The 117,827-nt window shown below is 42.6% G+C and overlaps 9 protein-coding genes across 13 annotated transcripts; all 9 read right to left on the bottom strand.

Moving 5' to 3' along the window:
* Nucleotides 1–9,351: 9,351 nt before the first annotated feature.
* Nucleotides 9,352–26,708, bottom strand: LOC108703759 (E3 ubiquitin/ISG15 ligase TRIM25). Of its 3 annotated transcripts, XM_041576587.1 has the most exons (3): nt 26,556–26,708; nt 20,006–21,536; nt 9,352–9,582 (listed from the first exon to the last, which is right to left on the bottom strand). In XM_041576587.1, the coding sequence occupies exons 1-3, from the start codon at nt 26,594–26,596 to the stop codon at nt 9,550–9,552; spliced, it is 1,605 nt and encodes a 534-aa protein (XP_041432521.1). In that variant the 5' UTR covers nt 26,597–26,708; the 3' UTR covers nt 9,352–9,549. The 3 variants fall into 3 exon arrangements, with proteins under 3 accessions (XP_041432521.1, XP_041432520.1, XP_041432522.1); XM_041576586.1 differs by lacking the exons at nt 20,006–21,536; nt 26,556–26,708 and adding an exon at nt 12,540–12,696 and having other exon boundaries at nt 9,352–11,113; XM_041576588.1 differs by lacking the exon at nt 9,352–9,582 and having other exon boundaries at nt 19,847–21,536.
* An 8,243-nt stretch (nt 26,709–34,951) lies between these two features.
* LOC108703753 (protein FAM135A) lies at nt 34,952–41,499 on the bottom strand. 2 transcript variants are annotated; one of them, XR_005964094.1, is made up of 14 exons: nt 41,391–41,499; nt 40,924–41,149; nt 40,046–40,191; nt 39,860–39,945; nt 39,397–39,494; nt 38,773–38,852; nt 38,621–38,686; nt 38,421–38,512; nt 37,753–37,850; nt 37,516–37,667; nt 37,111–37,221; nt 36,690–36,803; nt 36,046–36,346; nt 34,952–35,579 (listed from the first exon to the last, which is right to left on the bottom strand). XR_005964094.1 is itself a non-coding variant. In XM_041576593.1 (13 exons), exons 1-13 carry the CDS (start codon nt 41,449–41,451, stop codon nt 36,141–36,143), a joined length of 1,536 nt encoding a protein of 511 aa, XP_041432527.1. In that variant the 5' UTR covers nt 41,452–41,499; the 3' UTR covers nt 35,776–36,140. The 2 variants fall into 2 exon arrangements, 1 of the variants encoding a protein (XP_041432527.1); XM_041576593.1 differs by lacking the exon at nt 34,952–35,579 and having other exon boundaries at nt 35,776–36,346.
* A 395-nt stretch (nt 41,500–41,894) lies between these two features.
* On the bottom strand, nt 41,895–44,695 carry LOC121398055 (protein FAM135A-like). Its single transcript, XM_041576607.1, has 6 exons — nt 44,440–44,695; nt 44,204–44,324; nt 43,792–43,945; nt 42,636–42,685; nt 42,134–42,268; nt 41,895–41,972 (listed from the first exon to the last, which is right to left on the bottom strand). Exons 1-6 carry the CDS (start codon nt 44,577–44,579, stop codon nt 41,895–41,897), a joined length of 678 nt encoding a protein of 225 aa, XP_041432541.1. The 5' UTR covers nt 44,580–44,695.
* Nucleotides 44,696–52,755: 8,060 nt separating this feature from the next.
* On the bottom strand, nt 52,756–55,732 carry LOC108703768 (gastrula zinc finger protein XlCGF53.1-like; the record flags this gene model as incomplete). Its single annotated transcript, XM_041576590.1, has 3 exons — nt 52,756–54,768; nt 55,406–55,526; nt 55,616–55,732. Coding segments are annotated over 3 exons (2,178 nt in total), but the record flags the coding sequence as incomplete, so codon positions are not given.
* A 1,800-nt stretch (nt 55,733–57,532) lies between these two features.
* On the bottom strand, nt 57,533–79,608 carry LOC108703846 (oocyte zinc finger protein XlCOF7.1). Its single transcript, XM_041576344.1, has 7 exons — nt 79,556–79,608; nt 78,591–78,717; nt 76,350–77,707; nt 69,123–69,201; nt 66,939–68,470; nt 62,293–62,416; nt 57,533–60,850 (listed from the first exon to the last, which is right to left on the bottom strand). The coding sequence occupies exons 1-7, from the start codon at nt 79,586–79,588 to the stop codon at nt 59,379–59,381; spliced, it is 4,725 nt and encodes a 1,574-aa protein (XP_041432278.1). The 5' UTR covers nt 79,589–79,608; the 3' UTR covers nt 57,533–59,378.
* Nucleotides 66,523–69,783, bottom strand: LOC108703800 (zinc finger protein OZF-like). 2 transcript variants are annotated; one of them, XM_041576583.1, is made up of 3 exons: nt 69,577–69,783; nt 69,123–69,201; nt 66,523–68,470 (listed from the first exon to the last, which is right to left on the bottom strand). In XM_041576583.1, exons 1-3 carry the CDS (start codon nt 69,661–69,663, stop codon nt 66,918–66,920), a joined length of 1,719 nt encoding a protein of 572 aa, XP_041432517.1. In that variant the 5' UTR covers nt 69,664–69,783; the 3' UTR covers nt 66,523–66,917. The 2 variants fall into 2 exon arrangements, with proteins under 2 accessions (XP_041432517.1, XP_041432518.1); XM_041576584.1 differs by lacking the exon at nt 69,577–69,783 and adding an exon at nt 69,336–69,383.
* Nucleotides 79,609–90,527: 10,919 nt separating the features above from the next.
* Nucleotides 90,528–92,799, bottom strand: LOC108703847 (gastrula zinc finger protein XlCGF28.1). The gene is made up of 2 exons (XM_041576602.1): nt 92,749–92,799; nt 90,528–91,971 (listed from the first exon to the last, which is right to left on the bottom strand). Exon 2 carries the CDS (start codon nt 91,700–91,702, stop codon nt 90,623–90,625), a length of 1,080 nt encoding a protein of 359 aa, XP_041432536.1. The 5' UTR covers nt 91,703–91,971; nt 92,749–92,799; the 3' UTR covers nt 90,528–90,622.
* A 2,442-nt stretch (nt 92,800–95,241) lies between these two features.
* Nucleotides 95,242–111,433, bottom strand: LOC121398010 (oocyte zinc finger protein XlCOF7.1-like). Its single transcript, XM_041576343.1, has 6 exons — nt 111,381–111,433; nt 111,168–111,291; nt 107,918–109,812; nt 105,012–105,065; nt 104,799–104,922; nt 95,242–97,404 (listed from the first exon to the last, which is right to left on the bottom strand). The coding sequence occupies exons 1-6, from the start codon at nt 111,411–111,413 to the stop codon at nt 95,336–95,338; spliced, it is 4,299 nt and encodes a 1,432-aa protein (XP_041432277.1). The 5' UTR covers nt 111,414–111,433; the 3' UTR covers nt 95,242–95,335.
* A 2,965-nt stretch (nt 111,434–114,398) lies between these two features.
* LOC121398049 (oocyte zinc finger protein XlCOF7.1-like) lies at nt 114,399–116,700 on the bottom strand. Its single transcript, XM_041576591.1, has 3 exons — nt 116,648–116,700; nt 116,435–116,558; nt 114,399–115,884 (listed from the first exon to the last, which is right to left on the bottom strand). The coding sequence occupies exons 1-3, from the start codon at nt 116,678–116,680 to the stop codon at nt 114,488–114,490; spliced, it is 1,554 nt and encodes a 517-aa protein (XP_041432525.1). The 5' UTR covers nt 116,681–116,700; the 3' UTR covers nt 114,399–114,487.
* Nucleotides 116,701–117,827: the final 1,127 nt, after the last annotated feature.

Here is a 117,827-nt window from a genome sequence, read left to right as displayed (position 1 = left end):
TGTGTGAGGGTGTTTAGTTCCTCTTTACCATTTTAGGCACTCAGAAACTGAAGTGTTCCAGAAACCTGGATAAGGGATCCAGTATATGTATGAGGGCTCATAAACAAGGACATAACTTTGTGCAATGGCTTTTTTATGTGCTACTCCGTGTGGGGATCTCATTCTGTCCCTTGTTGAAAGTACCCACTGCATGACACTGAGCCTCCAGATGAAGGTGAGATAGAAGAAACAATGTAGTGTCATTGTTTGGTGGTTCCATGTTGTGTAGTAGGTACTATCGCTATTGGATAGAAGGAGGTCTTGTAACTTATGTGATGGGACACATACAAAAGGCACTGAGCAGGATTGCATGAAGAAACACCCATGTGTATTATTATATCTATTATAGTAATGACCCCATGTTTGTTCTATTAATTTATACAGTAGTGCATACATTATATATAGTGAATAAAGTACCCCCTCCTTCTAAAATATAAACATACCTCCCAACTGTCCTGTTTTTCAAGGGACAGTCCCGATTTTGACCACTCAACCCATAGTCCTGGATTGTTACTGTAAATGTCCCGTCTTTCTCTTTGATCTGCACTGAACAGCCAGAAAAAGATACGTTTCTAACTTAATTGGCTTTTGGCAGAGAGCCCAGAATAGATACTTTTGTAACAATTTAAGATAAGCAAATAAGCATTTTTTAACTATTTAAGATAAGCAGGTCTCTTGGTAAAACTGATTTGCAGCTTAAAGGGCAATTCACCTTCATTAGCAAAACTATATTAACACAGAAAAATCACAGAAATGTGTTCAAACTTGTATAACCTGGCAATTTTGTAAAATTAACATGGTAATTAGGGGGCGTGGTCACAAAAATGTGTGTGGTCAAAAAATGTTCACTGCACGCCAAATCTTATTTTGTCCCTCTTTCTGTTTCCAAAATGTTGGGAGGTATGTAGAAGGGTATTATAAGTTACTTCTAATATCCTCAGATTTTGCAACAGGGGGTACTAGTTTTGTAGTGAGTCGTGTGACAGAAATGACATCACTAAGATCAGTTTATAAGTATATAAATTATAGGATATTCATGGCTCATGTATATATGTATATATATATATATATATATATATATATATATATATATATATATATATATATATATATATATATATATATATATAAATAAACCAAAAATGTAGAAGACTGCACTCTCACGACTTATAAATCAATTCACTATAATTTATTGTAGGCAGGCAAACTGATGTTTCGGCTGAAACAAACTCCAAACAATAATCTGACCAAGAACTGCTTGCGATTTCATGACCCTGCCCCCTCAAGGCACAAACATGCCCCCAAATGTCATGATATCACCCCCATATGTCACTGCTCTGCCACTGTCATCATCCTGCCCTTTCATCCCGTTTTCGCCATTGTACGTTGAGGCAACCCCAGCTGTTCCTATGAGTGACTGGGTGAGGGGCGAATCAGGGTGACTGCTGAACGATGTTACAATGTCTGTCCTGAAAGTGACTAGTCTGGAACTAGGGGTAAACAGCAAACTGAGGAGGCAGGGGGCAATAATACATGGAGTGATTGGGAGAAGAAAAGCAAGCAGGTGAAAAGGGGAGTTTGGCATTATAGTGTGAGGACCGAGCAAAGACACCAGGTCAAGAAGCTGTCAGGCTCTGCTGGGATTCATGCCAGGGACCTTTGGGTTTCTGTCTCAATGCTTTAAAGGAGACATTTTGTGTAAAAAATAAGACTATACCAGTGGTGTTTATACAAAGGGCCTGCCACACGAGTTATACTGTGTATACATAGTACTTTCTATACTACTTAAAAGTATTAAAGTTGAAGCTACTGTTGAAGTGTAATAACTGCATGAACCTGCTAATAAAGATCTGTTATACTCCCATCCTACTACTCATCCTCGGCTACCAAAACATAACAAATTGGCAAGGAGATGTCTCTTCTACCTCTGCAGCATCTTGCAGCTTTTCTTGAATCCGTTTGTTTGAAAATTACATTATTGCTGCTGACCAAGGGGAAATTTCTGCTGCTAGAAAGCTTTACTTATTCACTGCTTGGGAGCAGAGGGACAGTGTATTTCCTGTTCCTTTCACATGGCAGTGGGCAATGAACAGGTTAATCCCTCCTGCCATGCAAATGGGACAGAAAATAAAACAAATGTTGCGCTTCCGCCCCCCAGCTGCCATCTTTTTCCTTCTGTCCTCCCCCCTGAATGTGCCAGAAGATACCTCTCTGCTACTGAAGCTCTGGGACCGAGGTGTTACCTTGAGAGAGTTGCCAGAGAAAGCTAACAAAAAAGCTTAACGGCCAATGGTGCCTGCGACGCTGTCAGCCGCAATGCCAAAAATCGGCGCGTCAGACCCGGAAGTGACACGAAGCGGTGACAAACAAGCGCAACAGAAGCCAGACGTTTAAATCACGTTTAGGCGCCTGTTTAGGGGCATGTTTTCTTGAAATACTTTGCAAAAGATCCGGTTGTTGCTCCTGCCCTGAGAGTGGTTAGGTACTTAAAGGATCCAATCTGTCACGACCGGCACCCAATACCAGAACAAGTGCCAAGCACCCTGGTCTCGGCTCAGCTTCACCAGTAGTGTGACCACCGTTGGGCTTCGGGAGGAGCCCTCAGCTTACTTGGGTGCCACCTGGACTTAACGAGGCGTACAAGGCGAGATGTTCTGGCTGGCAAAGGGGCACGGTTGGAAGCAGAGTCTTTTGGGCCGAAGGTCACAGTACAAGAGGATTAGGCAAGCATATTGTCAGACAGGCTGGGTCGAGGCAGGCGGATATCAGAATCGTCAGGCAGGCAAGGGTCAAAACCGGGTAGTCAATCATGGGGTTAAGCAGGAGAGTTGTCGTAGGCAGGCAAGGGTCAGGATACAGATTGGAGAGTAGTCAGGAACAGGCTGGGTCAAACACGGATAATCAGATCAGAATTTTCAAGACAGACGAACAAGGCTCAGGAAAACCACTAGAACAAGTTCTGTACACAGAATGGCCCTTAAATAGTTTTCAAATTTAGCTCCAAACGTGCGCCAAAAATGTGCTGGCGCAAACACGCAGCGTGCCTGTGCTTTTAAGAGGCGCACCGCGCGTGCCTTAGAGACCAAGATGGCGTCGGCACCGGCTCTAAGGACCATGCGGCGGGCGACCCGCCGCACAGGTATACCCCTTACACAATCCCTGTGCTTGGTTGCTTGCCAGTGACTGTACAATTTGAATCAAATACTGCAAAATATGACTTTTACATTGTGAAAAAGTTGGATACTAGGAAGGGATCTCTTTGTTGCATTAAACCTACAATTAGTTGATGGTCTCATTACTACAGCACCAGTGCCTCCCACACAGCCAGTGTCTAAAACTTCACCACAAAGCAAAACTTCACTGGGCTGTGAAAAGAACTTTTTACACAAGTTAAGTTAAGACCAGATTTAAAACCAATACACCAGAAATTGAGGCGATTGCCCTACTCTATAAGGGAGACTGTTTTATAGGAACTACAGAAACTGGTAGAGCAAGATGTGATTGAAAAATCAGAATCCTCCGAATGGATTTCTGTAATTGTTCACTAATTAACTAATTGTTGAAAACTGGAGGTATTCGATTGTGTGTTGATCTCCCTGAATCTAATAAAGCAGTTATTATGGATAATAATCCCTTGCCACACATAGAGGAAATATTTTCAGAACTCAGAGGAGCAAAATTCTTTTCTACCCTGGAGTGCTTATCATCAAGTATTACTGCATGAGGAAAGCAGAGACCTCACCGCATTTATCACGCATGATGGTTTGTTTTAGTTCATGCATGTACCTTATGGACTGGCTTCAGCACTGCGTTGTTTTCAATGACTGATGTCTTCTATACTCCATGGTATACCTGGTGTACAATGCTACTTGGATGATATAATTGTCTACGCTCCAACTATGGATCTTCATGACAAGTACCTAAAAAATGTTCTGAAATGCATTGATTCTACAGGACTGAAACTGAGCCTTTCCAAATGCCACTTCAGAAAACTCAGCTGTCATTTCTGGGTCATATAATCTCACAAGGTGGATTACTGCCTGACCCTGACCATGTCACAAGCACCTACTCCACCTGATTTCCAGACCTTACTAGCTTACTTCATGGTATTCTAAGTTTATTCCCAACTATGCTTCAGTTGTGAAGCCACTTGGAGCACTACTACATGGAACTTTAAGTCTGGTGTGATCAGAGTCTGCTCAACGTAGCTTTGAAATGGTGAAACAGCTAATTGTGAACAGTCCAGGCTATGGCATTGGTGCAGTTCTCACACAGAACTGCACCAATGCCATCCATGATCATACAGAGAAAACTGTTGCATTTGCATCGAGAACACTTACAGAGACAGAGTTATTCAACTGTTGAAAAAGAAGCTCTAGCATGTGTTTGGGCAAGAGAAACATGGAGAACCTACCTATGGGGTAGAGAATTTATCTTATGCACTGATCATAGCCCTTTAACTACACTGCTTACAACAAAGGGACTAGGAAGAGCTGGAATGTGTATAGCTAGATGGTCAGCAAGGCTACTGAATTTAAACTACAAAATGCAATACAAACCAGGTTTGAAAAATGTTACTGCTGATTGTTTGTCACGTTTACCTTTACCTGCAGCTTCTGATACTATAGATAAGGCATCTAGCATTGACTGATTTATTATCATCTACAGTTATAGCTGCTGATTTTAAGCAAGCTTGCCTCACATGTCCAAATTAAGTAAAACTATGGGACATCGTACAAAGTAAATGGTCAAATGCTGAGAAGAAACTCAGTCCTAATCTTCAACCTTACTAGAGGATTAGACATGAACTATCCTTAGTAGATGGCTATGTTGTCCGGGGAGCTCACCGCTTACTGGTACCAGAGACCTTGCGAGGAAAGCTCATACAACTTGCACATGGGAGTCATCAAGGAATTGTACGTACAAAACAAAGACTACAAGAACTATACTGGTGGCCAGCAATGGATGCCAATGTGGTAACTGCCATTTATTATTGTAGTACTTGTCAGAATCATGACAAAACAGCTCTCACACATACACCACCACTTCAGCCAGTACCATTCCCTGATTCAGCATAGGATAAACTTGCTATTGATATTGTGGGTCCTTTTACAGATGCTCCTATAGATTGTAGATTTGCTATAACTGTAGATTATTATATGATCCCCTTATATATTTATACATAGTTATCATATCACCCCTTAAGTACCTCATCCCAATTTGGCCAGTCTTTCCTCATAGCTAAGATTTTCCCTTTACCAGCTTAGTTGCCCTTCTCTGTACCCTCTCTAATACAATAATGTCCTGTTTGAGTGATGGAGACCAAAACTGTACAGCATATTCTAGATGGGGCCTTACAAGTGCTCTATACCGTGGAAGAATGACCCCTCCTCCCGTGAATCTCTGCCCCATTTAATACAACTCTAGACCTTATTTGCCCTTGATGCTGCTGACTGGCATTGCTTGCTACAGACAAGTTTATTATCTACAAGGACTCCAAGGTCCTTTTCCATAATGGATTTGCCTAGTGCAGTCCCATTAAGGGTATAAGTGGATATTGTTACATCCCAGGTGCAGGACTTTACATTTATCAACATTGAATCTCATTTGCCACTTAGCTGCCCAGATTGCCAGTTAGTCAAGATCCTGTTGCAAGTGTCACATCCTGGATGGAAATAATTGGGCTGGATAATTTTGTGTCATCTGCAAACACTGATACATTACTTACAACACCCTCCCCTAAGTCATTAATGAACAAGTTAAATAAAAGTGGACCCAATACTGAGCCCTGGGGGACCCCACTAAGAACCTTACTCCAAGTAGAGAATGTCCCATTAACAACCACCCTCTGTACACGATCCTGTAGCCAGTTTCCTAACCACGTGCAAACGACTTCATTAAGCCCAACAGACCTTAGTTTAGAAAGCAGTCGTTTGTGGGGCACAGTATCAAACGCTTTGGCAAAATCCAAATAGATCATATCTACTGCCCCCCCACTGTCCAGCATCTTACTTACCTCATCATAAAATGCAATCAAATTCGTCTGACATGACCTATCCTTCATAAAGCCATGCTGATTGCTGCTCATAATGCCATTCACTAGGACAAAATATTGAATGTGATCCCTTAACAAGCCTTCAAATAATTTGCCCACACAGATGTCAAGCTTACTGGCCTATAATTGCCAGGCTGAGATCGTAATCCCTTTTTAAATATTGGAATAACATCAGCTTTTCTCCAATCCATAGGCACCATACCAGATGAAAGTGAATCTGAGAAAATCAGAAATAGGGGCTGGTCTAAAACTGAACTAAGCTCTCTTAGAACCCGGGGGTGTATGCCATCAGGCCCTGGAGCCTTGTTTACATTGATTTTTATTAAAGCTTTATGAATCATATCCTGAGTCAGCCACTGACTAGATTGAGCTGAGCCATTAGTGCAGTTATAAAGTGAGCCTGGGAACCCAGACTCCTCTATTGTATATACTGAAGAAAAGAACTGATTTAACACATTTGCCTTATCTGTATCTGCTACAACCATACTGGTACCATTATTTAATGGAGCAACACTCTCAACCTGCATCTTTTTACTATTAATATATTTAAAAAACTTTATAGTGTTAGTTTTCACCTCCATCACAATTAACTCTTCATTTCCTTTTTTTACCTTCCGGATTGCTGATTTACAACATTTATTACAGTGTTTATATTCATAAAATGCAGCTTCTGTCCCTACAGATTTGTAGTTTTTAAATGCCTTTCTCTTCTTTCCTATTAACTTGTTTACTTCTGTATTAAGCCACACAGGATGAGTCTTAGAGCTTCTACATTTACTTCTTAAGGGAATAAATTGAGAACATAAATGATTTAATATCATTTTAAATGACAACCATTTCTGTTCTGTGTTTTTAGCTGAAAACTTAATGCCCCAATCAATACTCTGTAGGGCAGCCCTCAAGGCACTAAAATTAGCTTTTCCAAAATTCATGGTTTTTGTTGCCACAGTATATATTTGTTTTTTGCACATTTGCTATAAGTTCTGGGTCATTTGAGATCACTAAATCCAGAAGCATTTTTTCTGGTTGGCTCCTCAACAACCTGTGCCATAAAATTGTCATGCAACAAGTTTATAAATTTGTTCCCATTAACTGATCTGGCAGTACTGTTGCTCCAGTCAATATCTGGGTAATTAAAATCCCCCATTATCATTACTTTACCCAAACTAGCAGCCTTTTCTATTTGCATCAGGAGCTTCGCCTCCTCCTCGTCACTTACATAAAGTTGGCCATAGATGCAAAGATCCGATCGTACGAATCATCGTACAAACGGACTTTCCCATCTCCCGACCCGCCACTAACCATTCAGATCAAAGTCTTACCATTCAGATTAGTTAAAGAACAGATCAGCAATGTTTTGCCCCTGACAGCAATCGTACGATATCTATGTCCAACCAAAGCTGCTGACAGTCTCCCACTGAAAATCGTACGATCGGCGATACACGCAGAGATATTATCAGCAGCCGACAGAAATTTTCTAACCCGTCCGATCGACCAAACAACCGATGTCCGCCGGACGAAAAATGTCGGGACTCTCCACACACGGTTCGAAAATCGTATGAATCCTTGATTTGTACGATCAGATCTTTGCGTCTATGGCCAGCTTTAGGGGGTCTATAGCAACGCCTACAATTAATTTGCTGAATTCTTTACAATTGGTGAAGAACTCCACCCATAAGACTTCTGCCCCCTCATTTTCTAACATAACCTCCTCCTTTATATAAGCTTTTAAATCCTGCCTAACATACAGACATACCCCTCCTCCTTTTCTATTGCCTCTGTCCCTCCAAAACAAAGTATAGCCACTGATATTTACTGCCCAGTCATGTGACTCATTCAGCCATGTTTTGGCCACACCAATCACATCATATTTTCCCTCTAGCACCAGCACCTCCAGCTCTCCCATTTTACCAGTCAGACTTCTTGCATTTGTAAACATACATTTAATACTGGTACCATATTGAACATATGACATGTGCTCCTCCCTATCCTTAACAGTACTCCCAGTCAAATCTCCTCCCCCATTTTCCCTTTCTTTGCCCACTGTCTCATCTAACCTGTCTTCCACTGAATCTTTTACTGAACCCTCCCCCCCATACCTAGTTTAAAATCTCCTCCAACCCTCTAGCCATCTTCTCTCCCAAAACAGCTGCCCCATCATCATTGAGGTGCCCCCATCCATAGCAAAGAGCCTGTAGCCGACTGAGAAATCAGCCCAGTTCTCCAAAAACCCCAAACCCTCCTCCCTACACCAATCTCTCAGCCAGGCATTAATCTCTCTAAGCTCCCGCTGTCTCCTTAGTGTTGCTCGTGGCTCAGGTAATATCTCTGAGAAAATTACCTTGGAAGTCATCGCCCTCAACTTTACTCCTAGTTTTTTAAAATCTTTCTTGAGGACTTCACCACCTCCTCTAACTTTGTCATTGGTACCTATGTGTACCAAGACCACTGGGTCTTCCCCAGCCCCTCCCAATAATCTGTCCACTCATTCCACCACATGCCGAACCCTAGCACCAGGCCAGCAGCAGACTGTTCAGCATGTAGGGACCTTGCAACAGATTCCCCTATCCACCTTTCTAATAATTGAATCCCCTATAACTAGAACCTGCCTTTTCTTCCTTGTGGTGTTTGTATAAACACCACAAGATGCTTCCCCATTTAGTATGTTTCTTATGGTGGGAGATGGATTTCTTGACATGTTGGGTGGGATGAGGAAACTCTCAGTACAGGGTCTTTGTTGTATAAACTACAAACTGCTCCTATTGTCTGTGGCGAGGAGTCTCCTACCCTGGGATCTTTTGTTTTGCACATTAGATACCAATGTGTATTGAGAGGCACCTCCCAGTACAGGACCTGTGTATTACACATTAGAGGAGCCGTGCAATTGTGCCCCAGTGTGACACTGTCTCCGCTGCTTTATCTTTCAAACCAAGAGCCTATTGATAAACAGCAGCCTTTTTAGTCTGGGCCTAAATTATGTGAAAATATCATGATATTGTACATTGAAATGTAAAAGTATAGAATACAATGAAATTATTCTAAATCCATCACCTATGTGGGGCATTTAGCTATAAGAGAGGGTGCAGCCATATTGCTTGCCTTCCCTCAGTGATCACGTATTAACACCAACTGGTGTTCTCAATGTTATACATGAAGAATAAGGCAGAGAAGACAAGCAATTGGACTTCTCATGTATCATGTATATACATAATAGGAGGCCAAACTCGCTGATATTCTTTCTCATATAAAATAGAATGTTTGTTGTCATGAAACAGTTTATTAGTGCAGAATGAACAGATACACACGCTTTAAATGTAAAGCACAAAATATTTTCTCTATAGAGAATCTGGGCATTTTAGTTTAACAGCAACGTCTCAATTAAAATATTAGTCAAAAGAGGAGCTAGAAATGTGTGCCAATATCCCAGGCAGTCAGGGCATGGGGACAAGATAGGGTCAGAAAAAATTTGTTTTAACTTCCAATTTCACCCAGCCCTTGTCACTTATATAGAATGCAGGGTACAGGGGTTCAGTGAAGGAGGCAGTGAAGGTGTGTAAGTGTCTCATTGGTTTACTCAGTTCATAGAAGGACAGAAGTCCGGCCTCATAGTCCAGTGAGATTCTGAATTTCTCACAGGAGGGGGATACAGGTGTTTTAACAGAGTTATGTAACATTGTAAATGCATCACCACATTTGGACAAACTCCAGGAATGAATATTATACCCTATACCTGAATCATCTCCATGTCTCTCTATACTGGGATAGGCCACCCCAATATCCCAATCCCCCGATTTACTGGTCTTCACTTCCCAGTAATGTCGCCCTGATCCAAAACTTCTGGTGCATAAAACTTGAGTATAATCCAAAAACCTATATACGGAGTCTGGGTAATTGCGATTAGTGTCAGACTCAGATGCAGTTTTCTTGTCCTGTGATACAGCGATACGTTTACCTGCTGTGCTGATATCCAGTAATAAATCTCTAGCCTCCCATCCATATATACTTTCTTTTCCCCACACCATAAACTTAGCTAAGCCTTTGAGTAATGTGTCTGAGATCAGTCCCTTATCCAGATCCATTACAATAGGGACCTTTATATCGTCTCTCCCCTCAGTCCCACAGAATGCAGCTCCATGTGATTCCCGTTCCTGTAGGACAGTGAGTGGATCTGCCATGTTGCTCAGCTCCTCAATGTGACGGATCTTCCTGGCCAGATCTTCCTTCTTTATTTCCAGCTGTTTGATTTGATCGGAGACATCATGGGAAAGTTTATCTTTCTGTCTAGAGATCTCATCCAATATTTGCTTCTCAAGGTCAGTCACCCATGTCCTCATGTCCCTGAACAAGGCAGTGAATTTCTCAGTCCCGCCGGCTGCTTTTTCTTTGCTGTCCTCCTGCAGTCTCTTGGCTTCTCTCTCAGTCTCCTCTCTCTCCAGGCTCAGTTTCCTTAGAACTTTCCCCAGTTTCTCTTTCTTCTTCTCAGAGGCCTCACTCAGCAGCTCCACCCTGTGGCCCCTGTGTTCTCCGGCCAGACAGCAGGACACACAGACACAGACATCATCCTCACAGCAGTAATACCTCAGGAATTCACTGTGGATGGAGCATTTTCTGTTGTTAAAGGAACAGGTGGGCTCAGTTAAGGTGTGTTGTACAGACTTGTTGTGCTTGTGTAAGTGAGTATCACACAGGGAGGTCTCACACTGCTCACAGGATTTAACAGCAGGTACAGGAGAGTCACAGTAAGTGCAGAGGATCTCAGTCTCCCCCGGCTCAGGCTGAGTAGGAAGGAATTTCTCTGCTATGTTACCCAGAGTCCTGTTCCTGTGCAGGGCAGGGCGCTCCTGATACTCCTCTCTGCATTCAGGGCAGGTGTAACCCCCAGATCCCTCCTGGGTATCCAGCACCTTCCCAATGCAGTCCTGGCAGAAGTTATGGCCACACGGCAGCATTACAGGGTCGGTATAAATACTCAGGCAGATGGAGCAGCTCAGCTCTTCTCTCACATCAACAGCCGCCATCCTGGGAAGCAGAGAGAAAATAATTAAACTTAAAATGTTCAATGATTCAGAACACACAAGACTGGGGCAGAGCTCACTCATTTTAGGTGAGTGTTCAGTGTCCAGATGATAACATCAGCAAGTGTCATGAGAAAGCATCAGAACTCGCAATTAACTAACAATGCTATCACAATCTCTTCCCAGAGACTTTTATCCACTGTTACTATAGACACCATCTCTCCCTACTATACCTGCTATCCCACAGTCACACTCCCTTCCCAGAGTCTATTATCCACTGTTACTATAGGGACCATCTCTCCCTACTATACCTGCTATCCCACAGTTACACTCCCTTCCCTGAGACTATTATCCACTGTTACTATAGACACCATCTCTCCCTACTATACCTGCTATCCCACAGTCACACTCCCTTCCCAGAGACTATTATCCACTGTTACTATAGGCACCATCTCTCCCTACTATACCTGCTATCCCACAGTCACACTCCCTTCCCAGAGACTATTATCCACTGTTACTATAGACACCATCTCTCCCTACTATACCTGCTATCCCACAGTCACACTCCCTTCCCAGAGACTATTATCCACTGTTACTATAGACACCATCTCTCCCTACTATACCTGCTATCCCACAGTCACACTCCCTTCCCAGAGACTATTATCCACTGTTACTATAGGGACTATCTCTCCCTACTATACCTGCTATCCCACAGTCACACTCCCTTCCCAGAGACTATTATCCACTGTTACTATAGGCACCATCTCTCCCTACTATACCTGCTATCCCACAGTCACACTCCCTTCCCAGAGACTATTATCCACTCTTACTATAGGCACCATCTCTCCCTACTATACCTGCTATCCCACAGTCACACACCCTTCCCAGAGACTATTATCCACTCTTACTATAGACACCATCTCTCCCTACTATACCTGCTATCCCACAGTCACACTCCCTTCCCAGAGACTATTATCCCACTGTTACTATAGACACCATCTCTCCCTACTATACCTGCTATCCCACAGTCACACTCCCTTCCCAGAGACTATTATCCACTCTTACTATAGACACCATCTCTCCCTACTATACCTGCTATCCCACAGTCACACTCCCTTCCCAGAGACTATTATCCCACTGTTACTATAGACACCATCTCTCCCTACTATAACTGCTATCCCACAGTCACACTCCCTTCCCAGAGACTATTATCCCACTGTTACTATAGGCACCATCTCTCCCTACTATACCTGCTATCCCACAGTCACACTCCCTTCCCAGAGACTATTATCCACTGTTACTATAGGCACCATCTCTCCCTACTATACCTGCTATCCCACAGTCACACTCCCTTCCCAGAGGAGCAGACCAGTACATGTGATACAGAGAAGAAAGTTGACACAGAATAATGTGGGGGAATCAGCACTTACCCATAAGAAGCTGCAGTCTGTATCGTCTCGTCCTGTTTCATATGAACAGCTGCACAGCAATAAGTAATCAGTGAAGCAAAAGAAGCAGAAATAAGAAGTGAAAGTCAAAGCTCAGTAAAGATTTATATAGCCAGTAGGACGGGGTTAAAGTTGGCAACTGTATGAAAATGATTGGCTCCAAGACCAGAGGGGCGGGTCTGAAAAATGAACAATGAGAGAGTGGAAGTGTTTTTGCTTGAGGGGCAGGGTAGAAATTCAAATTAGAGGGGGAGGGATTGAAAGTGGCAAGAAAGACTCACATTGGAAGTGGAGCATCTGCTAATGGAGAAAATCAGAATTAAGTTTTATTATTGGCGGCAGCCACCGTGTTGTCATAGGGCATTTCCAATAATTATGTTTGTCTTTTATAGTAAAATACTTCTCATTATAAACTGTTTCCCAGGGAGCAATCTGATATTTACAACACCCTTCTACTTTTCTGTACAGAGAGTCACATCCCCTTGTAACACAGCGTCACATTTATACGTCACTGACTGTCCCCATGAAACACTGAGAAAGGAAAAGCAAAACTAGAGAGGAAATGAATAGGATGGGTGATTAGTAACAAAATAATGGATGTTTTCATTGATCCCACACATAGAGCACAGACCATTTCCCATAACAGATCCTCTTTCTTTATACACAGAGCTCTGTGAGAAGCTGCTTTATGTTTGTTTGAGTAACTTCTCCCAGTTCAGCAATTCTTTAAAGGAAAACTATACCCCTCAAACAATGTAGGTCTCTATAAAAAGATATTGCATAAAACAGCTCATATGTAAAACCCTGCTTCATGTAAATAAACCATTTTTATAATAATATACTTTTCTAGTAGTATGTGCCATTGGGTAATCATAAATAGAAAATTGCCATTTTAAACAATAAGGGCCGCCCCCTGGGATCGTAGGATTCACGATGCACACAAACAAACTATACATGTAAGGTCACATGAGCCAATTAACAGACAGAGTTGTGTCCTTTGCTTCTACACTTCTTCCTGTTACATTTAAAGCTGCAGTATTTCTGGTCAGGTGATCTCTTCCTGTTACAGTTAGAGCTGCAGTATTTCTAGTCAGGTGATGTCTTCCTGTTACAGTTAGAGCTGCAGTATTTCTGGTCAGGTGATCTCTTCCTGTTACAGTTAGAGCTGCAGTATTTCTGGTCAGCTGATCTCTTCCGGTTACAGTAGAGCTGCAGTATTTCTGGTCAGGTGATCTCAACCTGTTATAGTTAGAGCTGCAGTATTTCTGGTCAGGTGATCTCTTCCTGTTACAGTTAGAGCTGCAGTATTTCTGGTCAGATGATCTCTTCCTGTTACAGTTAGAGCTGCAGTATTTCTGGTCAGATAATCTCTTCCTGTTACAGTTAGAGCTGCAGTATTTCTGGTCAGGTGATCTCTTCCTGTTACAGTTAGAGCTGCAGTATTTCTGGTCAGGTGATCTCTTCCTGTTACAGTTAGAGCTGCAGTATTTCTGGTCAGGCGATCTCTGAGGCAGCACACAGATCATCACTAAATGTTTGCTCAAGGCAAGAGATGTAAAATATGAGAAATTGCCTATGACTAAGTTTTTTTTTTTTATGACTTTTTTGATACTTTTTTAATATGGATTAATAAATACTATTTTATTGTAATTAGCATGCTTTTGGAATTTCTTTGAATTTTTGAGGCTATACCTCTATTTGGTCACTAGAAGACCCCAGTATGCTGTAAATTATTTACTAATATCTATCTTCCAGCAACCTTATAGTAAAGAAGAGATGTAAAAGGACAATATTTACTTAAATATATGTCAGTTTGGTAAGATTCTTTAATATGCTACTTCATTTTAATGAACTATCTGTTGCTCAAGTATTCATTTTGGGGGTATAGTTTTCTATTTAACTGAAGCGGCTGCTGACTGGTGGAATTAAGGACACTTTTAAGGCTGAGAAATACAGTCCATGTCTCTACACCTTCACACAAATAGCTTCTTGCTACATCATCAGATGCTTCCCCCATTTAGTATGATGTTTATGGAGGCAGAAGGATTAGTTGACATGATAAACAGATGTTGGGTGGGGTGAGGAAACTCTCAGTACAGGGTCTTTGTTGTATAAACTACAAACGTGTTACTATTGTCTGTGGTTTGGAGACTCCCCGGGATCTTTTGTTTTGCACATTAGATACCAATGTGTATTGAGAGGCACCTCCCAGTACAGGATCTGTGTATTACACATTAGAGGAGCCGTGCAATTGTGCCCCAGTGTCACACTGTCTCGGCTGCTTTATCTTTCAAACCAAGAGCCTATTGATAAACAGCAGCCTATTTACCAAAAACCATGTGAATTGTTCATGATATTGTACATTGAAATGTAAGAGACAGGAACATTCAACTTTAAACTTAGATTTTGGAAAAACAGTAAAAAATAAATAATGGAAAGTAATTTAAAAAAAAGTCTTTATTTCTGGGGAACAATCTAAAAACAACTGAATTAAAAAAAAGTGTTTGGAAGGGGAACAACCCCTTTAAGACAGAGGTGGGGAATTACTGATGGTCAGTAAAATATTCCTGCAAGTCCCACACACATATTTGCAGCACAATAAATATGAAATTAATCTATAACCACCTTTGAAAGGACAAGATGTCTCCCATTATCAGCGGAACCCCATTGGCTGCCTGTAACATGAGAGGACACTGCCTTAATATGGCTGCTGCTATGTCTCTCAGCGTGTGTCATGTATGTAACATCCTAAATCAAAATATAGAGGAGGAGCTGGAAACATTCAATACTATTCCAGTGGGATCAGTTGCAGATTCTCACCCAGCCCTTGTCATACACATAGAATGCAGGGTGCAGGGACTCAGTGAAGGAGGCAGTGAAGGTGTGTAAGTGTCTGATTGGTTTACTCAGTTCATAGAAGGAAAGAAGTCCGGCCTCATAGTCCAGTGAGATTCTGAATTTCTCACAGGTGGGAGATACAGGAGTTTTAACAGAGTTATGTAACATTGTAAATTCATCACCACATTTGGACAAACTCCAGGAATGAATATTATTCCCTATACCTGATTCATCTACATCTCTATACTGGGATAGGCCACCCCAATATCCCAATCCCCCGATTTACTGGTCTTCACGTCCCAGTAATGTCGCCCTGATTTGAACCTACGGATGCATAAAACTTGATTATAATCCATAAATCTATACGCTGAGTCGGGGCAATTGAGATCAGTATACAAAATTCAGGGGGGGGGGGTTAGTGGAAGCACTCTTAAGGCTAAATCAAAATATATTTAAGTATAATGGAAGTGCTACTTACAATGCACTTCCCTGGTCCCCTGTCTCATAAGTAAGTCAATATAAATGCACATGTATATGTTTACAAAACAGGGGTTTTTAGTTACAAAGTTATGATCATAAAGTTGAAAAGCCACCATACCACGTCAAGGTAAACCCCATATGGCGGTCCTTAACTTACTTAACTCAGGTCCTAATATAAAAAGATACTTCTCTGCATAAATAGCCTTACCTGTACACAGTTGCGGCCATTTATCAACACTGGCAAATTTGCCCATGGGCAGTAACCCATGGCGACCAATCAAATTGCTGCATTCTTGTTCTACTTGCAGCTGGCTCTAAGAATCTAATCACTGATTGGTTGCAGGGGTGTAACTACAGAGGAAGCAGACCCTGCGGCTGCAGGGGGGCCCAGGAGGTATAGGGGGCCCCATGAGGTTCTTATTGATGAGCAATTTCAACATATATTGGTAAAACAGGACAAACACTAGATATGTTGGGGGCCCTAAAATTAATTTGCTGTAGGGCCCAGCAACATCTAGTTACGCCACTGATTGGTTGCTATAGGTAACTGCCCTTGGGCAAATTTGCCCAGTGTTGATAAATGAGCCCCAGTGTGTGTTGAGCATTGGTTTCACTATATTTCACTATATTTCACTATTTCAAAGCTACATTGAGCAGACTCTGACCACACCAGACTTAAAGTTCCATGTAGTAGTGCTCTAAGTGGCTCCACAACTGAAGCATAGTTGAGAATAAACTTAGAATACCATGAAGTAAGACCTAAGAAAGCTCGTAAGGTCTGGAAATCAGATTGAGTAGGTGCTTGTGTAACAGCTTTGACATGGTCAGGGTCAGGCAATAATCCATTTTGTGAGATTATGTGACCCAGAAATGACAGCAGAGTTTTCTGAAGTGGCATTTGGAAAGGTTCAGTTTCAGTCCTGCAGAATCAATGCATTTCAGAACATTTTTTAGGTTCTTGTCATGAAGATCCATAGTTGGAGCGTAGACAATTATATCATCCAAATAGCATTGTACACCATGTTTACCATGGAGTATAGAAGACATTAGTCTTTTAAAACAACTCGGTGCTGAAGCCTGTCCATACCGAAACAAACCATCATGGGTGATAAATGCAGTGAGGTCTCTGCTTTCCTTATGCAGTAATACTTGATGATCTGAAGAACCAGGGTAGAAAAGAATTTTGCTCCTCTGAGTTCTGAAAATATTTCCTCTATGTGTGGCAAGGGATGATTATCCATAACAACTGCTTTATTAGATTCAGGGAGATCAACACACAATCAAATACCTCCAGTTTTCTTCATTGTTACAACAATTGGTGAAACCCATTCAGATGATTCTGAATCTGTGTAGAGGTATATAAACCAGAATAGGGATACTAAAAATAAGAAAAAGCAGTAAAACCCCACACTACCTTACTAAAAATTAATTGAGATCTAATTATATAAGTGCTTAGTGCTATTATAATCAAATTCTTAGTTCTCAATCAATTTAGCACCAACATACAATTAATGGTATTTCAATCAATTTCAATTGATTGTGTTACATACAAATAATTAAAATGATTAAAGTGCTTAAGTGCTATACATTTAGTGCTGTGTCTACGCACAATTGATGAATAATCTAAAAGTTTATGGTTCTTATATGAAATAAATAACCTTATTTAATTCTTATAAGAACCATGAACTTTTAGATTATCAATTGTGTTTAGATACATTTTATTGAAAGTCACAGCACCTAATTTATAGCACTTAAGCAATTTAATAATTTTAATTATTTGTATATAACACAATCGATTGAAATCCCATTAATTGTATGTTGGTGCTAAATTGATGGAGAACTAAGAATTTGCTTATAATAGCACTAAGCACTTACTGTATATAATTAGATCTCAATTAATTTTAGTAAGGTAGTGTGGGGTTTTACTGCTTTTTCTTGTTTTAGTAGTGCATATAAACTTGTCTGGAATAAATGTATCAGCTTTATCCACACTTAAAGGAGAAGAAAAGGCTAAAAGTAAGTAAGCTGTATTAGAAAGGTCTATATAAATACACCAGTAAACCCTCAAAGTAATGCTGTTCTGAGTCCTCTGTCAAAAGAAACATCACATTTCTTTCCTTCTATTGTGTACTCATGGGCTTCTGTATCAGACTTCCTGTTTTCAGCTTAAACCTCCAGGGCACGGCCTTGAGCATGCTCAGTTTGCTCCTCTCCCCCTCATTCCTCCCCTCCCTGCTGTAATCTGAGCCCTGAGCTATGAGCGAGCAGGGAGAGACTCAGGCAGGAAGTGATGTCACGCCAAGTCAATATGGCAGCTGCTATCCTAGAAAAACAGAGAACACTTCAAGAGATGTTTACTCAGGTATGGTAAAGCATTCTACAGAATAAATATAGTGTTATAGCTTGCACTATTGTGGCTAATCTATTGTCAATAAACTGCTTCAGTAGCTTTCCTTCTCCTTTAATACTGTAACATTTAAAGCAGTGACTTCATGAACAGCTTTAGCAGAACTACGGCAGATCTTAGCAAAATGTCCAACCTTTTTGCAGTTGCGGCACTGTACAGCTTTTGCAGGACATGTAACATGATTTGCACTGTGTTGTGTTGAACCACAGCGAAAGCAGTATTTTTTATTTGTATCTGCTGCACGGTGTTGTAGTGAATCCCTTTCTTTAGCACTGTATTTTGCCTATGACTGTGCATAATTAGGCTACATTGCTGAATTCACAATCTGTAATAGCCTTTGCCAGGGTTAAATCCTACTCTAGGAGCAGTCTCTCTCTCTAATGCATGGTGAATTATTTTTTTTCACTATTTGGTCTCTTAGCATTTCATCTGTTAGGTTACCAAACTCACAGGTAACAACCAGCTCTCTGAAAGCGTTTAAAAATTGTTCTGTGGATTTGTCATTACATTGTTCACATTTGTAGAATTTATATCTTTCAGCCATCACATTTATTCTTGGCATGAAAAAGTTCTTTATAGCAGTAAGAGCAGTTTCATAAGTCTCATCAGTTAATAGTAATGTATAGAATATACGCTGTCCCTCTGCTCCCAGGCAGTGAATAAGTAAAGCTTTCTAGCAGCACAAATCTCCCCTTGGTCAGCAGCAATAATTAATTTTCAAACATACAGATCCAAGCAGTAAAAGGTATGGTAGGCTCACCAGGGTTTGGGAGAAAGGGTGCAGGCTGCTGCAGAGGTAGAAGAGACATCGCGTTGCCATTTGTTATGTTTTGGTAGCCGAGGATGAGTAGAGTATAACAGTGCTTTAATAGCAGGTTCATGCAGCCATTACACAGTAGCTTAAACTCTAACACTCTCAAGCTGTACAGAAAGTACTGTGTATGTACAGTACAAGTCCTGTGCACAGTGGCACCCGCAGGCCATTTGTATAAACACCACAAGATGCTTCCCCCATTTAGTATGTTTCTTATGGTGGGAGATGGATTTCTTGACATGTTGGGTGGGATGAGCAAACTCTCAGTACAGGGTCTTTGTTGTATAAACTACAAACTGCTCCTATTGTCTGTGGCGAGGAGTCTTCTACCCTGGGACCTTTTGTTTTGCACATTAGATACCAATGTGTATTGAGAGGCACCTCCCAGTACAGGACCTGTGTATTACACATTAGAGGAGCCGTGCAATTGTGCCCCAGTGTGACACTGTCTCCGCTGCTTTATCTTTCAAACCAAGAGCCTATTGATAAACAGCAGCCTTTTTAGCCCGGGCCAAAATTATTTGAAAATATCATGATATTGTTCATTGAAATGTAAAAGTATAGAATACAATGAAATTATTCTAAAACCATCACCTATGTGGGGCATTTAGCTATAAGAGAGGGTGCAGCCATATTGCTTGCCTTCCCTCAGTGATCATGTATTAACACCAACTAGTGTTCTCAATGTTTTACATGAAGAATAAGGCAGATAAGACAAGCAATTGGACTTCTCATGGCCAAAATAGAATGTTTGTTGTCATGAAACAGTTTATTAGTGCAGAATGAACAGATACACACGCTTTAAATGTAAAGCACAAAATATTTTCTCTATAGAGATTCTGGGCATTTTAGTTTAACAGCAACGTCTCAATTCAAATATTATTAATTGTTTTAACTTCCAATTCTCACCCAGCCCTTGTCACTTATATAGAATGCAGGGTACAGGGGTTCAGTGAAGGAGGCAGTGAAGGTGTGTAAGTGTCTGATTGGCTTACTCAGTTCATAGAAGGACAGAAGTCCGGCCTCATAGTCCAGTGAGATTCTGAATTTCTCACAGGAGGGGGATACAGGAGTTTTAACAGAGTTATGTAACATTGTAAATTCATCACCACGTTTGGACAAACTCCAGGAATGAATATTATTCCCTATACCTGATTCATCTCCTTCTCTCTTTATACTGGGATAGGCCACCCCTATATCCCAATCCCCCGATTTACTGGTCTTCACGTCCCAGTAATGTCGCCCTGATCCAAAACTTCTGGTGCATAAAACTTGAGTATAATCCAAAAACCTATATACTGAGTCTGGGTAATTGAGATCAGTGTCAGAGTCAGATGCAGTTTTCTGGTCCTGTGATACAGTGACACATTGACCTGCTGTGCTGATATCCAGTAATAAATCTCTAGGCTCACTTCCAAATATACTTGCTATTCCCCACACAATAAACTTAAATATGCCTGTGAGTAATGTGTCTGAGATCAGTCCCTTATCCAGATCCATTACAATAGGGACCTTTATATCGTCTCTCCCCTCAGTCCCACAGAATGCAGCTCCATGTGATTCCCGTTCCTGTAGGACAGTGAGTGGATCTGCCATGTTGCTCAGCTCCTCAATGTGACGGATCTTCCTGGCCAGATCTTCCTTCTTTATTTCCAGCTGTTTGATTTGATCACAGACATCATGGGAAAGTTTATCTTTCTGTCTAGAGATCTCATCCAATATTTGCTTCTCAAGGTCAGTCACCCATGTCCTTATGTCCCTGATCAGGGCAGTGAATTTCTCAGTCTCGCCGGCTGCTTTTTCTTTGCTGTCCTCCTGCAGTCTCTTGGCTTCTCTCTCAGTCTCCTCTCTCTCCAGGCTCAGTTCCTCCAGAACGTTCCCCAGTTTCTCTTTCTTCTTCTCAGAGGCCTCACTCAGCAGCTCCACCCTGTGGCCCCTGTGTTCTCCGGCCAGACAGCAGGACACACAGACACAGACATCATCCTCACAGCAGTAATACCTCAGGAATTCACTGTGGATGGAGCATTTTCTGTTGTTAAAGGAACAGGTGGGCTCAGTTAAGGTGTGTTGTACAGACTTGTTGTGCTTGTGTAAGTGAGTATCACACAGGGAGGTCTCACACTGCTCACAGGATTTAACAGCAGGTACAGGAGAGTCACAGTAAGTGCAGAGGATCTCAGTCTCCCCCGGCTCAGGCTGAGTAGGAAGGAATTTCTCTGCTATGTTACCCAGAGTCCTGTTCCTGTGCAGGGCAGGGCGCTCCTGATACTCCTCTCTGCATTCAGGGCAGGTGTAACCCCCAGATCCCTCCTGGGTATCCAGCACCTTCCCAATGCAGTCCTGGCAGAAGTTATGGCCACACGGCAGCATTGCAGGGTCGGTATAAATACTCAGGCAGATGGAGCAGTTCAGTTCATCTCTCAGATCAACAGCCGCCATCCTGGGAAGCAGAGAGAAAATAATTAAACTTAAAATGTTCAATGATTCAGAACACACAAGACTGGGGCAGAGCTCACTCATTTTAGGTGAATGTTCAGTGTCCAGATGATAACATCAACAAGTGTCATGAAAAAGCATCAGAACTCGCAATTAACTAACAATGCTATCACAATCTCTTCCCAGAGACTTTTATCCACTGTTACTATAGGCACCATCTCTCCCTACTATACCTGCTATCCCACAGTCACACTCCCTTCCCAGAGACTATTATCCACTGTACTATAGACACCATCTCTCCCTACTATACCTGCTATCCACAGTCACACTCCCTTCCCAGAGACTATTATCCACTGTTACTATAGGCACCATCTCTCCCTACTATACCTGCTATCCCACAGTCACACTCCCTTCCCAGAGACTATTATCCACTGTTACTATAGGCACCATCTCTCCCTACTATACCTGCTATCCCACAGTCACACTCCCTTCCCAGAGACTATTATCCACTGTTACTATAGGCACCATCTCTCCCTACTATACCTGCTATCCCACAGTCACACTCCCTTCCCAGAGACTATTATCCACTGTTACTATAGACACCATCTCTCCCTACTATACCTGCTATCCCACAGTCACACTCCCTTCCCAGAGACTATTATCCACTGTTACTATAGACACCATCTCTCCCTACTATACCTGCTATCCCACAGTCACACTCCCTTCCCAGAGACTATTATCCACTGTTACTATAGACACCATCTCTCCCTACTATACCTGCTATCCCACAGTTACACTCCCTTCCCAGAGACTATTATCCACTGTTACTATAGGCACTATCTCTCCCTACTATACCTGCTATCCCACAGTCACACTCCCTTCCCAGAGACTATTATCCACTGTTACTATAGACACCATCTCTCCCTACTATACCTGCTATCCCACAGTCACACTCCCTTCCCAGAGACTATTATCCCACTGTTACTATAGACACCATCTCTCCCTACTATACCTGCTATCCCACAGTCACACTCCCTTCCCAGAGACTATTATCCACTGTTACTATAGACACCATCTCTCCCTACTATACCTGCTATCCCACAGTCACACTCCCTTCCCAGAGACTATTATCCACTGTTACTATAGGCACCATCTCTCCCTACTATACCTGCTATCCCACAGTCACACTCCCTTCCCAGAGACTATTATCCACTGTTACTATAGACACCATCTCTCCCTACTATACCTGCTATCCCACAGTCACACTCCCTTCCCAGAGACTATTATCCCACTGTTACTATAGACACCATCTCTCCCTACTATACCTGCTATCCCACAGTCACACTCCCTTCCCAGAGACTATTATCCCACTGTTACTATAGGCACCATCTCTCCCTACTATACCTGCTATCCCACAGTCACACTCCCTTCCCAGAGACTATTATCCACTGTTACTATAGGCACCATCTCTCCCTACTATACCTGCTATCCCACAGTCACACTCCCTTCCCAGAGACTATTATCCACTGTTACTATAGGCACCATCTCTCCCTACTATACCTGCTATCCCACAGTCACACTCCCTTCCCAGAGACTATTATCCCACTGTTACTATAGACACCATCTCTCCCTACTATACCTGCTATCCCACAGTCACACTCCCTTCCCAGAGACTATTATCCACTGTTACTATAGGCACCATCTCTCCCTACTATACCTGCTATCCCACAGTCACACTCCCTTCCCAGAGACTATTATCCACTGTTACTATAGGCACCATCTCTCCCTACTGTACCTGCTATCCCACAGTCACACTCCCTTCCCAGAGACTATTATCCACTGTTACTATAGGCACCATCTCTCCCTACTATACCTGCTATCCCACAGTCACACTCCCTTCCCAGAGACTATTATCCCACTGTTACTATAGACACCATCTCTCCCTACTATACCTGCTATCCCACAGTCACACTCCCTTCCCAGAGACTATTATCCACTGTTACTATAGGCACCATCTCTCCCTACTATACCTGCTATCCCACAGTCACACTCCCTTCCCAGAGACTATTATCCCACTGTTACTATAGACACCATCTCTCCCTACTATACCTGCTATCCCACAGTCACACTCCCTTCCCAGAGACTATTATCCACTGTTACTATAGGCACCATCTCTCCCTACTATACCTGCTATCCCACAGTCACACTCCCTTCCCAGAGACTATTATCCACTGTTACTATAGGCACCATCTCTCCCTACTGTACCTGCTATCCCACAGTCACACTCCCTTCCCAGAGACTATTATCCCACTGTTACTATAGACACCATCTCTCCCTACTATACCTGCTATCCCACAGTCACACTCCCTTCCCAGAGACTATTATCCCACTGTTACTATAGACACCATCTCTCCCTACTATACCTGCTATCCCACAGTCACACTCCCTTCCCAGAGACTATTATCCCACTGTTACTATAGACACATCTCTCCCTACTATACCTGCTATCCCACAGTCACACTCCCTTCCCAGAGACTATTATCCACTGTTACTATAGGCACCATCTCTCCCTACTATACCTGCTATCCCACAGTCACACTCCCTTCCCAGAGACTATTATCCACTGTTACTATAGGTACCATCTCTCCCTACTATACCTGCTATCCCACAGTCACACTCCCTTCCCAGAGACTATTATCCACTGTTACTATAGGCACCATCTCTCCCTACTATACCTGCTATCCCACAGTCACACTCCCTTCCCAGAGACTATTATCCCACTGTTACTATAGACACCATCTCTCCCTACTATACCTGCTATCCCACAGTCACACTCCCTTCCCAGAGACTATTATCCACTGTTACTATAGGCACCATCTCTCCCTACTATACCTGCTATCCCACAGTCACACTCCCTTCCCAGAGACTATTATCCACTGTTACTATAGGCACCATCTCTCCCTACTATACCTGCTATCCCACAGTCACACTCCCTTCCCAGAGACTATTATCCACTGTTACTATAGGCACCATCTCTCCCTACTATACCTGCTATCCCACAGTCACACTCCCTTCCCAGAGACTATTATCCCACTGTTACTATAGACACCATCTCTCCCTACTATACCTGCTATCCCACAGTCACACTCCCTTCCCAGAGACTATTATCCACTGTTACTATAGGCACCATCTCTCCCTACTATACCTGCTATCCCACAGTCACACTCCCTTCCCAGAGACTATTATCCACTGTTACTATAGGCACCATCTCTCCCTACTGTACCTGCTATCCCACAGTCACACTCCCTTCCCAGAGACTATTATCCACTGTTACTATAGGCACCATCTCTCCCTACTATACCTGCTATCCCACAGTCACACTCCCTTCCCAGAGACTATTATCCCACTGTTACTATAGACACCATCTCTCCCTACTATACCTGCTATCCCACAGTCACACTCCCTTCCCAGAGACTATTATCCACTGTTACTATAGGCACCATCTCTCCCTACTATACCTGCTATCCCACAGTCACACTCCCTTCCCAGAGACTATTATCCCACTGTTACTATAGACACCATCTCTCCCTACTATACCTGCTATCCCACAGTCACACTCCCTTCCCAGAGACTATTATCCACTGTTACTATAGGCACCATCTCTCCCTACTATACCTGCTATCCCACAGTCACACTCCCTTCCCAGAGACTATTATCCACTGTTACTATAGGCACCATCTCTCCCTACTGTACCTGCTATCCCACAGTCACACTCCCTTCCCAGAGACTATTATCCCACTGTTACTATAGACACCATCTCTCCCTACTATACCTGCTATCCCACAGTCACACTCCCTTCCCAGAGACTATTATCCCACTGTTACTATAGGCACCATCTCTACCTACTATACCTGCTATCCCACAGTCACACTCCCTTCCCAGAGACTATTATCCACTGTTACTATAGGCACCATCTCTCCCTACTATACCTGCTATCCCACAGTCACACTCCCTTCCCAGAGACTATTATCCACTGTTACTATAGGCACCATCTCTCCCTACTATACCTGCTATCCCACAGTCACACTCCCTTCCCAGAGACTATTATCCACTGTTACTATAGGCACCATCTCTCCCTACTATACCTGCTATCCCACAGTCACACTCCCTTCCCAGAGACTATTATCCCACTGTTACTATAGACACCATCTCTCCCTACTATACCTGCTATCCCACAGTCACACTCCCTTCCCAGAGACTATTATCCACTGTTACTATAGGCACCATCTCTCCCTACTATACCTGCTATCCCACAGTCACACTCCCTTCCCAGAGACTATTATCCACTGTTACTATAGGCACCAGCTCTCCCTACTATACCTGCTATCCCACAGTCACACTCCCTTCCCAGAGACTATTATCCCACTGTTACTATAGACACCATCTCTCCCTACTATACCTGCTATCCCACAGTCACACTCCCTTCCCAGAGACTATTATCCACTGTTACTATAGGCACCATCTCTCCCTACTATACCTGCTATCCCACAGTCACACTCCCTTCCCAGAGACTATTATCCACTGTTACTATAGGCACCATCTCTCCCTACTGTACCTGCTATCCCACAGTCACACTCCCTTCCCAGAGACTATTATCCACTGTTACTATAGACACCATCTCTCCCTACTATACCTGCTATCCCACAGTCACACTCCCTTCCCAGAGACTATTATCCACTGTTACTATAGACACCATCTCTCCCTACTATACCTGCTATCCCACAGTCACACTCCCTTCCCAGAGACTATTATACACTGTTACTATAGGCACCATCTCTCCCTACTATACCTGCTATCCCACAGTCACACTCCCTTCCCAGAGACTATTATACACTGTTACTATAGACACATCTCTCCCTACTATACCTGCTATCCCACAGTCACACTCCCTTCCCAGAGGAGCAGTACATGTGATACAGAGAAGAAAGTTGACACAGAATAATGTGGGGGAATCAGCACTTACCCATAAGAAGCTGCAGTCTGTATCGTCTCGTCCTGTTTCATATGAACAGCTGCACAGCAATAAGTAATCAGTGAAGCAAAAGAAGCAGAAATAAGAAGTGAAAGTCAAAGCTCAGTAAAGATTTATATAGCCAGTAGGACGGGGTTAAAGTTGGCAACTGTATGAAAATGATTGGCTCCAAGACCAGAGGGGCGGGTCTGAAAAATGAACAATGAGAATGTGGAAGTGTTTTTGCTTGAGGGGCAGGGTAGAAATTCAAATTAGAGGGGGAGGGATTGAAAGTGGCAAGAAAGACTCACTGTGGAAGTGGAGCATCTGCTAATGGAGAAAATCAGAATAAGGTTTTATTATTGGCGGCAGCCACCGTGTTGTTATAGGGCATTTCCAATAATTATGTTTGTCTTTTATAGTAAAATACTTCTCACTATAAACGGTTTCCCAGGGAGGAATCTGATATTTACAACACCCTTCTACTTTTCTGTACATAGAGTCACATCCCCTTGTAACACAGCGTCACATTTATACGTCACTGACTGTCCCCAGGAAACACTGAGAAAGGAAAAGCAAAACTAGAGAGGAAATGAATAGTAACAAAATAATGGTTCCACATAACGTTTTTTGCACAGTGTTAGCCCGTTGAGAACGTTATAGGGAAGAGCTTTTGATATGAAACATAACAAAAGTGGTGTAAAGGTGATAACTTCATTGGCTAACCAAGATGATAATCACAGCAAGCTTTCAGAACATTGCAGTTCCTTCTTGGTAATCAGCTTTGAAGAAGGAACTGCAATGTTGCTCAAGTATCATTTTGGGGGGTATTGTTTTCTATTTAACTGAAGCGGCTGCTGACTGGTGGAATTAAGGACACTTTTAAGGCTGAGAAATAAAGTCCATGTCTCTACACCTTCACACAAATAGCTTCTTGCTACATCATCAGATGCTTCCCCCATTTAGTATGATGTTTATGGAGGCAGAAGGATTAGTTGACATGATAAACATATGTTGGGTGGGGTGAGTAAACTCTCAGTACAGGGTCTTTGTTGTATAAACTACAAATGTGTTACTATTGTCTGTGGTTTGGAGACTCCCGGGGATCTTTTGTTTTGCACATTAGATACCAATGTGTATTGAGAGGCACCTCCCAGTACAGGATCTGTGTATTACACATTAGAGGAGCCGTGCAATTGTGCCCCAGTGTCACACTGTCTCGGCTGCTTTAATTTTCAAACCAAGAACCTATTCATAAACAGCAGCCTTTTTACCAAAAACCAATGAATTGATCATGATATTGTACATTGAAATGTAAAAGTATAGAACACAATGAATAGGTGTAACTATCACATATGTGGTGCAGGTATCTGGAAGAGTGGGTGCAGTCCTATTGCTTGCCTTCCCTCATGGATCCAGAAATCATATAATAACACCATCTAGTGTTCCCCATGTTATACATGAAGAATAAGACAAACAATTGGACAGCTCACATAACAGGAGGCCAAACTCATTGAGAACTCATGAATAATGTCTCATATTAAATAGAACATTTGTTGTCACAAAACAGTTTATTAGTAGGTGCAGAAAAGTGATATGAAACAGCAAAAAATTAGCGAAAAGAAGCCGGCATCTCGTTTTTGACCCCGGCGTCCAGTGTTGACGCCGGCGTCCGTTTTTAACGCCGACGTCCATTTTTTCGGAAATTTTTTTTGGACGCGGGCAAATTTTCACAGGCGTTTTGCAAATTTATTCGCTGGCGGCGAATCGCGCTAATTTGCGCCTATACTTACTTACCATCTAATAGATTTTAACAATTTTATTTACCCTCCCCCTTCTGAGGTTTAGCTGTTCCACTGCCATTGATAAATCAGTGATGATAATCTTTTCAGATAATCAGTAAAAATGTCATTACTTTACATGGTTTTGAGCAACTATTTCCAAACATCATTAAGCCTGATACTTTTTTGTGTATAGCAATGTCCAGTTTATAGTAGATTAAGTCGGTTTTGGTACACATAGATAACAATGATAAAAACCAGTTTGTGCTCTTTACCTGATTAGACTCAAGTTATTCACTTGCTCGCTGTGTTTTTACTCACAGGACAGAACCCTGGAATTAGTCAGGGAGTAAAGTAATTCCTTGGATTCTACGGATGGAGCTCACTTTGTAGTGACATAGATTAGCTCACACACCACTCCACTAAAATTCATAGCAAATTATTAGGGATGTCGTGGACTGTTCTGCGGCGAACTTGTTCGCGCGAACATCGGCTGTTCGCGTCCGCCGCAAGTTCGCGAACGTCGCGCGACGTTTGCCAATAGGCGTTCGCGTCAAAATCGTTCGACCATTCGACCATTCGATCGCTAAAATCGAACGATTTTCGTTCGATTCGAACGAAAATCGTTTGATCGAACGATTAAAATCCTTCGATCGTTCGAATCGAACGATTTTCGGATGTTCGAAGTTCACGAACTGTTCGCGAACTGTCCGAATTTTTTGCCGGTGTTCGCGAACGGCGTTCGCGAACACATTATCGGCGGTTCGCTACATCCCTACAAATTATTTCACCAAAGTTGCCTCTTAGGAAAAGATGAGCAAAGGGATCTTAGGAATATTGTGCACTCTGCTGTTTTCCAGATCTATCACACCTCCATCTGTGTTTATACTTTTATTGGTTTTATATTGGTTTTATAGGTGTATCTTTCTATCCAGGCTACAAGGTACATAAGGGAGGTTATTCTGTAAGAGGAGCAGGTTATATTTAGAAACATTGGGATAATAGTCGCTCTCCTATAGTTCCAGGGGTACCCAGGGCACAATCACTCACCTCAAATCTCCCCCTAATTGGGCTTCAGCGTGGGCCCCCTTAGGTCATAACAAGGTTACAGATATATAGAAACATTGGGGTGTCATCCTGCTATAGTTCCAGGGGTACCCAGGGTACAAATAAGCACTCACCCCAAATCTCCCCCTAACTGGCCTTCAGACTGGGCCCCCTTAGCTCATAACAAGGTTACAGATATATAGAAACATTGGGGTGTCACCCTGCTATAGTTCCAGGGGTACCCAGGGTACAAATAAACACTCACCCCAAATCTCCCCCTAACTGACCTTCAGACTGGGCCCCCTTAGCTCATAACAAGGTTACAGATAAATAGAAACATTGGGGTAACAGTCACCCTGCTATAGTTCCAGGGGTACCCAGGGTACAAATAAACACTCACCCCAAATCTCCCCCTAACTGACCTTCAGACTGGGCCCCCTTAGCTCATAACAAGGTTAAAGATATATAGAAACATTGGGGTGTCAACCTGCTATAGTTCCAGGGGTACCCAGGGCACAAATAAGCACTCACCCCAAATCTCCCCCTAACTGGCCTTCAGGCTGGGCCAAAAACACTGTATCCAAAGGGTGTGAGGGTCTCCAAAAATAAAGAGGCAAAGACATGAAGACCTAACGCGTTTCGTGCCTATAGGGGCACTTACTCATAGGCTAAATGACATACCCCTGTACATCTGTTATATAGGGGCTGTGACCAATCACAAAATTACAAACACATGTTACCACTCCACACAACAAGTGAAGTTCCACCTAGTGGTGAAAGCATAGAATGTTACATACATATCCTAAATAGCAAAAGATACACCTCAAAAATTAAACAAAAATAGACAAATGAAAACTTATATATATAAATGAAAAAATGAACGAATAATTGAAAAAAAATAATTACAGATGAAATTATCTATAAAGAAAGAAAAAATAATAAGAAAAAAATAAGAAAAAAATGCTAAAGCCAAAAAAGTTAAAATTTGCAATACATAATATGATAAGGTTTCCCAATATATTTTATACCTTTCGTAAATACATATATAGTATGTTACATGTGTTTAATGCATATATAATACACAAAAGCCATGAATATCCTGTAAATTATATTCTTATAAACGGTGAGTAGTGATGTCATCAGTTATAAACAGTGAGTAGTGATGTCATTTCTGTCACATGACTCACTAAAATTTGTGTATTATAATAAATAAAGTACCCCCAGTTGTGAAATATGAGGATATTAGAAGTTACCTCGGAGTTCCATGACCTGTATAAAAACACTCGGCCTTCGGCCTCGTACTTTTATATGGTCATGAAACTCCTCGGCAGGGCCGCCATCAGGGGGGGACAGGGGGGAGTGTTGTACCGGGCCCGGAGGGTTTTAAGACTGGAGGGGGGCCCGGCTGTGCTGCCTGGATAGCTGGCCGCGCTGTCACTAAGCTGGAGACTACGGAAGGGAGAGTGGGCGGGAGCCTGTATCTTCTAACTGCTCTGATTTGTTAATGAATTGTAAGTCCCGGTTTAGCCACATGGTGATTGGATGGGTGAAATTTGAACCTCCCCTCCATCTTATCCAATCACCATACAAAATTACCGGGACTTACATTTCACTGGCAAATCAGAGCACAGGAAAGCTAAAGACACAGACACCGGAGTTTCCCTGATCTCTGCAGCTGAAGTAAGGACTTATTTTTTTTTAATAACTTACAGGGGCCCTGGCCACCAATTTTTTTCACATTACTTGTTGGGGCCCTGGCCACCAATTTTTATATATAACAGATAGGGGCCCTGTCCACCATTTTTTTAATGTAACCTGTAGTGGCCGTGGCCACTTATTTTCTATTTAACTTGTAGGGGCCCTGACCACCATTTTTTTAATATAACTTATTGGGGCCCTTGCCACCAGTTTTTTTTAATATAACTTGTAGGTGCCTTGCCCAGGAATTTCATTTATATTGCTTTGTTATACTATGTTTTTATTTTTTTCAATAATTTGTAGGGGACCCAGGCACTAATGTTTTTTTTATAACTTGTAGGGGGGTCCTAGCCACTGTTTTAATAAGTTGTAGGGGGTGCTCCGTGGCCGCCAATTTTTTTTATTTAACTTGAAGGTGGGCCTTAAATGTTTAGCACTTGTGCCTGTGTAGCCTTTGTACTGATGTTTGGGGAAGGGGGGCCCTAAAAATTTTTGTTGTGCGGGGCCCCGCAATTTCTGATGGCAGCTCTGCTCCTCGGTAACTAATAATATCCTTATATTTTACAAGTGGGGGTACTTTTTTCACTATATAGCATACCGGTTGGCCTACAATGAAGGACAGACCTCTATTCAAAGAGAAGTTGAAACATATATCATTTAAAAATAGACTATTCAAAAGGGCTTCAAACAAAGTCAAAAAAAGCATGTGACGTCAAAGTCGCTATTAAGACCAAAAGGTTTTCTACTCCCCAAAAAAAATATCCATTTTGTTTCCAACCGGAGTAGTTTTGGCAGGGCATCTCCCCCTCGTTTCCCCCTTACTACTCTATCAATACCCAAGACAGACAATTTAGTAATATCTCCCCCATTACACTCCTGAAAATGCTTTGCTACTTGGGAATCCCTATGTCCCTTCTTTATATCCAGAATGTGCTCTCGAATGCGGTTTTTTTAAGGGGCGGGAAGTTTGACCCACATATTGGATATTACATACTTTGCATTCTAAAAGGTAGATTACGAATGAGGTATTACAATTAATATGCCATCTGATGGTGTATTGACGTCCCGTTACACTAGACCTGAATAATTTTGTCTTAGTGACCTGCGCACAGGTTAAACATCTAGACGCACCACACTTATACATGCCCTTGGTGTTTAACCAGCTCGTGTTGGTAGTAGGTGCTTGAACCAAGCTGGGGGCAAGTGTATTTCCTATTGTACGAGTGCGACGAGTGACTGTTTTATATCCTAAGTCAAGTACTTGATCCAAGACTGGATCTGTTCTTAAAATACTTAAATTTCTTTCAAACAATCTCTTTATGTGATTATACTGCAAACTAAATTCTGTTATGAAATGAACAGGATTATTTATTTGTTCTGACTGTGTTGTAATGTTAACCAGTGTGTTGTTATCTGTTCTTAGACACGGGCTCTCTTGTTGTTCATTGGGATGGTAATTAAGGGCTTTATTAAAGGCTTGATTTAAATGTTTTTCTGGGTAACCCCTAGCACGGAATCTTTGTCGTAGTGCTTCTGACTGAGATACGAATTCTTGTACGTTTGTACACAGTCTTCGTAATCTCATAAATTGCCCTATTGGTACTGCCTTAATAACATGTTTGGGGTGGCAAGAGGAAGCTTGTAACAGAGAATTTCCGGAGTTTGGTTTTCTATATATAGTGGACAAAATTCAGCCACTATCTTGATAGAGAGTTAGATCAAGAAAATTGATAGAATCTCTATTTACAAAATGTGTAAATTTGAGGCCTATTTGATTCGAATTTGCGTATTCCACAAATTGCGAAAAATACGCCTGTGTGCCCCGCCAGATCACAATCAGTTCATCGATATACCGACCGAAGAATACAATGTATTTACTGAAAGGATTATCCATATTGTAGACAAACTCTTCTTCCCACCAACCCATCGTGAGATTAGCGTATGAGGGGGCAAATTTTGCCCCCATCGCTGTGCCATGTTGTTGTAGGTAAAATTTGTTATTGTACAAAAAGTAATTGTGTGTTAGTAGATATCTTATTGCATTAAGTAAGAAGGTTTGAAGATGTGGAGAGTAAATGCTATATGTGGTGAGATGGTATTTAATTGCTTCAAGACCAACGTCATGAGAAATGCAAGTATATAAAGACACCACATCTAAAGAAGTCCACATAAAACCTTCTTTCCAAGCAATATTAGATAGTTGTGCCAGAATATGTTGACTATCCCTAATATAACTTCGCAGCCGTAGAACAAGTGGTTGTAAATATGTATCAACTAGTTGCGCTAAGGGTTCTCCTAGGGATCCTATACCCGATATTATGGGTCTCCCTACAGGGGGACGTGTATCTTTATGTACTTTGGGTAAATGATAAAAAATAGGGATAACTGGATGTTGTACTTTAAGAAAATCAACCTGATTCTCATTCAACAAGTTTGTACGTACCGATTCATCTATCAAAGCAAATAAAATCTGTTGAAATTGTATGGTTGGGTTGGAGGGAAGAAGAGCATATGAATCGACATCGGACAATTGTCGTAATGCCTCTTGGTCATAGTCGCTATAATTAAGTACGACCACCATACCCCCCTTATCGGCAGAGCGGATGACAATGGAGCTATCCTTCTCCAATGAACAAAGTGCTTCCCTCTCTCCCTGAGTCAAATTACAAAAAGGTTTTTTGCATTTTACTGTTTTTTCATGTAATAGGCTTAAATCTCGTTCCATCTTCTTTTGAAAGAGATCAACTGCTGGAGTCCTTTGATGGACAGGGTAGAAGTGGGACCTAGATTTAAATTGATTCAAGTGGGACGGAGGAGCTGGAATACCAGTCCTTCCAATTTCATTATTGGTCTCACGTTGGAGAGTTTCCAAAATATTGAGGCTACACACGTCAGGAAATTCAACCACATTGTCATCCACTCTTCCTACCTGTACAGTTAATAAATCACTATCAGATTTGCTATTCAGAAAATGCTTTCTAAGAACTACCTTACGCACAAAAGAATTAATGTCAATAATGGTCTGAAAGAGGTTAAAGTTCTTTGTTGGGCAAAAGGACAAACCCTTGGCCAATACCTTCAGTTCATTTTCTGTTAGTGTGCGTCTGGATAAGTTTAAAACTTCCGTCCCTTGTTTTTCTCCCGCAGGCCATATCCCTTGTGTTGATGTAGGGGGTCCCCTTCCTCCCCTGAGTTCGGATAGAAAGCTTGAAAAGATTTCTTCTTTTTGTTGTAAGATTTTGGACGATTGTCGTTGCCATTTGCAAAAGTCCCCATCTGGGGGACTTTTGCAAATGGCAAAGCACTCACCCCAAATCTCCCCCTAACTGACCTTCAGACTGGGCCCCCTTAGCTTATTACAAGGTTAAAGATATATAGAAACATTGGGGTGTCAACCTGCGATAGTTCCAGGGGTACCCAGGGTACAAATAAACACTCACCCCAAATCTCCCCCTAACTGACCTTCAGACTGGGCCCCCTTAGCTCATAACAAGGTTACAGATATATAGAAACATTGGGGTAACAGTCACCCTGCTATAGTTCCAGGGGTACCCAGGGCACAAATAAGCACTCACCCCAAATCTACCCCTAACTGACCTTCAGACTGGGCCCCCTTAGCTCATAACAAGGTTACAGATATATAGAAACATTGGGGTAACAGTCACCCTGCTATAGTTCCAGGGGTACCCAGGGTACAAATAAGCACTCACCCCAAATCTCCCCCTAACTGGCCTTCAGGCTGGGCCCCCTTAGCTCATAACAAGGTTACAGATATATAGAAACATTGGGGGTAACAGTCACCCTGCTATAGTTCCAGGGGTACCCAGGGTACAAATAAGCACTCACCCCAAATCTCCCCCTAACTGACCTTCAGACTGGGCCCCCTTAGCTCATAACAAGGTTACAGATATATAGAAACATTGGGGCAACAGTCTCTGCAATAAATCCAGGGCATATATAAGCATTCAATATAACTGGCCTTCATCTCCCTTCCTAATGGGGTATTTTACTTGTTCAATAACACTCAAATCCATCATTTCTCTCCCAGTATAGGAAATACATTGCCAGCCAATCGGGGCCTGAACACTACTGATTTCAATATAATTTGTATTTTCTCATTAAATCAGGCTGATTTATACAGTATTTGATTTATACATTGTACAAAGCTGGGAGATGTTTATTTTCTCTGTTGCACAAATCTCTGTATTCACAACTATACTCAGTGACCAACACATATCATGAGAATCGTTTTTTGCCAATTGGCTTATTGTTATTTGTTAATGGTGTTTGCATTGTCGGAAAGTTTTTATACATATTTTTTATGCAATTTGTCTCTATCAGGGTGTCCCTCCCCATGATCATGTCTGACCCTTTTGTATTAAAGGATAAAAAAATCATCAAATATGTTTAATTAAGTTTATTTTATTGGTAAATCAGTAACAAAGAACAAATACATTTCACAGGTCTATAACATTAGCATTTCACAGTAGATCGGTCTTTGCAGCAAAATCTGTAGGTAAGAATAAGATTATGTCAGTATATTAATCAGCTATAATACAGTTGAATAAAACCGACTCTAAGGGGGTTATTTACTAAACTCCCAATACAAAAATCCCAATTTTTTTAGTATAATATCAAACTTTTAAAAAAATCTATATTTTTTTAGTAAACCCTGAGGATGGAAAAAAACCGGGATCTTAGGCCTGTCGAGGTTGCATATAAGTCAAAGTGGGAAGTGTCAATGTTTTTTTGATGTGCGCTGGGTTTCGTGCAATTTTCATGTGAAAAGCATTAGAAATTGGAGTTTTCCTGCAAAGCAAATTTTCGGGAAAAAGTAATAATAAATACGCAGAAAAAAACCCGTGCGGACTAGATCAGGGTTTGCGGCTGGAAATGTTAAGATAAATTTGCACTTTGATAAATAAGGCCCTATCTATAAACCTACATGGAACAATCTAAACAGATATAAATCTCACCATTAGTCCATTGTGCAACAAGGTAGAAAAGGTTCTGCAACTCAATGTCTCTGGCACTTCCATAGTATTACACAACGTCGGGCATCACATTTCTTCTATTCAAAATAATTCAGGCCAGCGTTTTGAAAGAAGTTCTCCAAACATTGCCAAGATGAAATTAATGCGACGTGGCCCATAATCCCAGCGAAAGACAAGAATGATTTGACCAGATCGAAACTGACGTTGTATCTCACGAAGTTACAGTTCTCGTTGTGTAGAACAGGCTCAAGGAGGTTTCGGAGCATCTCATTGTAAACAGTTCCTGAAAAGGAAAAGGCACTACATTGTTATATAAATACACGGTAGCCTTTCCATTCCACCAACAAACAATGACCTTGGATTTATCCAGCAAAGACTTGTGCACCTTCTTAATGTGCAGGAAAGATTTTTAATAAAATGTACAGCTGGAATTATTTAGCAGGGGTCAACTCTCCTCCAGCCAAGAGGCCTACTTTCCTTAATCTGTTGCATGATCTGTGATAAACAAACCTGTAAAGAATCACATCAGTGTGCAAGGCATTGTGGGAGCTGTAGTCTTGGCTGGAGGAGCTTCAGTGGTACACGTACTCTGTTCAGTAGACGTATGTTTAAAAGCGAGACCTTACCTAACTCATCTCCCTTCGCAGCATCTTTGCACATTTCAATACGAGCGGAGTGATGGGGAACAACGTAATCTTGTAACGCGCTCACGAGAATCACATTCTTGAAGTGCTCCAAGCCTGTAATTCAATAATATTCACCATGAGATTCCAGAACAATATTAAGGCATCAATACAGACGTATCTTTTATGAAATCACGGGCATAATAATTTCAATAAGATACATTTCAAATCGCTAATGGAAGTTACTGAAGAGTATTGGGTCCATGTCAGGTCAATGGTAAGACATGCAAATGTCTTAAAATACTACCTTGCTGGTTATGGTTAAAATAGTTCCCAAAAGTTTCTACTAAAACTTTCAGATCACAGCAGCTTTATTTTAGGGTTTTATACGATTTAATATACAGATGATACAGATATGTCTTACCTTTTTTCTGACTAAGTTTGTAGAGGAAACTTTGTCTTGGGTCTTTGTGATCTGATAATGCCATCTGAGACACGGAGACACCTATATGCAACCGCTTCTCTATCCACAGGCCTATAACAAAAGAGATGCACAGATTTAATCATTGTATTATATAAAAGCATGTTAAAGTTCATTGAAATGTAGGTGTGGGCTTATATTATCAGGAAACACACTGCATCTTGAAATACAGACGTGATCTTTCCCAAACATAATTTTACATTTTTGACTTTTGTCCTACCATTATGATAAATGAATTGTACTTGATGTAAATGAAGCATGGTTAAATCCATATACATATATTACTTGTTGTTTCTAATCTTTGAATCACTTGTCAATAATAAAGCAATGTGGCCAGTAAATCCCTACCAGCTTTAAAGAGAAACGAGTTGGGGTACAGAAGGCCCATATGTGGTCCACCGAAGGAGAGGTAAGTGTGCAGGTTTCCACGGTAGCCTTCAAATTCAGGTCTCCACAGGGCTGAGCGTATTATTAGATTGCCCAAAGAAAATCCGATAAAGCTGCGGGGAGAGAAAAGTAACATTACTATAAAAAATTCATATATATATATTTATAAGTATAGAGATTTTTTGCTAATTACTGTACCTGATCCTGGAAATGATGAGCTTCTTGCTTGTTATGTACTGTAGTATTTCATTTAGGAGACTGCTGCCTAATGTATCAATATCATCAGTGGTGCAGCCCTGTAAAGAAAACACAAGAAGTGAAAAATAAATATTGCATCAGAATTAAAACAAGATATGCACAGAGACCGACACTAATGAAAACATTATAATTGCCACAATGATTTAACGGTGTATAAAATAGCAATATTAAAGGGCCTGTCTGCTAACAATCAGCAACAATAATCTTCTATAAGACCTATCCACTTCCCACCTTGTCAATGCAATATTTTTCATGCAATTTAATAATATGTTTCTACATATTTTTGGATATCAAACCCCACAGAAGATGTTTCTGTTCAAAAGGAATTGTCATTGGTCGAACTATAATAGCGTCAATTTGTTACAGACCAGTTGTTACAGTTATATATCAGAATGATCTTTATGGGCCCCACTACAACTGATCATTTCATATTAATCATCAGTAAACCAATAAAATACTAATAATAAAAGGATAGATTTCTCAGGATATTTACATTTTATCATCATTGCCTATTAGTTCCCATTGAGCTGAGATGGATAGAATGTTTGAACAGTTTTTATATAGGAATGGAGATGACGCCTCAGAACTAGACACACAGATATACGTACCTGGTTGCAACTAGACATTAGGAAGTCGATTTTCTCATGTGTCACTCCAGACTCGATATGAGGTCTTATAAATAGAAGATCAAGTTCAGAGCCTAGAGTAGAAATAAAGCCATTAATTTTAACCGGGCAGAGCAATGGTAAATCATATGACAAAACACACGCAAGTCGTGTCAGAATCAAATCTTTAAAATGTTACTCACCACCCAAGCCGTGCGCACAGACTATTAGATGTGTTCCGTCTTCTCTACTGGAGTCGTCTTTGGAACCTACAATAAAATAAAATAAGTCAATTTTATCAAAGTAATGTCCTCTTTCCTTTAAAATCAAATGGGAAAATCAATGTTTAACTCACCAGTAGAACCGCTCTGCTGTTTTTCTGTAGGTATAAGTTGCTCCAAAACGAGTTTCTTTTCGCTGGTTTCTTGGAATAATCTACACAATAAAAACACACAATGTTGGGTGTCCATTGAAACAGAAAATAACATCAGCAATATTAGCTTTTATTTTTGCTCTCTGGGTGTGTTGTTGCTTTTCTACTCCAGATAAAATACTACTGTACCAGCCCCAGTAATCAATAACAACCAATTAGATTCTCCCTTTTCAATGGACGACCAATCACATACTGATTGGTTACTCAAAGTTACTTGTCCTGGTGTAAAACGTACAACTTCTATTTCTATGTAATGCGCATAGTAAGTGCCCTGTCTGCTGCCTCCCTCTCTTTGTAGATAGATAGATAGATGATAGAAAGATAGATAGATAGATAGATAGATAGATAGATAGATAGATAGATGATAGATAGATAGATAGATAGATAGATAGATAGATAGATAGATAGATAGATACAAAGATACAAAGATACATAGATACATAGATACATAGATACATAGATAGATGTATGATAGATATATGATAGATAGATAGATAGACAGACAGATAGATAGCATTTCTGTATGTACAATATCACATTCTTTACCTGATCCTGGATATGATTAGACTGTTAGATTCCACAAGTTTTGCAATTTGGCTCAATAGACAATTAGCCAACGAATTATATTCAGCCAGAGTTTCATCCTACAAGCAAAACAAACAAATATAATTAGTAATTTGAAATAAATGCAGCATTGCCTTGAAAACCAAAGAGTTAGAAGACTAACTGAGACAATGCCTCGGGCATTCTAACGACTATTTTTAAAGCCCCTTTCCTCTAGCAACTTATAGGGGCTGAATTTAATAAAACAATTATACTGTCTTTCAAGACTTTTATGTGACAAAGCAGATTAGACTGTATTTCCTCTTATCATTTGGCTGCTACAATATTGTTTCAATAGTCAGAACCAGCTATGTAGGAAATAACAAGGGGCAAGCAAATAATATATTCCATAACCATTTCTCCCTCAGTTATTGATCTTGTTCCAAGTGCCGGCTATATATTGTACCTTGTTTCCTTGATGCCCGATGACAGCAGTTCTTCCACCGAGACATCCATATACAAAGGTAATTATTGCTTGAGGATCTATTGTATCTAGGGTAAAAATAAGACCATGGTTAATGTTCAAGTCAAGTTAAAATATATGTTATATTCATATTTCCCACCTGAGAAGATATAGTAAAAAGGGAATTACAATTAGTAGGTCTCATCCTGATATGCACAGATATTCCTTCATTTGATCCGTTGTCTAGTTCCATGCTCAGAGTAAACTCCTTGGAAGGGTTGTTGGAGAAGAATTGACGTATCCATTTCCTCAGTTCTTTTTTAACGTCAAATAACCTAAAAAAAACCCAAAAGATATATTTTTAGGCTAATACCGATATCTGTAAAACTAACTGACACCACTGGGGGAAATCCAAAATTCTAGGTGAAAACACATAAACCTTATTTAACAATAGGGTATTGACTAAGCAAAATATAGTCTTAAGTATATATATATATATATTCTCTATTTGCTTTAGTACAGCATGAGAAGTCTGTGTCTCTTGGATTAAGAGTCTTGAGCTCCAAAAATCAATCATTTGTAGAAAACAAATGTCCCCAATGAGGTGTTTGAATGCCATACCCAATGGCTCGGCCTCTGCTAGCCTGGCTTTATGATGAAAAGAACTTGGGGGATGTTACATATTTATAAGCACAGTGAGAATATGACCGCTCAAGACTCACCCCACCACGCAACAACAGGCCTATGATTAAGGGAATGTCTCCCTCAATGCGTAAGGCGATTTTGTTACCCTAATGTTGCAATAAACTCCTTTAAATTTATCCGTAGTGCCGCTTGTATCGCTCATTTTAATTCTTATAAATAGCAACAAAAATCCAGCTGTTCCAGTACAAGGCACGTGAACTTTTGTAGCTGAACGCAAGTGACTATATTGCAAGATAACTAGTGATCCTGGGATTCATACTTATTTAGGATTGTTATGGCCCTTTATATATTTTACTATTTGATTTTTTATTTACATTACATTTTGTGCATTATATAAATATTTGGTAGGAATCAGAACTTACCCTTTCCTCAAAGGCAATGGCATGGCATAAAAGGAGGGATTTAAACCATTGTCTGCTTTGATAGTTGACACGAGTGACATAATTTTCTTGATCTTATCTTCAGCACTAACAACAGAGGATGGTTTAACTTCTGCTGAACAATCTATAAAGTCTTCTGAACAATCCATAAACTCTTCTGAACAATCTACGAAGTCTTCTGAACAATCTACAAAGTCTTCTGAACAATCTATAAAAACAACATTTTGAACGTTAGCAGGAAAATGCCTTCCCATCCACATTCATATATAGAAAAGTGATATTATCTTTTATTCAGTACGTAATCTCAGTGGTTCTATTGTACAGAGCAGTGGGATCCGTTGGCACTTTAGAAATACGTATTTAAAAAATAATAATGAACGGAAGGAGTTGTGGATGAATAACTGTCACACAGTGAGGCAGCAACACCTGTGGATTCTTTCCATACGTACCTATTGCTTCAGGCTCTAAGTACCGGTCTTCAAAGATCACGGGTGCAGATTTTGATACCATGTCCGTGTCCCGGCACTCGAGACAATCGTCTTTTGGAGCTTTTTTGACTTTTTTATAAATCTCTTTGTGGCTTTGGGTGCTGCAATGAGAAACGGGTTCTTATATTTAGAAATAAATCACATCCAGAGATCAGTAAACTAAAAACTGAGGTATGGAATAAAAAATCTGGAGTATCCAACAGCAACCAATCCTATGATTTTAAACGCCTGATAATCAGGCCAATGACATCTGTTGTTTGGTTGCTAAGGATACTAGACCATTTATTATATTTCCATTTATTATATAAGTATGACAACAGCAGGACATTTTCATATATAAACATCACTTAGAAGTAAAACTGTAAAGGACCGTAAATGTCCATAAAATGTGTAAATGTAACATTCCCCCAATCAAATAAGAACTGGCTATCTCTAAACATAAATATTTGAAGAAACACCATGTACTCACATCTTCTCATCATATAAAATAGCTTCTTGTTGGGGATGGTCAGTAGAAAAGAATAATTTCTTGAACTTTTCTTCCTATAAAACAATAAAATAGACACAGTTCATAAGCACAACCTTGAGAGATAACGGCAGTGTAAAACAATAAATGTAGTCGCACTGAAGATTGAGCACTAAGCTGTAAGAGACATAAGAGGAAAGCTGCCTCTGCCTTAAAGCCTATTCAACGTGCGTCTTACCTTTATTTGCTTCTTCTCTTGTTCACTCTTGAAGGAGGATTGAAGAAATTTTCCCCACAAATTGAGAAGTTGAGCTGATAGTTCTATTAGGCTGCTATTTATTGCGTCTGCCAGATCATTGGGGTCTTCTATTTCCTATGGTTAAAATATTAAATAATCAACAATTTGTGTAAACACAGAGAATACAGTATGTAAAGCACTTTTTAATACCCCAATAGTATAAGGAAACTAGTAGTGATGGGCGAATTAGCGTTGTTTCACTTTGCCGAAAAATTCGCGAATTTCGCGCAAAATTCGCAAAATGGCACCTGCGTCTCATTTTTGATGCCGGCGCATTTTTCCGGTGAATTTTCACAGGCGTTTTGCGAATTTATTCGCTGGCGGCAAATCGCGCAAATTCGCCGCGAATTCGGGCCTGCCGAATAAATTCGCCCATCACTAGAAACTAGTGTTGGGTGACAGATTAGTATCAGATTACAGAATAAGCAATGAGCAAACTTACCGTCACTTTGTCAGATAACTCACTGAGCCGAGCTTTCAGATCCAGTTTTTCTGTGGAGGAAACAAAGACGGCATTATATTACATTTCACAATAATGTTTTGTATATCTAAGAATATAAGTTTATTCCCTTTCCCACGTGTGTTACTTTGCTGTTGTGATGTAAAATATGGAATGGATCAGACTGGAAAGGAACGAGAGCCCCTAGGATATAGCAATGGTGCAACAGAAGAATCTAAGAACACAACATGATGTGAGTTCTTGGGAGTTTTCCAGGTGACCTATGTCATTCTCCAACATCTGTTACCCACCACAGGAAACATCTCAATAAAATGAATAAGAGGAGCCTTATTAGACGTGTAGGCAATAATTATAGGTGCCCAGTTACTCGCGGTGCTTCCTAATGATGGTGAGTGACCTAAGATGAGTAGTGGGTGTTTTACCTAATATTGACTCTATGATAATATCAAGGCCAGTGTGTCACCTAACGGTCACTTTGGGATACCTGAATGTGCACTTTGTTGGTTCATCCCATAATCTTTCAACTTCCAAGAGGAAAGAATGTTTTCATTGACTCATCAATATCTATTATCCATTTTGGATGTTGGGTGGTCAGAGAAAGGTCAATGTTTAAATGAACTAATTTGAACAAGGACAACTAGGAGGCCCATTTACTTAGCTCGAGTGAAGGAATAGAGGAAAAATACTTTGAATTTTAAAGTGTTTTTTTGGCTACTTCGACCTTCGACTGCGACCTTCGAATCGAACGATTCGAACTAAAAATCGTTCGACTATTCAACCATTCGATAGTCGAAGTACTGTCTGTTTAAAAAAAACTTCGACACCCTAGTTCGCCACCTAAAACCTACCGAGGCCAATGTTAGCCTATGGGGAAGGTCCCCATAGGCTTCCTATCAATTTTTGATCGAAGGATAATCCTTCGATCGATGGATTAAAATCCTTCTAATCGTTCGATTCGAAGGACTTAAAAGTACGATCGAACGATTATTCCTTCGAATTGCACTAAATCCTTCGACTTCGATATTCGAAGTCAAAGGATTTTAATTCGGCAATCGAATATCGAGGGTTAATTAACCCTCGATATTCGACCCTAGGTAAATTTGCCCCTAGGTGTCACAAAGTAGAAGCAATCACATACCAAGCTCCAGCTTGCATGAGGAAGGCAGCGTATCTGATACGGAGATGAAATAACTGTACAGTCCATCATAGGAAAGCAGCAAGCAGGATCGTAGTGTTGAAAGGAAACGGTAGGCATGCTGCAAGTATTTCTCTTCTATCACAAAGCTTTTACCCTAAAATAAAGAAACAGAGTCATGAAGCAAGAAAGAAAGCAAAGAGGACACAAATCATTACAAGATGGTGCCCTATTACCCCACAGCACTACTCTTTTGCCAGTTAAAGACATAGGTGAAATGGTGAGAGTCGTTGGGGTTCAGGAGGAGGGAGGGAGGCAGTTAGTGGGGCCGGGGTTGTCTGTAATTATAATTCCACTCACAGAACTGTTTTTACCCTCTGGAAGGTTCAAATACAAATTCATGCTTGTTACTTACGTCTGCTGCCAATTTCTTTTTGAAGTTTTTGCCCAAAATGACACTTTCCACTGTCGTTTTTTTAGCCTTTGTACACCGGCTGGGAAGAATTCTTTGGAATACTGAGTTTTTCTTGGGAAAGCTATAAAAACAACAAATACAGATGATTGTATTATCTTGAAATTGATATTATTTCTTAATGGAATAGTAAAATAATGTCATCATCTCTATCTGACAATAACAATCCGTGTACTTACGTCTTCAGTGGGGGTTGTAATACAACCAACAGGCCATGAACAACGATCGATAGCTTTGAAAGGGTCTCAAACACTATATTCGTGTGGCCGTGAATCCCTCGATGCAGGTTAAAGTGCAATTTCATGTCCTCTCTCCACATTGGTGCCGAACGCTTACATTTGCTTAATCTGTTCAGATAAAACCAGAAGATCGATGTGTCAAACACAAATCAGATTTCACTAACCCATCAGTCTTGTTAGCTTTATTGTATTAGAATTAATTATATTCTGATTTATTGAACAGAACTGATGTAGATAGTGATATTCTGAGACAATTTACAATTGGTTTTAAATTTAAATTAAATTTAAAAAAAATATTAAAAATAAATAATGAAGACTAATAGGAAAGTTGCTTATAATTAGCAATTCTATAACATATGAAAAGTTAACACAAAGGTGAACCACCGATTAAACTGCTCAGGTAGAAAATCCGTTTCTATATGTAAGTCTAACTGGCCAATACATGGGGGGTTGGGGGAATCTAAACATTTTCCAGTAAAGCAAAAACATTAGAGAAATGGGAAAGAAAGGAATTACAGCACAAACATAGAGTCAGAGTTTTAATCTGTTCTTCAATTCTGATCATTTCTCTACTTACTCTTTATGGTTTTCTGCATAGTAAAGGGCAAAGTTCATCTTGCTCTCCAGGGTATTCAGAGTCTCTTCAATCTGCCATTGTAGAGAGAATAAAAGAAACATAAGATACGGTATACGGAAGACACAAACATAAAGCTGATCTAAAAGACTTTTTATCACTTACTTGACTCTCATCCAGGAGGATATTAACGGTGTAGATCACAACGTCGTCAATTCTAACAGCGCGTGCGGTTTTCTTTAATTTAAATGCACTGCTGAAAAGGACACTGCCCTCAACTGAAGCCGGATACTTCACGTTATCTAAAACAGAAGAGTTTTACACAATTTACCAAACTATAACACAACAGAGTGAACAAAGAATATTGTCAGCAATAAAACTCCATATGCAGAACTAGGTAACGAGGTTATAAGTAACACGTACCTTCAGTATGGAAAATCCTTGCTTCGATTGTGTGAGGGATGCTCGTCAGAATCTCAAAGGATGTCTTAATTTGCCAACATCTAAAAGCAAAAACAATGTGACATTAAAATCAAACTCTCTCTCTGCTCCTCATGAACACGTTCTGTTAAAGGGGATGTCCATTTGTCTGAATGTTTCTATGTGCTCCTTTCACTGGTACACAAGCCGCCCTTTGCTGCTCTCCATATGTAGTGGGTTATTTACTTAAAGGGATACTGTCATGGGAAAAATTTTTTTTTTTCAAAATGAATCAGTTAATAGTGCTGCTCCAGCAGAATTCTGCACTGAAATCCATTTCTCAAAAGAGCAAACAGATTTTTTTATATTCAATTTTGAAATCTGACATGGGGATAGACATTTTGTCAATTTCCCAGCTGCCCCTGGTCATGTGACTTGTGCCTGCACTTTAGGAGAGAAATGCTTTCTGGCAGGCTGCTGTTTTTCCTTCTCAATGTAACTGAATGTGTCTCAGTGGGACCTGGATTTTACTATTGAGTGTTGTCTTAGATCTACCAGGCAGCTGTTATCTTGTGTTAGGGAGCTGCTATCTGGTTACCTTCCCATTGTTCTGTTGTTTGGCTGCTGGGGGGGAGAAAGTGAGGGGTGTGATGTCACTCCAACTTGCAGTACAGCAGTAAAGAGTGATTGAAGTTTATCAGAGCACAAGTCACATGACTTAGGGCAGCTGGGAAATTGACAATATGTCTAGCCCCATGTCAGATTTCAAAATTGAATATAAAAAAAATCTGTTTGTTTTTCCCAGGACAGTATCCCTTTAAATCCAATTTACAATTTACAAAAAAATCGTGATTTTTTGTTTATAAAATCAAACTTTTAAAAAATCGCGAATTTTTCAGAATTTATTAGGATGGAAAAGTCCAAATCGGAAAATTCAGCATCTCAGACCTGTCAAGGTTGCATATAAGTCAATGGGAGAAGTCCCAATGATTTTTTCGGGTGAAAAATCCCAAAAAAACTTGAAAATCTGAAGAAAAATCCGAAAAAATCGTGAAAATTTTATTTTTTCCAGCAAAGCACATTTTTGGGAAAATGTAATAATAAATAATAATAAGTGATAATAACAAAAAAAACTTGAGCGGATTTTATTGGAGTTTGCAGCAGAAAATACTGAGATAAATTTGGACTTTGATAAATAACCCCCACAGTGTAAATGTAATTTCTATGAAGGAGATGCCAATCCAAAAACAATTGGAAGATGTTGCTCAATGTCAAAGGTCCTAAAATGATTTTACTGCAGGGCCCAGTAATAGTGATGGGCGAATTTGCGCCGTTTCGCCGAAAAATTCACAAAACGGCGCCAGCGTCTCATTTTTGACGACGGCGCCAGTTTTTTTGACGCCGGCGTCCGTTTTTTTGAAAAAATTTTTTTTTGACGCCAGCGATTTTTTTGCCGCGAAATTTCGCAGGCGTTTCGCAAATTTATTCGCTGGCGGCGAATAGCGAAAATTCGCCGTGAATTCGCGCCTGGCGAATAAATTCGCCCATCACTACCCAGTAACTTCCAGTTTTACTATTTACTCAACACTGATCATAGGACACTGTGAGTATGTGAGAGCAATTGCCTTACAAGCTGCCATATTGGAGTATGCGCCAAAATTCAACTCAGTCCTTGGAATTTATTGGAAGATTTGGATTCAACCAAATTGGACTCCTTAAAGCATCAAGACACACTTACCCACTTTGAAGAAACATCGTATTCTGGAATTGCTTTAGTTGTAATGAAAATTCAAGTGTAGCTTGTACTTTTTCCATAGTTATTGTTTCAGGTTAATCTACTAAAAAGCAAAAGAACAAAGAGGAAAATCATGTTAATGGTTCAAATCATCTGATAATGTGGCTGTAAAAGGTGTTGTACGTGTTCCCTGGTGTGTGTAGCTTTGTGTTACATGTGAGGAATAAACCATCCTACCGGCCAAACCCAAATCTACAAAGCTGGAAACGAATGAACATTGCAAAATGCACCTTTTTATCTGTCTCATTACTGAAATATGTTCAAATGGAATAAAATTCAAGATTTCAGGGTTTTTTTCACTTACCTAATAACAAAGATGAAATTGAGAAGGAAAGAAAGAAAGAAATAAAGAAAGAAATCGAGGAAATTGAGAATAGAAAGAGAATTGAGAAAGATCGAAGTAAAAGCGGGAAAGTTTTTCTGCGATGCGTCACGATGCGAAGATGCAGGAAAACTGATGCTTAATATGTGTTTACTGACTTATCACAGGATGCCTTGTGATGTCATAATGGCATTGACTTGTTTACTGATGCCGTTACCATAGTGACGATGATGTCATAGTGGCGCAGCTGTAAGGCAAGTTGAAGTGTTGACTGAACGCAACTGGTGATGTCATAATGGTGCGTCATGTGACCCGATGTCCAGCCTCCCAGAGCTGCAAACAGCTGTTTAACTGCACATCATATAAATGAGCCTGACGCTTGTAATGAGCTCAAATGTCTTTCTCTTATTAAATATCTATATTTACTGACTGTTACACAAACGGACGATATCAGCAGAAAATAAGTGAGGCTTGAGGAACGGATCAGTTTAATCACGACCATATCAGTCCTCATTCCCCGTGTTTATTCTGCCCTTATACAGGACTTTCTCTGGCCTTTTAACTTACACTTTTAATTCATTCCCTGCTTTTTATACTTTTATACATTTTCATGTTTTATTATTTTGTGGTGTTTGAGTTATTTAGCTTTTTATCCAGCAGCTCTCCTGTTTTTTTATCTATCTGGTTGCTAGGGTCCAAATTACCCTAGCAACCATGCATTGTTTTGAATAAGAGACCCTGGTTTGAAAAGAGCAACAACTGTGTGTGATGTACAATATGTACAGTAATAGTTCAGAGTAACCCTGCCATGTGGATCCGTTATCCGGAAACCAGTTATTCAGAAAGCTCAGAATCATGGACTCCATTTTATCCAAATAATCCAATTTTCTAAAAACGATTTCCTTTTTCTGTGTAATAATAAAACAGTCGTTTGTACTTGATCCCAACTAAGATCCTTATTGAAAGCAAAACCAGCCTATTGGGTTTATTTAACGTTTATTATGACTGTCTTGCTATAGCAAAATAAAAGCACATTGGGAAAGCAATTGAGTAGAAACGGAGCCATTATTGGCAATATATATATATATATATATATATATATATATATATATATATATACTCTTTATGTATTACATCTGCAACTTCAACTTAATAATAATAATAATAATAATAATGCAATAACATGGAAAATGGCAAAAGGTGGATTTTGTTTCTCAGTAATAGTGATGGGCGAATGTATTCGCCAGGCGCGAATTCGCAGTGAATTTGCGTGATTTGCCGCCCGCAAATAAATTTGAGAAACGGCAGCGAAAATTCGCTGACAAACGTTTGCCGGCGTCAAAAAAAATGTCGCCGGCGTCCAAACAAAAATGGATGCCGGTGTTAAAAACGGGCGTCGGCGTCAAAAAACGGGCGTTGACGTAAAAAAAAACGGGTTTCGGCGTCAAAAAACGGATGCCAGCGTCAAAAACGAGATGCCGGCGCAGTTTCGCAAATGTTTTGCCGTTTCGCGAAAGATACTAGGGGAATAGAGGTTGATTGAGGAGAAGAAGAATAATAGTACTGAGAGTGGGCCCCTGGTCTAAGGTTCTGAGATGGACCCCTGGTGTCCCAGTCCGACACTGATAGTGGTAGCGAATTTGCGCCTGATGAAGGTGAAAATTTACACTTTAGTGAATTGGCCACACTGTATTTTATTGCAGCACATCATTAGGTTTAAAGCACCATTATACACTTCTATATATGTCGTTTTATTGAGTAATGCCCTTTGTTTGATTGCAGATTATTCAGAGGGCTGTTCATGAGTGGGAATTATGTGTGACTATAGCAGAGCAGTTGTGTTTAGGCAACAAAGGCTGCAGAGCTGATAGTGGCTGGGCACATTGAAGTAATGAAATAAATGTAGGATACAGAGTCCACACAACTGGTATTTCAGTTCAAAATAGTAGTTTTAATTGTTTTGGGGTCACATAATAATTTTGGGGTCACATGTCCCCACATCAGTGATTTGCACACCTTATAGGAAGGCCTAGTGTTTGTGTTATAACTTAACAAATAACTAATGGAGGCTGGACGCACTCATTGCTTCATTCAGAGCACGGCAGTAGGACAGAGATTGGTTCCTGCAGTTAATATGTAAGTTCCTCTGCCCAAGAGACTCGGTATTCATGTTCCCGCCTCTGAGAGCTGCTCCCTCCCGTCCCCCAAAACAACTGCATAGTTTTGTATGTCCGACGAAGGACAGAGAGAGGCGGGGAATGGAGAATGGCGACAGCAGATAGGAGAGGCGTCTGGGAGTCTGTGTTGTTCATGAAAACAATGACTTTTTAGCACATTTTAGTTAAAGACGTCGGCATTAATGAATTTGGGGTTTCAAACATCAACATTAGTTTCTTTTCAAAATGGTTTTGTTCACCAGCTTTTCTCACAGACTTGTTGCACTTTGTAATGGCTGTGGCCCTCATGAGTTGGTTTCCAAGTTTATAAATGGTGTGGGGTCTTAACAAAACCATGAAGAAAATGCATTACACACAGCATTCGTACAATATTAGCACAACAGCCCTGCAACCTGCATTTGTTAGAAGTGTCCCCTGTTGTGGCACCTGGTCTACTAACCGTATGCAAAAACCACAGGGAGACGATTACAGTGGGCTCTGATTGGCTGTTGAGAAGCTAAACTTAGGGGTCGTCACTAATTATCCAGCAGCAAATGAGCTTCCCCTGTAATATAAGCTGATGCTACAGGTTTGCTGATTATTAAATTCTGATGCTAATTGCACTGGTTTCTGTGCTGCCATGTAGTAATTATGTGTATTAATTACTAATCAGCCTTATATTGTGACATTTCTATTCTATGTGTACTGTATATTGTGAGTGGCTCCCTAAGCTCAGTAAGTGACAGCAGCACAGAGCATGTGCAATGAATCAGCAGAAAAGAAGATGGGGAGCTACTGGGGCATCTTTGGAGACACAGATCTTTACTGCTAAAGGGCTGTGATTGCCTTGGGCTGGTACAGAAGCACAAAACATCATGTACAACATTTCTACCTACTTCTTTAATTAAGCTTTAGTTCTCCTTTAAATACTAAAGATATGTTTTTCACTTACCTGGGGTGGGTTTCTGTGTGACCATGGGAAAGAGAGCAGCCCAGGAGCAGGAACTATAAAAAATAAGTTCTGTACCCAGGAACACAATAAAGAGAAATTGCATTCCTGTTGTCCAGTGCAGATTCCTACCTGACCATGGAGAAGAGAGTAGCCCAAGAACAGGAAATGCCTGGTATATGCTGGGGAATTAATTGCTTACTTACCGTATATAATTGAGTATAAGCCGTCCCGAGTATAAGCCGAGGTACCTAATTTTACCTCCAAAAACTGGGAAAGCTTATTGACTCTAGTATAAGCCTAGGGCGAGAAATGCAGCAGCTTCTGGTAACTTTCAATCAAAAAATTAAGGGTTTCTGCTCCTATTGGAGGTGCCGGCGTCTCGTTTTTGGATGCCGGTGACCATTCTTGGACGCCGGCGAATATTCTTGGAGACTATTCTTGGACGCCGGTGACTATTCTTAGACGCCGGCGACCGTTTTTGCCCTTAACCAGAGTATAAGCCGAGGTAGAGTTTTTCAGCATATTTTGGAGGCTGAAAAACTCGGCTTATACTTGAGTATATACGGTACTTACAAATGAGGGACATTTCTGTCTGAACATGGGAAAGAGAGCAGCCCAGGAATAGAAAGTTACGGGAATTAAAGCTCTTCCTCCAATCCACATGGTTTATTGTGGGCACCTTTTGGGCTTGATATATGGCGCAACTGCTTTAAGCCACAAGCTCAGCATGGCTGCACTTGAACCATATTACAAGATGGATGAGCTTCACATTCAAAGCCACAGTAAGACCATGGGAAAGAGAGCAACTCAGGTGCAGGAAGCAAAGAGAACCAGAGACCTGCAATTGGGTAAGCACTGGGGGTTACTCATTAGGTAACATTTTATGTGAAAGAACTTGAACAGATATTTACATGATAAATAGGATCCTATACACCAGCAACAAAACAAGACAGTGAGCCAGCTCCGCCCAAAGAAGCCCCCTGTCCGCTGACCCATCATGTGACTTCTGTTGAAGTCAGATCAAGTCATAAAAGTTAAAAAATCCTTTTTTATTTCATATCAAATATTAAAAAGTAGGCATACAGACCAATTGATGCTCCACATACAGACCAATTGGTCTGTATGCCTACTTTTTAATATTCAATATGAAATAAAAACTGATTTTCTTTTTATAGAATGCCTTGGAATATATTTTTTGAAATTGGTACATGTGCCCTTTGAGCTGGGGGCTATATTCCAGCGCTCTGGCCCTTTTTTAGACAGGCCTTATAGACTGCAGCAGTTGGTCAGTATATTGTTTTAGATCAAGTCATAAGCCTTCAATATATGCCTGTGGGTGCAAGGCCGGGTGTAGGTAGTTCCACACCACTTACTACATTTCTTGTGGGACTGGTTTCTCTTGTGTAACCTCTGCTATGGGCAAAACTGTATGTTTGAATGGTTTCTCCACAGTGTGACTTCTGCAATGGGCATTACTATATCTACTGCAAGTGAATGGTTTATCTCATGTGAGACTTCTGCAATGGGCAATACTATAGCTACTGCAAGTGAATGGTTTCTCCCCGGTGTGACTTCTGCAATGGGCAATACTATATCTACTGCAAGTGAATGGTTTCTCCCCGGTGTGACTTCTGCAATGGGCAATACTTTATATTCTGCAAGTGAATGGTTTCTCCTGTGTGACCTTTGCTATGGGCGATACTGAATCTACTGCAATTGAACGGTTTCTCCCGTATGACCTCTGCTATGGGCAATACTATATCTACTGCAATTGAATGGTTTCTCCCATATGACCTCTGCTATGGGCAATACTATATCTACTGCAATTGAATGGTTTCTCCGCAGTGTGACTTCTGCAATTGACAATACTATATCTTCTACAAGTGAATGGGTTCTCTCCTGTGTGTCTTCTGCAATGGACAATTCTATATCCACTGCAAGTGAATTGTTTATCTCATGTGAAACTTCTGCAAGGGGCATTTAGCACTAAGTTTAGGATTTGATTATTTTCCTAAAATATTTTTCCAGTCAGAATGAGAAAAATATTAGATTTTTTAATCCCATTGCCATAGTGCTGGAATAAAAAACAAAAGGAACTAAACCATTTTCCTTATACAGATAAGAACTGACTCTTGCTGGCATGACCCTGAAAGTGCACAACAAGCTGGGCAACTTCAGAAAAATACTGTCCACATTCAGTGCAAGAAAACTCTCTCTTTCCCTTGTGGCTCCTGTGATGAGTTTTAAGGCTGGAGCTGTTCATGAAACATTTCCCACATTCTGCACAGGCAAATTGTTTCTGTCTGGTGTGAATCCTCTGATGTCTATTAAGGTCAGACCTTTGTATGAAACACTTGTCACATTCAGAGCAGGAGAATGGCTTCTTGACCATGTGACTCCTGTGATGCTTATTAAGGGCCGGCCTCTGTGAGAAGCATTTCCCGCACTGAGTGCAAGCGAAGGGCCTCTCCCCCGTGTGATTCCTGTAATGGATGACGAGCTCGGAGCTTCGCTTAAAGCATTTGCCGCATTCCGAGCAGGAAAATGGTTTCACCCCTTTGTGAATCCGGAAATGGTTCATGAGGTCGGATCTTAGCCTAAAGGTGGTGCCACATTCGGAGCAAGTATACGGGGTGTTGTCTGTGTGGGTTCTGAGGTGCGAATCAAGATCACAACTTTGGTGGAAGCTTTGATTACATTTAGAACATGTGAATTGTATTTCTTCCTTGCAAAGCCTAAAAGGTTTGTTGAGGTCGGGACTTGCTTTCAGCCTATTTCCCAAAAAGGTTTTCTCCCTGGTATGAGTTCTGCTGTGCAGGGCGAGCTGCGAGTGCTTGGCAAATCCTTTGCCACATTCAGGGCACTTAAGGTAGGGCTCCGCCCCTCGGTGAGTTCTCTGATGCCTTAAGAGGGAGCTCCTATTGCTGAAATGTTTGTGGCACTCAGTACAGTAACAGGTTTGTGATATTAAGGGAAATGTAGAGAGGAAAATCCTTTCATTGTTCCCACCATATTTGCTTTCTGACAAAGCACTAGCCAGGCTGCATCCCATTATAGGAGTAGGTGTATCTGTTCCCTGTATCTGTTCTGTAAGTGGATTAATGCTGCAATCTGATTGGTTACTCACTTCCCATGAAGCCACTTCCTCTTTAATCCCATCTGATATATAATTTTGTGACAAACTGTTATTCAGGCTGCATCCCATGATAGGAGTATGTGACTTTGTTCCCTGTATCTGTTCTGTAAGTGGATTAATGCTGCAATCTGATTGGTTTCCCTCTTCTTCTTCATTAATGGCTATAGAAGAGGTAGCGTTGTTGTAGTTGCACCCTATAATTGGAAATACTGTTCTGAGGATCTGCTCTGAGAGCGGCCTGATCCAGCAGTGGGATTGGTTTCCTTCTTCCCATGAAACCACTTCCTCTTTAATCTCATTTGATATATAATTATGTGACAAGCTGTTATTCAGACTGTATCCCATGACAGGAGTAGGTGTATCTGTTCCCTGTATCTGTTCTGTAAGTGGATTAATGCTGCAATCTGATTGGTTCCCCTCTTCCCATGAAGCTGCTTCCTCTTTAATAACAACAGATATATAAGTTTCTGCCAAGCTGTTATTCAGGTTGCATCCCATGATAGGAGTAGGTGTATCTGTTCCCTGTATCTGTTCTGTAAGTGGATTAATGCTGCAATCTGATTGGTTCCCCTCTTCCCATGAAGCTGCTTCCTCTTTAATAACAACAGATATATAAGTTTCTGCCAAGCTGTTATTCAGGCTGTATCCCATGATAGGAGTAGGTGTATCTGTTCTCTGTGGCTGTTCTGTAAATGGATTAATGCTGCAATGTGATTGGTTAACCTCTTCACATGAAGCTGTTTCCTCTTTAATCCCATCGGCTGGTGGGGGCTGTTCCGCTGGAGAAATTTCAGGGTTTGAGAGATTTCCATTGACACAATCTGCTCCTTCAACCCCAATCTTGCTTGAGTTGTTATAAGGGAACGCTGAATCTGGATCTGCTGTAATATCACTTTCCTCTTCATAATCACAGTCTAAAAAGGATACAAGCAAATCAGTCTGACACAGTGGTACCCACAAACCCATCTATTATACACTATGCACTACACCACCATGTGACTACATATTATACAGTTTATCTGTGTGAGGGAAAGAAAAACAACAAGCGTGCACATTCAGTGATACAGTGATAAGAGCTGTTGGCTGGGTTAGTAGTTGGGCCTGAGGACGACTTCAGTAGGGAGTGTGGAAGGTCACAGCTATAAAAATGTATTCTTGTAAATTAGTTATGCTGTATAGTCATAAATGTTGTGTAAATAAAGAGAAGAAACGTTTCCATGGAGTGTTCCACTAAGCCTTGTGTGTCACACTTAGATCTGTAATCCAAAAGACAGAAAACACACAAGCATTAGGCTGGGGCCAGGTGAGTGGAGAAACTCAGGCCGAGAATCTGCTCCTTTGCTGCTGCCCTTCTAACTGATGTGCCTGCACCCAAAAACATTACCTCCTCTCCAGTGCAGGCAGAGGTAATAGATTTCGTATGTATGTTATGAACTACAATGCTTAGCAGATTCAAGCACTGATATGTGTTTCTATTGTTCCCTTATACTGTATCTTAAGATCACTTATACACAAGGTTTTGATATTTTGTGCCCTGCACCCATTACTCACCCAGTGGGTGGAGCTGGGGCTCCTCTTTCATTCCTTCCCTGTAAAGGTCCTTGTTTCTTTTTATATAGTCCCACTCGTCCAAGGAAAAATAGATGGAAAAATGATGAGTCCTTATGGCAACCTGTCACACACAATGTTCCAGTCATCCCCCAGCCAGAGAAAGGGATTATCATCCACTGTTACTAAACAATAAGGGGCCGCTGTACCCACCTCTCCAGTCAGCAGCTGGATGATGTTGGACATGAGTTCCAGGATCTTCTTGTCATTCTTGTTATTTTCCTTCTGTATGACGGAGCCAGGGGCATGCAGGGCCCCCCCATCATCTGACTTCTTCCTAGGGATGTAGTGCTAAATATTGAAAGGAAGAGAGAATGGTGTTTGAGCTGCAGAGAGACCCCCTTTGTACAGACAGACAGTCTCTTGTCAGTGTGCCAGTCACAGTGCCCCTCACCTCTCCAGTCAGCAGATAGATCATCTCCAGTGTCAGATTCACCATTCTCTCCTTCTTCCCCCGCTCCTCCTCCTCCTCATTTTTATCCTTCTTCTTCCCCTTCATCCCTTTGTCACTCGCTTCCTCCCACATTCCCATTGGCTCCTTGTGGGAGGGACTGACCTGGAAGTGACCCTGGAATTAAGCAATTACACATTTCTATACAGGATTATTCCCAGCAATTTCCCCCAATAGAATTACAGAGGCCCAGATCCATAGAATCCCATTAAATCTCCTATGGCCTTAGTCACTAGCTAACTAGGTCACCCCCAGTCCCACAGCAGCAGCAGCAGCGACCCCCAGTCCCACAGCAGTAGCAGCGACCGCCAGTCCCACAGCAGCAGAACCGACCCCCAGTCCCACAGCAGCAGCAGCAGCACCGACCCCCAGTCTCACAGCAGCAGCAGCGACCCCCAGTCTCACAGCAGCAGTAGCAGCGACCCCCAGTCCCACAGCAGCAGCAGCAGCAGGAGTGACCCCAGTGTGAGACACACAGCCCATAGTAGAGGAGAGTGAGGGGTAAATGACAGAGGTGGGTGCCACACAAGGTAGGAATAAGGGAGGCAGCACATATGGGCTCAGTATATTGGGGTGGGGGGTCAGTACCTACCTGTGTGGAAGTTCCCAGAGTTCCCTGCTCCGGCTACAAACCAATGGTCCCGGGTGCTTGGGAGGTGGGAGTGAGAGCGACTCAGTAAGGGACGGGAGACAATTACCTACATATCTCTGTACCGCACTAATATCTCTCAGCTCCCCTCACACACAATGTATAAATCTACTTTATATCCCGGGGTTAATCAGATATCCCAGCAGTTTCTTACTAACTACAAGCAACAAATTATTTTTGTATTTCCTTCTTTACAGTCATACAGGTTTAGCAAATTACCCTCGGTCCCTAACTGCTTGCCAGTCTCTACCTATGTATCCAATCATTCTCCTCTGCAAGGACAGTTTGACAGGCTGGCTACTACTGGCTGTGTCTGTCCCGCCCTCTTCCCTTTTTAGCCAGTGAGAGTGAGTCCCGCCCCTCCTGTACAGCTACAGGCAGCAGAGCCTCTCTTCAGGCAAGGGCGCGGGGTTGTGAGGGACAGAGGCTGTAGCTGATCCACAGGGAGTGTTGCTCCCTAACTCTTTTTACATCTGAATGTTGCTCATGGGTAAAAAAGGGTTGGGGATCCCTGTTCTAAAGAATCACTCCCCAACCGCTCACCTACTTTTTAGCAGGGACTTCAGGAGGCAAAAGCAGAAGGACAATAGGTTGGTGGGAGGGTGAGTAGTGATTGCTGTGTGCATGAGTTATGCTACTAATTAAAAGGGTTGTTCGTCTTTTATTAAAATTAAACTTTAATATGAGGTAGAGAGTGATATTATGAGATAATTTGCAATTGGTTTTCATTTTTTATAATTTGTGGTTTTTGAGTTATTCAGCTTTTTCTTCTGCAGCTCTCCAGTTTGCAGTTTCAGAAACCTGGTAGCTAGGGTCCAAATTTCCCTAGCAACCATGCACTGATTTGAATAAGAGACTGGAAAATTATAAGGAGAGGCCTGAATAGAAAGGTGAGATACAAAAAGAAGCAATAGGTCAGTAACCCCCATTTGAAAGCTGGAGTCAAAAGAAAAAGGCCAATTATACAAAAACTATTAAAAAAAGGCGAGTTGAAAAGTTGCTTAGAATTGGCCATTCTATAACATACTAAATGTTAACTTAAAGGTGAACCACCCCGTTAAAGAAGAAGTCTAACTTAAGGGATACTACTCAGTGAAGTGAATAAGCACTAGCTATTGAGAGGGCCAACTCTGCTCATTCTAGGAGAGAGAAAAGGGCTTAGCATTATTAGTAGAACAGCTGGATGGTCCCACCAGGAAAGGCAAGCATTAGATCATCAAGATGAGGGCCTTGTACACCTTTGAGTATTATCAGCAGTGATATTATCTTAAGAAAGAGTATATAAATCCTGGACTAAAGGCTTAGAACAAAACCTTATTCTTGTTGCTTAGTAGGGCTCTCTGTTTGTCAGTTATATAGGGCACATTGGTGAAATACTCAAAGTAAAACTTCAAGAGGTGGGCTTCCCTGCCTTTCCCATGGAAATAAAAAGAAGGGTACATAATGGCACAATGTGGCCACAGACATAGTCTGGTGTGCTTGTAATAATCATCCAATAAAAGTAACAGGCTTACGATTTCCATAAGAACATGGATTTGGAGTAGTAGTAGTAGGGGTGGGGCAGACGTAAATCTATAAAACAGAAAGCTGTCAGTCTAAGGTCGCGGGGGGGAGAGCAGGCAGAAGAGATGAACCCAAACCCTCGCGCAACCCACAAGTGGAGAAGCAAGGTTGGGCCGAACCCACCCGACCCGCGGGTATCAGGATGGCCAGCACATCACTGGTAGGTATGTACTATGTGCTGAAAAAACTCTCCAACAATTTCATAAGGCCCAACCACCCTACATGTTCGTCGGATATGCAAAAATTCAAACGTATATGGTACTGGCCTCTCCCACCGCCAGCTGTAAGTACTGAGAAAACATAGAATGCCAATACCTTAGTCGAAAATGGGGGGTTCCCATTCGGGCAGTTGATGTCCCGAATCGTTTGATCGTGACCTGTGTGTCCAGAGCACTTAATAAATTTGGGAACCCCCCATTTTCGACTAAGGTATTGGCATTCTATTTTTGCCCATTGCTGCAACTACTTCAAAAGCAACAATTTAACATTTTAATAATCTATATTGAAAGTTTTAATATATGGCACATTGTTTCCAGTAGGGTGGAATAATCCCTACAAGGGAGTAAAGCCGGCCATACACATTCAGATTTTATTTGTATTCGTATGCGGGTATAGATCGTATATTTTAATGCAACCATCTAAAACTGATATCCAGATTTAAACTGTAGGATTAAAGTAGGAAAAATAAATCAGACGATGTTCTGGCCATTTAATTGGCAGACAACAATCTACCGGAGCTATATCCTGGAAATAGTAGTAATGGTCACCAATGTTGTCAATATAGGCAAAATATGCAACGATATTATCGTTATCTGACAGAAATGTTCTAATCTATCCATGGTATGAAAATTGTCAGGTCAATTATTCTGATGGTCCATAATTGTGTGAAACTATTATATGTGTGTGTGTGTATGGCCAGCTTTACTTGATGGCATCACCACCCACATGCTGATATATTGCACTGATAAATAAACATTAACTGTACCCAACTATGGCACAAAACTTACAATACAAGTTACACAGCTGAAACATTGTGTTCCAGTCTATTGAACTTTCGAAAATCAAAGCCAAATCATGATTTGACATCACTGAAATGATGACTCCACTAATGTATCATTGCGAATATACAAAAGATGGTTTCTCTCTCCAGTGTGAAATTGGGATTATGCAGAGATCTGAGAAAGGTGTAGAGAGCATTTCCCACTTTCAGTCTATACATTCTACATCGACTTTAGTAAGATAAAACATTTTCCTCATTCAGAACAACTGTATGGTTTCTCTCCTGTGTGGATTCTTTTGTGCACTTTTAGGCACGAGGGGCTGCTAAAACTCTTCCCGCATTCAGTGCACGGGAATGGTTTCTCCCTTGTGTGAATTCTGCAATGAACTCTAAAATTTGAGCGATCTTTAAAACTTTTACCGCACTCCAAACAAGTAAAGGGTTTCTCTCCCGTGTGTATTCTGTAATGTACGGTAAGGTGCGAATGATGTTTAAAACTTTTGCCACACTCTGAGCAAGAGTACGGCCTCTCTCCGGTGTGAACTCGAAGATGTACATGAAGATTTGACTGTGATGTGAAAAGTTTCCCACAGTGAGAACAAGAGAAGGGTTTTTCTTCTTCGTGGCGCTTGTAGTGTCTGTTGAAATAAGAACGATCGGCAAAACATTTCCCACAGTGAGAACATGTGTATGGTTTCTCCCCTGTGTGAATTCTCTTATGCACATTAAGGCTTTTGTGTTCTTTAAACTCCTTCCCACACTCAGAACATGAGAAAGGTCTCTCCCCGGTATGAAGTCTGTTATGTATAATGAGGTTTGACTGATGTTTGAAATGTTTCCCACATTCAGAACAAGAAAACGGTCTCTCCCCTGTGTGACTTCTGCAATGTACACTTAGCTCTGAGTGACATCTAAACTGTTTCCCGCACTCAGAACAAGTGAATGGTTTCTCTCCGCTATGTACTCTTTGATGTCTGTTAAGGTACGAGAGACGAGAAAAACATTTCCCGCATTCTGGACAGGAAAATGGTTTCTCTCCGGTGTGACTTCTGTGATGTACAATAAGTTGTGCCTGCCGTGCAAAACCTCTGTCACACACAGAACAGGCAAACAGCTTCTCACCGGAGTGAGTTTTCTGATGCCTGACAAGGTCGGCCTTTGTACTGAAGGGTTGATGGCACTTAGGACAGTTGTAAATAACATTGATGCTATCGCTAGCTGCATGTGAGCCATGGCCCATTTCTGCTAAGCTATGATGTAGACTCCACTTTGTGACAGATGTACTTGTTCCCTGCTTTTGTTTTATCAAACTATTCATGCCAGAAACTGAATGGTTTCCCCCTTCACATGAAACCAAATTTTCTTGAATAGCTTTTGGTTCATAATCAGCTGGTTCATCTTTTATAACAATTAACATATAGTTCTCTGCCGAGCTGTTCTTCAGGCTGCATCGCATCATAGGAGTAGGTATATCTGTTCTTTGTATCTGTTCTGTAAGTGCATTAATGCTGCAATCTGATTGGTTTCCTCCTTCCCACAAAGCAGCTTCCTCTTTAATTCCATTGGCTGGTGGGGGCTGTTCCACTGGAGAAATTTCAAGCTTTGTGATATTTCCATTGGCACAAAATTCTGCTCCTTCAGCCCCAATCTTGTTTGGCTCATTATTATAACATAATGTTACTCCCAGATCAGTTGTGATATCTCTTTTATCTTTATATTCACGGTCTGGCAAAGACACAAGCATGAGAAATCATTTTACATTTAAGTAATATAAGCATGATTATACATGATGTACTGCATGTATGTGTATTTATTCAGGAACTGTATGTAGAGAAGAAACAGAAGCCTGGATACTGTCCCCCATTAGGCTCTGATACAGTATACTATAAAAAGTCAGAATTGAACTCAGTTTATTGCATGCCTGAATAAAAGACCAGAGTGTGTCGTATCAAATCACCATCCATTTTCCATAGTAAACATATACAGGTATAGGATCACTGGCGTAACTATAGAGTAAGGGCCCAAAGAAAATGGGGGCCCAAACCGCAGGGTCTGTTTTCTCTATAGTCTTGAAATCCCCCTCCCATGCTGTTGTTACGGCCCTGTATGGGATCCATTATCCGGAAACCCATTATCCAGAATAACGGAAAGGCCGACTCCCATAGACTCCATTTCATCCAAATAATCCAAACTATTTCCTTTTTCTGTGTAATAAAACAGTTTGTACTTGATCCAAACCAAGAAATAATTCATCCTTATTGGAAGCAAAACCTATTGGTTTATTTAATATTTACATGATTTTCTAGTAGATTTAAGGTATGGAGATCCAAATTAAGAAAAGATTTATTATCTGGAAAACCCCAGGTCCCGAGCATTCTGGATAACAGGCCCCATTACTGCATCAAGCTGTATTTCTTGATCATATTTCAGATCACAGACTTTATCATGCCGCTACAATATTTGCATTGTTCCTCAGTGTAAAATGAGTTATACGCATGAGAGAAAAATCCCCTCCATTGGACCAAACTGTGCATTGTCTACTACTGTTATTGATTCATAAATTTCAGAACTACAACAATGGTCTAAACTTGTGCTCCAATACTGCCTACTAGAAGCTGTGGTTATAAAGGCAGAAAAGGACCCTACGGGTCATCATGGTTGTTGGATACTTCACTTCTGGAGAAGGTGAGACTATGTCTATCATTAGGACCATGCGTGATACACAGACTTGCTCCTCTATGTATGTGTGATCATGACCCCTGGCCAGTGGGCGGATGGATTGCTAGAATTTCGGTGCCGACACTTTAGTGACACCCAGAGAAGGAGACTGACCAGCTCAGTGGGCTGATAGATCCCCAATGTCTATGATGCTCAAAAGATCAACTGGAATCTGAGTGGGTCAGTCTGGTCCATTTTTGTCCACTTGGGACATTTCTCCCAACCTGAATAAACATCTAATGATCTTTCCTTATGTACAAACTGCTCCTTAGTATCCTGTCCCCATATCACCAGTATTACTGTGTAACCATCATATGTAACTCACTGCTCCTGCTTTACTGTCAGCAGCTCATTTGTGTTTCTGTTGTTATCAAATTTACCTTGTCGTTTTTATGTTGATAAAACAAAAAAAAGATTTGATATTTTCTTCATCTGGAAACATTACTCACCCAATGGGCAGAGCTGTGGTGGATCCTCTTTTGTTCCCTCTGTGATACCGGCCGTGTCTGTTTTTAAATTCTCCAATGTCTGCAAAGAAAAATAGATGGAGACATGGTCAGTCCTTATGGCAACCTGTCACACACAATGTTCCAGTCATCCCCCAGCCAGAGAAAGGGATTATCATCCACTGTTACTAAACAATAAGGGGCCGCTGTACCCACCTCTCCAGTCAGCAGCTGGATGATGTTGGACATGAGTTCCAGGATCTTCTTGTCATTCTTGTTATTTTCCTTCTGTATGACGGAGCCAGGGGCATGCAGGGCCCCCCCATCATCTGACTTCTTCCTAGGGATGTAGTGCTAAATATTGAAAGGAAGAGAGAATGGTGTTTGAGCTGCAGAGAGACCCCCTTTGTACAGACAGACAGTCTCTTGTCAGTGTGCCAGTCACAGTGCCCCTCACCTCTCCAGTCAGCAGATAGACCATCTCCAGTGTCAGATTCACCATTCTCTCCTTCTTCCCCTGCTCCTCCTCCTCCTCATTTTTATCCTTCTTCTTCCCCTTCATCCCTGAAGGATAGAGCTAAGGTTACACTCAAGAATGATGAACTGTAAAACTTGTACTTACCCACACTCTGAGCAGCAGCGACCCCCAGTCCCACAGCGGCAGCAGCGACCCCCAGTCCCACAGCAGCAGCACCGACCCCCAGTCCCACAGCAGCAGCACCGACCCCCCAGTCCCACAGTAGCAGCAGCAGGAGTGACCCCAGTGTGAGACACACAGCCCATAGTAGAGGAGAGTGAGGGGTAAATGACAGAGGTGGGTGCCACACAAGGTAGGAATAAGGGAGGCAGCACATATGGGCTCAGTATATTAGGGTGGGGGGTCAGTACCTACCTGTGTGGAAGTTCCCAGAGTTCCCTGCTCCGGCTACAAACCAATGGTCCCGGGTGCTTGGGAGGTGGGAGTGAGAGCGGCTCAGTAAGGGACGGGAGACAATTCCCTACATATCTCTGTACCGCACTAATATCTCTCAGCTCCCCTCACACACAATGTATAAATCTACTTTATATCCCGGGGGTTAATCACATATCCGCCAGTCCCAGCGACTTCTTACTAACTAAACGTAACTGATTTCTTCTCTATTCACTATTTACAATGAGAAGCAGTTAGAGAAATTACCCTCAGCCCCTAACTGCCAGCCCACCCCTCTGCCTATTAATCCAATCAGCTGTCAGTACATTTGCTTCCCAGGATTCCCACTGCATTGCTTTCCAATGAGAAGAGGGTCTCCTGAGTAGAAATGTATAGATACAATATATAGTGAATAAAGTACCCCCAGTTGTAAAATATAAGGATATTATAAGTTACCGAGGAGTTTCATGACCATATAAAAACACGAGGCCGAAGGCCGAGTGTTTTTATACAGGTCATAGAACTCCGAGGTAACTTCTAATATCCTCATATTTTACAACTGGGGGTACTTTATTTATTATAATACACAAATTTCAATGAGTCATGTGACAGAAATGACATCAGAACTCACCGTTTATAACTGATGACATCAGAACTCACCGTTTATAAGGATATAAGATACAGGATATTCATGGCTTTTGTGTATTATATATATATATATATAATACACTGATGAACCTCAGCTAATAGGGGTGATACTAAGAGGGTGAATGTATAAAATAATCCCTTGGGCTGTTGGACAAGTACATGATCCATCCCTGTGTGAAAGCAGAGCTGTGATTGGCTCCTTTATTGCTTTAGGTAAATAAGTGCCAGGACACACCCGTCACTCACTTATTAGAACAATGGAGACTTGAGCACCCTGGTGCCCCTCTGTGCTCATTCCTCATCAAGTGGAACCAATAGGGGGGTTTGTATGTCTCTTTGTTGGACCAGTTTCTACACATCCTTAGAAATGGGCCCAGGTAACTCCCATGAGGGCTCCTTTAAAGGAGACATATAGGATAAATGAACAAACCCTAATTTTGTAGTCAATTATAAGTAATATAAGGTGTTGCTTTTACATGGAGCTAAACATTAATATTATCTTTAAAAATAGCCCCTTTATTGGAGCTCCCTATAGATGTTCTCTGGTCCCTGTCTGTGTTTCAAATGAGGGGTGGGCGTGTCCCTGCCAGAAGCACAGTAGGAGGGGGACAGCCAATCACAGCCCTGCAGTCACACAAGCACAGACGGGCTTCAGTTCCCTATCAGGTCCTGCTAGCTGCTGATTGGTTCCTAAGGGGCAAGTAGGAACATATGGAAAGGAAAATGAAAAAGCTCCTCCCTCTCCCCCCTGCAGCCAACAGAACCTACTGAGAGAGTTTTAAAGGACCAGTAATATCACATTTAAAAAAAAAAAAATGTTAGTATATTAATGGAAAAAAAACCCCACCAAGACAAATGAAACTTTAAAATCGCAAAGCCTTTATTAAGAAATAACTTACCAAAAGAGGAACACATGCGGAGTTTTGGTAAGTTATTTCTTAATAAAGACTTTTAAAGTTCAATTTGTCTTTGTGGGTTTTTTTTTTTCAATGTATACTAACAAATCTTTTTTTTTTTTAATTGATGTTATAGGTCCTTTAAACAGTCTCTGTCAATTTTTGGCACCAATCTGACATCACCCTTGATGCCTCACATCTTTGCGTCACCTCTCGAGGGGAAAAAAAAATACCCTTTGTGCATGGTCGCTTACATCATGGATTCATATGCATCACACATCAGAGCTCCGCGTGAGATCTCACATGTTCAGTCCACTTTTCCGGACACCACAGAAAATTCAAAAACACTTCCCTTGTCCCCACACCATTGCCAATGCCTCGAGGTTAAGCCTCTGCCATCCCTGTAACCTCAACTAAAAGTGGGTATCAAGACCTCAGTCTCTCCAAGCCTGGAACCAGTCTTCTATCTATCCTATCCATCCGGAGGACAGAGAAAAACAATGGTGTGGGGGTTTACAATTAATTCGATGATTGATTGGAGGTGTGTCTAACTGGTCTAACTGTCCTACTTTTAAAGGAGCGGAAATAATCTCGTGATTTTGCTGCTGTGTAGGAAAAACCTATTAGTACAAATCAAATTCTGCAAACTTCACTTTAATGTTTAAGAACACATATTAGTACAAACACAATGGCAATGTCACCTTTATTGGGCAAGTACATAGAATAAATACAGTGGCGGCTTCATGTTTATAGGAGTATACACTAATGACCAAGTCTATACACAGCATGCAGTATAATTCATTCACTGTCGGGTTCAACTATACCTATAGTTCCAGAAAATGACACAGTAAATGATCATTCATTCTCAAATGTCTCCTTTAAGGGATACTGTCATGGGAAAACGTGTTTTTTTCAAAACACATCAGTTAATAGTGCTGCTCCAGCAGAATTCTGCACTGAAATCCATTTCTCAAAAGAGCAAACTGACTTTTTTATATTTAATTTTGAAATCTGACATGGGGCTAGACATATTGTCAGTTTCCCAGCTGCCCCCAGTCATGTGACTTGTACTGATAAACTTCAATCACTCTTTACTGCTGTACTGCAAGTTGGAGTGGTATCACCCCCTCCCTTCCTCAGCCCCAGCAGCCAAACAAAAGAACAATGTGAAGGTAAACAGATAGCAACTCCCTAAAGCTGGCCATAGATGCAAAGATCTGATCATACGAATCGAGGATTCATACGATTTTCGGACCGTGTGGGGAGAGTCCCAACATTTTTTCGGAGATTGGACGTTCAGACAGGTTAAAAGATTTCTGTCGGCTGCTGATAATATCTCTGCATGTATTGCCGATTGTACGCTTTTCAGAGGGAGACTGTCACTAGCTTTGGTCGGACATAGCTTTCGTACGATTGCGGTCAGGGTCAGAACATCGGCTGATCTGTTCTTTTGTACTTTCCGTATTTGGAATGGTTAGTGGCAGGTCGGGAGATTGGAAAGTCCGATCGTACGATCTTTGCGTCTATGGCCAGCTTAACACAAGATAACAGCTGCCTGGTAGATCTAAAAACGACACAACAGTAAAAGCCAAGTCCTACTGAGACTGATTCAGTTACATTAAGTAGGAGAAATAACAGCCTGCCAGAAAGCAGTTCCATCCTAAAGTGCAGGCACAAGTCACATGACTGGGGCAGCTGAGAAACTGACGATATGTCGTGCCCCATGTCAGATTTCAAAATTAAATATAAAAAAAATCTGTTTGCTCTTTTGAGAATTGGATTTCAGTGCAGAAGTCTGCTGGCGTAGCACTATTAACTGAAAAAACATTTTTTCCCGATGACAGTATCCCTTTAACTAGCCTTCAGACTGCCCCCACCCACACTACATTTGGCCCCTGTAGGGCCAATTCCTCAAAGTGCCCATAGATAAGGAGTAGGAAGTGTCTCAATATGATCTCCGATGCCAAAGATGGAGTGGCCAGGAAGCTGGCTGTAACAATAGTTCAAAACAGCGGTATCCGATAATACTGCAGATGATAGCACCGATAAACAAGTGTAAGTAACTATAGCCTACTAAAGCGCAAAACTTAAAGGGAAAATAAAATTGCCGCCTAAATTGTAAGTGCATCCCAGGTTCCGTCTATTAATGTTGATATACTGTAAGCAACAGTAAATCATGAATTATCTGCACTGACATTGTCACTTTTCTCGCTCATTGCAAGCAGAAACTCGTTTTCCAGATATTCTCTCTCTCGGACGTGAAACTGGAAATGTGCGGTCAGCAGAGAACGGCGTGTAAAGCATCTGCTGCATTCAGTACAGGAAAACGGTCTCTCCCCCGTGTGAGTTCTACGATGGACTCTGAGATTTGAGCGATCTTTAAATCTCCTCCCGCAATCCAAGCACGGAAATGGTTTCTCCCCTGTGTGTGTTCTGTAATGTACCGTAAGGTGCGAGTGATGAGTGAAGCATTTCCCGCACTCAGAGCAGGAGTAGGGTTTCTCTCCTGTGTGTACTCTAAGATGTACGTGGAGGTGTGAGCGAGAGGTGAAGTGTTTGTCGCAGTGAGGACAAGTAAACGCTTTTTCGTCTTCGTGAAGTATGAGGTGTCTATTAAAATAGGAGCGATGAGCAAAACTTTTGCCACAGTGAGAACAAGTGAATGGTTTCTCCCCTGTATGAATTCTCTTATGCACAGTAAGGCTTTTGCGGTCTTTAAAATCATTCCCACACTCAGTACACATGAAGGGTCTCTCCCCGGTATGAAGTCTGTTATGTATAATAAGGTTTGACTGATGTTTAAACTGTTTCCCACATTCATTACAAGAGAACGGTCTCTCCCCTGTGTGACTTCTGCAATGTACGCTGAGCTCCGAGAGATATCGGAACTGTTTCCCACACTGGGAACAAGGGAATGGTTTCTCTCCGCTGTGTATTCCCTGGTGTCTATTAAGGTACGAGAGACGAGAAAAACATTTCCCACATTCTGGGCAAGAGAACGGTTTCTCTCCCGTGTGACTTCTGTTATGTACAACAAGTTCTGCTTCCCGTGCAAATGATTTCTCACACACAGAACAGTTAAATTGTTTCGTCGCTGCGTGAGTTTTCCGATGGCGGACAAGTCCGCCCTTAGTCATAAAATGTTGATCGCACTCGGCGCATGGATACAGTCCTGTGAGGAGGGGTATATCTGGGTGCAAGGCGCCAGATGTACTGGTTCCCTGTCTCTCAACCAATGATGTATTCATGCTGGAAGCAGAATGGTTTCCCCCATCAATTGATGCCAGATTGTCTTTAATACCTAACAAGTTGCTATTTATAGGAGTATCTGCCCTCTGTTCAGTAAATGAATTAATGCTGCAATCTGATTGGTTTTCCTCGTCCCATGAATCTGGTTCATTTTTAATAATAACGGACAAATAATCCTCTTCCAAGCTGTCATTATTGCAGTCTTGCATGTCAAGAGTAGGTGTGTCTGTTCCCTGTATCTCTTCTGTAAGTGAATTAATGCTGCAATCTGATTGGTTTCCCTCTTCACATGAAGATGCTTTCTCTTTGATCCCATTGGCTGGAAAGGGCTGTTCTGCTGGAGAAATATCAGAGTTTGTGAGATTTCCATCGGTACAAAAATCTGCTCCTTCAGCCCCAATCTTGCTTGTCTCATTATTATAACATAATGTTCCTCCCAGATCAGCTGTGATATCTCTCTTATCTTCATATTCACAGTCTGGCAAAGATACAAGCAGGAGAAATCATTATATGTTTTACAAAAGTACACACTATAGAGTCAAAAATAAGCAATGTCCACTGCTGAGTTGCAAACTACCTCAGAAGTAATGTCAGTACAAGGACTATTTGTATGAAGCACTGGGGGAGGTGTTAATGAGTTATTGGAGGCAAACAAACCTAAGTATAATGCCAAGTTTTGGCTGGAGCAGGGTACAGGTCACAGTCCTTGGGCTCGGAAGCAATTGAAACACATTTTCTAGAAGGATACGTGGCCCTTGCCAGTCTGCCTGGAAACACTTACTGCCTTAAACTAAAGTAAAACTTTGCTGGCAGTATAATAATATTCCAGAAAACACACGCTACTTCAAAACTCCTTGGCATGCATATGTTGGAATTCAATACCAGGAGATGTAAAAAGAAAATAATCAGAAGTACATAAACAGTCACCCCAACAGGCTCTGATACAGTATAAATAGTGCAGCCCAGAGACAGAACAGCAATGATTCCGGCAGAGAAGGGAGTCTGGCCTCTTTAGTGTCCTCGGCAGCTTTGCAACAGCTACAGAAGCTCTACATCTGTGTTTCTGTTGGTAACAATGTGAGTCTACTTGTTCAGTGAAAGAAACAAGGTTTCACTTTTTTATTACTCACCCAGAGGGCGGAGCTGCCGGGAATTCTTCTTGATCCCTTTCTTGTACAGATACTTTTTCCCCTTTGAAACATCCCATTCCTACAAGGAAAAATAGATGGAAACATGATGAGTCCTTATGGCAACCTGTCACACACAATGTTCCAGTCATCCCCCAGCCAGAGAAAGGGATTATCATCCACTGTTACTAAACAATAAGGGGCCGCTGTACCCACCTCTCCAGTCAGCAGCTGGATGATGTTGGACATGAGTTCCAGGATCTTCTTGTCATTCTTGTTATTTTCCTTCTGTATGACGGAGCCAGGGGCATGCAGGGCCCCCCCATCATCTGACTTCTTCCTAGGGATGTAGTGCTAAATATTGAAAGGAAGAGAGAATGGTGTTTGAGCTGCAGAGAGACCCCCTTTGTACAGACAGACAGTCTCTTGTCAGTGTGCCAGTCACAGTGCCCCTCACCTCTCCAGTCAGCAGATAGATCATCTCCAGTGTCAGATTCAGGATTTTCTCATTCCGCTCATTTTTATCCTTCTTCTTCCCCTTCATCCCTGAAGGATAGAGCTAAGGTTACACTCAAGAATGATGAACTGTAAAACCTGTACTTACCTGCACTCTGAGCAGCACCGAACCCAGTCCCACAGCAGCATCACCGACCCCCAGTCCCAAAGCAGCAGCAGCACCGACCCCCAGTCCCACAGCAGCACCGACCCCCAGTCCCACAGCAGCACCAACCGCCAGTCCCACAGCAGCAGCAGCAGCACCGACCCCCAGTCCCACAGCAGCACCGCCCCCAGTCCCACAGCAGCAGCAGCAGCACCGACCCCCAGTCCCACAGCAGCAGCAGCACCGACCCCCAGTCCCACAGCAGCAGCAGCAGCACCGACCCCCAGTCCCACAGCAGCAGCAGCAGCACCGACCCCCAGTCCCACAGCAGCAGCAGCACCGACCCCCAGTCCCACAGCAGCAGCAGCACCGACCCCCAGTCCCACAGCAGCAGCAGCACCGACCCACCAGTCCCACAGCAACAACAGCACCGACCCCCAGTCCCACAGCAGCATCACCGACCCCCAGTCCCACATCAGCAACACCGACCCCCAGTCCCACAGCAGCATCACCGACCCCCAGTCCCACAGCAGCAGCACCGACCCCCAGTCCCACAGCAGCAGCAGCACCGACCCCCAGTCCCACAGCAGCAGCACCGACCCCCAGTCCCACAGCAGCACTACCGACCCCCAGGCCCACAGCAGCACCGACCCCCAGTCCCACAGCAGCACCGACCCCCAGTCCCACAGCAGCAGCAGCACCGACCCCCAGTCCCACAGCAGCATCACCGACCCCCAGTCCCACAGTAGCAGCAGCGACCCCCAGTCCCACAGTAGCAGCAGCGACCCCCAGTCCCACAGTAGCAGCAGGAGTGACCCCAGTGTGAGACACACAGCCCATAGTAGAGGAGAGTGAGGGGTAAATGACAGAGGTGGGTTCCACACAAGGTAGGAATAAGGGAGGCAGCACATATGGGCTCAGTATATTGGGGTGGGGGGGTCAGTACCTACCTTTGTGGAAGTTCCCAGAGTTCCCTGCTCCGGCTACAAACCAATGGTCCCGGGTGCTTGGGAGGTGGGAGTGAGAGCGGCTCAGTAAGGGACGGGAGACAATTCCCTACATATCTCTGTACCGCACTAATATCTCTCAGCTCCCCTCACACACAATGTATAAATCTACTTTATATCCCGGGGTTAATCACATATCCGCCAGTCCCAGCGACCTCATACTAAAAGTAAAGCCGAATGATTCCTTTTGTCTGCGGTCAGGGAAATTACCCGCAGTCCCTAACTATTAATCCAATCACGTCTTCTACAGCCTTCTGACACGCCCCTCGTTATGAATCGACGTTATACAGACACTATCATGTTTGGTTGGCAGGACATCCAGTCTTCTATTCTCCGTTTCTCTCCCGCCCCCTCCCTTCTTAGCCAATGATTGAGTTTGCCCCTTTCCGTACAGTACATTACATACTGGCAGTGTCATTCCCGCCCCTTCCCCTCTTAGCCAATGAGTGAGTGTGTTCTGTCGTTCCCGCCCCTTCCCCTCTTAGCCAATGAGTGAGTGTGTTCCGTCTTTTCTTGCCTAGATACAGACAACAATCCACTTTTTAGCCAGGAAAGTGAGAGACGCCGGTTCCCTGTGCTGCAAGTAATATTTGCCCCTCTGCTGGTTTGTTCCTGGGAATCAGATCTACACTGAGAAGCAGAAGAATAAGGTATGGAGGCTGAGTGATGATCTCAGGTGTCACTGGCTCCTACTGGCTGTCTCTGTCCCGCCTCCTTCCTTTTTAACCTATCAGTGAGTTGTTCCAGACACCAACCTGCTGAGTTAAAGGGGTAGTTCACCTTCATGTTAACTTTTAGGGTCAGTCCACACGAGCAAATTTGGGGCGACAATCTCCCTGAACTGCCATCGCATTTCTTCCCGTCCGCTATCATGAAAAGTCGACTGCGCTAAAGCACATGAGGAGCTTTATTTTCCGAAGTCGCCGAAGTTTCTCTTTGGGAGGCTTCGGAAAATGAAGCACTGCATTGTGCTTTAGCGCAGTCAACTTTTCATTATAGCGGACGGGAAGACACGCAAAGGCAGTTCTGTCGCCCAGTAGAAGAGGCGGTTAGTCGCCAGGCGACTAAATCTCCCCGAATCTGCCCGTGTGGACTGACCCTTAGTATGTTGTAGCCGGCTGAGCATGTGCAGAATACACAGGAGAGATGGGACCGGACGTGGGGTAGGCGACAGAGCAGGTAAGTGCCTGGTGCCCCCCCCAGCTTTGCGCCCTAGGCACGCGCCTACTCTGCCTACCCCTTGGCCCGGCCCAGTGTAGAATGGCCAATTCTAAGAAATATTTCAATTGGTCTTCATTATTTATTTTTCATAGTTTTTTTTTTTTTAAATGATTTGCCATTTTCTTCTGTTCCTTTCCAGCTTTCTAATGGGGGTCACTGACCCCATCTAAAAACAAATGCTCTGTAAAGCTGGCCATAGATGTAAAGATTTTTAAAAGATCTTTTCGTTATCGTGAGACCAAGATTATCTCGAAGTGATCGTTTACATGTACGATTTGTCCATCAACTAAAAAGACCATTTCAAGCGATATTGCCAGGAAAACTGAGGGGAGCTCCCTGCTTGGCCCTGCAAATATAAATAGATTGCACTGGGACCGATAATTTTTTTTTCTCCACCTATGACTAAGCGCCGGAGGGTGCGAAACGCATAAGGTGGGCCTTGTGGGGTCAGTATGTATCTGAGTTTTAATGCTAATTTAAATAAAAATTATTTTTTTTACTGAAGAAAAAAGCCTTGGGACAGTTATCTTTGGATATAGGAATTTTTTAAGTAATACACAGGCCGATAAATGCTGCAGACAGACCGAGTCCGCAGCTTATCGGACTTTGTGTGGGGCCCTCCGACGGGCTTCCCCGATTAATATCTAGCCAAAAGTCGGCCAGATGTCGATCGGGCAGGGTAAAAAAAATCCCGCCGGATCACATCTGTTTGTTGATGCGGTCCCGCGATCTGCCCGTATGGCCTCCATTCTGATCCGATATCGCCCACCTCAATGTGGGCATATCGTGGAGAGATCTGCTCGTTTGGCGACATAATGAGCGGATCTCCCTGTGTATGGCCACCTTTACTTTTACTTACTGACTGCTGTGGACACAATTCTCTAGTTTAGACAGTTGCTGGCCACTCTGCAGGGAAACAGTCACACTCATGAATGGCAGAAAGTGTTCAGGGTTATTTCATGTTTTATTTGTCTAACCTGACCAACCTCTGGCAACATCGGAGTGAAACAGCCGCACTGTTCGTTTCCCTGCAGAACAGCCGGCTACAGTCTGGAGCAGGGTCTGCCCTAGGCCCCCCCTCCGGTGCCGGCGTGTGTGGCTCGTCTGTGCGCGGCACCGTGGTTGTGCACATGCGCATATCCTATGGTGACAGTACCCACTGCCCTGAACTAAACCACTAAACACAAATGGAACACTGCTTGTTGCATCTCACCTGCATCTGGCAGTTCAGTGCAATGCATTGGATACTGCGACACAATATTATCTGTGGACTCATTCATTGACATGCAGTGAAACACATAAAAAGGCCACCACACAAGCAGATTTGGACTGGGAGTCAAAATAGGCCCTGGAATATCAGGTCCAAAAAGCTGCCCGTCGGTCTTATAAATAGTGACCATCCATGATCAGTAAGCAGTGTCGGACTGGGCCAGCAGGACACCGTGAAAAAACCTGGTGAGCACTGGCCCTCATGGGCCCCTGCCGGTCCAGACCTGCTCCCCTGGCTGCCCTATAAAGAAATAAACCTGCTGCACCGTGTCCGTGAATGCGCCCATGCCAGGCCAGGGAATCGGAGGTCGGGAAAGGGCCCCTGGGGACTGCCAGGAGGGCCCTTCGTCTGCAGCCCAGGTGGGCCCCCAAGGCTCCAGTCCGACCCTGGACATCAGTGGCAGAGCAGTGACATATGGGGGAGATGTCATGACATTTGGGGGCACGTTTGTGCCTTGTGAGGGCAGGGTCATGAAATTGCGAGCAGTTTGGAGTTTACAAGACTGAAACTCAGACAGTTGTGACCCAAATTGGATGAACCAGCACCACCTCAAACTCAACCTAACAAATACTGAACTTATCATCTTTCCACCTAAGCCTGGTCCTACTCCCCTATTTACTATCTCAATTGATGGCTCATTAACCCTGTCAACTCAACTCGCTGTCTGGGGGGAATCTTTGACTCATCTCCCTCCTTCTCTGATCATATTAACACCCTGTCAAAACCTGTCACTTTTTCTTGCGCAATATTGCCAAAATCCATCCCTTTCTTTTACCAGATACGTCCAAGACTCTCATGCATGCTCTCATCCTATCCCGACTAGATTACTGTAACCTTCTAATGGGCTTGGTTAAGGCATACAAAAGAAAGATAATGTAGGTGACACCAGGAGAGGACTGAGGGGTTCCTAGCGATTTTGTTGTATAATAATAATACACAAGAACCATAACTATCCTATAATTTATATCCTCATTTCTGTCACATGACTCACTAAAACTTTGTGTATTATAATAAAGTACCCCCTGTTGCAAAATATGAGGATATTAGAAGTAACTTATAATATCCTTATATTTTAAAGAAGGGGGGTACTTTATTCACTATATATAATGTATGCACTACTGTATCAATTAATAGAACAAACATGGGGTCATTACTATAATAGATATAATAATACACATGGGTGTTTCTTCATGCAATCCTGCTCAGTGCCTTTTGTATGTGTCCCATCACATAAGTTACAAGACCTCCTTCTATCCAATAGTGATAGTACCTACTACACAACATGGAACCACCAAATCACTAAAATCCAAAGTTGCTTCCAGGGCGCCAAACTCTGGCGAAGTTGCGCTAGCGTTGGCTAATTTGCATACGGCGGGAAGTTAAAGTACAATGGTCGTATATGTTGCAGCAAATACATTAACCTTAATAAAATAAAATAGAGTTGTTATATTGCTCTACACATGAGCCCAGTGTATAGTTTATGTGCCATATGGTAGGAAATGTAGGGGGGAGCCCGGGTACCCAAAAAAAATGTATTGACTTTTGCTATCCCCCTGAAAAAACTAAAAGACGAACTAAAAATGGAAGAAGCCCTATACATTCCATTGCACTTCGCCTGGTCTGAGGTGGTGAAGGCAAGTCTGGCGGAACAGGTAACGTTCAGTAAAATGTGCATCTTGGTGAATTTGCGAAGTAACGCTCTTTCGCTAGAGGGAAACGACCAGTGGCGATCCTAGAGTGGGGCGTGACACGCAGCCGGGCCCCCTCCATACGGCCGCATTTGCCGGCATTTTCAGGGGCGAACGGAAACTGGAAACGTCGCCTGGCGTAAGAGTGCAAAGTAGTGCTAGAGACCCTGCAACAACACAATGATGTCTGGGGGAACTGGGATTACTACAAAACCACAATAAATGATGCAACTTAGATTCCCCAATTTTGGATCTTTCAGATGGGTATTGTCATCCCATTAATGGTCTCCACATTTTCTTTTATTTTCTTTTCTTTATTATGTTATTGTGGTATTTTCCGCTATTGTCTTTTTTACCTCTCTCTCTTTTTTTCCTTTTGTTTCTTTATGGTTCTTTCCTATCTCTTCTCTCACTAATGTTACAGTATTGTGGTAATAGTCTCCGACTGTATTGTTTAAGTAACTGATGCGAATGTTGAACGAAGACAAGCGACATAATGTATCGATTACTATACTTGTACTTTACCGTGAAAAACAATAAAAATTGTAAGTTACAAAAAAAAGTAGTGCTAGAGTCTATCTCATTCGTTAGCGAAGTTACGCCCATTAGTAAATTGGCAAAGTAACGAAATGACGTCAAGCTGGTGAATTTTCGCTAACGGTAGTCACCGTAAATTTGCCCCTTAGTGTCATGCAGTGGGTACTTTCACCATGGGACAGAATGAGATCCCCACGTGGAGTAGCACATAAAAGAGCCACTGCACAAAGTTATGTCCTTGTATAAGAGCCCTAATACATATACTGAATCCCTTATCCAGGTTTCTGGAACACTTCAGTTTCTGAGTGCCTAAAATGCTAAAGAGGAACTAAACACCCTTACACAAACTAATGCAAAATTGCAATTATTTTTTTTTCTTCTATTTTTCACCAACATCATGAATTTGCAACAGGAGCTCCCCTTTTGTTCTGGCCAGTTGCCAGAGGTTTTAGTGACTGAGGCAGGAGACTTTACATTACTTTGTCGTATTTTACCTCCCCTTTATCCCAATCACCACATTCCCTAATAAAGTGCAAAGCCCACGATAAAAAAGTCAGCAGCCAAAAGCATTACCATTTTATTGAGGGGTAATCCCCCTTAGAAAGGAATTATAGTAGCATCATAATTGTATGTTACTCTTCACTGTATATGTAAAGTTTAGTGATGCGCGGGTTCCGGCCAGCTCCTGCACAAAATCTTCGGGTCTGAAGACCTAGAACTGGCGGTTTCCAGCGCCTAAATTTATAGACTTGCACCTGCCCCTTTTGTGACATCACTGTGGGTTGGGTCTGGCACGGGTCAATAAATAGAGGGGGAACAGCTGGGCGGACCAGATATAGGTTGCGTGGGGGCGGGTTAGGGACAGGTGCGGGTTGAGAATACAACACTAGTACAGTTACTATCCTAAGCTGGTTTCTCTCCTGTGTGTAACTGGGAATGTGCAGTAAGCAGATAACGACGTGCAAAACATTTCCCACAATCAGTGCAAGTGAATGGTTTCTCTCCTGTATGAATTCTCAGATGTACATTTAGGTGTGAGGTACGGGCAAAACATTTGCCACATACAGTACAAGTGAATGGTTTCTCTCCTGTGTGAATCCTGAGATGTCTGGTAAGCAGTGACATACGGTAGAAACATTTGCCACATTCAGTACAAGGGAATGATTTCTCTCCCGTGTGAACTCTGAGATGTAAAGTAAGCTCTGGGCGACGGGTAAAACATTTTCCACATTCAGAACAGGAAAATGGTTTCTCTCCTCTGTGAATTACTGTATGCATTCCAAGCTCTCTGTAACTACGATAACATTTCCCACATTCAGTACAAGTGAATGGTTTCTCCCCTGTGTGAATTCTGAGATGTGTGTTGAGGCCTGAGCGACGGGTGAAACATTTCCCACATTCAGAACAGGAAAATGGTTTCGCTCCTGTGTGATATTTTTTATGGATTCTTAGGCCTCCATGATTTCTGAAACATTTCCCACATTCAGTACAAGTGAATGGTTTCTCTCCTGTGTGAATTCTGAGATGTGCTGTAAGGCCTGAACGACGGGTAAAACATTTCCCACATTCAGAGCAGGAAAATGGTTTCCCTGCTCTGTGATATTTTTGATGGGTTCTTAGGCCTGACCGATCTGTAAAAAAGTTTCCACATTCAGAACAAGTAAATGGTTTCTCTCCTGTGCGACTTCTTTCATGTGCAGTTAGATCAGAATGACCCACAAAAAGTTTCTCACACCCAGAACGGACAAATGGTTTTGCTCCAGTGTGAGTTTTCTGGTGCTTGAGGAAACCGGCCTTAGTACTAAACTGTTTATGGCACTCAGAACAGTTATACATGTTCATGATGGGAATAGGTGCATCTGTTCCCTGTACTTGTTCTGTGGGATAATCTACACAGCCATCTGAATGGTTTCCCTCTTCACATGAAGCTGTTTCCTCTTTAATTCCATTTGATATATAATTAGCTGACAAGTTATTATTCAGGCTGTATTCCATGATAGGAGCAGGTGTATCTGTTCCCTTTATCTGTTCTGTAAGTGGATTATTGCTGCACTCTGATTGGTTTCCCTCTTCCCACAAAGCAGCTTCCTCTTTAATCCCATTGGCTGGTGGGGGCTGTTCCACTGGAGAAATTTCAAGGTTTGTGGGACTTTCGTTGGCACAAAATTCTGCTCTTTCAGCCCCAATCTTGCTTGGCTCATTATTATAACATAATGTTCCTCCCAGATCAGCTGTAATATCTCTCATATCTTCATATTCACTGTCTGTCAAAGACACAAGCATGAGAAATCATTATCACATTGTATACACCCCTGCACCACCTGGGCTCCCATCTCAGTCATGAGGTTTTCCACTGATGCTGCAATTCTTCATGCAGATGTTGGGGGAAATGCCCCATGGTTTCAGAAGGGTCTGGATCAACGGGGCCCACCAGGTTTCTTCCCTGTGTTCTGCCCACTCCAGTCCTAAAGGATGATATTATGGGGCTTGTTAATCAAATGTCGAATTTTATAGCTATGTGAGCTTTTTTAGACCTCGAATTAACTAAACTTAAGAAAAAACTCGAATCAGCAAGTTCGGGGTTAACAACCTGAATACTAGCGTTTTCGCAAAAAAAAACAAAAAAACAAAACAACTCAAATTCAAATTCAAGCAAAAAAACTTGAAAATCATGAAGGCTATTAATATCTACAAATGGTTCATAGGACCTCTGCCATTGACTCCTACATGACCTCAACTTTTTTGGATTCAAGTTGTTTCCATGGACGGGGTATAATAAATCTCGAAAAATCAAAAATACCATTCCATTGAAGAAAGTGTTTAATGTAAGAAGTCCCTATTATATCCCAAGTGACTTGAATGTTCTGGGTGATCCAAGCGTTGATAGGCTGAACTTTGTGGTCGTTATGGAAGTATTTTATGACTTGGGATGAAGGAGAGGTTATATATATGATGTGTAATTTAGTTAGAATTAGATATGGAGTTTGTATAAACAGTGTGGGAGGCAGTGACAGAGGGATGAATGCAGAAGTATGAGAGGAGACTTACACAGTCACAAAGCATTAAACTTTGTGTTAGGGCATTAAGTGTATAGTGGGGAAAAAAATAAAAATATGATATATTCTGTGCGCTGCACCCATTACTCACCCAGTGGGCGGAGTTGCTGGGGCTCCTCCTCCTTTATCTCTTCCCTGTAAAGGTCCTTGTTTCCTTTTATATAGTCCCACTCGTCCAAGGAAAAATAGATGGAAACATGATGAGTCCTTATGGCAACCTGTCACACACAAGAGGGCAAATTCACGAAAGTGCGAAGCGCCTGACGCTAGCGCAAATTCGCCAGCGTGACGTAATTTAGTTCGCCGATTTACTAATGGGTGCTGGCGTAAATTTGCTAGCGAAGTGGACCTGTTCTAGCGCTACTTTGCATCCTTACGCCAGGCGAAGTTGCGCTAGGGCGAACGGACCACGCTAATTCACTAACTTGCGCATTTTACTGAACGTTACCTCTTGTGCCAGACTTGCCTTCGCCACCTCAAACCAGTTGAAGTGCAATAGAGTAAATAGGGATTGCTTCAAAAAAAGTTGAAATTTTTTCTAAGTCCCAAAGTATGCTGGCGTCTTTTCCTTTTTTAAGGGTGATAGGCTGAAAAAGATTGTACATTTTTTTGGGGGTACCCTCCTTCCCCCCTACATTTCCTAACATATGGCACCTAAACTATACAGTGGGCACATGTATAGGGCAATATAACAACTCTATTTTATTTTATGAAGCTTTCCCAGCTTGTGTAGTGTGATGTATTTGCTGCTACATATACGTCCATTCAACTTTAACTTGGCGCTGTATGCAAATTAGGCATTGCTAGCGTAACTTCGATTTCCTTGACAAATTAACGCAAGCGCAACTTCGCTACCGTTCACCGCCCTGAGCGCAACTTCGAATTTTAGTGAATTAGTGGCGCCCTGGCGAAACTTTGCCTGGCGAAGTGCTGCGAAGCCTGCGCTAGTGCAACTCCGCAGGTTAGTGAATTTGCCACAATGTTCCAGTCATCCCCCAGCCAGAGAAAGGGATTATCATCCACTGTTACTAAACAATAAGGGGCCGCTGTACCCACCTCTCCAGTCAGCAGCTGGATGATGTTGGACATGAGTTCCAGGATCTTCTTGTCATTCTTGTTATTTTCCTTCTGTATGACGGAGCCAGGGGCATGCAGGGCCCCCCCATCATCTGACTTCTTCCTAGGGATGTAGTGCTAAATATTGAAAGGAAGAGAGAATGGTGTTTGAGCTGCAGAGAGACCCCCTTTGTACAGACAGACAGTCTCTTGTCAGTGTGCCAGTCACAGTGCCCCTCACCTCTCCAGTCAGCAGATAGATCATCTCCAGTGTCAGATTCACCATTCTCTCCTTCTTCCCCCGCTCCTCCTCCTCCTCATTTTTATCCTTCTTCTTCTTCTTCCCCTTCATCCCTGTGTCACTCGCTTCCTCCCACATTCCCATTGGCTCCTTGTGGGAGGGACTGACCTGAAAACAAGCAGTTAGACATTACTATGGAGGATTATTCCCAGCAATATTTCCCAGCAGCGACCCCCAGTCCCACAGTAGCAGCAGGAGTGACCCCAGTGTGAGACACACAGCCCATAGTAGAGGAGTGAGGGGTAAATGACAGAGGTGGGTGCCACACAAGGTAGGAATAAGGGAGGCAGCACATATGGGCTCAGTATATTGGGGTGGGGGGTCAGTACCTACCTGTGTGGAAGTTCCCAGAGTTCCCTGCTCCAGTTACAAACCTATGGTCCCGGGTGCTTGGGAGGTGGGAGTGAGAGCGACTCAGTAAGGGACGGGAGACAATTCCCTACATATCTCTGTACCGCACTAATATCTCTCAGCTCCCCTCCCAGCGACACAACTGATTCCTTTTGTCTGTGATTACAAACATTACCCTCAGCCCTTAACTCTAAGTCCCTCTGACTATTAAGCCAATCATATCCTCTGCATCAGTCTGCCCCTCCCCTCTCAGGAAGGACAAAGGCTACTCTGGCTCTATCAGGTTTGGTTGGCAGGACACAGTGTGGGCTATTCAATGTGTGAGCCCCGCCCCCTACTAGTGAGTGTTGATTTGCTGCCAGTTTGTCTGTAAGCCAGTGAATGTGTGTTGCCTTTTCCTGTCAGACACACAGCAGCTGACAAGTCCCACACACAGTATAATGTAAATAACAAGCTGGATCATATGGACAATAGAAAAGTCTCTTTATTCAATGGAGCAGAAACTTGAGCAGCAGAGAACTGGTACAGAGGAACATATTACAAATGAGTTAAATAAAATCAAAATATAGACTGTAAAGTAGAGCTGGGCCACTGGTATTGCCATCCGACACGATAAAACGTTGTGCCGGGACTCCTGCCTCAGGAAGAGATTGGGCAGGACAAGGGCATAATCTGGGATGTTTCCCTGCGAGTGGCCAAGGGGACCCCCATGATGATAGAGAGAGAGAGTGTAGGGGTCGAGAGGACAACACTAGAGGGGTGGCCTTACCAAGTGTCCAATTTGGATCATTCTGGTCCATATAGACATCTATATAAACTAGGGATGCACCGAATCCACTATATTGGATTGGGCCGAACCCCCGAATCCTTTGTGAAGGATTCGGCCAAATACCGAACCGAATCAAGAAGAAGAAGATTTTGTTACTTACTTGTTTTGTGACAAAAAGTCACGTGATTTCCCTCCCCACCCCTAATTTGCATATGCAAATTAGGATTCAGATTCGGTTCGGCCAGGCAGAAGGATTCGGCCGAATCCAAATCCTGCTGAAAAAGTCCGAATCCTGGATTCGGTGCATCCCTAATATAAACGTACAAATGTCCTCCAATGAATGAGAGTCTGCACTCGCAGGACTTCTGTAGAAAACACTGGCAGATATATTACTTTTCCTGACAAGGATATTTATGTTGTACATTAAATACTCAGTGTTAGACATGTCATCCTGTTGCTTTCCATACTGTAGTCCTTTATATTGTATTTCACATTTTTGTGGAATTTGGTTCAACTACTTTTCCTGTTTGTCCTTTTCAATCTCTAATGCCCTTCCATCTGCTTTGAATTTCTTTGGCTGCAGGGGGGGGATGGAGAAAAAAATGAATATTGTTACAATGAGTACTTCATTTCAGAAGAGCCACATAGTATGACAGTACTAAACCACATAGTATGACACTAAAGTGATGTTTTGAACCAGCCATACTTGTAACCTACCCAGTAAAAAAAACACCACATCCATAGGCTGTATGCATACCCCCTACCAGTGTCGGACTGGGACACCAGGGGCCCACCCAAAAACCTTTGACTAGGGGCCCACCAATTAATCTTAGACCAGGGGCCCACTCTCAGTACTATTATTCTCTCTCTCCTCACTCAACCTCTATTCTCCTAGTCTCTTTTCTTTACATACTATAACCTATTATTACATCTATTTAGTCTCTTTGTTCTCATAGAAATAGGGAATGGCCATGAAATAGGCCAAATGTTTAGCAGCATGAGGGCCCACTGACACCTGGGCCCACCGGGAGTTTTCCTGGTATCCCAGTGGGCCAGTCCGACACTGCCCCCTACATATGCTTGCAACACATATGATACGCCCCACATATATGATTATAAAATAAAAAATTGTGGCAATCATTTACCCTTTTTTTTCAGCATCTGAAAGAGTTTCCCAGCCTGTAATAAGTTGAACTGCCACCTCATCCCACAGTTCTTTCCTTATCAGCTTATTGTGATATGATGGTATCAAATCAATCAGCCTATCTGGATCAAAATGCTGCTTTACCAAAGGCATTTTTCTGGAAATTGTTGTCGCAGGAGTATTGTCGCGTGGCGTCCTCCTCGAAACAAAGCGTCTGAATGACGATGCAGCGCCCTCGTAACTACGTGCTCACGACTTGATGCCGTAGAATCTACGTTTAGCATTCTTACATACGCATTTCCGCTGACGTCATGCCGCTAAGGATATTATCTCAGCTATTTGTCTCCCCGTCTGTTTGCTACAGGCGTTTTTGTATACTCCACTATGTCTCTGCTATTTTCCGATTATCGTTCCGAAAAGGGTCTACGTGCGTTTTCAAGCTACTGGCGCTTTTAAATAGCGTTGTATGCATGGTACCCGACGCTTTCCTTTACTTTCTATGTACAGACAAAACGAGCGAATAGTCGCCCCTACTCTCTTTTTAAAAACGCGGGCGACAAATGGTCCCATGTGAATCAACCCTAAATCTCCTCATTTACCTAGTGTAATTGTATGAATTGTCAGCTTACAGAAGGTTTTCCTCATACAGTGTTATAAGTTGGTCCACGAGTGGTAACCGGGGCAGGGTGATGGCAGAATTCTTTCCATGATGAAGAAGAACCTAAGAACAACATATAACCAAGTCAATGGTCAAGGCATCAGGGGGATGGTTTGGGGAGTTAAGGGGGGCCCAGCAGTGCTGCACTTACTTGCAGAGACAGGCCCCTGCCATCAGTGAGCTGCAGACTTCGGAAGGGAGAAAGGGCTGGAGATCCGATGACATCTATCTTCCTTCTTGTGCTCTGATTCGCCATGAAGTATAAGTCCCGGTAAAGCTGCATGGGGATTGGATGGGTGAAGTTTGAATCTCCCCTCTACTTTATCCAATCACCATGCGGCTTATCCGGGACTTACATTTCACTGGAGAATCAGAGCATAGGAAATTGAAGAGACTGGCACCTGAGCTCCCTGCCTAAGGTAAGTGCAGTTTTCTTTTTTCTTTTAACTTGTAGGGGCCCTGACCAAATGTGTTTTTTTTTTAATAACTTGTAGGGGCCCTGACCAAATGTTTTTATTTAATAACTTGTAGGGGTCCTGGCCAGAATGACACTGCCCAGAATTAGACAACTTGTTATTTACAAAGACCCCTAGATCCTTCTCATTTAAGGAAACTCCCAACACATTGCCATTTAGTGTATAACTTGCATTTATATTATTTTTGCCAAAGTGCATAACCTGCATTTATCAACATTGAACCTCATTTTCCAGTTTGCTGCCCAGTTTTCCAGTTTAGACAAATCACTGTGCAAAGTGGCAGCATCCTGCATGGAACCTATAGTTCTGCACAATTTAGTCTCATCTGCACAAATAGAAACAGTACTTTCAATGGCCACCTCCAGGTCATTAATAAACAAGTTGAAAAGCAAGGGACCTAGTACAGAGCCCTGCGGTACTCCACTAACAACACTGGTCCAATTAGAAAATGTTCCATTTACCACCACTCTTTGTAGTCTATCTTTTAGCCAGTTCTCTATCCAGGTACAAATACTATGTTCCAGGCCAACATTCCTTCATTTAACCAGTAACCTTTTGTGTGACACTGTATCAAATGCTTTAGCAAAGTCTAAGTAAATCACATCCACTGCCATCCCAGAATCGAGGTCTCTACTTACCTTCTCAAGAAATTAAGTTAGTCTGGCAAGATCTATTACACATAAAACCATGCTGGCACACACTCATAGTATTATGATTTGCTATAAAGTCCAGTATCTTATCCTTTATTAACCCTTTGAAAAACTTTCCTACCACTGACATCAGACCACTAACTGGCCTATAGTTTTGAGGCTGAGAACGGAATCCGTTTTTGAATTGCGGCACCTTATTAGCAATTCGCCAGTCTCTTGGCACCATGCCAGACCTCAATGAATCCTGAAAAATGAAAGAATGATATAAAGCATATTCCAACTGGACCAGAGTTGTGACTGGAGCACATTGAAATAAAAGTAATAGTGAGAGACAGAGCTGGGCCAGTTAATAGTGTTGTACAGGACAATAAGCCGTGACCCGGTGCCCTTCACCCATTTGTTGTGTTTGCTACAAAGCCAAACCTTCCCTTCCCCGTTGGGTTCAAGTGTCAAAATCATGGAAAAATTTTTACCAATCTGGTTTTAACAGCAGCTTGTACTGGATTCAAGAGAAAATTTCCTGATTTAAAATACATTTTATCATATCTAAAATCTCTCTGTCTACAGGATGCTGTCAGAAAGAAATTAGAAAGAAATGTTTGAACAATTTTTCCCCTTATTTAGATACTAAATTCTAATGACAAACTGATTAATAAATTCTATTCACTCCCCTTGATGTTCCATAGGTTACTTATGTTTTCATCATTCATTTCTTTTTATGATAGAGAGGAAAGTGTTATTCAGTTTGAAAAATTGTCCATTTGCATTTACTTCTGAAATTTGCAATGTTTTCTATATTCCATTTTACTTTGTACTGTAATCTATTTCTTTGTATCCATCTTAAGTACTTACTTTTGTTGTGCAATTATTATGCTCCGTTGTTATTTGTGCATTTTCAAATGCCAATAAATATAATTGGAAAAGAAAGAAAATCATGGAAAATGCTTTTAGGCAGGGGCACAATGTGTAATTGGAGACTTGCAACATTCAGCATCCAATATTTACTTCAAAGCAAACTAGATCAGTCAGTGGCATAAATAAAGTAACTATTAGTTAAAACGTAACCTGTAATAAAGTTTATTAATAAAAGCGCTCTTTTCTACACACACACTGCTCAACCGACCTGTTGGCAGCGCTGGACCTTGGTCATAAAAAAAATCACAATATTAAAAAGCGCAAACGATGGCTGAGTGTTTCAACAGAGATATTCCTCATAGAAAGCTATTTAATGTTTTAAAATAATTCAAAGCACAAAGTCACCCGCTCCCTCCCTTCCATAGGTAACCCCCTTGCAGATCCTGCCTATCTACGTAGGGACCAAGTGGGAGCTAATTACACCACTGTCCAGCTCTGTCGCCCTACGCGTTTCACCGACTAACCCGGCTTCTTCAGGGACATAAGTGACGAGAGTGCTGTGTTTCCAAGTTTAAATAGGCAAATAGGTTTCGTAGGTAGCGTCACGTATGTCAGTGCCAGAACATTTTGCCCACACTTGCTTCTATGCCACATACTGCACGTGTCCTGCGAATGCTATGTTGGATACCATGGTGACCAACACACACATTCACTAAGATTTGTAGTTGCGCCAGGTGTAACTTCGCCGCACTTCGCCAGGCGTAGTTTCGCCAGCGCTCCGCAAATTCACTAAAATCCGAAGTTGCGCTCAGGGGTAGCGTACGGTTGCGGAGTTGCGCTAGCGTTGATTCGCTAAGCGAAGCGAAATTACGCTAGCGATGGTTAATTTGCAAATGGTGCCAAATTCAAATTTCAATGGAGGAATACGTAGAATCACTACAAATGCCTGGGAAACCTTCAAAACATCAAATAAAATGTTTATTTTGCCCTACACATGTGCCCACTGTATAGTTAAGTTGCCATGAGTTAGGAAATGTAGGGGGGAAGGAGGGGAGCCCCATAACATTTTTCGATCTTTTTCAGCCTATCACCCATAATATAGAAAAAACGCCAGCGTTTTTTGGGACTTAGAAAAAATTTTAACTTTTTTTTGAAGAAATCCCTATCTACTCTATTGCGCTTCGCCTGGTCTGAGGTGGCGAAGGAAGTCTAGCGTAAAAGGTAGCGTTCAGAACAATGCGCGCGTTAGTGAATTTGCGTAGTTACGTCCGTTGTGCAAATTCACCAGGCGTAAGAGTGCAAAGTTACACTAGCGAAGTTACGCCAGTGAATTTGCGAAGTAATGAAAATTCCCAACGCTAGCGTTAGGCGCTTCGGCGCATAGTGAATTTGCCCCATGAGTTTTCCCTACATAGATTCTGCCACAGCCACATCTCATAACAAATACTACACCAGTGGTTTTGCAGTTAATAAAATGTGCTACTTTGTATTGGGCATCCTACGCAGTTACCACATCTGTAACACCCCTTGGTTTTATCTGTCAACCATGTGGACTTCATGGGGATATTGTAATGGCTTTGTATTAGCTGTTCCCTTAGGTTTCTACTTCTCCTAAAGTAAGTAGAGGTCTATCCCCAATTATTTGCTGAAGGTCTCTGTCTTGTTCTAGTATGTGCCAGTTCTTAGTCAAGATTTGGGTTATTTCCTTGTGTTGCATAATGAAATCTCTAATTTCCATAGTCTTACAGGCTGCACACTCACTAATGGGTTAAGTCCCTCACCAATCCTGTAGCACAGGAAAAACAAATTGGTTGGATTAGTGGAAGAGTTTATATGCCGAGAACTTCCCACACCAGTCAGTTGAACTGAAGAAGCTGCTCGGATGAGTAGTGAAACGTCTTCATTGATTACTCAGCAAGTCCAGTTGATTTTAGATTGACCTATACTAGATATACCATGACCTGGATGAATGAAAATCTTCATAGTCATACCTGAGGGTGAGTTCCCCAGGGGAAGTGCTTCCTCAGGCTTGTTTGGGAGTTTTTTTCAGCGCTTCAGATGAGGTTTGGCAGGCTGAAATCAGAAGTGCGGCAGTTTCTTCATCATTGGTCTCAAGTGAGGTGCGCGATGCTAGAAGACCCAGTTCCCTTTTTCAAGGAGGCGTTTTCTTTGACCGGTAAATGGGTACATTATGGCATCTGAGTCAGTGCTACATGCCTCATGCCTCATTGGTGCAGTTCTGTGGCTGAGGCTGCTATACTGTGTGTCAAAGGCTTCTAAGATATATATCTTGTAGCAGCAGGGTTGTGGTGGCTATTAATGGACTAAAGGTTAACTTATTCCCTTTATCTTTTGGTAGATGTCAGAGGTCAAAAGGAAGAGAAAAAGCAAACACGGGAGTTGCTCTGTCTATGATCAGCTAATTCCTGAAGAATGGCCATCAAACATCTGCCAAGCTTGTACCAACCATAGCCAAGATAAAACAGGAGCGTTTATGTCTTGGTTTAAGGACATTATGAAAAAATCTTTTGAAGCTTTTCATAATTCAAAAGGGATGACTAGTCAACCCAGAACCTTGAGTGACTCGGGTCACTCAAGAAAGTGAACTGGGGGAAATAAGTTCTTCTGATCCTTCTTCTACTTCTTCAATAAAAAATAAAGTAATGTATCTATTTCCTGTGGAAAAAATGCCTAGGCTAATTAAAAAGTCAGAAAAGTAGTCTGCCTTAAAGCTTCTACTTCAAATTTGGGGGATAAGTCGGCTCTACCTTTCTTTTCAGAAAAGAAACAAGTCTGTTTTCCAATGCATGATTAATTAAAGCAAATTTTCCGCGATGAAGGGAAAAATCCAGGGGGAAAAAATGGAGAGGAATAAAAGATTCAAACAGATGTATCCTTTTGAGCCATGGCTGACTGAGAAGACTCCCCCTGAAAGTTGACACAGCAGTTGCCATGTTATCTAAACGCACAACAATTCCAGTAGAAGAGAGTGCTTTAAAAATCTTATGGATTAGAGGGCAGAATGTGCCCTTCTGGGATCTTATGTGGCTGGGGCCAATGTTTTTCATTTCCAGTTCAGAGCATTACCCTTCCGGATAACCTCAGCTCCAAGGGTATTTACCAAAGTGATTGTGGCTCTAGCAGCAGCAATGAGGGAGTAAGGTGTTTTCGTAGTACCGTACCTAGACAATTGGCTGTTAAAGGCAAGGAGTCTGGAGCAGATGGATCATCACTTGAAGAAAGCGTTGCGTATGATAGAATCTCATGGTTGGATAATTAACAAAAAATCGATGCTACGGCCATCTACCTCAGTAAAATTCTTCGGTCTACAGTAAGATACTTTGCAGATGAGAACATTTCTCAGAGAAGATAGCAACGCTAATGGCAACAACAAAAGAGTTTCTGAAGCATCCAAAAATACCAATTTGTCAGGCCATGAGGTTATTGGGTCTGATGACAGTTTCGACAGAAGCAGTTCCTTGGGCAGGGGAGCTCCACCAATGAGGTGAGCTGAGATCACCCGCCTCAGGCGGCATCGCCAGAGAGGATTCCAGGGGCGGCAAAAATCCGCTCCTGCAGAAATTCGGCTGTACTATTGTGAGAGAGAGAGAATTTGCGCTCTCCGCAATAGTGTTCCTGCCTCCCCTCCCGACAGGTAAGCCGGCGAGGGGGGCAGCATTGCGGGAGCCACCTCAGGCGGCCTTCAGGCCGCCTCAATCCTCGAATTTCAAAGAGCTCAAGGCAGTCCGCCTGGCTTTGAAGAGTTTCAAGAAGGTTCTGAGGAACCAGGAAGTGATGGACCAGTCGGACAACACAACTACAGTCTCTTACATAAATAAGCAAGAGGGAAGGAGAGCCCCTTTACTAATGAGGGAATGTCAGAAATTGATGTTCTGGGCAGAAGAGAATTTGACATTTATCAGAGCAATTTACGTACATAAAGGGGTCAGAGAATTGTCTGGCAGATAAGCTCAGCAGGAAGATCATAGATCAAAAATAGTGGGAGCTGAATCAACAAGTATTTTTGGAAATTGTCGATAGCACCTTTTTGGCCAAGGAGAGTTTGGTTCATGGATCTGATGATTCTATCCAAGGGAGTGTATTGGGCACTTCTGCAGATGAAAGATCTGTTATCTTTACCACCTTATAGCTAATCAAGGTCTTTCACAAGAAGTTGTACAAACGCTTTTACACTCGCAAGCAGTCCACCTCCAAAGTGTACAATAAAGTTTGGAGAATCTTCTGTTCATGGTGTTCCCAGAGAGATTTTCAGTCAAAGACTTGTTCTGTAGCAGGAATTTTGAAATTTGTGCAAGACTGTTTTGATAAAGGGTTGAAGCCAGCCTCTATGTCAGCTATTTCATCTAGAGATTTAGCCTCAGAGCCTTTGAATAAACGCTTTATAATGAGGTTGAGACTGTCAGTGAAAACTCCTGTAGCGAAAAAACTTTTGGCACGGAAGACGGCGTTTCTAGTATTACATCAGCTAGAAGGGTAGGAGAATTGCAGCAAATCCACCTTATTTCAGCTTGGGTGAAGAATACAATTTCATTAGCATATAAATCCTTGGACAAAGATCCTCCTGATCAAATTAGAGCGCATTCTACGCAAGCAGTTTCAACCTCCTGGGCAGAAAAACCGGCATTGAGCTTGGAAGAAATTGGTAAGGCAGCTACATGGAGCAGTATTTATACCTTTACAAAATTCTACTGCCTTGACTTAGCAGCCTTAAATGATGCCGCCTTTGGCAGACGGATTCTGGAGGCAGTACTTCAAAATCCTTAATCCTGCCCTGTTTATTCTAGCTTGCTAGATCCCATTAATGAGTGTGCTGCCTGTAGGACTAAGGAAAAGAAAAAATGTATACTTCAGAAATTTTCTTTTTCTTTAGTCAGCAAGGCAGCACACATTTTCCCTCCCCAAAATAAAAGTGTTGGCATGCTCTGGTGTACTTACTTGTTTCATTATTAGCTTGTAAATAGAACACTGGGGAAGGAGGGACAGGGGAGGTAATTATACGCTTAGTAATTGTTATTCATGATTTGTTTTTCCTGTGCTACAGGATTGGTGAGGGACTTTACTCATTAGTGAGTCTTCCGGACTAAAGAAAAAGAAAATTTTGGGAAGTATACATTTTTTTCTTCAATCTCATTTGGATAGTCTTGCTCTGCTTAATCTGAACTTTTTGTTTCTTAGTGATTAAAAGGGAATTTCTGTCCATAGCCAGTGCTCTTTTATGGGCGATTTTTAGTGAATTGTGACTGTATCCCCTCAGTCTGAATCTCTCATATAGTTTCTTGGCTTCCTCTTTAAAGTCCTCCAAAGTACTATATAACCTTCTTAAGTACTGTCCTGTCGGTATCCCTCGAATAGTATTCTGGGGATGTTGACTGTTCTCGTGTAATAAACTGTTGGTCGCCGTTTTCTTTCTATATACAGTAGTATGCAGATTGTTATTTTGGCCACGATAGATCCGTATATCGAGAAAGTTGATAGTGTCTTTATGGATCTTGGCAGTCACCTTCAGATTAATAATATTGGTGTTTAGTTTATTGACAAATTCAAAGAAACATTTCTGTGTGCCAGACCATAATATTACTACATCATCGATGTAGCGTAACATCATATATATCATCATATATTTCATCCCTTTCAGGCAAGTCTTCTCATTTTCATTTGTTCTCCATCAATCTTGTCATCATCTGTTGTTAATTGTGCCCCCCCACCCCAGGAATAAGGTCAGACAGACAGACACACACAGCAATACGTGCAGGCAAAGTAGTACAATTTTATTAAAGGGAATCATCTATTATCCAAAAGAAATTATAATTTGTAGCATCATCAACTGTATGTTATTCACTCATCATTGTATAGGTACAGTTACTGGTTTCTCTCCTGTGTGTAACTGGGAATGAGCAGTAAACTGGTAACGATACATAAAACATTTGCCACATTCAGTACAAGTGAATGGTTTCTCTCCTGTGTGAGTTCTCAGATGAACAGTAAGGTCGTAGCTTTGGGCAAAACCTTTCCCACATATAGTGCAAGTGAATGGTTTCTCTCCTGTGTGACCTCTGAAATGTCTGGTAAGCAGTGATATACAGGTGAAACATCTCCCACATTCAGTACAAGTGAATAATTTCTCTCCTGTGTGAATTCTGGAATGAACAGAAAGGTCGTGGCTATGGGTAAAACATTTGCCACATTCAGTACAAGTGAATGGTTTCTCTCCTGTGTGACTTCTGAGATGTCTGGTAAGCTGTGTCATACGGGTGAAACATTTCCCACATACAGTACAAGTGAATGGTTTCTCTCCTGTGTGAATTCTGAGATGTCTAGTAAGATGTGACATACAGGTGAAACATTTGCCACATTCAGAACAAGTGAATAATTTCTCTCCTGTGTGAATTCTGAGATGGCTGGTAAGCTGTGACATGCAGGTGAAACATTTCCCACATTCAGTACAAGTGAATGGTTTCTCTCCTGTGTGACTTCTGAGATGTCTGGTGAGCTGTGACATACGGGTGAAACATTTCCCACATTCAGTACAAGTGAATAATTTCTCTCCTGTGTGAATTCTGGAATGATTGATAAGGTCACGGCTATGGGTAAAACATTTTCCACATTCAGTACAAGTGATTGGCTTTTCTGCTTTCTGACATTGAGTTAAAGTTGAAGTCAATGGTTTCTTTGCTGTGTGAATTAGGAGATGTGTCTTAAGGCCTGTGCGACGGGTGAAACATTTGCCACATTCAGAGCAGGAAAATGGTTTCTTTTGTGTGTGACTTCTCTGATGGACAATAAGGTCTGAATGACACACAAAATATTTCTCACACACAGAACAGACAAATGGTTTTACTTTGTTGTGAGTTTCCTGATGCTGGAGAAGACCGGCTTCAGTAGTAAAATCTTTATGGCACTCAGAAGAGTTATTCATCTCCATGATAGGAGTAAGTGTATCTGTTCCCTTTATCTGTTCTGTAAGTGGATTAATGCTGCAATCTGATTGGTTTCCCTCTCCACATGCAACCACTTCCTCTTTAATATCATTGGCTGGTGGGGGCTGTTCCACTGGAGAAATGTCAGGGTTTGTGGCACTTCCGTTGGCACAAAAAACTGCTCCTTCAGCCCCAATCTTGCTTGGCTCATTATTAAAAAATAATATTCCTCCCAGATCAGCTGTAATATCTCTCTTATCTTCATATTCACAGTCTGGCAAAGACACAAGCATGAGAAATCATTATCACATTTTATACATATATGTAGGGATTTATTGTGTCAGGAGATGAAGGAATAGAAGAAGCAGAAGCAACAGAACTGTCACCCCAACAGGCTCTAATACAGTATGAAAAGTCAGATATAAAACTGTCATGTAGCACTTTGTCCAATCACAAAGGCATGAACAGCAATGGGGATGGCAGTGAAGGGAGACTGATCAAATGAGTGGGCTGATAGATCCCCAATGCCTACAACACTCAAGAGATCAGCTGGAATCTGAGTGGGTCTGTCTGGTCCATTTCTGTCCACTTAGGACATTTCTCCCAACCCGGATAAATATCTAATGATCTTTCCTTATGTACAAACTGCTCCTTAGTATCCTGTCCCCATATCACCAGTATTACTGTGTAACCATCATATGTAACTCACTGCTCCTGCTTTACTGTCAGCAGCTCATTTGTGTTTCTGTTGTTCCCACACATCCCTTGTACTGTTCCTCCTAATTAATTCCCTTACACACCAGCTTCTGATATTTTGTATCCTGTGCCCATTACTCACCCAGTGGGGGGAGCTGCTGAGACTCCTCCTTCTCCCCATCCTCATAAAGGTCCTTGTTTCCTTTTATATAGTCCCACTCGTCCAAGGAAAAATAGATGGAAACATGATGAGTCCTTATGGCAACCTGTCACACACAATGTTCCAGTCATCCCCCAGCCAGAGAAAGGGATTATCATCCACTGTTACTAAACAATAAGGGGCCGCTGTACCCACCTCTCCAGTCAGCAGCTGGATGATGTTGGACATGAGTTCCAGGATCTTCTTGTCATTCTTGTTATTTTCCTTCTGTATGACGGAGCCAGGGGCATGCAGGGCCCCCCCATCATCTGACTTCTTCCTAGGGATGTAGTGCTAAATATTGAAAGGAAGAGAGAATGGTGTTTGAGCTGCAGAGAGACCCCCTTTGTACAGACAGACAGTCTCTTGTCAGTGTGCCAGTCACAGTGCCCCTCACCTCTCCAGTCAGCAGATAGATCATCTCCAGTGTCAGATTCAGGATTTTCTCATTCCGCTCATTTTTATCCTTCTTCTTCCCCTTCATCCCTGAAGGATAGAGCTAAGGTTACACTCAAGAATGATGAACTGTAAAACCTGTACTTACCCACACTCTGAGCAGCAGCGACCCCCAGTCCCACAGTAGCAGCAGCAGGAGTGACCCCAGTGTGAGACACACAGCCCATAGTAGAGGAGAGTGAGGGGTAAAGCAGGGAACAGAGGTGGGTGCCACACAAGGTAGGAATAAGGGAGGCAGCACATATGGGCTCAGTATATTGGGGTGGGGGGTCAGTACCTACCTGTGTGGAAGTTCCCAGAGTTCCCTGCTCCGGCTACAAACCAATGGTCCCGGGTGTTTGGGAGGTGGGAGTGAGAGCGGCTCAGTAAGGGACGGGAGACAATTCCCTACATATCTCTGTACCGCACTAATATCTCTCAGCTCCCCTCCCAGCGACACGACTGATTCCTTTTGTCTGTGATTACAAACATTACCCTCAGCCCTTAACTCTAAGTACCAGCCCTCTGACTATTAAGCCAATCATATCCTCTGCATCAGTCAGCCCCTCCCCTCTCAGGAAGGACAAAGGCTACTCTGGCTCTATCAGGTTTGGTTGGCAGGACACAGTGTGGGCTATTCAATGTGTGAGCCCCGCCCCCTACTAGTGAGTGTTGATTTGCTGCCAGTTTGTCTGTAAGCCAGTGAATGTGTGTTGCCTTTTCCTGTCAGACACACAGCAGCTGACAAGTCCCACACACAGTATAATGTATATAACAAGCTGGATCATACGGCCATAGATCTGTTTATTTACTCACTGGGGCAGGGAACTGATATAAAGCATATTCCAACTGGGCCAGAGTTGTGACTGGAGCACATTGAAATAAAAGTAATAGTGAGAGACAGAGCTGGGCCAGTTAATAGTGTTGTACAGGACAATAAGCCGTGACCCGGTGCCCTTCACCCATTTGTTGTGTTTGCTACAAAGCCAAACCTTCCCTTCCCCGTTGGGTTCAAGTGTCAAAATCATGGAAAATGCTTTTAGGCAGCGGCACAATGTGTAATGTTACCACAGGAGTGGCCAAAGGTGCCCCGTGTATATATATATATCTATACAGTAGATAGAGAGATCCATACTGGGCCAGACCAGTTTTTTTGGTTTAGGAAGTCCTGATACCTGTAACCTGGATACCTGAGTGGGAGGAGTTCCTTACTGGCCACTTCCTGTAAAGTTTGATCCAGTAAATAGAAACGATTCCCAATGGGCCAAACTGTAAATCAAATTATTATAAATGGGCCACGTCTGTGTCAGAATGTGCCACTTAACCCTTTGCCTGCCCAGCATGTAAGTCGTATGTTCTGGCAGCAGAAGCCGCTGATGCAGAGAGCAAGAATGACAGCCCCGTGGGCAGCTGCATAGTGTATGGTTTGCTCAGGTAAATACCGTATATACTCGAGTATAAGCCGTCCCGAGTATAAGCCGAGGTACCTAATTTGACCTCCAAAAACTGGGAAAGCTTATTGACTCAAGTATAAGCCGAGGGTGAGAAATGCAGCAGCTTCTGGTAAGTTTCAATCAAAAAATTGAGGGTTTCTGCTCCCATTGGAGGTGCCGGCGTCTCGTTTTGGGATGCCGGCGACCATTCTTGGATGCCGCCGAATATTCTTGGAGACTATTCTTGGACGCTGGCGACTATTCTTGGATGCCAGCGACTATTCTTAGGCGCGGCGACTATTCTTGGGCGCGGCGACTATTCTTAGGCACCGGCGACTGTTTTTGCGCTTGACCCGAGTATAAGCCGAGGTAGAGTTTTTCAGCATATTTTGGGGGCTGAAAAACTCGGCTTATACTCGAGTATATACGGTATACTGTTACTGAAATGTCTGGCCTTCATATCAGAAGTATTCAGGTTTGTGGAGCAGGGCTTTGGAAATTAGGTTGTGTACTGCTGGGAAGTGAACTGGATCCACAGAAAGCAACAGAGAGAAATGGACCTGCAGGAGGGATTGTGGCCTCATGCTTTTATACCATCATGCATAATGACAATATCCTCATATTTTACAACAGGGGGTACATTATTATTACCTATATATTTCATCCTTCTCGACAAGTCTTGTCATTTTCATTAGTTCCCCATGAATCTTGTCATCATCTGTTGGTAATTTTGTCCTCACCCCAGGAATAAGGTCAGACAGACACACACAGCAATACGTGCAGGCAAAGGTATTACAATTTTATTAAATGTAATCAACTTTTATACAAATGAAATTATAATTTGGTAGCATCATCAACTGTATGTTATTCACTCATCATTGTATAGGTACAGTTACTGGTTTCTCTCCTGTGTGTGACTGGGAATGTGCAGTGAGCTGGTAACGATACATAAAACATTTGCCACATTCAGAACAAGTGAATGGTTTCTCTCCTGTGTGAATTCTGAGATGTCTGGTAAGCTGTGATATACAGGTGCAAGATTTCCCACATTCAGGGCAAATGTATGGTTTCTCTCCTGTGTGTAACTGGGAATGTGCAGTAAGCTGGTAACGATACGTAAAACATTTGCTACACTCAGAACAAGTGAATGGTTTCTCTCCTGTGTGAATTCTGCGATGTCTGGTAAGCTGTGATATACAGGTGAACGTTTTCCCACATTCAGGGCAAATGTATGGTTTCTCTCCTGTGTGAATTCTCAGATGAACAGTAAGGTCGTGGCTATGGGTAAAACCTTTCCCACATTCAGTACAAGTGAATGGTTTCTCTCCTGTGTGTATTCTGAGATGTCTGGTAAGCTCTGATATACAGGTGAAAGATTTCCCACATTCAGGACAAGTGAATGATTTATTTCCTGTGTGAATTCTGGAATGAAAGGTAAGGTCTTGGCTATGGGTAAAACATTTCCCACATTCAGGGCAAGCAAATGGTTTCTCTTCTGTGTGAATTCTGAGATGTCTAATAAGGTCTTTGTGATGAGTAAAACTTTTTCCACATTCAGAACAGGAAAATGGTTTCTCTCCTGTATGAAAATGTTTATGGGAATTTAGGCTTGCACGATCCCTGAAACATATGCCACATTCAGTACAAGTGAATGGTTTCTCTCCTGTGTGAATTCTGAGATGTCTGGTAAGCAATGACATACGGGTGAAACGTTTCCCACATTCAGGGCAAATGTATGGTTTCTCTCCTGTGTGAACCCTCAGATGAATAGTAAGGTCTTGGTTATGGGAAAAACATTTCCCACATACATTACAAGTGAATGGTTTCTCTCCTGTATGAATTCTAAAATGTCTATTAAGCTGTGATATACAGGTGAAATGTTTCCCACATTCAAGGCAAATGTATGGTTTCTCTCCTGTGTGACTTCTCAGATGAACAGTAAGGTCATTGCTATGGGTAAAATCTTTCCCACATACAGTACAAGTGAGTAGTTTGTCTCCTGTGTGAATTCTGAGATGTCTGTTAAGCTGTGACATACGGGTGAAACATTTCCCACATTCAGGGCAAATGAATGGTTTCTCTCCTGTGTGAATTCTCAGATGAATAGTAAGGTTATGGCTATGGGTAAAACCTTTCCCACATACAGTACAAGTGAATGGTTTCTCTCCCGTGTGACTTCTGAGATGGCTGGAAAGCTGTGACTTACAGGTAAAACCTTTCCCACATTCAGTACAAGTGAATGGTTTCTCTCCTGTGTGAATCCTGGAATGAATGGTAAGGTCTCGGCTATAGGTAAAACATTTGCCACATTCAGTACAAGTGAATGGCTTTTCTCCTTTCTGAAGGCAGTGGTGTCTAGCGATATCAGAGTGATGTGCAAAACATTTCTGACATTGAGTTAAAGTTGAAGTCAATGGTTTCTTTGCTGTGTGAATTCTGAGATGTGTCTTAAGGCCTGTGCGACGGGTGAAACATTTGCCACATTCAGAGCAGGAAAATGGTTTCTTTTGTGTGTGACTTCTCTGATGTACAATAAGGTCTGAATGACACACAAAATGTTTCTCACACACAGAACAGACAAATGGATTTACTTTGTTGTGAGTTTCCTGATGCTGGAGAAGACCGGCTTCAGTAGTAAAATCTTTATGGCACTCAGAAGAGTTATTCATCTCCATGATAGGAGTAAGTGTATCTGTTCCCTTTATCTGTTCTGTAAGTGGATTAATGCTGCAATCTGATTGGTTTCCCTCTTCACATGCAACCACTTCCTCTTTAATCCCATTGGCTGGTGGGGGTTGTTCCACTGGATAAATGTCAGGGTTTGTGGGACTTCCATTGGCACAAAATTCTGCTCCTTCAGCCCCAATCTTGTTTGGCTCATTATTATAAAATAATGTTCCTCCCAGATCAGCTGTAATATCTCTCTTATCTTCATATTCACAGTCTGGCAAAGACACAAGCATGAGAAATCATTATCACATTTTATACATATATGTAGGGATGTATTGTGTCACGAGATGCAGGAATAGAAGAAACAGAAGCAACAGAACTGTCACTCCAACACAGGGTCAGACTGGCTTGCCGGGGGCCCCAGGAAAATACCCGGTGGGCCCCTAGCCCCTGCTTTAGTTAACTTGTGGTGGCTTACGTTAAAGGAATTGTTCAGTATAAAAATAAAACTTCCTGCTTTTTCAGCTCTCTTGGCTCTATGAATTCTGGGGGTTATTATACATGGATTTGCCCCTGTGCCATCCTACTGTGAATTCTGGGGGTATTCATACATGTAGACAAATACAAGAGTCCTCTGCACTCATCAACCCATTATCAAGGAATACTGTCATGGGAAAACATGTTTTCTCCAAAACACATCAGTTAATAGTGCTGCTCCAGCAAAATTCTGCACTGAAATCCATTTCTCAAAAGAGCAAACTGATTTTTTTTATATTCAATTTTGAAATCTGACACGGGACTAGAAATATTGTCAGTTTCCCAGGTGCCCCAGTCATGTGACTTGTGCCTGCACTTGAGAATGGAACTACTTTCTGGCAAGCTGTTATTTCTCCTACTTAATGTAACTGAATCAGTCTCCGTGGGACTTGGCTTTTACTATTGAGTGTTGTTCTTACCAGGGACCTGTTGTGTTAGGAAGCGGCTATCTCGTTACCTACACATTGTTCTGTTGTTTGGCTGCTGGGGGGGGGAAGGGAGGGGGTGATATCACTCCAACTTGCAGTACAGCAGTAAAGAGTGATTGAACTGGGGCAGCTGGGAAATTGACAATATGTCTAGCCCCATGTCAGATTTCAAAATTGAATATAACAAAACCTGTTTGCTCTTTTGAAAAATTAATTTTTAGTGCAGAATTCTGCTGGAGCAGCACTATTAAGTGATGCATTTTTTTTTTAAAAAAAAAACAAAACATGTTTTCCCATGACAGTATCACTTTAAGACAGAGACATTTTGTGCATACAGCTACTGAAAAATGCCTTACCCTTTAAACAAAACAGGGATTGCTTGTCCATATACTGCAATATATTTAAGCTGAACAACTACGTCACACTCATCAATTTTCATCTGATTCATTAAGAATTCTATTGCTTCATTGTACATTTTACAAAGGGACTAAGTTTTACCTGCAACTTACTTGCTGCTTTCACAGTAAAACTCCCAAACTTGTCTGCCCTTTTATTAGACACCAGTGGGTAAAAATTAAGCGTAGGACTGGCCAGATATGGGATGACTTTGACGTAGTTGTTCAGCTTAAATATATTGCAATATATGGACAAACAATCCCTGTTTTGTTTAAAGGGTAAGGCATTTTTCAGTAGCAGTATGCACAAAATGTCTCTGTCTTAAATATATTGATAATGGGTTGAGTGCAGAGGAATCTTGTATTTGACTATATGTATTTTGTGGTCACAGCCTCATTGCACCCCCGCCTAATGGTTTTAAAAATTAGTGGTGAGCACAACTTTTCCTTGTTTGTATTTATACATGTAATTGCTCCTGTGTCCATCCTTCAGTTTTTATAGTTTTTAATTGGGGGAGGTGGGCCCCAGGTACTCCAGTCTGACACTGCTCCAACAGGCTCTAATACAGTATGAAAAGTCAGATATAAAACTGTAATGTAGCACTTTGTCCAATCACAAAGGCATGAACAGCAATGGGGCTGGCAGAGAAGGGAGACTGATCAAATGAGTGGGCTGATAGATCCCCAATGCCTACAACACTCAAGAGATCAGCTGGAATCTGAATGGGTCTGTCTGGTCCATTTTTGTCCACTTGGGACATTTCTCCCAACCCGGATAAACATCTAATGATCTTTCCTTTTCCTGTTCCTTTCACATGGCAGTGGGTAAATAATGGGTTAATCCCCCTGCCGTGCGCATGTGACAGGATATTAAAAATATAAAAGGCTTACTTCCGCCCCCGGCCGCCATCTTATTTCTTCCTGTCGTGCTCCCCCCGAAGTGCCAGTGGGTCCCTCTCGCCCACTGAAGTTCTGTGGGTCAAGGCTGCGCCTGTGTGTGCCCCAGAATAAGCTACAAGCTTGGGCCATTTGTGCCGATCGGCGCGGTCAGTCGCAGAGCCGAATTCGGCACCGTGCGCAATAAGACGCCGCGCCAGTACTTCCAAAATGGCGCTGCGTTTTTGCGCAGGCGCGAACTCGCGTGAACCCGGAAGTAATACGGGTCGGCGCGAAAACGCGCAATGGAAGTGGGACGCCAGTGTTTAAAAGGAGCGTCCATTTTATGCCTCCCCTGTGCTGCTGCAGGTAATGCTAATGCCTTAATGCTGTCAGAGGGTACTGATGTAAGTATTTATTCCCCTGACTTCAGGTTGGAACCCTTAAGTATGTATGCTAATATACGACCGTATTTTCTAGACTGGTGAACAAAACTGCACTAATAGAGCAAGGATGAGCTCCAGAAGGTCTCTTTCGGGTTCCAGGGGGTGAGTTTTTTTCTTCAAATGAGAGGGGGAAAAAAACATGTCTGCTCAGTTCCAGAAGGTGGCCTACAGATGTCAGTAAATTATAATTTTATAATATTGTAATTTATTTCTTTGCAGAAGATCCCCGAGCAGGGAGGAAAGCAGAAGAAAATCGGCCAGGCGAGAATGCATCTCATGCTCAGACATAGCACTACCAGAGAAAAGGCTATGTGGAAAATGCTTAAAAGAGGCTGCTGGAACTGATCCAAAAATGCCAGACATGATGGAGTGGATGAAAACGACACTTGACAAATCGTTAAGTTCTATGGTGTGTCAAGTAACGGACAAAGTCTTAAAGAATTTGGAGAACAGAGACAGGCCATCAAATAGTCAGGAGCTGAGTGGCCCAAGTAGTCACGCTCACTCAAGTAGACAGAGCGAATCAACTCAGGATTTGAGAAATCCTTCATTGGACGACAAATCATCAGAAGGGGAACTATCAGAAGATTCAGAAAGGGAGGAAGATTATGCATTTAAACTTAATTTAATTGAACCCCTTATAAAAGCAGTAAGGAAAACACTGAATTTAGAAGAACAAAGTGAAATCAAGCAAGATAGGATGTTTAAATCGGTAACAAAGAAAAATCACCTTTTTCCAGTTCACAATGTAATTCAGGATACCATAAATAATATATGGAGTGTCCCAGACAACAAGCAAGTTGTGTCCAAGAAAATAAAAAAAATGTTCCCATATTCATTAGAATCAGCAAAACCATGGGAGAACCCACCCAAAGTAGATGCGACAATTACTAGGGTGGCCAGGAGGACTACCTTACCAGTGGACGAGGGGGTGTCCTTAAAGGATACCATGGAGAGAAGACAAGATGGAGCCCTCAAGAGAGTCTATGTGGCAGGAGGGGCATCTTGCAAAGCTGCCATTGCTACTACCACAGTGGCAAGAGCCAATAATTTCTGGCTTGAAGATCTGGAAGAGGCCATAAAATCAGGTACCACAAGGGAGAAACTAGTTGAAGCTTTACGAGATATTAAGCTGGCAAACAATTTTCTAGCCGAAGCCTCAATGGAATCGGTTAAGCTTGCAGCAAGATCCATGAGTGTATCAGTGGTGGCAAGAAGAAGCCTATGGTTAAAGCATTGGAACGCGGATTCTCAGTCAAAGCACAATCTTTGTAATTTACCTTTCAAGGGAAATCTTCTATTTGGTGCTGAGTTGGATAACATCATTTCAAAGGCATCTGCGGGGAAATCATCTTTCTTACCGCAAGATAGAAGAGAGAGGAAAAATACACCCAGATCAAGTTCCAATGCTTTCAGAGAAGCAAGGCAGTATAAACCAGGAAATAAACAATATTTCAGACAATGGAAGGGTAGAAATCAGTCCTTTCCAGCAAAAAGAGGAAACTTCAAATCAGAAAAGAAGGCATGAAGGTGCGAGGGACATTTCGCACATTGGAGGAAGACTGAAGTACTTCAGTGCGGAGTGGGCCCGAGAAATTTCAGACAATTGGGTGCTGGACATAATAAAAAGAGGATACAGATTACATCTCCAGAGAAAACCAAAAAATCAGTTTGTTTCATCAGACAAGATAAGAAGCAAAAAAGATACCAGAGTTCTGAGATCAGTAATAAAAGATCTTCTCAGGAACAAGGTAATAACAAAAGTACCTCATCATCAGAGATTCAAGGGAATTTATTCACATTTTTTCCTCAGGACCAAACAAAGCGGCCAATCCAGGGTAATTCTAAACTTGAGAAGTCTAAACAAACAATTGACGGTGCCCTCCTTCAAAATGGAAACAATACGCTCCATAGCACAACTCCTAGACCAGGGAGATTGGATGGCAAAACTAGATTTAAAAGACGCGTATCTGCACATACCCTTAAGGAAGTGTCATTGGGAATATTTCAGATTCAAAATCTTAAACGAGCACTTCCAATACAAAACTCTTCCGTTTGGCCTGGCTACAGCACCCAGGATCTTCACAAAGATCTTAGCCCCTGTAATTGCAAGTTTAAGAACAAAGGGCATACAGGTTTTCGCTTACCTGGACGACATCTTAGTCAAAGCCACAACAAGAAGCACTTTATTGAGCCATATGAGGATTCTCATCTCGTACCTAAACCAACTGGGTTGGGTGGTGAACAAAGAGAAAAGTGTGCTTCAACCTTCCCAGCATTTGGAATTTCTGGGAGTGGAGATAGACTCAGTAAAGTTCGACCTCAGCCTTCCTTCAAGAAGAAGGAAGGATATTCAGCATTCGGTCAAAAAATTCTTAGAAAAACCAGTCCAAACAGCTCAAGTTTGTCAAAGATTGATGGGGAAACTCATTTCCACCAAGGACTGCGTAAAGTGGGCACAATTTCACACAAGAGATTTCCAGAACCATTTTCTTCAAAATTGGGATCACAATTATCGAAGACCTTACCAGCTAATAAAGACGGACCGAAAGACAGTACAGTCCTTGAGATGGTGGGAAAAAGCGGACAACGTGCAACAACCAGTCTCTCTGTTTCAACACTGTTGGACAACATTGACGACAGATGCGAGCAAATGGGGCTGGGGAGCCCATACAACGGAGTCTACGACTCAGGGGAGTTGGGAAATCTCAGAGATTTCAAAATCATCAAACTGGAAAGAACTCAAAGCGGTGTACTTAGGCCTTCTAGCCCTGCAACACCATCTCCTTTACAAACCAATCCTGATAAGATCAGACAACTCTACGGTGGTACAATACCTGAACAAACAAGGAGGAACCAGATCATCAAGTTTATTAACCTTGACCACTCTTATTTTCACTTGGGCAGAGAAGAATCTGATGGATTTGAGGGCAGAACACATTCCAGGTGTTCAAAACATACTAGCCGACAAACTGAGCAGATCGTCAACACACCCAGGAGAATGGGAATTGCATCAAGCAATATTCAAGACGATAGAGGCCAAATGGGGTCCCTTCTCTGTGGACCTAATGGCATCGAGAAAGAATGCGAAGTTAGCGAATTATGTGTCTTGGAACAAAGACACCAATGCGATCAAAACAGATGCTTTTTCATTCCAGTGGAAATTCAGGAGAGCTTATGTGTTTCCTCCCATACCGTTGATACCACGCATTCTGCAGAAAATACAGAAAGACCATGTGGAAGTGGTGTTGATAGCTCCATGGTGGCCGAGAAGGCAATGGTTCTCGAAGATTTTGCTCCTAGCCAGGGACAATCCATTAAGACTCCCTTGCCAATTAGACCTGCTGTTGCAGGGGAACATGATTCATCCTCACCCAATGAAATGGGCATTAACGGCCTGGCTGTTGAAAGGCTGAACTTGTCAGCATCAGGTTTATCAGAAGGTTCGATTAATACTCTACTAGCAGCTAGGAAACCAAGTACTATACAAAGATACTTTGTGGTCTGGAAAAAATTCACAGAATGGGCCAAAGAAAATGGAATAAATGCTAATAACATATCTGAAATTAATCTGGTCGAATTTCTTCAAAGAGGAGTGGAGTTAAAACTCAGCATTTCCACTTTAAGGAGCCATGTTACGGCAATTTCCCATTTTTCTAAGACTTCATGGGCACAGAAACCTTTGATCAAAAGGTTCTTTCTAGGACTCAGAAAAATCAAACCGATAAACAAAATACAGATTCCTCCATGGGACTTAGGTCTGGTCCTTGAGGCGCTTACTAATGATCCATTTGAACCAATAAACAAGATTCCATTAAAAAACTTGAACCTCAAGATGTGTTTTTTGTTGGCAATAACAACAGCCAGAAGAGTAGCTGAGATCCAAGCATTTTCAATAAAGAAAGGAAAGTTGACCTTCCTTCAAGATAAAGTAATCTTGAAAACTGCAGACAGCTTCATACCGAAGGTAGTCTCCAAATTTCACACTAGCCAAGACATAGTTTTGCCTTCCTTCTTTAAGAATCCGAAATCCGGTGAGGAAGCAAAATGGCATACTCTGGATGTGGTCAGATGTCTGAGCGTCTACCTCGAAAGAATGAATAACATCAGGCTTTCCGATTCCCTCTTGGTCATCCCAGAAGGAAAGAAAGCAGGAGCTCAACCTACCAAATCTACCATAGCGAATTGGATAAAGACATGCATTAGAATGGCCTACAAGGAGAAATCCAGTACAGTACCCTCTAATATAAGAGCGCATTCTACCAGAGGTTTGGCAACCTCATGGGCTTTTCAATCCAGGGTTTCGTCAGAAGAAATCTGCAAAGCAGCTGTATGGTCTTCTTTCCATACCTTTATTAATCACTACAAGTTTGATGTGTTTTCGAACAAAGATTCAAGTTTTGGAACTGCAGTTCTTCAATCTGTACTACCTAAATAACTCAATTAAAAAATCCCTCCCTCGCAATTGTTGTAAGATGCTTTTGTACATCCCATTATTTACCCACTGCCATGTGAAAGGAACAGGAAAAGTGAAAATCATATCATACTTACCGAGATTTTCCTTTCCTGGACTTGGACTGGAACATGGCAGTGGGTAAGGCTTCCCACCCTCGATGGGGGAGACTCCAGAAATTTAAGATGGCGGCCGGGGGCGGAAGTAAGCCTTTTATATTTTTAATATACTGTCACATGCGCACGGCAGGGGGATTAACCCATTATTTACCCACTGCCATGTTCCAGTCCAGGAAAGGAAAATCTCGGTAAGTATGATATGATTTTCACTTATGTACAAACTGCTCCTTAGTATCCTGTCCCCATATCACCAGTATTACTGTGTAATCATCATATGTAACTCACTGCTCCTGCTTTACTGTCAGCAGCTCATTTGTGTTTCTGTTGTTCCCACACATCCCTTGTACTGTTCCTCCTAATTAATTCCCTTACACACCAGCTTCTGATATTTTGTATCCTGTGCCCATTACTCACCCAGTGGGTGGAGCTGCTGAGGCTCCTCCTTCTCCCCATCCTCATAAATGTCCTTGTTTCCTTTTATATAGTCCCACTCGTCCAAGGAAAAATAGATGGAAACATGATGAGTCCTTATGGCAACCTGTCACATACAATGTTCCAGTCATCCCCCAGCCAGAGAAAGGGATTATCATCCACTGTTACTAAACAATAAGGGGCCGCTGTACCCACCTCTCCAGTCAGCAGCTGGATGATGTTGGACATGAGTTCCAGGATCTTCTTGTCATTCTTGTTATTTTCCTTCTGTATGACGGAGCCAGGGGCATGCAGGGCCCCCCCATCATCTGACTTCTTCCTAGGGATGTAGTGCTAAATATTGAAAGGAAGAGAGAATGGTGTTTGAGCTGCAGAGAGACCCCCTTTGTACAGACAGACAGTCTCTTGTCAGTGTGCCAGTCACAGTGCCCCTCACCTCTCCAGTCAGCAGATAGATCATCTCCAGTGTCAGATTCACCATTCTCTCCTTCTTCCCCCGCTCCTCCTCATTTTTATCCTTCTTCTTCCCCTTCATCCCTGTGTCACTCGCTTCCTCCCACATTCCCATTGGCTCCTTGTGGGAGGGACTGACCTGGAAGTGACCCTGGAATTAAGCAATTACACATTTCTATACAGGATTATTCCCAGCAATATCCCCCAATAGAATTACAGGGGCCCAGATCCATAGAATCCCATTAAATCTCCTATGGCCTTAGTCACTAGCTAACTAGGTCACCCCAGTCCCACAGCAGCAGCAGCAGCAGCAGCGACCCCCAGTCCCACAGCAGCAGCAGCGACCCCCAGTCCCACAGCAGTAGCAGCGACCCCCAGTCCCACAGCAGCAGAACCGACCCCCAGTCCCACAGTAGCAGCAGCAGGAGTGACCCCAGTGTGAGACACACAGCCCATAGTAGAGGAGTGTGAGTGGTAAATGACAGAGGTGGGTGCCACACAAGGTAGGAATAAGGGAGGCAGCACATATGGGCTCAGTATATTGGGGTGGGGGGTCAGTACCTACCTGTGTGGAAGTTCCCAGAGTTCCCTGCTCCGGCTACAAACCAATGGTCCCGGGTGTTTGGGAGGTGGGAGAGAGAGCGGCTCAGTAAGGGACGGGAGACAATTCCCTACATATCTCTGTACCGCACTAATATCTCTCAGCTCCCCTCCCAGCGACACAACTGATTCCTTTTGTCTGTGATTACAAACATTACCCTCAGCCCTTAACTCTAAGTCCCTGCCCTCTGACTATTAAGCCAATCATATCCTCTGCATCAGTCTGCCCCTCCCCTCTCAGGAAGGACAAAGGCTACTCTGGCTCTATCAGGTTTGGTTGGCAGGACACAGTGTGGGCTATTCAATGTGTGAGCCCCGCCCCCTACTAGTGAGTGTTGATTTGCTGCCAGTTTGTCTGTAAGCCAGTGAATGTGTGTTGCCTTTTCCTGTCAGACACACAGCAGCTGACAAGTCCCACACACAGTATAATGTATATTACAAGCTGGATCATACGGCCATAGATCTGTTTATTTACTCACTGGGGCAGGGAACTGATATAAAACATATTCCAACTGGACCAGAGTTGTGACTGGAGCACATTGAAATAAAAGTAATAGTGAGAGACAGAGCTGGGCCAGTTAATAGTGTTGTACAAGACAATAAGCCGTGACCCGGTGCCCTTCACCCATTTGTTGTGTTTGCTACAAAGCCAAACCTTCCCTTCCCCGTTGGGTTCAAGTGTCAAAATCATGGAAAATGCTTTTAGGCAGCGGCACAATGTGTAATGTTACCACAGGAGTGGCCAAAGGTGCCCCCGTGTATATATATATATCTATACAGTAGATAGAGAGATCCATACTGGGCCAGACCAGTTTTTTTGGTTTAGGAAGTCCTGATACCTGTAACCTGGATACCTGAGTGGGAGGAGTTCCTTACTGGCCACTTCCTGTAAAGTTTGATCCAGTAAATAGAAACAGGTTAACTCCTGGCCAATTCCCAATGGGCCAAACTGTAAATCAAATGATTATAAATGGGCCACGTCTGTGTCAGAATGTGCCACTTAACCCTTTGCCTGCCCAGCATGTAAGTCGTATGTTCTGGCAGCAGAAGCCGCTGATGCAGAGAGCAAGAATGACAGCCCCGTGGGCAGCTGCATAGAGTATGGTTTGCTCAGGTAAATATACTGTTACTGAAATGTCTGGCCTTCGTATCAGAAGTATTCAGGTTTGTGGAGCAGGGCTTTGGAAATGAGGTTGTGTACTGCTGGGAAGTGAACTGGATCCACAGAAAGCAACAGAGTAATGGACCTGCAGGAGGGAATCAGTGTCGGAGTAGGGTGTCTGGGGCTCACCACCCTTATCCAGGCCCCGATTTGTGGAAAGGCCACCAAGACCCGGGCCTAGGGCTGCAGGACTTTAGGGGGTGACATGCTGTCCAACCACACCTACATTGGTTCAGAAACACTGGAGATCTCCTGTGTGCCAATCCCCATTACCCTAGTCCCAATGATGAAAATGTGCAGGAATAAAGGGGAGGGACAGGGGCGACGTACAGCAGTGGGCCTAGATGCGCCTGCTATGTAAATCCGGACCTGCCCTTATCCTCATTGCAAAATCCCCCCTCACAGATTCCCACCCCCAACATGCACATGAGCTCTCTTACTAAAAACTCGCAGCCTTTCAGATACAATGGGGAGAGGTGTCCTGTATAAAATCATGAGAAAGCCATTTAGCACCAGGACGTAGCTGATTCATTAAAGAAGATTTTATAAAAGTAAATCCATGACCTGAATAAAACACTTGGATTTTGGCCTCATGCTGCATATGCATAATGAAGATATCCTTATACTTTACAACAGGGGGTACATTATTACCTATATATTTCATCCCTTTCAAACAAGTCTTGTCATTTTCATTTGTTTCAAATCAAACTTGTCATCATCTGTTGTTAATTTTGTCCCCCCCCCTTCACCCCAGGAATAAGGTCAGACAGACACACACAGCAATATGTGAAGGCAAAGTAGTACAGTTTTATTAAATGTAATAATCTATTATCCAAAAGAAATGATAATTTGGTAGCATCAACTGTATGTTATTCACTCATCATTGTATAGGTACAGTTACTGGTTTCTCTCCTGTGTGTAACTGGGAATGAGCAGTGAGCTGGTAACGATACATAAAACCTTTCCCACATACAGAACAATTGAATGGTTTCTCTCCTGTGTGAATTCTGCGATGTCTGGTAAGCAGTGACACAGAGGTGAAACATTTTCCACATTCAGGGCAAATGTATGGTTTCTCTCCTGTGTGAACTCTCAGATGAATGGTAAGGTCGTGGCTATGGGTAAAACCTTTCCCACATTCAGTGCAAGTGAATGGTTTCTCTCCTGTGTGTATTCTCAAATGTCTGGTAAGCTGTGATATGCAGGTGAAAGATTTCCCACATTCAGGGCAAGTGAATGGTTTCTCTCCTGTGTGAATTCTGAGATGTCTTATAAAGTCTTTGCGATGAGGAAAACTTTTTCCACATTCAGAACAGGAAAATGTTTTCTCTCCTGTATGAATATTTTTGTGGGAATTTAGGCAGGCACGATCCCTGAAACATTTGCCACATACAGTACAAGTGAATGTTTTCTCTCCTGTGTGAATTCTGAGATGTCTGGTAAGCTGTGACCTATGGGTGAAACGTTTCCCACATTCAGGGCAAATATATGGTTTCTCTCCTGTGTGAACTCTCTGATGAACAGTAAGGTCGTGGTTATGGGAAAAACATTTCCCACATACATTACAAGTGAATGGCTTCTCTCCTGTATGAATTCTGAAATGTCTAGTAAGCAGTGATATACAGGTGAAACGTTTCCCACATTCAGGGCAAATGTATGGTTTCTCTCCTGTGTGACTTCTCAGATGAACAGTAAGGTCGTGGCTGTTGGTAAAACCTTTCCCACATACAGTACAAGTGAGTAGTTTGTCTCCTGTGTGAATTCTGAGATGTCTGGTAAGCAATGACATACGGGTAAAACCTTTCCCACATTCAGGGCACATGTATGGTTTCTCTCCTGTGTGAATTCTCAGATGAATAGTAAGGTCATGGTTATGGGAAAAACCTTTCCCACATACAGTACAAGTGAATGGTTTCTCTCCTGTGTGACTTCTGAGATGTCTGGTAAGCTGTGACATACAGGTGAAACATTTCCCACATACAGTACAAGTGAATGGTTTCCCTCCTGTGTGACTTCTGAGATGGCTGGTAAGCTGTGACATACGGGTGAAACCTTTTCCACATTCAGTACAAGTGAATGGTTTCTCTCCTGTGTGAATCCTGGAATGAATGGTAAGGTCTCGGCTATAGGTAAAACATTTGCCACATTCAGTACAAGTGAATGGCTTTTCTCCTTTCTGAAGGCAGTGGTGTCTAGCGATATCAGAGTGATGTGCAAAACATTTCTGACACTGAGTTAAAGTGGAAGTCAATGGTTTCTTTGCTGTGTGAATTCTGAGATGTGTCTTAAGGCCTGTGCGACAGGTGAAACATTTGCCACATTCAGAGCAGGAAAATGGTTTCTTTTGTGTGTGACTTCTCTGATGTACAATAAAGTCTGAATGACACACAAAATGTTTCTCACACACAGAACAGACAAATGGATTTACTTTGTTGTGAGTTTCCTGATGCTGGAGAAGACCGGCTTCAGTAGTAAAATCTTTATGGCACTCAGAAGAGTTATTCATCTCCATGATAGGAGTAAGTGTATCTGTTCCCTTTATCTGTTCTATAAGTGGATTAATGCTGCAATCTGATTGGTTTCCCTCATCACATGCAACCACTTCCTCTTTAATCCCATTGGCTGGTGGGGGCTGTTCCACTGGACAAATTTCAGGGTTTGTGGGATTTCTGTTGGCACAAAAAACTGCTCCTTCAGCCCCAATCTTGCTTGTCTCATTATTATAACATAATGTTCGTCCCAGATCAGCTGTAATATCTCTCGTATCTTCATATTCACAGTCTGGCAAAGACACAAGCATGAGAAATCATTACATTTTATACATGAAGATCTATAGTAAATTGAGTACCCCGTTCTCCAACCATGAGCCCCACTCCCAATACTGTGCTTTGGATGAGACCTTAAATCTTAGAGAGTAAGCCCTCGCAAACAGTGTGGTGGCAGGGTGTAGTGTAACTGTAACTTGATAGAGGGTGTAATAATTGGGGTCAGTGGTTCTTATAATTTAACCATGAACATATTTATTGAACAATACAATCCTCAATGGAGTGTACATAAGAGTAAGCAGGATCATACATTAACAGTGGATATACTCACAGCACCTTTGGTCAGTGTTAATCCCCACAGGGAAGAGAACAAACACAGCAGCAATAAAGGTACAACCAGCTTTCAGCCTCTTCCCTAAATGGAACCCAGGGGAATCAGTACATCCCTAGTCTGTACACTTAGTCCCTACTTCTGGGCAATTAGTATCCTGGATCTTAATCCCTCTGACTCTGCTCGTAGGAGCCTTGAGCTGTTCAACTAGATAACCTGTCTGTCTCTCCTAGAGTAACCTCTTAAAGTGAGTAACGTAATCCTTACTAGGCCTGGCTCATTTAAATTCCTCAAGAGCTCTGTCTGCCTGCTCCCGCTAGAGCTAGTACAAAATGGACCCTGAGCGCATGGCTACAAAAGGTTTTATACTTTAGCACAGTCCAATCTACTGGTCACTATTGAGAATCTCGGGGGGAAACCACAACGCAGAGCAATGACAAGTCCCCATTAAGGTGTCTATAACACTAAGGATCTGCCTGCCTGCTTAACTAGGGGTGGCTTTTACACATCCCTACATACATATGTGTAGGGATTCATTGTGTCAGGAAATGCAGGAATAGAAGAAGCAGAAGCAACAGAACTGTCACCCCAACAGGCTCTTAATACAGTAGGAAAAGTCAGATATAAAACTGTCATGTAGCACTTTGTCCAATCACAAAGGCATGAACAGCAATGGGGATGGCAGAGAAGGGAGACTGGCCAACTGAGTGGGCTGATAGATCCCCAATGCCTACAACACTCAAGAGATCAGCTGGAATCTGAGTGGGTCTGTCTGGTCCATTTTTGTCCACTTGGGACATTTCTCCCAACCTGAATAAACATCTAATGATCTTTCCTTATGTACAAACTGCTCCTTAGTATCCTGTCCCCATATCACCAGTATTACTGTGTAATCATCATATGTAACTCACTGCTCCTGCTTTACTGTCAGCAGCTCATTTGTGTTTCTGTTGTTCCCACACATCCCTTGTACTGTTCCTCCTAATTAATTCCCTTACACACCAGCTTCTGATATTTTGTATCCTGTGCCCATTACTCACCCAGTGGGCGGAGCTGCTGAGGCTCCTCCTTCTCCCCATCCTCATAAAGGTCCTTGTTTCCTTTTATATAGTCCCACTCGTCCAAGGAAAAATAGATGGAAACATGATGAGTCCTTATGGCAACCTGTCACACACAATGTTCCAGTCATCCCCCAGCCAGAGAAAGGGATTATCATCCACTGCTACTAAACAATAAGGGGCCGCTGTACCCACCTCTCCAGTCAGCAGCTGGATGATGTTGGACATGAGTTCCAGGATCTTCTTGTCATTCTTGTTATTTTCCTTCTGTATGACGGAGCCAGGGGCATGCAGGGCCCCCCCATCATCTGACTTCTTCCTAGGGATGTAGTGCTAAATATTGAAAGGAAGAGAGAATGGTGTTTGAGCTGCAGAGAGACCCCCTTTGTACAGACAGACAGTCTCTTGTCAGTGTGCCAGTCCAGTGCCCCTCACCTCTCCAGTCAGCAGATAATCATCTCCCAGTGTCAGATTCACCATTCTCTCTCTTTTTCCCCCGCTCCTCTCCTCCTCATTTTATCCTTCTTCTTCCCCTTCATCCCTGTGTCACTCGCTTCCTCCCACATTCCCATTGGCTCCTTGTGGGAGGGACTGACCTGGAAGTGACCCAGGAATTAAGTACTTACACATTTCTATACAGGATTATTCCCAGCAATATCACCCAATAGAATTACAGGGGCCCAGATCCATAGAATCCCATTAAACTTCCTATGGCCTTAGTCACTAGCTAACTAGGTCACCCCCAGTCCCACAGCAGCACCGACCCCCAGTCCCACAGCAGCAGCAGCGACCCCCAGTCCCACAGCAGCAGCAGCGACCCCCCAGTCCCACAGGTTGATAAAGGGCTGGAATAGCCCGAAACGTCGCTCTGCTCGGCATGAATAAATAATCTTTGATCCACATATCGGAGTGCTGCTGGAATTATTGCTTTACAGTGGAGTTTTTCCTTGGGCAGAGAGGAACACAGCTGTGCACCCGACGCTGCAAAAGGCGATCTAGTGTAAGTGTGGCACCTTATTGATTTGATCCCAGTCCCACAGCAGCACCGACCCCCAGTCCCACAGCAGCGACCCCCCAGTCCACAAACAAGCAAGCAGCAACCGACCCCCAGTCCCACAGCAGCAGCAGCACCGACCCCCAGTCCCACAGCAGCACCGACTCCCAGTCCCACAGCATCAGCAGCAGCGACCCCCAGTCCCACAGCATCAGCAGCAGCGACCCCCAGTCCCAAGAAATCAGCAGCAGCGACCCCCAGTCCCACAGCAGCAGCGACCCCCAGTCCCACAGCAGTAGCAGCAGCGACCCCCAGTCCCACAGTAGCAGCAGGAGTGACCCCAGTGTGAGACACACAGCCCATAGTAGAGGAGAGTGAGGGGTAAATGACAGAGGTGGGTCCACACAAGGTAGGAATAAGGAGGCAGCACATATGGGCTCAGTATATTGGGGTGGGGGGTCCAGTACCTACCTGTGTGGAAAGTTCCCAGAGTTCCCCGCTCCGGCTACAAACCAATGGTCCCGGGTGCTTGGGAGGTGGGAGTGAGAGCGGCTCAGTAAGGGACGGGAGACAATTCCCTACATATCTCTGTACCGCACTAATATCTCTCAGCTCCCCTCCCATCGACACAATTGATTCCTTTTGTCTGTGATTACAAACATTACCCTCAGCCCTTAACTCTAAGTACCAGCCCTCTGACTATTAAGCCAATCATATCCTCTGCATCAGTCAGCCCCTCCCCTCTCAGGAAGGACAAAGGCTACTCTGGCTCTATCAGGTTTGGTTGGCAGGACACAGTGTGGGCTATTCAATGTGTGAGCCCCGCCCCCTACTAGTGAGTGTTGATTTGCTGCCAGTTTGTCTGTAAGCCAGTGAATGTGTGTTGCCTTTTCCTGTCAGACACACAGCAGCTGACAAGTCCCACACACAGTATAATGTATATAACAAGCTGGATCATACGGCCATAGATCTGTTTATTTACTCACTGGGGCAGGGAACTGATATAAAGCATATTCCAACTGGGCCAGAGTTTGTGACTGGAGCACATTGAAATAAAAGTAATTAGTGAGAGACAGAGCTGGGCCAGTTAATAGTGTTGTACAGGACAATAAGCCGTGACCCGGGCCCTTCACCCATTTGTTGTGTTTGCTACAAAGCCAAACCTTCCCTTCCCCGTTGGGTTCAAGTGTCAAAATCATGGAAAATGCTTTAGGCAGCGGCACAATGTGTAATGTTACCACAGGAGTGGCCAAAGGTGCCCCGTGTATATATATATATCTATACAGTAGATAGAGAGATCCATACTGGGCCAGACCAGTTTTTTTTGGTTTTAGGAAAGTCCTGATACCTGTAACCTGGATACCTGAGTGGGAGGAGTTCCTTACTGGCCACTTCCTGTAAAGTTTGATCCAGTAAATAGAAACGATTCCCAATGGGCCAAACTGTAAATCAAATGATTATAAATGGGCCACGTCTGTGTCAGAATGTGCCACTTAACCCTTTGCCTGCCCAGCATGTAAGTCGTATGTTCTGGCAGCAGAAGCCGCTGATGCAGAGAGCAAGAATGACAGCCCCGTGGGCAGCTGCATAGTGTATGGTTTGCTCAGGTAAATATACTGTTACTGAAATGTCTGGCCTTCATATCAGAAGTATTCAGGTTTGTGGAGCAGGGCTTTGGAAATTAGGTTGTGTACTGCTGGGAAGTGAACTGGATCCACAAAAAGCAACAGAGAGTAATGGACCTGCAGGAGGGAATCAGTGTCAGAATAGAATATGTGGGGCTCACCACCCTTATCCGTTCCTAAATCCCCCCTCACAGATTCCCACCCCCAACATGCACATGAGCTCTCTTACTAAAAACTTGCAGCCTATAATGGGGAGAGGTGTGCTGTATAAAATCATGAGAAAGCCATGTAGCACCAGGACGTATCTGATTCATCGAAGAAGATTTTATAAAAATAAATACAGAGGGTTTAACAAATCACTGTTCCGTGACCTGTATAAAAGCACTTGGATTTTGGCCTCATGCTTTTATATTATCATGCATAATGACAATATCCTTATACTTTACAACAGGGGGTACATTATTACCTATATATTTCATCCCTTTCGAACAAGTCTTGTCATTTTCATTTGTTCCCCATGAAACTTATCATCTGTTGTTAATTTTGTCCCCCCCCCTCATCCCAGGAATAAGGACAGTCAGACACACACACACGCAAAGGTTGTACAATTTTATTAAAGGGAATACTTTATTATCCAAAAAAGTATAATTTGGTAGCATCATCAACTGTATGTTACTCACTCATCATTGTATAGGTACAGTTACTGGTTTCTCTCCTGTGTGTAACCGGGAATGTGCAGTGAGCTGGTAACGATACATAAAACATTTCCCACATACAGTACAAGTGAATGGTTTCTCTCCTGTGTGAATTCTGCGATGTCTGGTAAGCTGTGATATACATGAGAAAGATTTCTCACATTCAGGGCAAATGTATGGTTTCTCTCCTGTGTGAACTCTCAGATGAACAGTAAGGTCGTGGCAATGGGTAAAACCTTTCCCACATTCAGTACAAGTGAATGGTTTCTCTCCTGTGTGTATTCTGAGATGCCTGGTAAGCTGTGATATACAGGTGAAAGATTTCCCACATTCAGGGCAAGTGAATGGTTTCTTTTCTGTGTGAATTTTGGAATGAAAGGTAAGGCCTTGGCTATGGGTAAAATATTTCCCACATTCAGGGCAAGTGAATGGTTTCTCTTCTGTGTGAATTCTGAGATGTCTTATAAGGTCTCTGTGATGAGTAAAACTTTTTCCACATTCAGAACAGGAAAATGGTTTCTCTCCTGTATGAATATTCTGATGGGAATTTAGGCTTGCGCGATCCCTGAAACATTTGCCACATTCAGGGCACATGTAGGGTTTCTCTCCTGTGTGAATTCTCAGATGAATAGTAAGGTCGTGGTTATGGGTAAAAACTTTCCCACATTCAGTACAAGCGTATGGTTTCTCTCCTGTGTGAATCCTGGAATGAATGGTAAGGTCTAGACTATGGGTAAAACATTTGCCACATTCAGTACAAGTGAATGGCTTTTCTCCTTTCTGAAGGCAGTGGTGTCTAGCGATATCAGAGTGATGTGCAAAATATTTCTGACATTGAGTTAAAGTTGAAGTCAATGGTTTCTTTGCTGTGTGAATTCTGAGATGTGTCTTAAGGCCTGTGCGACGGGTGAAACATTTGCCACATTCAGAGCAGGAAAATGGTTTCTTTTGTGTGTGACTTCTCTGATGTACAATAAGGTCTGAATGACACACAAAATGTTTCTCACACACAGAACAGACAAATGGATTTACTTTGTTGTGAGTTTCCTGATGCTGGAGAAGACCGGCTTCAGTAGTAAAATCTTTATGGCACTCAGAAGAGTTATTCATCTCCATGATAGGAGTAAGTGTATCTGTTCCCTTTATCTGTTCTGTAAGTGGATTAATGCTGCAATCTGATTGGTTTCCCTCTTCACATGCAACCACTTCCTCTATAATCCCATTGGCTGGTGGGGGCTGTTCCACTGGACAAATTTCAGGGTTTGTGGGACTTCCATTGGTACAAACAACTGTTCCTTCAGCCCCAATCTTGCTTGTCTCATTATTATAACATAATGTTCCTCCCAGATCAGCTGTAATATCTCTCTTATCTTCATATTCACAGTCTGGCAAAGACACAAGCATGAGAAATCATCACATTTTTTACATATGTGTAGGGATTTATTGTGTCAGGAGATGAAGGAATAGAAGAAACAGAAGCAACAGAACTGTCACCCCAACAGACTCTTAATACAGTAGGAAAAGTCAGATATAAAATTGTAGTGTAGCACTTTGTCCAATCACAAAGGCATGAACAACAATGGAGATGACAGAGAAGGGAGACTGACTGGATAGATCCCCAATGCCTACAACACTCAAGAGATCAGCTGGAATCTGAGTGGGTCTGTCTGGTCCATTTTTGTCCACTTGGGACATTTCTCCCAACCCGGATAAACATCTAATGATCTTTCCTTATGTACAAACTGCTCCTTAGTATCCTGTCCCCATATCACCAGTATTACTGTGTAACCATCATATGTAACTTACTGCTCCTGCTTTACTGTCAGCAGCTCATTTGTGTTTCTGTTGTTCCCACACATCCCTTGTACTGTTCCTCCTAATTAATTCCCTTACACACCAGCTTCTGATATTTTGTATCCTGTGCCCATTACTCACCCAGTGGGTGGAGCTTCTGAGACTCCTCCTTCTCCCCATCCTCGTAAAGGTCCTTGTTTCCTTTTATATAGTCCCACTCGTCCAAGGAAAAATAGATGGAAACATGATGAGTCCTTATGGCAACCTGTCACACACAATGTTCCAGTCATCCCCCAGCCAGAGAAAGGGATTATCATCCACTGTTACTAAACAATAAGGGGCCGCTGTACCCACCTCTCCAGTCAGCAGCTGGATGATGTTGGACATGAGTTCCAGGATCTTCTTGTCATTCTTGTTATTTTCCTTCTGTATGACGGAGCCAGGGGCATGCAGGCCCCCCCATCATCTGACTTCTTCCTAGGGATGTAGTGCTAAATATTGAAAGGAAGAGAGAATGGTGTTTGAGCTGCAGAGAGACCCCCTTTGTACAGACAGACAGTCTCTTGTCAGTGTGCCAGTCACAGTGCCCCTCACCTCTCCAGTCAGCAGATAGATCATCTCCAGTGTCAGATTCACCATTCTCTCCTTCTTCCCCCGCTCCTCCTCCTCCTCATTTTTATCCTTCTTCTTCCCCTTCATCCCTGTGTCACTCGCTTCCTCCCACATTCCCATTGGCTTCTTGTGGGAGGGACTGACCTGGAAGTGACCCTGGAATTAAGCACTTACACATTTCTATACAGGATTATTCCCAGCAATATCCCCCAATAGAATTACAGGGGCCAAGATCCATAGAATCCCATTAAACCTCCTATGGCCTTAGTCACTAGCTTACTAGGTCACCCCAGTCCCACAGCAGCGACCCCCAGTCCCACAGCAGCACCAACCCCCAGTCCCACAGCAGTAGCGACCCCCAGTCCCACAGCAGCAGCAGCAGCGACCCCCAGTCCCACAGCAGCAGCGACCCCCAGTCCCACAGCAGCAGCAGCGACCCCCAGTCCCACAGTAGCAGCAGCAGGAGTAACCCCAGTATGAGACACACAGCCCATAGTAGAGGAGAGTGAGGGGTAAATGACAGAGGTGGGTGCCACACAAGGTAGGGATAAGGGAGGCAGCACATATGGGCTCAGTATATTGGGGTGGGGGGTCAGTACCTACCTGTGTGGAAGTTCCCAGAGTTCCCTGCTCCGGCTACAAACCAATGGTCCCGGGTGCTTGGGAGGTGGGAGTGAGAGCGGCTCAGTAAGGGACGGGAGACAATTTCCTACATATCTTTGTACTGCACTAATATCTCTCAGCTCCCCTCCCAGCGACACAACTGATTCCTTTTGTCTGTGATTACAAACTTTACCCTCAGCCCTTAACTCTAAGTCCCTCTGACTATTAAGCCAATCATATCCTCTGCATCAGTCTGCCCCTCCCCTCTCAGGAAGGACAAAGGCTACTCTGGCTCTATCAGGTTTGGTTGGCAGGACAC

The sequence above is a fragment of the Xenopus laevis genome, chromosome 9_10L, assembly GCF_017654675.1.
Source record: "Xenopus laevis strain J_2021 chromosome 9_10L, Xenopus_laevis_v10.1, whole genome shotgun sequence".
Classification (NCBI taxonomy): Eukaryota; Metazoa; Chordata; class Amphibia; order Anura; family Pipidae; genus Xenopus; species Xenopus laevis.
The sequence above is the reverse complement of the archived record's forward strand: the minus strand, read 5'-3'. Positions and strand labels throughout refer to the sequence as shown.

Coding starts and splice junctions, on each gene's coding strand:
- LOC108703759 (XM_041576587.1), bottom strand. CDS start 26,596: ATGAAACAGGACGAGACGATACAGACTGCAGCTTCTTATGG. Junction 21,537..26,555: donor CAGACTGCAGCTTCTTATGG/GTAAGTGCTGAT, acceptor TCTGCTTCCCAG/GATGGCGGCTGTTGATCTGA. Junction 9,583..20,005: donor ATATAAGTGACAAGGGCTGG/GTGAGAATTGGA, acceptor GACAAGGGCTGG/GTGAAATTGGAAGTTAAAAC.
- LOC108703753 (XM_041576593.1), bottom strand. CDS start 41,451: ATGGTATCAAAATCTGCACCCGTGATCTTTGAAGACCGGTACTTAGAG. Junction 38,853..39,396: donor CTAATCATATCCAGGATCAG/GTAAAGAATGTG, acceptor TTTATTGTGTAG/ATTATTCCAAGAAACCAGCG. Junction 37,851..38,420: donor TAATGTCTAGTTGCAACCAG/GTACGTATATCT, acceptor TTTTCTTTACAG/GGCTGCACCACTGATGATAT.
- LOC121398055 (XM_041576607.1), bottom strand. CDS start 44,579: ATGTGGAGAGAGGACATGAAATTGCACTTTAACCTGCATCGAGGGATT. Junction 43,946..44,203: donor AAAAGAAATTGGCAGCAGAC/GTAAGTAACAAG, acceptor TCTTTATTTTAG/GGTAAAAGCTTTGTGATAGA. Junction 41,973..42,133: donor AAGAGAAGAAGCAAATAAAG/GTAAGACGCACG, acceptor ATTGTTTTATAG/GAAGAAAAGTTCAAGAAATT.
- LOC108703800 (XM_041576583.1), bottom strand. CDS start 69,663: ATGAAGGGGAAGAAGAAGGATAAAAATGAGCGGAATGAGAAAATCCTG. Junction 69,202..69,576: donor TCTATCTGCTGACTGGAGAG/GTGAGGGGCACT, acceptor TTTTCCTTGTAG/GAATGGGATGTTTCAAAGGG. Junction 68,471..69,122: donor CCGGCAGCTCCGCCCTCTGG/GTGAGTAATAAA, acceptor TATCTTTGCCAG/ACTGTGAATATGAAGATAAG.
- LOC108703846 (XM_041576344.1), bottom strand. CDS start 79,588: ATGTCCAACATCATCCAGCTGCTGACTGGAGAG. Junction 69,202..76,349: donor ACACAGGAGAGAAACCAGCT/TAGGATAGTAAC, acceptor TTTTCCTTGTAG/GAATGGGATGTTTCAAAGGG. Junction 60,851..62,292: donor ACCACAGCTCTGCCCATTGG/GTGAGTAATGTT, acceptor TGTCTTTGCCAG/ACCGTGAATATAAAGATAAA.
- LOC108703847 (XM_041576602.1), bottom strand. CDS start 91,702: ATGGAGATGAATAACTCTTCTGAGTGCCATAAAGATTTTACTACTGAA.
- LOC121398010 (XM_041576343.1), bottom strand. CDS start 111,413: ATGTCCAACATCATCCAGCTGCTGACTGGAGAG. Junction 109,813..111,167: donor TCAGCAGCTCCGCCCACTGG/GTGAGTAATGGG, acceptor TGTCTTTGCCAG/ACTGTGAATATGAAGATACG. Junction 97,405..104,798: donor TCAGCAGCTCCACCCACTGG/GTGAGTAATGGG, acceptor TGTCTTTGCCAG/ACTGTGAATATGAAGATAAG.
- LOC121398049 (XM_041576591.1), bottom strand. CDS start 116,680: ATGTCCAACATCATCCAGCTGCTGACTGGAGAG. Junction 116,559..116,647: donor TCCAGCTGCTGACTGGAGAG/GTGGGTACAGCG, acceptor TGTGTGTGACAG/GTTGCCATAAGGACTCATCA. Junction 115,885..116,434: donor TCAGAAGCTCCACCCACTGG/GTGAGTAATGGG, acceptor TGTCTTTGCCAG/ACTGTGAATATGAAGATAAG.